Consider the following 117,178-nt stretch of genomic DNA (forward strand, 5'->3'; position numbering starts at 1 on the left):
AGACAGACAAAAAAGATGCAGTTATATTATATTGTATGTACACCATGCATTTTGCCCTCAGCAGTGCATGACTGATAGATAGCAACCAAATAACTTCATCGTAGACGAGTGCTTTACAGCCAGAATGCAAGTTATTGTTGTGGCACAAGTGTAAGGACAGCTGATAGATTAGATCAATGATATATATCAATGAAAAATGAATTAAGCCACTGAATAAATAAAATAATATAAATTGGTTAACAGGGAAGGTAAGATAATCAAGATGAATGAGAAATGATTGTTACGAGTCCCTTTCACACAAAGTCTCCATCTATAGAATGCATTTGTGATAATGTTGGACATCCTTCTCTAAGTTTTCTTTACTGCCAACATACGCTGTTATCTGTTTCCTGTAACACGCATGCAGTGCAGTGCAATGCAATGTCAGGCAAAAGCTCAGTGAATTTCTTTTCTTTTCTTTTCTTTCTTTTTTTTTTGTTGACTGCTTCATCTCTCCCCCTCTCTTTCCTCATTCCTTCATTTTATTCACTCACCTCCCTCCACTGTCTGGCCTTTGATTCTTACCCTCTTTCCTTTTGTCCTCTCTCGTTTCCTGTTGTCGGTGTTCTGTATGTTTTCCTCTGTCATTGTGCACATTCTGCACCCAGAAGACATTTTAATAACATTCCAGAAGTGACCAGACTGTATTTAAGGCACTATGAGGGGGGGCCTTCATATAACCATATATGTATTCAGTCTACCACTCAGGCCTATTATATATGGACTTTACAACATGCTAATTAGTGCGCATGTGCATCTTATTGTGCCTGCCAGTAAATAAAGTCATTCTTAGAACACTGTGTAACATAAAGCACTGCTGTTCCATATGACTTGGTTATATGAATAGCCCTCATGTAATCTCCCTCAGTTAAATGCTTTCAGTCTTTTAACCATACTGTACAGGCATGATTCTAAACGTTAAGGAGGCTTAACCTGTTTTTGTCCAATCAGCTTAATGGTAACAGCAGGTTAGTGCATGTTACAGATGAAAGAGGGACTCGTGTTCTATGAACATGTCCCATAAAAAGCTAAACGTTATTGTTTTTCAGTGTTTGACAGTACGTTATTAGAGAATAGGCCAAAAAGTCTTTTAAACTCCGTGCATAACTGGCACTATCTGAAACTAAGTAACTACAGAAATTTGTCAGCTTGCACATTTGTTATAAGAAAAGACATGTTCATAGAATAATATCTGCAATTACTCTTTGCTTATTGCGTGTTAACTGCAGTTATTTGACTAATATTGCTCCATAGAACATCATCAAAATTCAGACATTTGGATTCATATTTCTCTCTGATTTCTTTGAGTTGACTGAGACTATAAGCCTTAGGAGCTGTTAGGTTCATTGTTTCGCCTACACAGTGGCAGAATCTGTTTCAGTCTAATTAGAGTGGAGTATCTTTGTTGTGACTGGATGTGGCTCAAGTGCTGTGCACCATTGCAAATACGCTCCTGCCACTGATGTAGTGTATATGTGTGTGTGTGTGTATGTGTGTGTGTGTGTGTGTGTGTGTGTGTGTGTGTGTATGTGTGTGTGTATGTGTGTGTGTGTGTGTGTGTTTGGTGGGGGGGGGTGATGTGTCTGCGTGTGTGTGTCTGTGTGTGTCCATATGTGCGTGTGTGTGTGTGTGTGTGTGTGTGTGTGTGTGTTTGTTTGCACATTCACAGGAGCAGAGGAGTGGTACCAGAAGAGAGTACTAACCATCACAGGAATCTGTGTGGCGTTGCTGGTGGTTGGCATAGTGTGTGTGGTGGCCTACTGCAAAACCAAGTAAGCTCAGCTTATTAAACAATACCACATACAGTAAAACTAGCAAAGTTACTTTCCTGAGTACTTCAGGAAAAGTATGGGCTTGCACTTCCTCATCACTCAGACGTCTGATCTCTTTTTTGTTAATCTCAGCGTTTACATTGATCACCATGGATATATTTAGACCATAAGATCGGAGGGAGTGAGAATTTATGCCGTGTGCATGCATATCTCTGAGCGTGATTAAAAATGATCAATAAAAATGACTGAGTTTTTGTTTGTCAGAGCTTGCTGTTTGATATTTCGGACTTTAATCGGTAGCTGTTACATTTATATAATATCTCAACAGGAAACAGAGGAAGAAAATGCACAACCATTTGCACCAAAACATGTGTGCAGAACACCCCAATCGTATGCTGGCTAATGGGCCCCACCATCCTGGACCGGGACCTGAAGAGATCCCTATGGTGGATGTGAGTGTGCTTTCATTCTTCTCGGTATCTTCACCATCTCGCCTCTGCTTTTTATGATCCATGTGAAGCGGTATATGTGGCCTCTGTACTCTGTCAGTCAAATTTGTTATTACGTAGTTGTAATGACTGAATAAATAGGTTAGCGTTTATTTCTGTTCCTGTAGTCCGTTGAAATGGGAGCCTGCGCTGCCCAAATGGATCATTTCTTGCGTGCAGTCTTTTCAGACAACAAGCCATAAACAGTGAGTAAGATAACATAGCACTGTGTTGCAGTATATCTCCAAGAACGCCCCGGCGACCGAGCGTGTGATTCGACACGGAACGGAGACGTCCGGAAACTTCTCGGGCAGCAGAATGTCCTCAAGGTCCCACCACTCCTCCACAGCGTCTCATGCCTCTAGTCACAGGTACAGCATCTGCTCATCCATCCGTCCGTCCATCCATCCATCTAACCATCCATTCATTTACTCATTCATCCGTCATCCGTCGGTCCACCAATCCATCTTCTATCCATCTATCCATCCATTCATCCATCAACTCATTTATGCATTCATCAATCACCCATTTGTCCATCTGTCCATCTTCGATCCATCATTCCATCCATCCGTCCACGAATGTCTCCCCTCCAATATCCACACTGATGCTTGCTTTATCTTATCATCTAAAGCCCTCACGACTCTTGCTTCTCCTTTCATCTCAGACATGAGGAGCGCACGTGGAGCATGGAGCGGACGGACAGCATGAATTCCGACTGCCACTCAGGGGCGTTATCTTCGTCTGTGGGGACCAGTAAATGCAACAGTCCTGCGTGCATGGAAGCGCGAGCGCGGCGTGCAGCAAACTGTGGCTTTACTGATCCAACCAGGCCGCCCCTGCAGTGTGGAGATTCATACGACTCACTGCGGGACTCCCCACACAGTGACAGGTGGGACAGGGTTGACAGTGCTATGGCCCTGAGCAAGGTGTGAGTGCACACGTTAAAAACGTCTCTTTGACCCTCAGATGTGTGTTCAGCACCAACATGACTGGAGTTTTTGAAAGGTTTAATAGCAAAGATTCGGTTTTATTGTAATATGTGTCATTTTGAATGTTTTCATTCTATTTCACATGCTACAAATCAGTGTCAGCTGGTAGTATTGCATATGTGACAAAAAATGATCAATGTTAATTAAGTGAAGTTGTAGTAAGAATCAGGTAGTATAAACAGAAGGGATAATACCAGAGATTGTGGTCTTGTTAGTAGCTATTATAGTTGAAAAATCCTGTTGTCTGGATTGGCTCCTTTAATCAAATTAGAAAGTTCAGAATTCTACTCAGATAAAGCAGACATTGAGGTGGTTAGAGTAACAAACCTTGTGCACAATTGAGGTAATTTTTTAGGCCTTGTTCCAGTTGCTTTACCACTCTCCATGGCAGGTCAGATTCTTTATTGAACAGTTTAATAAAACATTTTACTATCTGAACCACAGACCAGACTTAACCAATGTCAAATTTGCTACTGAATCTTTCAAAGCCCGTGTTTTTAAAATGTGCACTCCTGAATCTGCCTGGGCCATAGACCTTGAGGTGGGAACATGGGTGAGACATGCTTAAGCCCTCAGTATGTTGCATGTTGTTTGGCTCTTCCATACACAGGATTTTGTACAATCTGTGGTGTGGATTTATTAGGGATGATGGTTTTGAAGGTGGGGTGGGATTGAACCTCCCTTTCTTTGTTATCCTTTTCTCTCTCTCCTGTCTGTGTGATCTTCCTTCCTTCCTTAGGTATGTGTCAGCGTTGACCACACCGGCCCGCCTGTCCCCGGTGGACTTCCATTACTCACTGCCCCCGCAGGTGCCTACCTTTCAGATCACCACGCCCAACGCCAGCCACGCCCTCTCCCTGCCCCCTGCAGCTGCTGCCATGGCAACCTACATGGCCGACGACAACCAGCCGCTCCTAAGGCATTACCGTCGCCCCCTACGACCGTACTACAGCGCGGAGAGCACGGGCTCGCTGCCGTCCAGTCCGTACCGGCTGGCGGAGGACGAGGACTACGAGACCACGCAGGAGTACCTGTCGTCCCGCGAAAGGCCCAAAAGGAGCAGTCGCCGTTGGCGCAGGAGGTCACGACTCAACGGACACATTTCCCATCGTGCATCTGGACAAAGAGACTACAGTTCCCAGAGCTGCCTGTCGGACAGCGAATGGGACGAGGATGAGGAGGACATGGGGGACCTGGGGCATGGTGAGAGCACACCCTTCCTCAGTATGCAGAATATGAATGCCACCGAACTATCAACCATATACCGGCCCACAGACGGACGGACTTTTGGTGCCATGGGTCGAAGCGGTTCACGTGGCAACATACAGAGCAAATTGTCACTGTCTCGGTCCAAACCAGACAATGCACCCCTTTAAAAAAAAAAAAAAAAAAAACAAGAGAGAAAAAGAAAAAAAACTGAGAACAAAACAAGTTATCTAAAAAGAAAAAAAAAACAGTATACTATAGACCTGCACCTATAAGAAATATTTTTATTTTATATAACAGACAGATATTCTAAACAAATGAAATATTTATTTTCATTTCACCAAAAATTGTCTACTAGCTAGCAGCAAAGACTTTTTTTATAGGGGAAAACTATTTATATGTAATTTCTTTTTTTGATTTACAGCATTATGAAAAAGAATTATGTGCCAATTTTTTCAGGAGTTAGAAATAGACTAATATTGTGGTGCCTTTTGCTGTATGCCGATGAGGGAGGTTCAGTTCAGTTTTGTAGCCTTTCTTATCACAGACTCCTGATTTTTATAGACATGTTTGTCTCCTCTTCTTTGTTTTGTTTATTCAGGATCTCCCCCATTTTAACTGTGATATTCTCCAGACATCATGCAATATGGATGAGTTCTATGTAAGGTGTATGATTACATCAGTATGATTTCACACACAAAAAAACACACACCACACAGACACACACACACACACACACACACACACGCGCACACATGCAAGCACGCACACACACACACACAGGCACACATGCACACGTGCACATTCAATTTTATTTAGACATATGCAGATGCAATGGAAAATCTGTTTCCTGTTTGAGATAGGAAATGGTTTACTATTTTAGTCATACGATACCAAACTTATGTCTGTGTTTTGTTTGCTGCCACTTGTTGCATAAAGTTTCCAGAGAAATAGAGGTGTGTAGAAGTTCATAGGACATAGTACTTTCTCATGGTACCTGTCCAGGTGTTCAGGGTTCTCCAAATGGTAGTGTGCATGTTCAAATATCTCATGTCTATCAGAGTGTACGAAAGAAGGGGGATTATTTTGTGTGTGACCATGTCTAGATATTTTTGTAGAAATTTGTGTGTGTGTGTGTTTGTGTGAAATGTGCTGAGAACATTTTGTCTGTATTACCCTTTTCAGACAGTCCAGACGATACAGAGGTGTCGTGCCCTTTCAGACATAGAAACGGTCACTTTTACAGGTGTTATAACCTTTTCCACAATAACGTAAAATACTATTGCTCCATACCATCCACTTTGTTTACAGAAGGTTGCAAGTTAATTTAATTTCACCAAGCTGATGAACCACAGCTTATCTTTACTGTAATTTAGTCTGAAATGTTTTAAGTATTGGTCACTGGGGGGAAAGAAAGCATTTCCAGTCCAATGTACAATGGGCCCTTGAGAACAGTGTCTTCAATCGGACCTGTGACCTCGTCCTCTGGAGTGTCTTAAAGTTGCTTTTGATCCAAATTGAACCATGGTTGTTTTAGCTCTTTTTGTCCTGATTTGTTTTATTTATAAAGACCCACCGAGGTGGTGTGGAGGTGACACTCTAAACAGGCTGGAGGCTAAGGACCCCTTCAGAGGGGACAGTACTGTTACTGAAACCTAATAGGGCCATCCAAAGTCTCTCTGTCTGAAAGGGGTATATGTGTGATGAGACATTGGACTTGTGTGTGTGTGTGTGTGTGTGTTGTTGTGTGTGTGTATGTGTGTGTGTGTTTGTGTGTATGTGTATGTGTTGTTGTGGGTGTGTATTTGGCCTGAAGGTTTGCACGTGTGTGAGTGACTTTTATATATTTGCGTGGGTCACTGATTTTGTGTGTTTATCCTCCTTGATGAATGTTGGCTTTATCGTAAGAGAGTTTGTGTTGACAGACGGAAAAAAAAAAAACATATATGGTTAAAAACAGAGAGACGTGCCGGTGATTTTTGCCGCCCCCTAGTGGTGAGACGAGCTCCATTGCACTGTAAGCTTCCTTCCATCTGTAGTCATTGGCTATGGAGCTGCCTGTGGGGGAACCAATCCAGCCTGATTCTAGCCTTCATGGACCTACATCACCTAGCCTACAAGCCCCCATGTTCCTATGCCAGCAGCTTAAAGCCGCACTGTGTCTCAGGATTTCTCATCAAGATTAACATTACCCATAAGCACTTCACTCTCAGACCTGATCTATTGTCTGTGTAACTATTTCATGTGTAACATAGGGAAACTCCAGAGAATGATTTGACCAACTGTGGTGTTTGTGAAACTTGTAAAAGGTCTGTGTACTTTCCTCTGACCCAACCCTGTAAATCACAGTCTTTTTTTGGGTTATTTGCTGAGGTCTTTGCTCTCTTTTTTACCTCTTTCTCTCCCTCTGTCTCTCACTGACAAAAGTCTGAATGCAATCCAGAATTTTACCATTTGCAGTACAGGTTTGGCAAGTGGTCAGCAGTGTATGCCTTCAGGTGGTTATTGCAAAAATATCCCTGAATATTCACTCAACCATTTAACACAAAGACATGTTCACAAACATACCCAAATTCCTCATGGCACATTCACACACACATACACACGTGCACACACACATAAAGATACAAACACGTGGACACACATGCACACACAGACATTTGCAAACTCACATGCACACACACAGACACACACACACATATACACACATAAACACACACACATACACACACACACACGTGTCTGTGTCATTACATTCAAACACACAAGAACATGACCTACAAATGCTCTTAGCTCACAGGTTTCTTTCTCTTCCTCTTTTTTTTCTATTTCATTCGTTCTTCCTCTATCGGCCTTTTAGGGCCCTTCCCTCTGCATGTTCTAGTGGTCCAGGTAGATGGATGCATGGAAAACGCAGCAACTGACTTGTCTTCACACAGTGAAAGTGTATTCTTCATTTAACATTCAGCAATAAATCCCCTTTTTCATGTTCATTCTTGACTTGGAATATGCTAGAAATTTTTGCAAGTTTTCTCAAAAAAATAACTAAATAAATAATACTTGTAAAAAAAATTAAACCACTTGTTCATATGAAAAATAAATCTCTATTCCTACATTTTAAAAACAATAATGTTGTATGGATGTATATGTTTGAAATTTTTCCCCTCTTTGGAAGTCATCTTATGAAATTGTTATGTTCTTGAGGGAAACAAAAAATTCTGGATAATAGCATAGGACATTTTCTCAAATATGCCTAAATTTTTGCCAATAGATTACAGTCATGGTCAACTAATTTTTAGATTAGGCCTTCGTGGTAAATGTCCTCAGTTTTTGTGATTTTAGGAAATAGTTTGAGAGTAAACAGGTCAGGACAAAACATGCAGAAACGCATTACATGATTTACATGTGAATAATACCACCAATTACCATAATCAGCAACTTCAAAGGCTACATTCTCTGTGCTCTCGGTTTCAGCTAAGGTCCCGTTTAGACCTTGCGTTATACTCGATTTTGGTGATCCGATCACAAGTGGACAGCTCTTAAGTATGTTCGTTTATACCTGGCTTCTCTGGGAAATGTTAATGTATCGGACCAGGAGCTTCAAATTAGAGAAAAAATAGAAAAAATATATGTGAAATTTCAGAAAACGTGTAAATACAGTAAATTTACCGAGACGATCGACTTTTACACCGCCAACAAATCACTAATACTGTCACAAAATGATGAAATTATCGTACTTTATAGGACTTTTGGGATTATTTATCGTAGGGCCTACATCATACGGAGGGCAAAATTATAGTACAAATACAATCGTACATCTGACAACGCTGCTGTCGAGTGACCACTTGCGATTGTATCTCACTTCCACGCTTTATGTGCAAATAAACACGTACATCATTTCCGAAAAAAATGTGTTACATTTGTAAAACCGATGACACAGACATGCAAATGTTGCTTATTTATTTGCATTCTTCCTTTACATTTGTGGAACCCGTCCAGCATTATTTGTAAGTAGCATTGGTATTTGCAAAACACACTGTATTTTTTGACAACTGTATTTTGTATTTGCAAGCACGGTGTGTAGCCCCTATATTTGCGAATCGGGGCATTAATTAATCACATTCTTTTTGTTTGCAAATCGCGGGGCATTTGTAAATCACATTCTCTTTGTTTTTGACATTCTGGCAGCTTTCTAACTCCATATCTATGGGCTTTTCGAAGTTTTCAGACGTCGTGGACAAAGCCAGTTTACGCGATTTGAGCCTTTGGCGCGCGAAATGAGTAAGTGTTTCTGCGAATACAGAGGACGTCAGTTGATCGTTCAGTGCAGCCGAGATCACATTCGCGTTTACACTGCTGAAAAAATATGGTCATATGCGGCCCAGACCACCTCCGAATGTGGGTTGAGCGATCGGATCTCGACGCGACCTCAATGCGTCTTGAGTGCGTTTACACCTGTACTTTAGAGTTGTCCACTTGTGATCGATCACCAAAATCGGATCTAATGCAAGGTCTAAACAGAATATAAGTGTGTTAATCTTGTACGTTGGCATGCTGAAGAGTACGACGAAACTTCACTAAAATAGCCTGCATTACTGACCGCGTAAAATCTCGTGGCATGCGTGTATGGCTCATCATCCTAGTTATCTATTGAAGCATAGTAAGTATCGTCTCTTAATGGAACTAGCTCATTTGAGCTTCTGCCAATTGTTGTAGGTTGGAAAGTTTTAAGCAAAGCAAGAGCGTGCATCTTAACATTCTTAAAATATGACGTGAGACAACAGTGGAAAAGCGTGAACGGGATCTTGAAATTCCAGTTTCACCTGCTTTGCACGTACCTCTGAACTGCCGCTAGTTTACAAGTGGGCGTTGCTGAAAACTGCCTTAGGAAATTGTCTTTAAAACGTACGATGAACACAAACGTGCAAGAGAGGGATTTATCTCCCGAATTGTTTGTTAAAATTTAGAAAGATCCGAATGACATCAAAGTAAATTTTTGACGAGAAATTGAATGGTATAGATTGTTCGCATGAAGAACTATATTGTACGAAGGTTTATGCTTTCGGGCGACCATATTATTGACAGTAGGGTACATTAGTTTAACCTATGTTTGCCCAAACATCATTAAAAAATATGAATTAATATTTTGCCGTTGGCAAAGATTAACCATGTTCAGTCATTCTGAAATGTGACACAGTTGACAGAGTACACCTTGTATCCTTAGTATTCTTAGATCCGCTACGTATTGTGTGGGTGTAGCCTACCAATTTACTCAGCTTAGATTTACTGTCACACCTGAAGAGGTATTTACTTAACCAGACTGTTGGACACACTTCGAAAGTGCTTTTTTGTTGGCGACGAAGAGAAAAGGGAGCCACACGGCTATGAGCGACCTTTGTTTAATTATATTTTTGTCATGGTGTTTGTCATACTGACAGGAACTCGCAACTTTTTTACCAACCAAAGTACGACGTAGACACATATGGTTTTATTTATGTATTTTGACGTTGCTTATCCTAAATAAGGAGGTGAAACACTTGAATTGAAGAGTGCTCGGATCGAATGTGCTTGCCACTGGACCAGCTTAAAACGTGGTAAATTATTTAAACCTAATTTCATATTTTGTTATGTAGCTCATCGAAGCTGTCCGGCAGTATAAAGTTTCGGTAAACGTATGCAGGTAAAATATCAGTAATTTTAAAGCCAAAATATGAATCTAATGAAAATGAAGTCGTTAATCTTATTTGAATGGCTTAACATTAGTAAACATTTGTTTTATTACATTTCAATGAGTATGTCGATGTAATACGTTCACGGTCATTATAATAACATATTAACATATGATGTTCTTCAGACAAATGACGAACACCATTCTCCCTCACTGATCCTCTTTTCTCTTCCTTAGTTGATGGCTCCATGTCTTTGTCGATGTCGGTGTAAGTTGCTGCTGTGTATATGCTCGCCGTGTATACTGCTGACTTGCCTTTTTATTTATGTGGTGCTGGCAGTGTGTTTCTCAATGGCACCATCCATTTCTCCCATCGGAGCCAGTCGTCCACTCCCACTCTACTTTGCCGCTACTGGTGCCAGCAAAGCTGGTTTTCTGGCCTCTTACCCTTTAAATGACTTCTGGAAAAACTACCTAGACAACAGAGCGATGTGGAACTGGTTGCAGCATATTATGGATCGCCTCCACAATCCCATCCTACATTCCAACACAGCAGGGCGGAACAATGTTTTGTCGTTGGGTGATTTGTTTCCTGTTTTAGGGAAGCTGAAATGTAAACAGGATCACAGCATGACCAAATTTATGTCAGATTTCCAAGCTATGCCTCGTCAGATACAGGACTTTGTTTCATCCATGCACTGCAGGGACTATCCACTTCTCATAGACCAGCCAAGGGTCTGTGCCAGAAGGCCAGACTTGCGTGAAGCGGCCCCAATGTTGCTACTGGCCATAAAGACCCAGGTGCATGACTTCCAGAACCGGCAGGCGATACGAAAAACCTGGGGGCGATCTGGATATGTGAAGGGACTAGTGGGGAAAGGAGGGATTGTTCGCAGGGTCTTTCTGTTGGGGAACAGAGAACAAGATGAGCATCTCTATATAGACGGGCTTCTGGAGATGGAGAGTCAGAGGTATGGTGACATTATCCAATGGGATTTCCAAGATACTTTCTTTAACCTTACACTCAAGGATGTCCTGTTCTGGCAGTGGTTCTCCATGCGGTGTCCACATGCCCGATTTGTATTCAAGGGTGATGATGATGTTTTTGTGAGGACGCCAGCTCTGCTTGACTTCCTTCAGTCAGAGGAGGTGAAGGCCAAAGTTTCCAATTCATCCGGATCGGCGGTAAAACTAGAGGACTTTATCATTGGTGACGTAATCATTTCTGCTGTCCCGGTACGCAAAAACTCAACGAAGTATTACATTCCACAAACATTTTATGAGGGCTTATACCCACCATACGCAGGCGGGGGAGGGGTGGTTTATTCTGGATCTCTTGCTCTGCGGCTTCTCCAGGTGTCAAAGAGAGTACACTTGTTTCCAATTGATGATGTCTATTTAGGGATGTGTCTCCATAGGCTTGGGGTCTCACCAATTCATCACCCAGCCTTCCTTACCTTTGATTTCCCTAAGAAGGAGAAAAAGGGTCCCTGTGCTAACCACACCATCCTGCTTGTCCACAAACGGAGCCCTGCTGAGATGTACGATCTGTGGAACGAGATGAAGTCACCAAGCCTGGAATGCAGAAATGCGACTTTGAGAGTACAGGGGACAGGGAAGGAAAAATCCACCCAGGTTACAGCTGAAAGACTTCCTCATGCAGACTCAATTCTTTGAAGCTTTTGACTGGCATGATTTTAATTCAGACAGACAGTAATAGTTGATCGGGTGACTTGCAAAAACTTTGAATGTGAAAAAGGCCATACAGAGGTTCAGGTCTAGCAGGTTCAGTATTTTTTCCTTGTAAGGAGCTTAACATTTTGAGTGTCATTCCAAAGGGACCTCCTCACCCACGCATTACAGGGGATCTTAATATTTGTCCTAGAACTTCACTGTTCTATAATTTCATACATTGTATTACGACTGTGAATGAAGGAACTGTTGTGTTGATTGGTTGTGAACTATACTCATCCTTTGTACTGTTTGATGCAGTTATGGGTCCAGATAGGAAACATGCAATGCAGCGATACCGAAGTATAATTAGTATGTTTCTTAATGTTTCTTATAATGTGTGTTAATATTACTATTAAACTTTTACAAATGAGAGTGGATTTCTAACCAGTGTAATTTTTGAGTTTGACACAGTAAAATATGAGCATGGTTAGAGTACAGAAAACAATCACTGCAGACCTATATGATTTTCAACAGGGTCAACTGTAGGCTGACGAAAGCAGTCATGTAAAATACCTAATTTGTTGTTAAGATACCTCACTCATTTTTTAAATACTGCACACTAGTATGTACAAAAAGAAAACCAAATATTTATTACAGTGTAATATTTACAAGAATTAAGTTACAAGCTTTCAGTTTGTTGTCAGAAAAGTCATTTCTGCATAACTGCACTTAAGTAAGAAATTATTATGGGAATGGTTGCTTCAAATTAAGAAATAATCGTTTGAGCTTAATCTTGAAACCATGATTGAGGCATCAGTACTTCTTGAGCAACAGTACTGCACATCTCTGTGCTGGCAGGGCCAGTGATGGTAGAGAGCTCTAGGTTTGGGTTGAGACATTGTAGTCAGGTTTTATACAGTAAATTTACACTTGGTAGTAAGTATACATATAGCAGTGGACTTTGGGGTGGTTGTTGTCTTAAATTTGGATTCCTAATGGAAACTGCAGTCTATGAAACTGAATGTGATTATCAAACACTGTAATGCAACATTTGCAATATCTAAACAATAAGAGGAAATATTCAGGCATTCGATTTAATATTCATCCCCTGACTATTCTCAGTGTGCAGTGTTGAGCTCAACGTGGTATTTTAAGCACCCTCCTCTTCAGCCTCTTCCTCCTCATTTTCATCTTCATCGGTTTCTTCCTCACTCTCACTGTATTGATACTTGGTGCGATTTGTGTTGACAAATAGGTCACTGTCGTCTTCCTCTGAGTCACTATTACCACTCTCTGCCTCCTCCTCTTTGTTTTCTGTCTTCTCCTTCTCTTGTTCTTGGCTTTCATCTGAGGTGTGATTTGCTTGGAATCCTTTTGGCCTGTGTGCAGAAGGTATGTTCACTACACAGATTCAGCACTTATCTGAACAGACTTTCCATGAAAACAAGCCATGTGTATATGCAAGCTGAGTCATGTGAATTCCTCAGCACTACACTCAGAGGAAAGTTGTTTACTTATATTTGAAACTAAAAGCACAACAATAAATATGAGCTCACCAGACACCCTGTTTGTACAGATACTGGATATGGTCCTTATAGAGAATAAAGCTGATTTCTCCTTTGACCTTATCACCCTCTTCAATAGGGTCCACAATCACAAAATCACCTGGAGACAAAAAAACAAACATGGTTAAATACTGCTAAATACAGGCCAAGTGCAACTGAGATCTGCTGAAAAGCACAGATACCTCTTTTGATCCAAATGTTCTTTCGGAACTTTGTGGGCATGCTGATGAGAAACCGTTCTCCACTGTCTGTTACCGCCTCATGTAGGTTATTCCCTGGGCAACCCAGTATCTGAGGGGAAGGAAATAGTGTTTGGTCTATCAATGGTGAAATCAAGCATTCAGAAAAACTCTTTGGCTGCTGTTGAGATAAATACAAGTTTGTCTGCAGAGACTGAATTTTAAAAAACTCAGAGAATCAACAAAACTTACTTTCATGATCTGCTGCTTCTCTGTAGGTGTGACGTAGTCCTCAAGCACCTCCTTGACAACGTGTTTGCGCTTGGTTGCCTGTGACATCGTGGATACAGTTCTCTAGAACTTCTGATTCCTATGGCAGAGTGAATGAGGGATAAAAAACACATATACAAAGTCATCTTTGCGTGCCTCGCATACGTCAGCAACGTAGCACGATTTTTCTAGAAGGACGAAATTTAAGTGCATGAGTGACCAACTAAGCTATTACATGCTTCATAACTATGGATTTAAAATCCAGTTGTTCGCCTGGAACAAAAAGAAGGTAGAAGGTAGAAGGTTGACAGCCTTAGTAATGACCACAGGAACAAAGCTGATAAACACGTGCTGTCAGTCTTAACCACTGAAGTCCGACTACCAAAACAACCCCCGATTCAATTTTCCATACTACATGCTCACTAAACAGTATTTTGAAACATAGTACATGTCTAGACCATGACTCAGGAGAAACGTTCCATAAGTGAAGAGTTTAATATGTAGTACTTTCTTTCTTTTAGCGTGCTAATAAGTTTAGCATAGCTAGCTGGCTATTTAAACAAATCTACCAGCAACGACAAATGTTTCTCAAATGCAGAAATTGCTTACCTTGAAATTCTACATAAACATTTGAAGTTTTTGCCAGAAAGAGCTGTAAAATAAGCATCGAGAGAGCTTTCAAATGTCAAAGCCCTTATATTCTCCTGTTTACTGCAAACGAGGAATCGGTCTGCTGTTGTGGCGCATGTGCTGCAGAGCATTTTGGGTTGTGTAGTCCAAAATGTTGGGCCGCCATCGTCACCACTCTTGGGCACAATGGTGTCAAATACTCAGTCAAACAAAAATACAGGTTTCTTACGTTTTTATGAACAATCACGTATCACGTATTATCACTTCTCATCACCTTTTCACTTTGCAATGACAGAATGACAGAGCACAAAGGTGTGGGAACAAACAAATTTATTCAGCAGCCTGTTTGTTAACCTGTTAACATCCTTCTATAGATGATGACACCATGCAATTCGCTCGAAGGGAATGAAACAATTCATTGTTCATGCCAAGAGAGGTGCACTCAGCAGTAGTTTACAAAATGAGGACGATGAGTTAGATTAACAGCAGATTAATGAGTTAGATTAATGGCATTGACGGAATTACTTTTACCACAACTGTAAGTTTTAATGTTCTTGACTTATGAAATTCTACTTGTGTGACCATGTATATAGTGAAAGCACTGTGAATTATTTGTCATCAAAAACAGCCAGTTTAAAGAGGAAGAAAAGGATATGAATAACGGAATAATCACCAAACACAATGTATCACAATTAGTAGCAACTCACAGTTTATCACCCTTAAAGATCAGTAGCATGTAATGTACTATCATTTAAAATTCGAGCCCATTACAATAGGAAAACATGAATGAGGCCTCTATTTTTCAATACACCCCACAACTAAATACTGTCATATTTTGAGAGAATTCTGTTTTTTTTTCTCATCTGAAAACTATGAAGTTTAAAAACACAGCAAATTAACTATAATAGATAACTGAATAATATTGTTTCAAAATAAAACCCTGTTTCAAAATCATCTAAACATTCGCAATTTTATCTTATAATAGTTAGCTTGGTTAAAACCATCAAGTAAATGATATTTACAAAGTATAAGGTAAGTAGATTATTGACATTCCCTCCATTTGGTTTCTGCTGTATCGTTTGTGTAAATCTCATGTTCCGAATCTACAGTTTAAAGTGTAACAAGTTGTTTTGGTGCTCCATTTTACAGGCTTTCTGCCTCTGTCTTTATAAACAAAATGGGAGGGATAACTTCTGAGAACAAATGCAGACCAAAGTTCCTCATCTTAGTTAGAGTATAACATGTCATACTTACAGCAAATGATGATTAACTAACTGTTATATGATGTAGTTAGTGCATGTTATGAACGCTCCCTTCTCTCTGTATGTGTGTGTGTGTGTGTGTGCGCGCGCGCACGTGCGTGTGTACATGCAAAGAGTGTTATGTTGCTATCTGTATACATACAATGCATTGAGTATGTTCCATTTCGTCTACAGTGTTAACTACTGTATATTTAATCTCTCTCTCTCTTTTTGTATCTGAGCGTGTGTATGTGTGTGACTGTGTGTGTTTGTTTGTACACGCACTGGTGTTCTTTAGTTCACAACTGCAGAGGAACACATCTTGTTGATCCCACACAATCTTGATCCCCTGTACAGATAGTAGTAACCCTGTAACAACACATATATACACAAACACATAAACACAAATGCTCAGTATGCTATTCTACAAACATACAAACATAGTACCTCTATGACTCACAACAATATACAATCAGTCTTATTTAAGTTACTGCATATGAGACCTGTTTTAAAACAGGGCACAATAAATGAACAACTGGCATATAAATAGACTATATCATTTTGCTTTGCTCATTCTATCTTAAAATTCAGGTTGACCCTTCTCACGCTAAAATATGCAGGTCCACCTTTGCAAACCTTGGCTGAGAAGTGTACCACTCCTTTCACTCTCACCTGCTCTCCATAGTCCTCTCCCCAGCTGTTCTTAATGGCCCAAAACGGAACACCATTACCTGTGCACAGGTGCAAAAGACGTCTTTTAACATTCAATCTTTTACAACATTCTGTCAGACACTTCATCCAATCTCAAGGTTACTACAAGTCAGGCATCGATTAAGTAAAACTTGGTAAACTGTCACGTGATCTCAGTGAGGGGCAAGACTAAGTGTTTTATAAATGTATTTCAAAGATTGAGGATGCATTCACCATTACTCTGAACACAAAGCTGAATAGTACATTCTGAGGTTTGAAATGGTACAAGTGTAACATGTAATCACAGCAACTGCTGTGATCTCAACAGTGGGACAAATAAAATAGCACTGAAATCTCTGTATTGCTTTGCATCACACAATCTTTTTGAATTAAAGCATCAGAGTTTGTATGATAGTGACATGTAACACAATAGTGATTTGTTGAAACGCTACATTTCAGTAGTTTGCTAAAGTGGAACACCTAACTGTCTAACAAGTACAAAGACATAATTCTTTCCCTTAACACTATAGCCAAATAAAAACTTTTTAATAAATGTACTTTTAATCAAGGTATTTTGTGGCATTTTTGATTTTGTGATGTTAAAGTAAAATCACTATAAGAGCACTTTTAAACTATGGTCAAACTCTTGGGATTATTTTGAGATTAGAAGGACAGTATTATGAGGTATGTGTTTATCTAAGGTCTCACGTTCTCCATATCCCACAAGCAGAACCGCGTGGTCAATCATCCAAGGGTTGCAGAAGATTTTCAGAGGGTGAGATACTCCCTTCCTATAGAACTAAAGTTGGAGAAGCAAACAAAACTATCACCTGTGGATCTAAGGCATTTAAAATATGGCATAACAGCTGGTAGTTTCGGCAGGGAAAGGTTTTGTTTGTATATATAAGTACTGAGCAAATATTTGGCAGACTTTGGACTATACCAACCCAGAAAGACAGAAACACCCTCTTAACTAAACAATAATAAGATAAAAAAAAAGGAACTGAATAACTCAAAGTTCTTCAATCATATTACAATACATTACATTTATATAGCTGACGCTTTTATCCAAAGCCACTTAGAAGTGGGGAAACAACTCAAGCTCCAGTATAGTGAGAGACCTATAAGTAAGCGCTACGTATTACATCTGTTTAAAAGTGCAAGCAATAAGTGCAAGTTTTCTCTCAAGACAGAGGCAGGAGAGTAGGTAGGGAAGAACACAGTAGGTGTGAGTAAGGCATGTCAGGGTGTTACAGGTGTTAGGCGTTAAAGCCCAAGAGATATAAGATATAAGATATTAGATATAAGCCCAAATGTGCAAGCTAAAATTTGTTATAGTTGTCTTCATGTAATGTTTTCTTTAATGTACATGTTACTGTATGGAAGAGAGAAGAATGGTAAGAATGCTGTTCGGTGATTGTGTACAATACCTGCATTGCAAAAGCATTCAGAGCAGCTGAGACAGGGCCATTCTCTGCCAGCCAGGCAGCAATCTCTGAACAAAATATACAGTAAAGACGGCTGTAAGTGCTTACATTCTATACTTACACGTATGTTTACAGCCTTGACAGAGGCTCTTTGAACTGACGACTGTGTCAAACATTAATTATCAGGTATTTTGAGAAATCCTCATGAAAGTGAATGTCACTTTTGTGACTTTTTAATTCGTACAGTGATGTTTATATTTTCATCTCTCATTATCTTTTCTTCATTTTTACTTCTTTTCTCACCATTCTCATCCTTGGGAAGTTCTACTGAGCTGTTAATGTAGGCTGCCACTTTCCCAGACGAGAAATCACAGTTCTGCTTGTGTCCAGTATAGCTGTAGTCTGTCTCTGTCTCCAGACCTCCTGAAGGGACAATTACTGGGTTAGACAGACAGACATGTTACTGTTACCATTAAGAATTGAGTCATCTTCATTTTATAATTTCTCACCAAGATTCTCAATGGCTTCGTATGCATTTGACGGAAGCCCGCCCCCACAAGCTTGGTCCAGCCTATCACAGTCCACCAGTTCTGTATGGAAAAGAAGAGTAAGTTTTAATGTAAGATGAGCAAGATAAGAAAATAGGTGAGAGTAGAAATTCAAATAAGTATGTTGACACTTAGTGTAATATTTACCCTGTTCTGATAGCGACAGTAATTTTCCAGTCTTTCGAAACCACTGCCCTTCAATATTTCCAGTTACAGAGAATGCCCAGCAAGACCCACACATTCCCTGAAATGTAAATATCATTGTAAGACAAGCCGAATGCAAGTGCGAAAGAACCAAACAGAGGAACAATGCGCAGGGGTGACAGGACGTAAAAGCAAACACAGTCACAGGCTGAAAAGATTAATAATGCTGCAGGAGGTCTGATGTTGCAGGCCGTGTATTAGTCACAGCGGGAATCCCTCATTATACAATCTCTATGGATTACATCACCTCCATTTTAATCACTTTGTTGCGTATCTTCACTTTAAAACTTGGTCATGCTTCTTTTGCGCTTACATAAGACCAGAAATCTGTGTTTTATGTGCCATCCAATCTTGATTACGTGGTTCATCCTCAGCTGAAACTCATATTTTAATTTCATTATTTGCTTTGTCCCTGACGCTTTTGTCTACCTATGTTTATGTTGTATCTTGATAAATATAGAAACAAGCAAATGAAAACAGAAAGTATACAGACTAGTGGCATGTGTACACAGTAAATTTGCCTGAGTCAAATTAACTCTGAGATGAGTGTGAAAACCTATGTGAAACAATATTTAGGTCTCAGAGGATAACAGGGCTATAACTAGATTCATTTACACTTTACCCAATGATTGATTTTCTACTAGTACTTGCTGACCTGGTTCTTCACTGGGCTGACTGCCCCGTGCTCTCTCCAGTCCCAGCTGTCTGGGGCAGGATTACGGGAAGGACTTGCAGGCTTCATTGGCTTCTGCAGGCTCCACTGACTTATGAGGGGGTTGAGATACATCATCCGAAACTCGTCCTCTACACAGAGAGACGGTGTGAACGGAAGAGAGAAAAAGTGAAGTGACATCGAGCAGGTGCTGTTGTCTCTGAACCTCTAGATGGTGCTAGAGCTTCCTATACGGCTATCAAAGTTTTTTTGCATCCCTTTACACCTGAGTATCCATAAACCTATGTGTTAAAAGTTCTCTGCTGTTTAAATCAGCTGGAAAGACAGGCACATTGGGTCGACAGTATGTATTAGTTATGAGCTATGTTATGAGAAGGTATGTGAGGACGGTATGTAGGGACAGTCTGTATGAGTTAAGATCTTTTTTTTTTACCAGACATGACCAGTCATTAATATGATTTTACAGAACTCTCTCCCTCTGTTTTTTTTTTTCTTTTTCTTTTTAAGAGACAAAGATTGTGTTGTTGACTTCTGCATTTCTTCTTATTTATTCTCTCTCTCTCATACACACACACACACTCACCTGTGAGGTCACTGAACTTGGTGATGCCATATTCGGCAGAGCCCTGCTCCAGAGACTGGAGGGTCTGTGCTGTTTTCATGTTCTCTTGGAAAATGCGCAGCCTCTTCTCTGCCTCTGTGGGGATCAACAAGTGTGAAATGAATCATTCAGACGGTGTGCACATTTAACCACACACAGAGAATAATTTAAAAAACACTGAAGACAATCATGACTTAGACATTATGATGCTTTATCAATGATACATACAGTTTCATTTCTGTAAAAATGTATGTGTGTGTATGTGTATATATATATATATATATATATAAATGTATATATGTGTGTGTGTGTGTGTGTATATATATATATATATATATATATATTTTTTTTTTTTTTTGTGAATTTTCTGACCCTCTTGACTGCTGTAGGTTCGGTTGTATTTAACCATGAAGTCTTTGAACTGAGTCAGTAGCTCCACAGACTCCTAAAACAAAAGAACCAAAAATAAAAAGATGGAACAAACTCAGCTGGAACGAGGCACAGCAAATGACAAATGACACACAGACGGTCTGTTCAGAGAAGCATAAACTGACACATATATTATCAGTGTTGGTTTGCTCTTTGCACATATATTACCGTGTTGGTTTGCTCTTAACACATATATTACCAGTGTTGGCTTGCTCTTAACACATATATTACCAGTGTTGGCTTGCTCTTAACACATATATTACCAGTGTTGGCTTGCTCTTAACACATTTATTACCAGTGCTGGCTTGCTCTTATACAGGGGCACAGACACCACCTTTTTGGTCTCCTTGGGAACTGTAGAAGAGAAAAAAAAACTAGCAGATATAAATGCAATTTCAGAGGTACAATGAATTAATGTAAGTTAATACAAACAACGATTTGAGCTAACAGCATGATTTTAAACCTTTGCAGTTCTGCAGTCTAACCATGTAATGTTGTATTGACATTTAACATTACAGGATTCATAGTCTTTTGACAAAAAAAACCTTTTTGGGGTAAAAGAAAATAAATTAATTCCATCAAAACCAAATGAAAATCTGTAAGAAGGGCTTTTGGAAGTTGTCTGAGTATTACATATGTTTGTGTCATTACTGTGTGTGTATCCTTCTCTGCATCCTAATAATCTAGTATCCTAATAACATTCTGTGTTCTAATATGCTGCTGTCCATTGCCATTGTGTCGGCTGTACTCAGCTGTAGTTCTCTATATATACTCCACTGTACCCAACTCTACTGTATGTCTGGACCACTGACCTGCTGGCTGGCACTTCTGTTTGAGCAGTGTGGACTTGCCCTCCCATGGGATGTCCCAAACCTCAAACAAACACACCTCAGTCTGGAAAAGGACAGACAAGAGTTAGGGTATACATTTTTTTGTATGAGTGTGTGTGTTTTTTCAGCCTCTGCCTCAAATTAAATGCATGCCATAGCCTCCACAATTATGTTTGTGTCATGTGTTTTCTGATGGGTCATGAAAATAAAAACAGGAAATACAAAGAGAAGGAGCAAACAGAACAAAGCTGGGGTCTCCATGTTATTTTATGTTGAAATACAGTCATGTGAGGTTTCAGCCACAAGACCTTAGTAAAACATATGGTCACATGATATATGATAGAAGGGTTGAAACTTTCGGTGTGACAAAAATGATCCCCCCTGCTGAAGCTGTGCAACTTCTGGATATTTTCAGTGTTGCTAACGCTCACAACTGTGTAACATTTTACATACTTGTTGCAACAACAAATGGGCTCAATGACTTCTTCTTTGGCATCTTACCTTCAGTTTGTTGGTCTCTAGGAAGAATTCACAGTCGTCAAAAACACCCAGCACTGCAGATTTCTTGCACTGGGTGCTTCCAATCTCTACCATAATACTGTATCTCACTCCCTTAACCAACTACACAGGTGCACACACACACACACACACACACAAACACGTGGAGGAGAGAGAGAGAGAGAGAGAGAGAGAGAGGGGGGATAAATTGTAATAATACGTAGAAAAAGGTAAAACAGAGAGAACGCACACTGCAATGCTCACAGGTTTTGCTTGTGAGTTTAACAGTACGTTGTAATAACGTGTTGTAATTGTAGGCCAGGCGGTCTTTTCGATGTGTTTACATATATATTTGAGACTACTGAGGGCCAACCACAGGACGAGCCTTTGTACAGTTACACTGCGGCAGCAAAGAGCATCAGACCACATAACATCGCACCGTGTTATTAAAACCCCTGAACAACATGTTACTCTTGCTCAATAACAACAGGGCGCGCGGCTGCGCAGCTGAAACGCCGTTTCGAGGTTCATGAGCAATGCGTGAGCTACAAAGCCCTTGAGCCAAACTGAACATAAAGCTTAGTGTGTCGTCTAAATGTTTACGTAATCTAACGAAATGTCACACTCAGAAAAGTACTTTTCATCTCTGAGGATGTTTTGACATTTAACCAACGACAATAATAATAATAATAATAACCCATGACGTAAGTACATGAAAAAGACAGTCAGTGAACAGCTGATCATGATAACAAGCACATTTCTCCTACCTGTTTGTTGGCAGAGATTATTTTACTAACTCTGCGAATATGCATTCCATTAGAAGCCGTGTTATAACGTTGTTCAGCAAATTTGACTGCTTTAAGCAACTCGGGGTCCGATTCGGACAAACCCACTGGTGCCCCAGGAGCGCCGATCAATGGTTGTTTGGAGCCATCCTCTAAACCCAGAACCATTCCAACAACAGCCAGGATAAGGCACAATGTAATGGGGTGACAGCGGCTAAATTTGATGTCCATGTTGTCGAACCTCTTGAGCGGGGTAGGATCGACGTAAATTCAAGGCTTTGTCTTATTTGCAGGTTACACCGTTCGTTGTCCCACTTAAAAATCAAGCCAGCAGGCAAACCGACAACGAATCAGGAGATCACCCGGATTACGAGGGGGAAAACAACGGCACAACGTTGCCACGCACAAATATGGCACTGTAGATAGGGGTGGAGTTTAGGAATAACCCACCAGAAGATTTCTTGAGGGTCACGTACAGTGCATTGAACCAGCGTAAAAACAGCAGGATCATCATATTGAAATATATATATATTTTAGGGACTTTTTTTATTATTTCCAGTTTACTTCAAATTTAGTGTCTAAAATCCCTATATGTTTTTGAGGCGAATACAGAGAAATTTAGCCAGTGTCCTGTTTTGCTCACCTATTTTATTTGCTAAGCTACCTTTTGATACCAGCGTTATCTAAATTATTTAGCAAACGCTGGTATCAAAAGTGACTTTCATTAATTTATTTTTTGAATCAAAGGTCATATGCTTTCGAAATAACATCGTTGCCCAAGGGGATATCTAGATAACGATCCCAAAACATTGTAATAGCTAATTCTTGAAAAGCAGGCTTTGACTTTGTGGCTACACGACAGAAAATTATATTTCCACATTAAACTGTTCAATTTAGAAGAAAAAAAAAGATTGACACAAGAGAATTTGCGAAGAAACTATTCGCTTGCGCAGGTTGCACAAGCGCTTTTCTGGGGAGGAACGAATAATGTGAGATGATAAAAGATCTCGAAATTTCCCTCACTAACATATCAAAATAGGCACAACTGCCTCTTTTTTTTCTAGAAGCAATCGCAGCGTAACTTCTAAGACTGACTCAGTACGCAAGTTAACTTGTGCCTATTACTTTAAGAATTGATATGCGAGACAATAAGTTCACCTAGCTGAGCTTGGTTTCGTTAATGTGAATGCTGTTGACTTTATTTCGGAAGTCGTCTCTCGGAATGGGAGAACGCTGAATCGACGGAAACGTTTTATTTGTGTAAGGCGTCTCTACCGCTGGATAACGGTACATATAATTTCGATTGTTGAGACGTCACGGTGAAATGATCCGCTTTCATTTTGCACATTGCCCAGTGTGTCCGCCGTTTGACATGTCCAGTCTTTTGTTTACAGTGTTATTATTAGTATTATTCAGCAGTTATCGCTTGTAGCCAGTCAAATTCAAGTCACGAGGTTCAGAATTGTTGAACTACTGAACACGATCACATGAAATCATCTACCAGGAGCATGTAGCACATGGCTTTGCTACTGGGTTAAAGACAGGCGTATTAGTGAGGTCCAATAAAGTCTAAATGCAAAATTAGTGAGTATTAAATGTGAATAACCTACTTTATTCTGGTGTATTCCGAATCAAAGCACACTACAAAAGACTGTTGTTTTCAGTTAGTCATCTGATACACTTTTTCACACTTTAAAAGACAATTTGACTCAGATATTTCATAGCTATGCATTTCTCAATAACATTCCTTGTGTTCTCCTTTCACATGCTTGGCAAAAAGCCAAGTTTATGAGAGGCTGCAGTTTTTTAAACTAATATTTTGTTCCATTCTTGACTCATCAACAGTCCTTCTAAGAACGTCAGACGACAACATCATTTTCTGAAAATATCCTTCACGCTGCAGTACTAAGAAGAAATCCCAAGACAGATAAACTATTGAAGAGCAGTACTTCTGTCTTTCTAACCAAAGGGAGATTTTCAAGTAAATCGCAAATTTAGAAACACATGAATAGTTTTGTATATAACGGATGAGGTGAAGACTTCAACGAGTCAATCTCCAGTGCTGAACCGAATGCCCAAAAGACACTGAGATAGTCTTTTATATAACGGATGAAGTGAAGACTTCAACGAGTCAGTCTCCAGTGCTGAACTGAATGCCCAAAAGACACTGAGAAAGAGAGAGCAGGGACGTGAAAGGGACATAAAAAAGGATATACGAGGAAAAAAGACAAAGCAAGTAAGGAGGCTGCAAAAGTGAAGAAGACATGGGAAAAGGTAATAACAGATCACACGACACCATACCTAAGTCGGATCCACGGATGGAGCCCGCGGATGCAGATGTCCCCACCGCTGAGGATTTACGAGTCCAGATTGGAGAGACTTTGCTTTGGGTTCAGGACTCTGTGGTTCAGCTCTACGTGAGGATGAAGCTAAGAGCGGTTCAAAGTGCTGTTCTACTGTGCGTCCTGCTGCTGCTGCTATGGGTGGCTACTTTTCTTTACGGTAGCTTCTACTACTCTTTCATGCCCACTCCAAGCTTCAGCACGCCTGTGCCTTTCTACCTCAGGTGAGTCTTTCTTTGTGTTCTAAGCTTCAGGACACACATTGGTCTTTGAACTTTTCATCATGCAGGAGGGTGGCACTGGTCAGTACTTTATCTCGTATGATAGTTTGTTTAAGTTTACAAAGGAATTCGTTTTTGTTTGTAATGATAGAGTTAACCTTCTATCAGAAATGAGTTAATAAGCTGACGAACTGTGAATTCTACTTGAAGCCCTAATATTTCCCCATTTGCTGTTGACTCCAGGACAGACTGCGGACACCAAGTACACTCCATATGCCCTTTCCCTGTAGCTAATGTCTCTCTGCTGAAGGATGGCAAAAGACAGGTGATCTAATATCTATCTTTGTGCCCTCCCATGTTATCTCTGACATGTCAGTTCTATTTTCAAAATATTCTCTTTAACCAATATCACTCATAGTCTTTTTCTGTTAAAATCGTATGTACCTCTTGCACTAACTTGAAGTTTTATTGCTCACTGAGAGAAAAAAAAAAGATCACAGTAGATTCATAAACGTATTGCCCTTTAACATTTGTGTTCATCTTTGATGTTCAGGTGTGACCAGTCTGTGTTTTTTCACTCCCTCACCAGGTGATGACATATGGCCAGCCCTATAGAATCTCTCTTGCAATGGAAATGCCTGAGTCTCCAACCAATCAGGAGTTAGGAATGTTCTTGGTCAAAATGTCCATTTATACTCATGAAGGAGTGATCATTGATAGTGCTGCACGATCTGTGAGTATATGAGTGTTGAAACATATACGTTTTTAATTCTCCATTTAGATCCTCAAACATAAACATGATTCAGTATGAGGGCCTACAGTTGTTGCAAAATCTTCTGAGATTTCCAAATTTGTGGACAGAAACAGACCAACACACACACCCACATACATCACATACACACACACACACACACACACACACACACACACACACACACACAGCAGTGCCCTCTGTCCCAGTACGTTGCAACACTTCTAAATTGTAAATCATCCTTCCCCAGACAATGTTGCACTACCGCTCCAGCCTGCTACAGACTCTGGGCACGCTGCTGTTCTCTCCTCTCCTTCTGTCTGGAGCCTCTGAACAGAAGCAGATGGTCTATGTGGAGCTCTACCCTGCCTACAGGGACAATTCAGTAAGTTTGGAAAGTAAAAAAAAAAAATCATCTTTTTCATGTACAGGACCAAGTTAAATGGGTCGTTTGGATATAATTACAACAAACATGAGCATACATACCAACAGTGAGAAAAAACAGGTATAAATTTACATTTACATGTAAATGTGGTTTTTTTTTTGGTTTTTTTTTAAAGACTTGTGGAATAATAAATCATATCAACCCTACACTCAACACAAATTTTGTGTTGCTGACTTTTGTATTTCTTCTCTCTCTCTCTCTCTTTCTTTCACTGCAGTATAACCCAACTGTAGGTGCAGTGATAGAGGTCCATTCTCAGCATGTTCAGATTTATAGAGCAGAGCTATACATCCATGCCCACTTCACTGGTATCAGGTGAGCAATGCACACAAGCCTACTAGATGCTTTATTCTGGCCTTTTGTTTTGCTCCAAGTTTCATGTTTGAATACTACAATGCTTTCCACAGGTATTTCCTGTACAACTTCCCCTTAATGTCAGCAGCGGTAGGGGTGATGAGTAACTTTACCTTCCTCAGTGTACTCATCCTTCTCAGTTACCTCCAGGTTACATGGGGAAGACTCTGGCCAAGTTCTAGGGTAAGTGTGGCATACAGATACACAACACTTACCTCTACACTATGTTCCCCCTGCTTCATATGTGCACAAACATTTGAACAATCCTGTATCCCCCCCCCCCGTCTCCCTCTCTCCCTGTCGCTCTCTCTCTGTCCTCTGTGTGTTTGTGTGTGTGTGTGTGTGTGTGTGTTGGGGGGGGGGGGGGGGTTGAATGTTCTTGCAAATCTATCATTTTATAGGTAAGAGGTCAGACCCAGCATAGTCCAAAGGGAGAGGAATCTTCAGCAGAAGTATTGGATCAATCTGAGAATCATACACACTCACAAGGCAACAACACAGTGACCACAGGTACAGCACAACTACAGAACTACTGTAAAGCCCACACTAGCAAAGATGGTTGGTTTGAAAGATTGACAACAAGTGTCTGTAACATAGTGTCTGTGGTGTGACCGAAGATGGTCACTGAATCTCTCACTGTCATTGCATTACTGATCTAGAAAACACTAATTTTCTAGTTTTCTGGGATTTTATATTTTCACCTAAATACAGAAACACACTTGGATTCTCCTATTCTAATGGACAACAATGACGTCAGTAATTCCAATTTTGGTGAAATGGAAGATTCCATTCCTGGTGACACAGGGGAGGAAGAAAGGGAGATGGAGGAGTCCAGTAACCACTCATGCCAGGAGACCATCTCTGAAGCAGGAGTGGAAGACATAGCCTTGAAGCACATACCCAATACCCTGTTTATGCCAGATTCACCAAAGGCACATGATGAGCAAACATCAACCTGTTTAACCTCCTAGCATCAGAAAAAAATGGAAGGAGTGATGAGAATTAAGGCTAAGAAAGAAAACAATGAAGTTATGAAATGCTTTTTAGCTCTTTATGTGCAGGAGTCATGTTGGTACATGCAACTGCCTGGTGATGTACATGAAATAAGTACTCTTCAGGTAATCTGTGATGTGTAATATAGTTTGAAGAAACTGAAAGAAGCAGAATTTCTGAGGGCTACAGTTCTGTGCTGTGTTTTTAGCTTATTAATATCATTAATTAGTTTTTAATTTGTTATCACAAAAAGTGTAATTATTAAATGAGGTGAGCTCTTCAACATGGACAATATGATTTATCTATGTTTAAAAACCTCACTAGACACCCATATTGCTGTACTATTAACCAAACTTGCCCTTTAACCGACATCTTAGAAGGAATTCAAGAATATGGCTTGTGAAGCAGTCTCATTGTTGTGCTCATTGAAACAAGCAGTATCATGCTAAATAAATACTAAGACGAGAAATGCCATCTTGTTATGGTTTGTGTGTGGAAAATCATTTGCATGTATTTACATTTTTTTTTTTCACGTGAGGACCGACGAGACATCAGGACAGACGTCCTTTTGTCTATGTGTCGTTCTCGTCATGTGCAGTTATTTGTTGTATGTAGATACTGAGAAGAAATCCATTACACAGAGCTAATACGACTCATGCATGTAAGCTGTGTCCTAAATAGTTTCCACTTGATTTAAGAGTCGTTCCTCGACAACTGCTTGCCGTTACTGTTGCAGGTGGCCTACATAATCATTGGCTACTCATAGTAGCTTACACAGGGGTTACCCTCGAAGTCGACAGGACGTTTTGGAAATTTACAGATGACGCGTCATACTGACTATGCGGAATGCGCCTGAATCTCGAGCGCAAGGGAACTGAGATCTCATCGTATGTCGTTTGTAATGACGCTTATAAGAAGAAATGCTCGTGGACTTGTGGACCGACTAATTTAGTGAGTTCTTCACGAAATTACACTGAAGTGAAGTGGGGGAATATAGAAAAAGGAAATAACTTAAGTCTTTCAAAAGAATTTTTGATTCTTATAATATCGTTTCTTACCGTAGTCTACAAATATTACGAGATACAACCCATTGTGTATAAGTTAGACCTATGTAAGTAACGTTTGGATGCATTGTTTTCATTTGCACACAATGAGTTAAAATACTGATTAAACTCCACGTGTTTATCTTCTTTCCTAGAATGTCAGTCTCTTATATTTTTAAGTGATTAAAATATTTTACGAGCCAGCCTGATGAAAAGCTTGGACATATGCCTGAGCAAAATGAATACATCATCATATTCATGTATTGAAGAGGAGTTGAAACCTCAAGCAGGAGACATGGGGAGACAAGATGGACAAACCCTGAATTTCTCTCATTCTAAGATTCAGAAGCATCACCTTATCAGAGACGCAGCACGTCATGAGTCCAAGACGAGGCCAAAACTCTGGTCTGCTCAAGCAGTCCTTTCATGCAAAATATCATCAATAGAGTCAATTCAAGAGGAACCAGCAATGGACTCAGAAATTGCTCTGGCAGACTCTGTGGATACTTCTGAAAAAACAAAAGTGGATTTAAATGAATGCAATGTAGAACCAGAAAAAAGAGCTTTTGAAGTTAAGACATCAGGAATAAGAACTGGACCGTGGACAGGGGACGCAGTGCAGGAGAGAAGGAATGGGAGGAGGAGAGAGAGACTGGGAGGAAGCATTGACACTGAGGTGGGAGAGAAAGAGCTAAGAGAGGGATATGAAGAGAGCGCTGCCATCCAAAGGTTAGGAAGATCCGCTGAAGAAAACTTGAGTTCCAAAGAAAACAATGATGACTGTAGGTACAAAGAAGTGGAGAGAGAGCAGGAGAAAACATCTGTGGATGGACACAATTCAGGAGGGCATACAGAGACGCTGGGCGAAAATTTGTATCCTGCACTCTCTCGCATGCTTGTGCATTCTTCTACCTCTTCCTCCTCATCTTCCTCTTTCAACCTTTCTTCGGGTGAAAGTGATGATGTCTTTAGTGAGGGAGAGAACACAAACGTCAAGAAAAAGACCATGAGGAGGGTAAGTGGAGCTCTGAGAAGCATAAACAGACAAAATGTCTCTCTTTATGAGTTACTCATCCAGTTTTCTTGCTGAGTTCATAAGAGGAAGGATGTATTTCTCCATATCATCATTTGACATTCTACTGTGGTTATTTTGCCAAAGACAAAGACATGCTAGTTTGTATTTTGCTGAGGTTAGGCTATGGTAATTAGCATTTTTGTAAGACCTATCTCATGGTCAAAATCCCATGAAACCCTACTGTAATTTCTTTGAAAGCTACTGACACGTTGCTATCACTAGATACCTTTACCCTATCTAATAGTTTTGTTTCTTTGAAGGAGAACATAGGCTTTTTCTGGCTCTCACAATGGCTCTCTAACAGCATCCCACTGTACATTTGCATGGTTCTCAAAGAGAACCTTGACATCAGGGCATTTGAATTCAATTTGCCTAGTCTAGCTGATGGAGATAGGTAGAATAGCGGTCAGCTACTGTAGAATTTGCAGTAGCGTGAAACCACACTCATAATATTACTTGTTCCTATCCCTTTATGTACAACATGAAGTTATGTCATCATATTGAGAGCATACTTTTCAGTTTTTTTATGAGGTTTCATAGAGAATTATAGTGTTCACCTTGGTGAATGGGAACAGCCCAAAAACAATGGTATTTATTCGCAAACCAAGACCTAGTTACAAACACTGACCATTAATCAGCCCCCCCTCCCCCGGTCACTCCTGTTTTGTAGTGTCGATCTTGGAGGACTTTCTTGACCATGATGCAGTGGTCAAAGCGCCGACAAAGTTCCTGGATACAGATTGCGGGTCATCAAGGCATGTGGCTTTTGTTTATTTATGGAAATTTTGCATTAGCGAAGTTTACCATGCCTCTCACCCTGATTACCATCTGTATGATGCAGTTCCTCAATGTTCACACGCACTACTTTCAAAACCATGCATTACATGTATATTTTTAAACCCCCTTTAACACGGCATTTTTCTTAGCGTTTTAGCCGTGAGGCAGATGGCAAACACACTGACAGTACCTTCACTTCTCACTGAGGGGACTGCATATAACAGATATCACTATGTATTGCCAGGTAACCTGCTGCTCAGTGAGGGGGGTGAGGTGCTGAAGAGGTTCAGTGAGGTTGAAAACTCCTGTCTACAGGCCCTTATGTCTGACTCTCTTCGAGACTTTGTGCCCCAGTACTACGGGCACACCTGCAGGGATGGAGAGAATTACATCCGCCTAGAGGACCTGCTCAGTGGGCTGAGACGTCCTGTAATTATGGACTGCAAAATGGGTATCCGGTATGGATATCCAGTTTATAAACTGTTACTCTGTGACATATAACTTTCTTGTACTTCTAATAGAGCTTTGCTTAAATAGGCATTGTTATCAGCTGAAGTAATTTCACAGTTTCATGCTCACAGTGTGTAATATTATGCTCTGCAAAAACACCTGAGTATTTGTAATCCTGATAATGATTTCCACAACATGTCAACCATGAAGATCTGCTCTATTCAGTTCTGTTCTACACACTGCCTGTGTTACTTAACAGATAATGGAATACAGTAAAAAAAAAAGTACTCTACATGTATCACATGTATTTTTGTTACAAAACTGTGAAGCTCAACTCAGATAAATATATGAATTAGCCTAATATTACATGATTTGACAGAAGGATAATACCAAGGTTTAAATTTAAGCATTTTTATATGTGAGTGTGTGTGTGTGTGTGTCTTTTATGAACCTACTTTGGGATATTCATCCCAGGACATACCAGGAGGAGGAGATCAATAAAGCTCGGATCAAACCAAGCCTGCGGACTGATATGTATCAGAAAATGGTCAAAGTAGATCCATCTGCGCCGTCTGTAGAGGAGCATTCTCAGAGAGGGGTGACAAAACTCCGTTACATGCAGTGGAGGGACAGCATGAGCTCTTCCTCCACGCTGGGCTTCCGGATAGAGGGTATCATGGTAGGAGATCTTTTCACTCTTTACAGAAAACCTTGGAAATACAACACAGAGTACGTGAAGTGACCAAAAAAAACATTTTACGCCGACCTAAAACGGTGCTCTTCGATGTGGTCAGGGCTGAATTACCAAAGTTATGAATGTCTGTGCGTACTCATGCTCACGCCGAATAGCACACAAATGCATACACTTTAACCAGTGGTTTTGTTCTCTTTCAGATGGAAAATGGAAATGTATTAAAAGGTTTTAACAAGACTCGGACGACGAATCAGGTGATCGATGCCCTACTTTGCTTCACGAAGAGGCAGCCGCACATCTTGGTAAGTCTCATCTGATACTCCATCATTCTGTGTCTTTTTCCTACTCTTTCTCTCTGCTTGCTTCGTGAATAAGCGAAAGGGCATGTATTCATTACACATATGATAACTGTTGACTCTTAATTGATTTTCATCCTCATCTTTTTCCAACTCTGTTGTCCCTCTCCTTACAATCGCCTCATATATGTTACTGTTGTTTGTAATAATCTCCACGTATCTTTGTATCTACAATTCTTGCCATTTTTCATCAGTCATAATACAGTTTGTCCTAAATGCTTTATATTCATGTCCACAAGGAGGTGTACCATTCCAGGTTGCTGGCTCTACGAGAAGCCCTGATGGAGTCTGAGTTCTTCAGAACTCACGAGGTCAGCTAAGTATTCAGCTTTTGCGATGTCATTGTTTTGCGATTGTTTTTCTCTTTTCAATAATATTTCATATACGTCCAGTATGTATAAACAACCTTTCACATATCCTCGTTGTTTGTCCTTTTAATTTTAAAATGTGCTCTGAAAAAAATCTCTTTTGCTCTTTCTGTCTCTCACAGGTTATAGGGAGTTCGCTCCTTTTTGTCCATGACAGTGCCAACAAAGCTAACCTATGGATGATTGATTTTGGGAAGACCACTCTGACTCCAGAGAATGTGCATCTAAAGCATGATGTTCCCTGGGTGGAAGGGAGCTGGGAGGATGGGTACCTTATTGGGCTGGAGTCACTTACTTCCCTCATAAATGAAGCCATAAAGCAGGCCAGACAAGACCCAAACAGCAGCAACACAAACACTGATCCTAAGGACTCAGACAAGGAGAATGGAGCCACACAAACCCAATCAGAGACTCATGAATTAACACTCTGATATAATCCCAAACCTAACAAGGAGGCAAGCTATTTTTAGTGATGCAGGACCATCACATGATGTTACTGCTTTGTTTCATGTTGGACCATCATATTCTGAAATTCAGTGGGTTTCCAAAATGTTTCAGATGATATATTCTGTTTTGGAGTATATTGAACCAAGGCATTCTGAGATTTTTTTTCTAATCCAGTGCTGTGCATAAATTTGTTCTCCTCATGTTGTTATTGATGGTGGTCAGTATAACTAAGACAAACAATTCAAATGTGAGGTCAATTTTATATGAATTCATATTATTATTATTATTACTGCATTATCTAACCTTTAAACGTCACACAAAACAGTATTAAACATAACGTTGCATAATGACAAAGCTACTGTGAACTTGTTACTATTTTTTTTTTTAAGTTTCACCGCATGTTGGGGAGATCTTACAAAAAATTCGATTACGTTAGATCACAAATATACGGAGCCCCACAAAAGGGCATGGTGACGAAAATTATGTGAAGACATTATGCTTTCTGGTTTCCTCACACCCTGTTATGCATTCCCTCACAAAAACACTTGCGGTCCATTGCAAATATTCTGGATTCCCTACCATTCCGCAAATGATGTGCTTTCCAATTCAGCGAACACTTCGCTAGTGTACTACGCTGAAGAAAGGAGTGTTCGTTGGATTTCAGTTTGATTTTAGTTGGGCTTACGTACAAATAGTCTCAACGGAAAGCATTGTTATGTAATTAGCGAGAGCTAAAAACTTTTTCATTGCGGGCTTCTTTTTGAGGTAGGCCCTAACCTTACTGCAAATGACCGACGTCGCCGGTGAATTACCCCTAATTGAATACATTTTCACTCTTTCAACATTCTGTCACCGTTAACCCGATCAAGAAGTCTGCGATGTTTTGACCAATCAAGTTCTTATGCAAAGTCTACATTGTTTACGAACTCGCCACGATCCCACGAAGTTGCCGCTCAGGGCTCGGCAGAACACTATATTAATCGCCTGTTAGGAATGCTGGTAAGGTTTTTTCCGCGCATTTTTACACCCAAGATGCTCACTTTTTTCAGAACCACTTTTCTTCTTTAAAGTCACAAAAGTTGATGATATATGTTTGCAACTCAAACAGGTTGTAAACGCTCAGAACCTAATAGCAAACAATGCTCCTGGTTGATGGCTTAACACCATGCTTTTGTAAATTTATGTCCGTTTGCACACAGGTGCGTTGAACAAACATATAGCCTTTTGTCAGGACAGGATGACTCCCTCCAGAAAATGGTACCCTAACCTCGCTGTTACAGCACGTGTTTATTCAGACCAAGGTAATCTCTTTCGTATTAAGTACCCTAGCTATAGCTTATTTTTCTAATTGTGTAGTGCGCTCAACCACAGTGCATAAACCTCGACTTTTTAACGGACCCAAAAGGAGATTGACTATCCCTTTGTTTCCACGGTAAAAATGACCGTATATAAAGAAGCTTATGAGTTGATGAATCACGACACAGTATTGCTAATGCAGTATCTCATATCTCATTTGAAATCCGAGAATTTCAATTTCAAATAATTCCATTGAGTCATTAGCAAGCCTTAGTTATGTGTGGACGAATCAACTGGGAACTTTGACTTGCATAACAGCGATAATATTAATTATTCATGATGGAGCTTTGCTGAGGGTGGATATGGGCTGCTATTTATTGCTGAGAAGTATTCTAATAACAGCATTAAAAAAAAATCCGTTTTAATAATTCTGAATTCGTAAAAGCCACGTATTTAGGGGGAATACGTTTAAACTGGACCGCGCAAATCCACCAGTGGTAACGTACCAGTACGTTGACTGCGATAGAGCATGAATGGGCACGGTTAATGTAGTTTTTTTGGAATGTGCTGCCTACAGCGCAGACGCAGTGGCTGACTGTGCCACTAATATCAACTTCTGTGACGTAATAATAAACATTAGAACAGTCTTTGTAGATTCTGACATTGTCGGTTCAATCACAGTAAAAGCAAGCATATTTTACACGAACACATCTGTATATTATATCCTTTTAAAGCGCCGTTAAGTGTCAGCCGAAACATTTTCTCAAACTGACGCTGTTCAATCTGAATATGGCGGCGGCGGACGATAGCCGCTATTACAATGGTAAGTCTTGATAACCTAAAATCATTCTTCTGCTGACGTTCCTATGTTCCGTTTAGATCGAGACGAAACTCAGTTTGTAAGAGAAGTCAGGAGCAATGGCTTTACTGGAGGTAAAGTGCCTGTGCTTGTGTACCTCATCTGCACCACGTAGCTTCCAAGTATTATCTGTAATATCTGTGTAGATGTTACAGCTATGTGCTAAAGCTCAGGTTCAAACAAAATGGCTTTATGAGTCTTAGACGTAAAACGTCTTGGTCTCCTAATTTCCACAACTTGTTTCCCACAATTTCCACTCTTCGTGGTATTATCTGCAGAGCAGTGTTGTTTAGTGTACGGATGGTGGTAGCAGTACAGCAGTAATGATATCTTTCTTGAATGTCGCAGATGTTTTATTAAAAGTACCCAAATAATGGCGATCTAAGAATGAAAACATGAGTCATTGCGTGCAGCGTAATAAATTACTGTGTTATTACTTATTTTACTGTTCAAAAGAGAAATTTGACATCCAGACTTTACATGATTTTATGGGTCATTTTTCTTCAAACAACAGTTGTCATAATTTTCCCTCCAAACTATTTTTGTGACATGCATATAATAATGTATTTTTTCATATAAAAAAAATGTTTACAAATTAGAAGAACTACGCCTTCCATCACAGTAGTGCATAAGGTAAAACCCAACAGACAGCATTTGCTATATTAAATTATCTGGAGACTTTGACTTCCACATGTCAAAATTATGCTTAGAAATCAGTCTTTAAATCTATTGAATCTGGACTGGCAAATAGCTCAGTTCAGATCAGTCTTAAGTCCGATTAAAGTAGTGTTTCCCAATTTTACCTATGGAGACCAACAGCTCTACATATTTAAGGTATTTTTCCCACTTTTACAACTCCTCAGATAATTATCAAGCCCTTGATGAGTTGAAGTAGGAGTCTTTGACCAAAAATATGTTGAGATGGATTAATTGTGATTTACTTTGATTGTCTGCCTGTCTTTGCCTGTGTGGCAGAGCATGATGACCGTGTTGGTGGTCATCAGTTCCGTAACCACAGAAGCCGAGGGCCCTACCGAAGCCGGGCGCACAATGCGCCGCCAAGACAGCGACACCGTATGGGCCCCACAGGGCGGTTTGGCCCTGGACCCAGGGCCAGGTTTGAGGATGAGGATGGTGATGTGGCTATGAGCGATAGCCCTTTTCAGGATGGATCTTCACAACGTCGATTGTAAGTGCCGTGTCTTTCTTTGGCTTCACTGTTACATGTTTTAGGTGTAAATCCGTTCTTTGATTAATCACTGTTTGTTTCCTGTAGTAACCCGTATGGACGACCGAACAGGAGACCAGAGGGCCGATTTGATCGTGAGAAAAAAGATACCAGAGTTGGTGGTGGAGGAGGAGGAAATGGAGGAAGAGCTAAAACCTGGTTCAAGATGACGGTAAGAAAACACGACAGAACGGTCCCGTGACATGAATACACTGAGTTATATTGGACATACAGTTCCTGATCTCTCCGCATCCTGTGCAGATACCCCATGGACGAAAGTATGATAAGAAATGGCTGCTGACTGCTCTTCAGAACCTCTGCCCTCTGCCTTTCACTCCAGTACACGTGAGTAAACTGATAACACAGATAATGGGGTCGTACTGATATTTATTTGCATTAGGGAAAAAAAAAGATATATTTTCACTGTGAGGTATAATAAACTGAAGACTTGTGTTTTTGACAACTTTGAGAATCTCTTTCCATTGCATTGAACTGGTGGACTTTTTTTTTTTTTCATTTTTCATCCGTTCTTCTAAATCTGCTTTATTTAGTACTACACAGAAGGCCACAGAGTTCAGTTCTATTTGGAAGATGCTGCGACTGCTACTGCTCTGAGCAGAGTCTCACGCAAGATTACTGACAACGAGGGATACAAGGTATTTCACAATCTATCTCAACCCCATTACTGTTCGGTAGAAATGATTTGAATCGGGAAACGTATGCCTCGTGATGGAAAGGTGGATGTACAGTTATAGCTTTTTGACAGTGTTCCTGTCTTCTAGTGTTTATTTGTTTGTTGTTGTTGTTGTTTTTGTTGAGAGCAAAGATGCGTTGCTCAGCAGAACTGTGTTTTCTGTCTGTTTCTTCTCTGTAGGTGACAGTATTCATGAACCCCTGTGCTCCTCCATCCTTTCTGCAGAATGATCTGAAACCCGAGGATTTGGAATACTTGAAGGTAAGAGCCAACATAAGAGAATGGGGGCGGTGAGTTTGTTAAACTGTACAGCCTTAGTTCAAATGGAAAGGCTGTTGGCTTATCTGTATTGACAGAACTCTTTACTTCCCACAGCAGTGTATGGCCAAGCGTTTTGACGGTTCCCAGCAGTCCCTGGACTTGAACAGTATTCGCACAGACCCAGGTGATTACTCCAGTCTGTTGTCATTTGTCGGGGTACTGAACTAGATCTTAAGCGTCTCTTATTCTTGATAGTTTCCATATGCATCCATATTTACATAATCAAACGTTTTATCCACTTTCTTTAGTAGTTTTATGACTCCGTCATTACACGTCTTTGGTCTTCAGTCTGTTTTACAATTTTAATGTGATGCAAGTGAGCAGAAAAAATAAAATGTTGTCACTGTTTCAGACTTGATCTCCCAGAACATTGAGGTGATTCTCAACAGAAAGAGCTGCATGCAAGCCATCTGTAAGATCATCGAGGAGAATATTCCGGAGGTATGATACCGCTGAGCTTTGCAGCTTTTAATATTTTTATTTGTTTTTTCGTCGTTTAAAAGATTTTCATATTTGTGACTGGCTGCATTTATGTCTAATAAGTCTAGAATAATTTCTGTCATCTGACTAAATTAGGTATTGAAACAAGGTATAATTTCTTTGTGTCAAAGCGCAAAATTATAATGTCAAAGCCCTTTACCTAACCCCTAGTTAAGCCTGATGATGGAAGAAACAAGTTACTTCTGTGTTGCTCAAGATGATTAAATATAGGACATTCCAGCAGGCAGCTCTTTTACGTATGTCTAACCATCATTTGTCAGTGCTCAGGTCTGACCCTACTGGATACATATAAATATTTTATATCTTATCTCTACTAATGCCTTTTTTAAACCTGGAATCTGAGTTCTCATGTTAAATGGCTCAGGGCGATGCTTTATATTTCAGTGTGTCCTGTTTATTCTTTATTTTGACTGTAAATAATATGAAGTCAGTCAAGCCCTCAGCAGTAGCCTACTCAGTATGGGATACACAACTGAGATAGCTACAGTCAGAGATTTCACCTGGAAAGCTTCAATAATGGGAACTAACGAGGGAATCTGTCGCATTTTGGCGTGCCTGTGTTGCCGTGCCATTCAAAGATATCAAATAGCGTCACCACATTTAGATATGTTCTCAACATTTGAAGTGTTGCATCATGGAGAGTGGTTTCCATTGCATGATCACACAAAAATATGGTATATTTATAGTGCTGATACATAATCAGGAAAGTCGGAAAGTTTAAATGATCACTGTGAATTTGCTATGAATGAAGCAAAAGATTGTAGAGTATTAGGTGTCCAGTATAGACATGAAAAGGAAATGAGGTAGTCGATCAGTGGAAACTACAAAGTAAATAAGGGAATGCCTCATAGATTCTGTAACTGATACTCTGCTTGACGCTCAGGCATGGATCCCAAGAGTGAAGTGTTGAGTGAACGGGGGGGGGGAGGTTGGGTGACTGTTTACTGTTGTCAATGCCAGAACATTGCACTAGGTTACTGGGGACATTTGAAGTCAGAATTCAAATCTTAATTTCATTCCAGTGTCATATGAAAACCCTAAGCCCACGATAAATGCTTTCAGCTTCCCTAAAGACAGTGAAGCTGCTGTTTGCATTGAGATTTTTGAAAGAGTCTCAAATACTTTGCAAATTCTGCACTTTTTCACCAGAGAACTATTCCTCTCTCTCCTGAAGTTTCCACTATGGTGTTTCATTAAGCTCAGTCTTGATTTACATACCTTTTTTGTCTTCCTTGACTATGTTTTTTTTTTCTGTCTAACCAACTACCACTGGCTGTTTTTGCTTTTTGTAGTTGACGTCTCTAAACCTGAGCAATAACAGGCTGTACAAGTTGGACGACTTAGCGGAGCTGGTGGCCAAAGCACCCAATCTGAAAACACTCAACCTGTCTCATAATGAGGTGAGGGGGGTTACTGCTGTGTCAAGGGGGAGGGGGGTGACACAGTTCGTCGCAAAAGCCTGTCACTTTTTCCTCTTCGTAGATCAATATTTACTTGCTGTCCAGATGTCCGAGTCTAGACAACACTAGCCCTGTTGTTAATTTTTTCCACTTTTTGCAGTCTGTCTCTTTCTCCAGCTTGCTCAGTTTGTCTCTACATTGTCTGTTTTCCTGACCCCCCCCTCCACCCTCTCTTTCTCCCCCCTCTATGCTGTGTATAGTTGAAGTCAGAACGCGAATTGGATAAGGTGAAGGGATTTAAGCTTGTGGAGCTATGGTTGGACCGCAACCCTCTGTGTGACCACTTCAAGGATCAACCCACCTACATCAGGTCAGTCCCTTGGCCTGGGGGAACGGATGGGGTAGCCAAGAACAGGCTGGGGGTCGCAGTTAGGAGAAACTGGTTATATGGAGGGTAGGAAAAAAAGAGATTTGCAGAAAACCGGTTTTAGAGGTCCAAACTGTAGCCTCAGGCTAGGTGTTTAGTTTCTTCATATGGGAGGGACATATGGGGGGCAGATGCCTAAGTAGGTGAGAGTCAGGGATGAAGGTGGAACAGTGTTCTGTGAGGCATGCAGAGTCAGTGAGCGGAATTTGAAATCTGATGGCCATGTGTTTGGACCGTGCAGATAATTGCGCTGTATACTTGGGTGAGTGTTTCAGGCAGTTTAAGACATCCAGTCAAGTGTACGTGTATGTGTATGTGGGCTCTCGCTGTCCTGCTCACCAGTAGTATAATTTATTAGCACGTAATATGGCTACCGAGTGTTTTTTTATTGACTTCTCGGACGTCAGTGCCGCCGTAATTGTTCCTAGAACAGACAGGGTTTGGAAACGATCATAGCGATACCGAGAATCCTAAATCTGTAAATCTTACCGATCTTTATCATTTTCGTCTGGCACTGTGAATGTTCGTGTATGTGTGTGTTTACACGTTTATGCGTATGAGTGGAAAAGTAACACAGCTGTTTTTCCAGAAAAGCCTCCAGGGTGTTCCGGTGTCTCTTTCCTTTCAATATCCAGTCTTCCTTGGGTGTCATTTTCCCTCTAAAGAACAGCACTGTTTGTAGGCCAGATCCATGAGCGTTGGCATTCTCTCTCTCTCTCTCTCTCTCTCTAATGATTTTTGTCCACAACAGATCATTGATTTGGGAATATTTACTTGTGCAAGCTTCTTTTTTGGGCTTCCTTATTTCTCCCCTTCCAATCAAATTCCTGATAATATGACACGAAGTTGATCTTGTGCCCCTTCACAGGAAATCTCCTCTGTTTGTGAAAAAGTCAAATGCAGTTGTGACAGTTATGTGTCAAGACATCTGAAGCTGGAACAGTACTAATTCATGCTATTTCTACCCTCTCTCGTGGACATCAACTGTCTAAGTGATTCACACTAGGAGTAATTAAAACCCGATGGAAGTTGCTTCACTGAGACTACAGAAGCAACCAACCATATTCATTTCTGCGTTGTTTTGTCATTTTTACCGTTTCCCTCATCCAACCAGAATACTGCTGATGGCCAGTTAAGAAGGCTGGTTAGCCAATGACGGGTAAGATCCCACCTTCTGAATTTGGGGCAACCTAAGGCAGGCACAGTCGTGATAACTGGCCAAAACCTACACAAGTAATGCAACACAGCAACAGGAAATTAAGGGAATGAAGATGCCAACCTGGAATGTGTGAAAAAGCAGTTTGGTTGAGAGGAAGAGTGGAACTGGTCTTTTAAAAACACATAATCCACCACTAAAAAAAAAAATCAACAAAAATCCTTGAATGAGTCAAGCTTGGCCTACCATCGCACAATGAAAAGTCTCCATTTCACTTTTATGGAGTCAAGCTGACCCCCGCTCCCCCCCCACCCAATACAGATCTCAAACGCTAAGAGGGGAAGGTGCCGTGGTAACACTGATTTGACGTCATTTGGGGAGAAAAAAAAACCACACCAACCAGTTCTTCCCAGGAAAGGAATTGTTGGGAAATCACACTTGCGGTTTGGTGGTAAAGAACATGAATGAGGGCATGAATATGTCTCTCCCTCAGTCAGTGGGGTGGACAGTGGACATGTAGTTCCATTCAGATGTCTTTGAAACACAACAAATCAGATTCAGGAAAACAAAAGCTGTAGGTTCCATTGCAACCATTAACGTTGATCCATGTCTTGTAAACAGAAGCTTGGGTCTGTAGGTTATACTGCATTATATTCCAGCTAATGACTTAACGTTGACCAGCTCAGCAGGTTGTCAGATTATTACTCAGTCAGTTAGCTGTCTCTGACTATGACGTCAGATGACTATAGAGCTGACATGGCAGGGGAGGAGCTCTGGAGAAGGCCACCAACAGGATCAACTTCATTGTTTACTCTCTTCTCATCAAACTTGCACTCTTGTTGCTGATTTGCAGGGCTCTGTCAGCCTTTTTTTTTTTTCCCCCTCTCACAGGTGATTCCTGCCTCCTGAACGATCATTTCTTATTTCATTCTCCTTCTCTGGCGGTCTTGGAGCAACAAAGCTAATCCTCAATCATTTTCTTTCTGCAGTCTGCCAGTAGCCTGAGAGTAACACCTCTAGTCAAGTAAATCTGATTTGATTTAGTCAAACCATTCAAATGTAACAGATCCAGGTCACTCTCTGATTTCTCAAAGTCCACTCTCATCTACAGTAACTCAGGGTGTCCATTATATTTCATTCCTGCTGCTTTCTGGCTTCTGATTTCTTTCATACTGATTTCTGACATTTCTGGTTATTCTGTTCAGTCTGTGTGTGTGCGTGTGTGTGTGTAAGTGTAAGCCTTTCATTCCAGTTCAGGTCATACTAGACTAAGTGGAGCATATGCTGAAGACTGTTGGATGCTGGAAACTTTAATGGGATCCTTTTGTGTTTAAGCAGATGTGTTTGTTGTTTGTGTCTGTGTATGTACTTTTTGCTCACTGAATTTCCACCATGTCGGATGAAATTTGTTAAACTGTCTATTTTTCGACATGTTTGGATGTAGGTGAGTATCAGCAGCAGGTAAGAACACCCTGCGCTCAGCTCACTGGAATGGGACAAGGCATGTGACGAGAGATTGCATGTGTGTGTGTGTGTGAGAGAGAGAGAATGAGTGAGTGGGTGAGGGAAACAGCAAATTATTAAACTTTTGGTCATCAACTATTATTGACACATGAAAACTGCAGTTTTATATCTGACACAGTGGTAATTTGAAAATCGTTCAGAATGAATGATGAGAGAAGCTTGTAGTGTGTTGAATATAGATAGTGTATCTGTTAAGGAACTGGAAGAGTGCTCTCTGATTAGTATCATTTAGGCTAATTAGGCTTTCCTAATGTAAGAGAGATCGTGTGTATCTGTTTGTCAGTCAGAGATGTATGGGTGTTTGCAGACTACTCAGATTAGAAATGACAGTTACCCCTTGTTTTGTTTTCTCTCATCCACAATGTTATAGTGCCGTGAGAGAGCGTTTCCCAAGGTTACTGAAACTGGTAAGCACTCTCTTTGCCTTCTCTTTGCCCTTGTCTCTGTCCATGCTGTAATCTACTGCGCAGTGTTTCACCCTTTACTGTTCTCAGTGACGCGCTCTGTTGCTGGGGCTTTTATAGAACTAGTCAATCATTAGTCATCAGACCATTCACAGGCAAGAGGACAAGAGCTCAACCCATTCCACAGATAACAACAAACTAGGAACAGGTTTAAGCCTGTTCAACACTCAGGTTCATAAGCAGCCCTTTGTTAGCATCACAGGATAAACACACACACACACACAGATTATCACTGTCTGTAACTTGGTTCATTTCTCTTTATTGTGGTCATAGTTTGATAGCTTATGCCACACAATGAATATTTTTTTTAGTTTGAATACTGAATCAAGTAAAGTCATTGCAGTCAAACTCTTGCCTTTGTCTTTGTTCAGCTAAAGCAGTCCCTCTAAACCAGCTAAATAGCATAACCACGCCAGTATATCTGTTCAGAAGTGAACAAATGTAGTTTTTGTCATGTGAGGTCCTAACTCATGTTGTTCTTGTTTGTAGGATGGTCATGATCTTCCCCCACCAATTGGTTTTGACGTTGAAGCTGCCACGGCAATCCCACCCTGCAAGGTAACGTAACACCATCACCACTGACTGATTAGATAAATGTAGTCCTGAACTGGGACATGGAGTGTGTTTTTTTTTTTTGTTTTTTTTTTTTAATTAATGGACGTTTCCCATCTCTCACCAATCCAGGGCAGTTATTATGTCTCGGACGAAATCAAGAGCCTGATCTTACGCTTTTTGCAACAGTAAGTGTGTTTGTTTGTGTATTTTTTTATTTTTTATTTTTTAATCAGTCACAGCCCGATATTTTGGTTGCCAGTGTGTCTGATGTTAAATCTTCCGTGTGTGTGTGTGTGTGTGTGTGTGTCAGGTACTACACTGTGTATGATTCAGGAGACAGACAGCCTTTACTGGACGCCTATCACGATGGAGCCTGTTTTTCACTCAGCATGCCTTTTACCATGCAAAATCCTGCCAGGTACACAGTACCACTCCTCAGTTCTATTCTTCACTGAGACGCGTCAATCTGTTGGCCATCTTACAGTCTGGATAGGCCTCTGTACAGTTTGCATTGAGTTTAGTTCCTAAGGTGTCATTTTTTTCCCTCTCAGGTGCAGTTTGGGCGAGTATCACAAAGACAGCCGGAACATTAAGAAACTCAAAGATCCCAGTGAGTCTCTGTCCTGTAATCTCATGATGAATTAATAATCAGTCCAACAAATGAAAATGTAAATTCAGATCGGCATAGTTTTGAGGTGTCTCTTATCTTTAAGCTTATGAATTTGTAACCCTGTGTATTGTCCTCTCACTCACTACAGCTTCACGGTTCCGTTTGCTGAAGCACACTCGCCTAAATGTTGTCGCCTTCCTGAACGAACTACCCAAGACTCAACACGACACTGCCTCCTTTAACATTGATGTCAACACGTACACTGTGAGTTTTAATCATAATGAGTTAGTCATGTTCAAACAGAACTTATGCTGTAAAACTTCAACGTGCTTTAACATCATGTGTTTGCTTTTCCTTTTTTTGTGTGACACAGAATACATTGCTGTCCTTCACAGTCAGTGGAGTATTCAAAGAAGGTAAGTTTGTAATAATAAAGGCATTAAATTGAATGAGCATGACAACTTTATGGTCTGTTGAAAATGACTTTTTTTTTTTAACTTTACAGTACTGAAATGGTTTCTCCACTTCTTCTTTCTTTCAGTTGATGGCAAATCAAGAGATTCTGTTAGGGCATTTTCACGTGTGTTTATCACAGTCCCTGCTGGGAACTCTGGGTATGTAAAAATACTGTACGCTGGCTTTGTCCATAGAAACCTTTGTGTTTATCTCTGTTTAGTTTTGAGTGTTTTATGTAGCCTTAATTTTATAAGTTAATTTTCTTATCTCAGTCAATTTTCTTTACTTTAGCAATTTGCATAAGACATCTGCAGTTTTAGCCAGTGGGTCATGCCTGGGCAGTTTGAATGTGTAATTCGTTCAGATATTATGGCATAAGTATAATGTCAAAGGTCTTTTATGTCCTGTTTTCACCCTTTAGTCTTTGTATTGTAAACGACGAGCTTTTTGTGAGGAACGCTACAACTGAGGAGATCAGACGGGCTTTCGCTGCTCCTGCCCCGACTCCGTCCAGCAGTCCTGTACCCACCCTATCAGCGTCTCAGCAGGATATGCTCTCCGCATTCTCTCTCAAGTCTGGCATGAACCTTGAATGGTCCCAGAAGTGAGTGAGATGTGTGTGTGTGTGTGTGTGTATGTGCGCGCGTGTGTGTTTGTGTGCGCTTGTGCTAGCACAGTGGCGGCTGGTGAGCTGGAAACAGGGGAAGCGCAAACCATACCTTTAAATCTGTAATTAATTTCAACCTGTTCCCGTTAATCCACTTAGATTAACAATTTAACTAACGATTCGCAGAATAATTAACAGCAATTGCGTAAATAGAGTAAATGATTACCACTCTCGTCGTGTGTTAGAGTTACTGTTTTTTGCAAGCTAGTTGAGGCCTGTGTGCTAAACTTTAACGATGTGCTCAACAATGATGCATTATACAAATAAAAGGTCCTGTTTTTTCTAACCTAAAAGTTTATTCTCGGAAATTGGGATCGATTTCAATACCTTTAGTTCCGTTTTTTTTTTAATTTGAATTTTGTAACACAAGATAGCTACAATGTGAAACACATTAAAGGATCACTGTTTTGGCAGAATCTTGAAAATCAGACACATTTGACATTAATATTCCCTTTAGTCGGGCAAAGAGCGGAAAGTACAATTATCCACAAATTACAAGAGCGTGTGGGTATACCAAATGCTACACAGTTTATTCAAGAGAAATAATATTATCGCAAAACGTCACTGGTAATCATTTACTCTGTTTATGCAATTGGTGTTGATTATCCTGTGAATCGTTAGTTAAATTGTTAATCTAGGTGGATTAACGGGAACAGGTTGAAATTAATGATGGATTTAAAGGTAAGGTTTGTGCTTCCCCTGTTTCCAGCTCACCAGCCACCACTGTGCTAGCAAGGTCGTGTGTGTGTGTGTGTGTGTGTGTGTGAGCAGTTTCTGTCACTGATGTTACAGAATACGTTTTCAGGATAAATGGTTGCTGAACTGGTATTTATTTATGCTGATGTTTCTTGTCAGGTGTCTGCAGGACAATGAATGGGATTTCAATCGAGCAGCACAGATCTTTACAGAGCTGAAGGTAATATGATCTCCCCACAAATACTGTACACGAAGAAAGATAAAGCTCACTTCTTTAGGATGAGAATAATAGGGATATTTTTTGTATATAGCATATTTTTACATTTTTGCTATCTCTCACTCTTATCACTGTAAATGAATCCATTTAAAGAGATCTTTTTATAACCCGCATAACCATAATCTTTTTCTTTTCAGGCACAAGGGAAGATCCCGGACGTGGCTTTCATAAAGTGAAGAATGTTCAATAAAGTTTATTGTTTAGAAAATACTAATCTTTTGCTGTGGAAGAACCAAGCTGCACATCTTTTTTATATGGATTTTATTTTTGTTTTGTTATAGACATATTCCTGTTCCTTTGTTTAAATAGATGTACACTACCACAGGATTTGCTAAACATTTGTATCATTGAAACACTGTTTTTGTTTTAATTATTTCATTTAAAGTCCAGTAAATAGTATTTAAAAAAACTTTATATATTTTTTTTTAATTTTTGTTTTAACTGTGTTTATGTTCTCAAAGAAATGTGTTTATGATAAATTCGAAATTGTTTGGGAAATTGTGTCTTGTTGAATTTCTTTCTAAGTGTAAATTTAATTTCAATGAATGCAATAGATTTTAATAAACAGAAACAAAATATAAAAAAAAATCAAGTTACAAAGCAATGAATTCAAATCAGATAGTACGAAAGAGTTCAAACGGCCGTACTCGGTGACCTTCCCAATATGGCTTCTCTTATTCCATATTCCGCTTTCTGCGCTATGATGTCATGACGTGTAACCAGCACTTCAGGCTGTGCATGAAAACAATAAACAACCCTATAGCCGAAGAGACGAAACAGAACCAGTCGCCCGATTTCGAGTTAAATGCAATTTTAATTCACTCTCGGACAGTGAATCGAGAGAAAACAACGACTGTCAATGCGACGCTGGACTATTCAGGGTCCTGACACGAAGAATTTTTGGATTTTTTGTGTCACACAAGAGGAAGTTACGGTTTACCCCCTTCCTTAGCCCCCTCAGCTAGCCACCCCCTACCCTTTGCTCGCACCTCGTTTGCACACTTTGTTTTTTTGTTATGCAGTTACCGGAGGACTGTTATCTTACTCGTTTTCCTCTACCACCTCTTGGCTCCCTTTCCCCCATCTCTCTGGCCCTATGTCTCGGTGGCTGTTCCCCTGGTCGGGCTCAATAAAGAAGCGGGCCTGTCGATATCTTTTACAGCATTACCTCGGTCACTACTTACAGGAACGACTGAGTTTGGACCAACTGAGTTTGGACCTTTACAATGGCAGTGGGGTTATCAAAGAAATCAACCTCGATGTGTGGGTAAGTTTGCCTCAGACATGTACAGGCCAGTTCCTGCCAAGTAGTCCAATGTCCTCAGCTCCTCCGAGTGTTTCGCAATTGTGAAGTCCAAGACAACAACAGTCCTCCACGTCTTGATCATCTTACTGGGTGGGAAGACGTTTCTGAAGAACATTCCGGCTGATTAGTTTTATTCGAAAAAATACCACGTAATCCACGCAGTACCCTTCTGCTGATTTTACCAAGATAAGATAAAGTTGCAGCAGTAATGTCTACAACACCATGATTATTTCATGATTAACTGTTGGTTGACATTCCGTTATTCAGTTTGAATCTTAGAATAAACAGTGCGTAATATGGGCAACAAAAGGGGAACGTTCCCTATTCTCCAAAATGATAATCAGGTATTTTGCCCTTTTGTTCTCTGCTCAGAACAATGTCATCAACCATTTGGTCTACTGTGTCTCAATTGGCAGGCAGTCAACGAGCTTCTGGAGTCGCTTGGGGCTCCTCTAGAGATATTGGATGGTTTTGTGAGCAGCATTGCTGTTACCATACCATGGGCAGCCCTTGTCACTGACCATTGTACCCTAGTCATCTCCGGGCTACAAATAACATGCCGTCCCAAGTACAGGACCAGTGAGTGCCATGTGCCCTGCTTTATGAGTTTATGACTTCTTTTGTACATGTGGTCAAGGACTGACATTATTGTAATAAACTGGTTTAATTAATTGTTCAGGTGGGAGCTGGGACTCCCAAGGCTGGTCCTCATGTATGACCTCCAGCATGCAGCTGGCCCAAGAGTGCCTGAAGGACCCCCCCGAGGCGTCCGAAGAGCCGCCTGCTCCCCTGGAGGGGCTGGAAATGTTTGCACAGACCATTGAGACAGGTGTGTGTATGTGTGTGTAAATGCACAAATAGTACTTTAGAATCAAGAGCTAATGTGAAATTACACTGCAAAGATATTTGTTCATTCAAACACAATTCAAGTCTGTCATGCTGGTGTTAATGAATGCTGATGTCTCTAAACTGATGAGAATTTGCTGTGTACAATATTTATATTGAATCTAGTTTTACGTCGGATAAAAGTCACCTTCCTGGATACCATAGTGAGAATCGAGCACCATCCCCTGGACTCTGATACTGGGGTTGCCTTAGAGATGCACATTAAACGGTAAATGCAGTCTTTCTATGACCTCCATATGGATATAGAGCTTTACAGCAGTAGTGTATGGGTTGCTAATATCATTCCTCTGTAAATTACCGTTTTACTACTTTTACTGGTTAAACAATTAGACCTGTACAGTAATCTAAGTCAGGCCTATTCAATTTGTGGCCAGCGGGCCAAACCCAGTCAAAGAGCTCTAGCAGCCCACTGGTGATTACAGTGAAACTGAAATGATACAGAAGTTAGCTTTGGTCAAGTAATTTGATTGGAGAAAAGGCATTCCTTGAGTGCTGAATGATATAGTATAACAGCATTGAAATGTTTTACCATATATATCGCTCTTACTTACAGCATTGTAAACATTTTGCTAGCCTCACAAGTCGATTAAATAAATGTAAATATATAAATGTAAATAGACTGCCAAAAATTTCAGGCCCTTGATCAAAGCATTCCAAATCTGGCCCTTCTAAAGTTGTAACTGAATAGCCCTGACCTAAGAAGTGCACAGAAAGTAGTTGTATTTTATATGTAAATGATTACTTTTACTAATTAGTAGATAAGCCATCCTTATGGCTTTAGTTAACTCAAATTCTGTGAGGTTTACTTCTTTTGAAATCAGATGTCAGTAGGGATTCCTGGAAAGCGCAGAACAGTTCTGAGGCATTGGTTACATCACAGCTGTACAGGGATCACAGTATACTACTCACCAACCCAACCATTTCTCAAAATTATTTACATTCTTCTACAGATTCAGTACAAGTAGCCATCTGACATAACGGTTGTTATGTAAGAAAGTGAACTGTGTAAACTGTGTATTGTCATAATGAATAAACTTGTTTATGACTGCACTGGGTGTTGAGCTCTGTTGTGCCCCCGCTGGTGGTGTATGTGTACCGCAGGCTGGATTACTGTGATGAAGCAGTGAGAGACTCCAGTCAGACAGTGCCTGTGGATATTCACCAGCCCCCAGCCTTTGTGCACAAGATCCTGCAGCTCAGTGCTGTCCAGCTCTTCTATGAGAACATGAAAGGGCCTCAGGTACCACTCAGCCAGACCAGAACAACCAAAGACAGATGCATTGCTCTATTTACAGTGGCAACGTTCATCGTTATTTAAAGCGCACAGTCAGTTCTTGTCTGATATCTTAGTTGGCCCATATAAATGCCTGATTATGGAATTCCTGTGTAATTTATAATTACACACTTACCAATATAGATGTGAATGTTGCCTCTTTTCTCATTGAGCAACTTGTGCTTTACTTTTGTCATTGAGCAGTCTCTCATATCTGCATTAATAGTATTCATCTTACCCTGCTGTTGTAACTCTGCCATTTTTTGGCCACAGGAACTGATTGCTGATGAAGACTCAGTCCCTGAGGAAGAGGAAGGAGAGGAGAAGTCAGAGGTGTCTGTGACCCCTCCACAGTCCTCCCAGCATCCTCTGCTCATTGGCAACTGTTCGGGCTTTATTGAGACCACTGTCAAAATCAAGCAAAATGACATGCTCCCTGGACCTAAGGTGTGTGTGTGTGTGTGTGTGTGTGTGTATGTATGTGTATGTGTGTGTGTGTGTACGTGTGTGCGCTCATGGGTTAGACTGCACCAGAGAATTGATTTGATTTGGCTTTGTATCAACGTATGTATCAATATATTGATTTGGTTTTGTATTAATGTAATTCTGTTTCTCATGTGCTCTCAGTTGGAATTGGATGGTAGAGTGGGCTGCCTTCACCTGCTGCTCTCCCCAAGTCAGATCACTCACCTGACAGACCTGCTCTCTGCTCTGTCTATTGAAACAGGTAAATCAAAAAAAAAAAAAAAATCTTTTCTACAGCACTCATTAGATACTAGTGTATTCTACACCAAATACATACACTATAAAATGCTCTTCCCCACTCTCTCCCCTCTCTCTCTCTGTCTGGTTGTCTCTGGTCAGAGTCCCGTGGTAAGACTGGAGGGGGTCAGAGCAGACCTCTGGGATCGGAGGACCTCAGGCTGATTGAAGAGGACCTGGGTAAACTGCTCACCTCTGACACGGCCGAGAGGGACCTGGAGCTGGACACAGAGCCCTACCTCAGCGGTCTGGAGAACGGAGGTGAGGACGGAGAGAGCTTCAGCTTAGGTGGTGCTTTTGTGCTGTGTTTGTGATTCAGTTTGATGTATGCTAATCCCTCTCTCTCTCTGACCCCCTTATTCTTTCAGAGATGTTTTATTCCATGGGTCCTGGTATGAGTAGCAGTGTGACGTCAGTTCGCTCTGGCAGTGAACTCTCAGACAGTGACATGGAGTCATCTACACACAGTCTGCAAAGCCTTTCACATACAAACCCTCTGTCACCACAGGTCAGCTGTGTGTGTATGTGTGTGTGTGTGTGTGTGTGTGTGTGTGTGTGTGTGTGTGAGGTTGTGTGGCTGTGTGTGTGTGGCTATGTGTGTGTGGCTGTGTGTGTGAGTGTGTCCCTGTTTTGGTTTGTGGCTGTTGTTTTACATTGTGTCCTGGTTTGAACCGTTCTGTTTGTGCTTGTTTGCATATCTGTTTGTTTCCGTGTGTGAGTATTGATGTCCATGTGCCATGGATTTGTTTACAAGCTCACAAGCTTCCACACATGAGTGTTAACAGCATGTGGCTGTGTGTCCTCTCTTCTCTCAGGGAATTCCTAGACGCTATCCTGTACCAGGATCACTAACAAGTTTGCCTCAGTCTAACAGACCCCCAGGTAACTGAACAAAAAAGAAAATCACACACACTTGACACCAGTTCAAATATTTTTTTAAATTCGGGAACCTAGCTAACTGTTTACCTTGACTTGCTGCCTTTAATAGGTCGCTCGTCCCGCGGTAACCACCCGGAGCCCATGAAGCCTGATGCTTTGCTCCGCCTCAGTTTGGGCGGAGTCACACTAACAATGCTAGAACAGGAGCCACCTCTTGGACCTGACGGACGCTCCTCATTGGCTGAGGTGTCTAAGGTGTTCTTCCAGGAGCTGGCTTTCTTTAAGGACAGCATGTTCAGCGAGAGAGACTTCCAGCGTTTACGAGGGAGCTTTGCCAAAGCATGCCCACATTCTCACCTCAGGTACACTCATATTTACACAGTCCTCCCTGTCAACCATCATGTGGTACACAGCTGCAGCTCTGTCACTGCCACTCAGGGTTCGTTTATGAGAAATTTAAGTTCTTGTCAATGACAAAAGTATTATTTTGGGTGTAGTTATATCAATAAAGCATTGATTATCATGAAGCTTTCATGCTGAACTGATATTAGCACGGCTTTACTCTTCTTACCAACACATATAACAACAGTCAGCTTTGTATTTTTATTGTTACCTCAAAGCAACTGCCTAATTCATTCCCGGTGGCATTATTTAATTATATTTTTGCCTTCTGCTGTAGTTTACTTCTTTTATGTGCTCGTAGTGGTTTTTGAAGAGAAATTCAGTAAAAATGACCTCTGTCTGTCATCTCTAGGGTGACGGGGGCTGCAGTGCAGGTGTCATGCGAGATGCGCAGTGCAGGGCGCCATGCCCGAGCTGTGACCTCTGACCTCTCCTTCAGCAGGCTGGAAGTTCTGGAGTGTTTATGGGAGCCAAAGATCCCCCAGTATTCTGAGGTAAACCCACAAACTCCTCTGATCAACATAAAATGACCTAAATATCAACACAAATTTCTTTTTCAAAGCTAAATAAATGACTATATAGGTATTAGTAATTGCTCTAGTTCTAATTTTTGAATTCAAATCCACTATTTTTGACTCAGCGACCCAAATTAAATTTTTTTCTGAGCATTTTTGTTTTTGTTCTTATATGATGCAGAGACTGAAGTGCATGTTCAGACTACTTTATAAATGTGGAGAGAATATGTTAGCAGGTTTCTGCCATTGCGTTTGGTTTTAATGGTCATTCTCTGTATAGCTATACTAGTGGTATAATAAATAATAATCGTCAATGCAGAGAAGTGTATGTTAATAATAAATATCTTTCGTATCCCGACAGAAAAAGAGTTAACATCATATTGTTTGTATGTGTAGTCTGGATTGTTCTTAGCCAGCACTGAGAATGCCATGTCTTTTATGCATGTGTAATATTCTGAGGTGCATGAGATTCAGAAAAAAAAAAAAAAAGAATTATTGAAGTTATTCTAAACAAGGGTTAGAGATGGAAAGCAGCTTGCAGCCAGATGTCAGCATGACCTCTGCTGCCTCGTGTGTTTTCTAACGGTGTGAGTGACTCAGGAACGTGTGTCTGTGCTTGTCTCTGTAGCTGCTACAATTTCAGAGCGCTGGACTCTTCACTGTAGGAGTCACAGCCCGGCCCTGTGCCCAGCTACACTACAGTCTCACCGAGAGGCATCTCCGTAAGGTATATCTGTGTCCCTGTGTAAACTATTTAGTAGTGAATCTGTGTTTATCTCTTTGGATTCATGTGTGATCGTGATTGTCGTTCACGTTGTGTTTCAGGGCGGAGCGAAGCAGCGTGTTGTACGCAGGGACAGTGTTGTGCGTATCGAACTGGGAGAACTGACCACTGAGCTTGATTTGGACATCCTGGGTCGACTGGACGGTCTGGTCCAGGCTTTGAGTCATTGTCCAGTTCAGACAGTGGGGCCCATGCATTCTCAGGTCACTACAGTACCACAGTTCAACAAGTTTTGTTTTTTTTTTAGTTTTATTTCTTCATCTAAGGCCATTCAAACTGGACTGGTCATAATCTTCATCATTTCTCATCCTATACCGCTACCTCTCCCTCTCTCTCTCTCCCTCTCTCTCTCTCTCTTTCCCTCCAGACTCAGACAGTAGAGCTGCGGTCCTCTTTGACTCTCCTCTCGCCTCATGCGGTGCTGAAGTTGCGGTTCCCCATCCCTGACCTTCGACCTGTGGACCTAAGGCGCCCCCCCTCTCAGCGGGCGGTCCGCACTGAGACTCTGAGTTTAGAGATGTCCAACCTGGAGCTGAGGACCCAGCAGGGACCAGACATCCAGAATGAATCCCCTGGCACTCCCGCTGCCAACCTTACCAAACTGTTTGAGGCCAGCTTCAGTGACCTGCATGGTGAGACATTGTGGTTTAGTTTTATAAAAAATTTTAATTCTTCTTGGTATCGGCAAGGAAATGACTTTTCATGCTATTTTGGATTTACATATGTTCATTAAAGGGTTGAATCAACATAATAAGTTGATTTTTTTTTTCTAAGCCAAAGGAGCAAAAGCTAAAGTGAAAGCTTTCTCCATTTTGTTACATGTATACACATCTAACAATATGTTGCAAAATAAGCCCCAAGGGGAAAACTTCAAGACAAAACAAATAATTTTATGAGGCATTCACCACAGTTTTCCAGTTATGGAGATGCAGTTACAGTGCCTCATTGTTTCTCTTTCCCTTTCCTCAGGCGTGTACGAGGGTTGGGAAGGAGGTACTTTCCCCTGTATACGTGTCCAGAAGAGCCCAGACCCGCAAAACGCGGAGGGCACTCCCAGGTCTGTTTGTGTACGCTTGTGTCTGTATGTTTGTGTATTTTTCTTTTATATTAATGAACCAACGTTCAACGGAGCAGCTCCTTTTCATGAGAAGCCAAGTGCGGATCCAAGCATTGTAGAAGAATGTACCTCATCTGTTTTGATTAAAGTTCATTCAGATCACTGACACATAGTGTTATTTATGTTCTGTTGTCTCTGTGCGCAGGATTTCAGTGCGAGTGAATGGGGGTGACGGAGGCCGCGAGGGTGGAGGTCTGGCTGGGATGGGGCTGAACAGAGACCTGGGTTTGGGTTCCATTTCTATGGAGAACCCCTGTGAGCTGAGAGAGAAGAACAGCTCCCCGTTTTCCTCCAACCGTACCATGTTTGAAACTGAGGAGGTGTGTGTGTGTGTGTTTAGTCTGCCCCTCACACACTGAATGTCATTAAGTGACCTTGTATAGACTTGTCACCTTCCTCTGCACTATGTTTATGTCGTTGGGCTTTTATATTCTCTCTGCATCATCTTCTTCTGACTGTACAATTCCCCCTTACTGTCTTCCACTGCTTTATCCCCTACTTTTCTCTCTCTCTCTCTCTCTCTCTCTCTCTCTCTCTCTCTCTCTCTCTCTCTTTCTCTCTCTCTCTCTCTCTCTCTCTCTCTCTCAGATGGTGATTCCAGCAGATCCAGAGGAGATGCGTGAGTTTCAGTCTCAGTGTGTGTCCCAGTGTCAGTGTGTGGTGGACATCACACTACCTGTGGTATATATCCTGCTACCCAGTAAAGAGGCTTTCCAGAGCATATACAACAGGCAAGCTCTCTCTAACGCACACACGTTCTCACATATAAGGCAGGAGATTTAACAGAGATTTTAACACTTCCTATCATTCACTCAGGATCAATAACGACCTGTTGATGTGGGAGCCCCCTCCTCCTCCCCCCTCTCCCCCCAAGGAGTCTTCTCGTAGCCACCAGCGTTATTCTGAAGACGAGGAGTTTCAGCTCTGTAAATCTGCCTTCCGACTCGGTCAGTGATTCCCCTGCCTCGGGACGTTGGGACATATCTGTGATAACTGCTGCTCAGTGATCCAGGCAAATGTTTATGGCACGCTAAGTCGGTTTATAAGGGTCATTGTTGAACAGGTTCATACAGAACATTCCATTTTATTTGCCGTGGTTAGACCAATGGAATTGGAAACTTGGCTTTGTCACACTGTGAAGAATCCTCTCTTCTGTGGCACGGTCAAGGCATGCTGCATTCTATGCTAGTCAACATTCATGCCAAGCAAAACCTGACTTAGGTCTTAGAAAATAGTTAAAAATAATCATCGGCGGCCGTTGTTGGTATTTAGCATTAAGTATGTGGCAGAGCCCATGAATAATATAGTTTAAATTGGTTTGTAAATTTCAGTTGGTATCAGTTGAATGAGTGTTGGCTATATAATTATTTGTGAGTATAAAGGTACATGTTGTGCTCACAGATTCGGACTCGGAGGAAGATGAGCCTCAGTTCTACTCAGCCAATGAATCAGCGAGGCGAAAACAGGCAGAACCTCACCCTGACCACAACCTCAGCCTTCTCTGTCTAACTGTCCTGATTGGCAAGGGCCGCCTCCAGGCCATGACGGACAGCAAGGTCAGCAAACTAAATCAGAATGGTAGTCGCTTCACACTGGCAATCAGTTACAGGTTTTAGACAACACTGTAGATCACTGTTGTTTAATATTAATTTTATTTGTGACTTTTCTTGTTCATTCTACCTCATTTTTATTTTTCTAGAATGAGGCGGGAAAGAGAGTGGAACACTGCCATGGGGAGTTCTTGTTGGACCTCGAAGGAGGGAAAATTTTCAGTGTTACTCAGCATCAGAATAATCCTCATCTCAACTTCCTGACTCTGGAAAGCAGGAAAGTGGAGCTTTACCACAAAGGTTAGCGAAGAGAGGGAGTATTGGAAGTATGTCCAATATATTCCCCATTAGCAAGTAGTCATGAGTTAAAACACTTCATTAATAGTTATTATAAATTATTAGTGCTCAGGGGAAAGCATTAATTACAAATATAACTCTTTCTCTTTAGCGACAGTCCCAGATTCACCCATTCCTGTGAGATTGGAAATGCCCAGGTTTACTCCCCCAAGCCATTTGGACCCTACCATTTATCCTACAGAGGTGGGAGTTAGCTGTGTGGGTGGCAGAGAGACAGATGTTCAGATGCTGTCAACTGCCATCAAAATTACACTAGACCTTCAAAGGAATGTCAAGGTTAGTAAGTTTTTCTATCTCAGTGCTCAGTTGTATGAGCTTAAAAGCTTGCACCTGAACTTTTCAGTCATTGAATTTCTTAGATTTTTAAGTTAGTATCAGTCGAACCACTAGTTTTTGTCTTTTTATGTTTTCATCATGATCTAAAGAGAGTGATTTTATACTTGTCTTTTAGGAATTCCTGGTTGCTCTGCGACTCCAAGGTGCTACTTTACGCCATTATATGGCGTTAACCAATCACAGCTGGCACGAACAGGTACTTCATATTTGCATTTTACTGATAACCATGGTAACACTGTATACTTATACCATCATTAGATATGTTAGTGTTGAGTATAACATAATACTGAGTGTTGTCTGTCCACTCTCGCTTCAGATGGTGGATTTTCTAGATGTCATTGACGACGATATCTTAGGATACACACCTCCTGCCATCATCACAGTCTTACACACACACCTGGCCACCTGTGCTGTTGACTACAGGTGAGGGCAGCTCACACACACCTCTGGGCTAGATATGTACGGTGCTGTTTTACACGTGTTTCTGGTTAAGTCTCACACTGTGCAATTCTTGTTCCCTCTTTCTTTCTCTCTCTCTTTGTCTTTCTCTTTCTTTCTCTCCCTCATTCCCAGGCCGCTTTACCTCCCACTGCGAGTAGTGTTTACAGCTGAATCCTTCTCTCTGTCCAGTAATATCATTGTGGACACTGCCACCTTTCACCTCAGGTACTGGAGCTGTGTCAGTCTGCAATAAAATCTCTGGTCAGGCTTCGTTTGGGCCTGTGTGTGGACCTAGTTGAGACCTGTGTTTTTGTTTGTTTGTGTGTTTGTTTTTTAGGTTTATCCTGGATGATTCTGCCCTGTACCTGTCTGATAAGTGTGAGAGTGATACAGTGGATTTGAGACGAGGTACGGCACCCTCTTACTGTTACTAAGTGATGTTTTGGCAGTTTATAGGAAGAGAAAAATAATTGGTGTCTTGCGTGCTGTCACTTTGTGCAGCTGTCTCACATTTAAAGCATGTCCTCCTCTAAGTGATATTTATTTTCTACTCTCTGTCGCGTCATGATTCATTCACACTGTATCACAACCTCTTTATAAGTGTGTCTGTGTGTTTTTCTCTCTTAGACTATGTGTGTGTGTTAGATATCGACCTTCTGGAACTCGCCATCACCACATGGAAAGGCAGCAACTCTGGCAAGCTTGTGAGTTTCTCAAAAGAGAGTTTACTTCATAAACCATACCAGTTAGTGAGTTTTTCCAGAATGTTTTTTTAACTCCCACCTCCGTCTAATGTCCAGGCTCAACCTCTGTTTGAACTGCGCTGCTCCAATAACGTGGTGCACCTGCACACCTGCGCAGACTCCTGCGCAGCCCTCATCAACCTTCTGCAGTACCTGGTCTCTCAGGGCGACCTGCACCCCCCTCCTCGCCACGCCTCCCCCACAGAGATAGCTGGACAGAAACTGCCGGTAAGAGACACTGGATATTTTTATCTGTTTCTTTTTTCTCTCTGAAGGCATATCATAATGCATTGATGCATGCATTTCACTGATTTGATTTGATCTGTCAGATGTCAGAAAGTCCCGCCTCCATCCCACCCTGCCCTCCAGCTGAGACTGCTGAAATCAACCAATGTGATCTTACCGATGCCTTGATTGACACTGAGAGGACCCAACGAGAGGAGGATCATGATGCTAGTGAGGATAGAGAATGATCTGATAAAAAGATTCAGTTGTTAATGATTACTTTTCATATTAATAGCTGGTGTTTGATTGACAGGTTCTGCCGGCTCAATCCAGAGAGCATCACCTGTCTCCGTCTACCTGTTTCCTGGAGAAGCTGCCAAAGGCCGTCCGTCTGTTCTGGAGGGGGAGGAGTCTGAGCTTGATGGACTTGTGACAACAGCCATTGAGGCTCACACAGATATGATGTCAGAGGAGGGGTCGGAATGTTCCACAGACAATGATGACTTCTGTATCCTAGAGGCCCCTGGGATAGGCATTCCTGTGAGTCCCTCCTTGTTTGTCTCTCTCTTCTTCTTACTGACTGTCCTCCCTGTTTATCTCTCTCTTCTTCTTACTGACTGTCCTCCCTGTTAATCTCTCTCTTCTCCTTACTGATTATCCTCCCTGTGTATCCCTCTCTTCTCCTTACTGACTGTCCTCCCTGTTAATCTCTCTCTTCTCCTCACTGACTGTCCTCCCTGTTAATCTCTTTGTCTTTACTTGTCTTTTGAATCCCTTTTCACTATGTTATTCTTTCTCTCTTGTTTGCCCTTTTCTCTGGGCACGGTGTTGCAAAGATTGCATTATAGCTTTCATAAGACTCTCTCTCTCTATTTCTCTCCCTGTCTGTGCCCCCCCCCCCCCCCCCCCCCCCCCCCCCCCCCCCCCCGCCCTTTCTCTCTCTTTCCTGCACAGCCTAAAGATGGAGAGCCTGTGGTGACTGTGTTGAGCACTGGACCCATAAAGGTCAGAGATGGATATTTCTCTCGTCCCCGTGGCAGCTCGGACCTTCTGCGTGCTCCATCCCGTTTCCCCGTGCCCCAGAGCAGAGTGGTCCTCCGAGAGGTGTCTGTCGTCTGGCATCTCTACGGGGGCAAAGACTTTGGGGGAAAGCCTCCCTCTGTGCTTACGCAACACAGCCAGAGGTAAACAGACAGTATAATTTGAATGACACAGCCGGAGATAAACAGACAGTATAATTTGAATGACATAGCCGGAGGCAAACAGACAGCATAGTTTCAATGAACCATAACACTTCTCAAAAATATAGCCAAAAACCCAGTGTGACTCAGCCACTCCAGTCAACTGTGGAATGTTAAGCAACAATATGTCATTACACTGTCAAGACTGTTTTTAATGTTTGGGAGATGATATTATCAAGAATAATTTGAGTGGAGTAATTCCAGAGTTATTCACACATCTCAATACCTGTGTTGGAATGCTATGTCTTTTAAAAGCATGTTTCTTGTTGAACCTGTCCATATCAGTGAGCTTGGCAAAAAAAAAAAAACTCTCCTGCTGATAAAAGAAATCAATCAAAAAAATAAAACTTGTAAATTTGCAGGGGCCGCCCCACTCCTCATGGGGCCAGAGGCTCTCCTTCCCGCTCTGTGGCCCCCTCACGACCCCAAAACTCCTGGCGCTGGGTAGGAGGAAGTGGGAGGCAGCACAACTTACTGATGGAGATCCAGCTAACTAAGGTAACACATGCTTGCCTGTTACTGTTCATATGTGCTCGCGCAAACTGTCTGAACCTGACGGACGCGTCGAAATCATTTTGTCCGTGTCCAGGTGAGCTTCCAGCACGAGTCGTACCAGGTGGCGCAGCCCCCCGCCGTCCCAGGACAGGAGGCTGAAGGAACGGGGGTCGGGGAGCAGCCACTGTCCAGACAAGTCTTCATCGTACAAGAACTGGAAGTCAGAGACAGGCTGGCCTCCTCTCAGATCAACAAGTTCCTCTACCTGTACACCAGCGAGAGCATGCCACGCCGAGCTCATTCGAACATGGTGAGAGAAGGGGGGGAAAACGAAAAGGTTGGGTCGAGAAAGGGACAGAAACGGAAAGAATAACAGGAAAGATGGATAATGAGGACTATGAGTAAAGAGTGAACGAGGTGTCGTTGACTGTACATTAACCATTTGTCAGAGTAGCGCTGTGCTTTTTTTTTTTTTTTACCATGCCTAATCGTATTCTCAGAATAGTTGTTAAAATTTCAGTATGTGTAATGTGAGTTTGACATGACTCTATTCTGTATTGCAGCTGACGGTGAAGGCTCTTCAGGTGTGTCCTGATTCAGGTCTTGGAGGACCAGAATGCTGCTTGAGAGTCAGTTTACTACCACTCAGACTCAACATAGACCAGGTATTTTATCTCTTACTGTTATATCTGCCTGGGTTTAGGAATGCGTGGGGGCCTACAGTTCTATACATTTTAGGCGTCTTCCTGTCCTAACACACTTTTGTCATCTAACTATTATTCTTGTGTTTTCCCAGGATGCTCTTTTCTTCTTAAAAGACTTCTTCAGCAACATGGCTGCCGGAGTTAACCCCTACCTACCCGTTGACCCAGCATCTGAAGGTAAACATGGCTGTAATATTAGCAGCACAGTCCGGAATCTTTTTCATTATATCATACGACTCCAACCATCACTGACTCTTCTTTTGTTTTCAGTTTTTTCTTTTTGACATTTTTTTCTGCCGTTGTAAAACCTTTGTGGTTTTCTCTTTTGTGTCCATATATTCTCTGCTCTCTCCCTTTCTCTCTCTCTCTCTTTCTCTGTCCATCTCTCTCTCTGTCTCTCTTTCTCTCTCTCTCATTCTGTCAATCATGTCAGTGAGGTCTGATCCTTCCCAAAAGCAGTCGGAGGAGGCGGAGCTTGGTGCTGGACTTGGCCCTGACCTCACCGCGTCCGTGGAGACGACATACAGTGAGCAGAGCTCTTCCTCTGCTGGTTCCTCCTCTTCCTCCGATCAACCAATCTACTTCCGGTAAATTATCTGTTCTCAGCCCCACAAGCAAACAGAGACCTGGCAAAGTGTGTAATAGTTGGAATAGTGTAATTTGCTGATTCTCCATACAACCTTGCCAGACAAGTTAGCTGTGTCTTATCTTGCTCTTTTTCTCTCCTCTTCTCTTTCCTTATTATACCTGTTCTGTTTGGTTTTTACCTCAGAGAGTTTCGGTTTACCTCTGAAGTTCCCATCTGGCTGGACTATCATGGCAAGCATGTGGTTATTGAGCAGGTAGGAGCTCATTCACACTTTCAGAAATGTTTGTATTGCATTCTGGGTGATAGTTTGTTTGTAATAGACATTTGAGCTGTTTGGTTCTGCTTGTCTCTTTAAACTGTGGGCTATGAGAGATGTTTGAATCATTGATGGATAATGGAATATCTTCAAGGTAGTGGGTATGGGAATATGTATGTCTTACAGTTACTACCAATGGGAACATGAACTGTCTGCACTGTCACAATTTATTCATTTCATAAAACTTGTTCATTAGCAAGAACTTTTTCTCACTGTTGATTTTTTTTTTTTTTACCTTTTGATGTCACTGATGATCGTTTTCCTTTTTTTTTCTGCTAGGGAACGTTTGCAGGTATTCTGATTGGTTTAGCCCAGCTCAACTGCTCAGAGCTGAAGCTCAAAAGACTCTGCTGTAGACATGGGTATGTGTCTCTTTCTGTTACCATTCACTTACCCCTCTCAATGTCCTGTTACCATTCACTTACCCCTCTCAATATCCTGTTACATTCACTTACCCCTCCCAATGTCCTGTTACCATTCACTTACCCCTCCCAATGTCCTGTTACATTCACTTACCCCTCCCAATGTCCTGTTACCATTCACTTACCCCTCTCAATGTCCTGTTACTGTTCACTTACCCCTCTCAATGTCCTGTTACCATTCACTTACTCCTCCCAATGTCCTGTTACCATTCACTTACCCCTCTCAATGTCCTGTTACTGTTCACTTACCCCTCTCAATGTCCTGTTACATTCACTTACCCCTCTCAATGTCCTGTTACTGTTCACTTACCCCTCTCAATGTCCTGTTACCATTTACTTACCCCTCTCAATGCCCTGTTACATTCACTTACCCCTTTCAATGTCCTGTTACATTCACTTACCCCTTTCAATGTCCTGTTACATTCACTTACCCCTCTCAATGTCCTGTTACCATTCACTTACCCCTGAGGATCTGCTAGTTAACTTCTTTTGAGCCTCAAGTCTCTGGTTAGCTTTGTCCAGAATTTTCCAAAATGTTTAGCTTATTTTCTCTTATAATTTAATGGAAAATACAGGCATCTTTTTAATACTCAGCACTTACATTATATCATTTTTGCTCTCTGTATCTCCACCAGACTTCTTGGAGTTGATAAAGTGATTCAGTATGCAGTTAACGAATGGTTAACTGACATTAGGAAGAACCAGTTGCCAGGAATTCTTGGTGGTGTAGGCCCCATGCATTCTGTGGTACAGCTCTGTGAGTACATGACAAATTATTTTTTTTTCCTCAGACTATTGCATGCACATGAAGCATCTACCTGAATTATGTGTGTTCGAACAAATGACTTAACGTGTTGACTTGTTATTCCCACTCCTTCTCATGTCATCCCTCTCTACCCAGTCCACGGCGTGCGGGATCTGTTCTGGATGCCCATAGAGCAGTACAGAAAAGATGGGCGCATTATCCGCGGTCTCCAGCGGGGGGCAGCGTCCTTTGGCACCTCCACCGCTTCTGCTGCCCTAGAGCTGAGTAACAGACTGGTGCAGGCCATACAGGTACGAACACAGAACGAGGAAACATGGGGATGCAGGCTAGTTACTGTAATCAGTGGGCGTGTTGTGTTTGGTCCTGGGATTCGTTAATGGATCCCCTCAGACAGTTTCTGTCTGTCTGCCTGCCATGGCTGTGTATTCTTTCACTGTGAACTGTTGGGTGTAGTCATCTCCAATTTTGAGATGCGAAGCAAGTTTCTACCGATGTTGGTGGAAAATTCTGCTATAATGTGTGACCAAAACAGTTACATAAATATAAGTCATGTTCCCAACCTAAAAGAGAGAAGGTATTCATTTGTGTTTGGCAGGAGCTCTATACGCGCTTGTATGTAGCACAGCAACATTGAAGAAATACTGTAGATATGTTTTTCCATATTTTTTTTGCATGTTATGCTTATGGTTTTACAGGACGCTATGTTTATGTATATGAATAATTTGGTAGATATGAATACATGTGCTGTGTATGTTTATGTAAACATCTTTGGTAATATTTGTTCAGGCAACTGCTGAGACAGTGTATGACATCTTGTCTCCGACTCCTCCTCTGACACGGTACATCACCGAGGGCCGTCCAGTGTCCCGCCCACGCCGGAACCCTCAGCCTGCGGACCTCAGGGAAGGGGTTGCCAAGGCCTACGATACTGTTAGAGAAGTAAGGTCTTTTATGGCTATGGTTTAAAGTGCGCCTTAATACCTCAAATGCTTTTAAGGAGTGGGGCTTGGTTCCTATAATTTTTCAGCATCTTTCTCCCACAAATTGAAATGTTTTGATATTGAGAAAATATCGATTTATTGCCTGTAAGAACATAATATCACTTGTTTTATCATGATTGCTAACATGTGAAGATTGCCTCCTTTTATAATTCCTTTTTTTCTTTTCGTCTGTCACAGGGAGTGATTGACACAGCTCAGACCCTATGCGATGTTGCATCTCGCGGGCACGAACAGAAAGGTCTTCCGGGAGCGGTGGGTGGAGTCCTGCGCCAGATCCCGCCCACTGTTGTACGTCCACTCATAGTTGCCTCTGAGGCCACCTCGAACCTGCTGGGAGGCATGCGGAACCAAATTAAACCGGACGCACGGAAAGAGGACTTCTTAAAGTGGCGCACAGAAGAAGGCCAAGAGTGACTGTAGGGGGAAAGTGAGATTTAGCATAAATGAAGAGTGTGTGTGAGACTGAAGGATGTGTATCTGTGAGAGTATGAGTATATCTGTGAGTATTATTGGACAAAAAAAAACAAAAAAAACACACACACACAAAAAAAAAACCTGGTAGTGTCTCAGCTGATGTTTTAAGTGGCTTCCAGAGGTAAGTGGCACACTTTTTTCATGCAAAGGATAAAGTTCATTTTTGCACTTATTAGCAAAGCTTGATGGAAATCTGTAAGTGCAACTCCCTGATATTTCGTCCTATCTGAAAGTATGCAATCATATCAGTCTTTTTCGTTGTTGAACGCTCAGCAAAAGACTTGCTCCTTTCTTTTCTTTCTCCTTTCCTTTTTTCTTTTAACTGATAACAGACATCTAGGGCTTTATTCAGGGCTTGCTATCTTTGTTCTTTTTTCTGTTTTTTTTTTTGTTTGTTTTTTTTGTGAATTATTCGGTATGTCTCTTAGCAAGCCTGTCGGGACAGAGATATGAAACAAGAGAAACGTTCTTATTGTCGACAATGTGAGAAACTTTGTATGCTTGTTGTTAATGTGGGGGCCTTGCCATGATCATTTTAACAGTAGGAATGTGATATATCCTATACCAGTCTTCTCATTTGTGTGTCAAAAGTGTGTGCTTAGAATCCCATCCTATATTTTGTGCCATAAGATCGCCCATGTTGAAGACGAATTCTAAATCTGTAACTTTTATTAACACCCCCCCCCCCCCCCGGTAACTTTTAACCCTGTCCCATTCAAAGCCAGTAATTCTCACACCTACACTGTCCCAGTCGGTTTTATCATATGTTTCCACTTTTTTTTTTCCCTTTGGTGATTTTTCCATAGTTTGCCAGGATGTGATAGATTCCAGGTGCTTTCTGGTTTTCTCTGTCAAACTTGCTTGACTTGTCTCATTAGTTGCCTTCCTACTTTTTAAAAGAAATGTAGTTTTGTTTTATTTTGTAATTATGATTGACACAAATATTAACATGACTTATCATATGCTTTTTTTTTTTTTTGGAGATACTCAGACTGTGCATGTCTTTCAGACACTGAAAGAATGGAAAGCGGTCAGTGGTTGATGTTTTACAGTTTCATCTTTTGTTTTACATACGTTTTAAGGGAAGTAAGTTTTGATGTGTGTGTCTGTGTGTGTGCATGTGTGTGTGTGTGTGTGTGTGTGTCTGTGTGTGTGCATGTGTGTGTGTGTGTGTGTGGGCGTGTGAGTGTGTGTGTGTGTACAGTGTGTGTCATGTGAGTGGATGAGTCCTGCATGTTCGTGGGTTGATGGTCATCTCTGATTTGAGTGAGTAAGTTGACCGCACAAGTCAGGGCTCTCAGTGTGTTTTCTGTAATTACTACTATATCCTACGCTGTAAGAATGACCTGTATAAAATGACAATGTGTAAACAAAAATTAATAAAAAAAAATGTACATTTAAAGCTGATGCATGCTTGTTTTGTCTAATTCATAAAGCTGGTAATATTAATGGTCAACACCGAGTAAAGGTTATTAAATGTAGAAAAGGGCTGACAGAGCTTATGAACATATGAAAATTAAGCAGTTAGTAAAATGAGGGCTAAAAACAAAATACGTTGTAAATATGTAAAACTAAAACTGATGACATTAATATTTAATATCAGAAATGAGGTTGATGATGTGACACTGTGCACATAAAAAGTAGACGTTTATATAATCATAACTGCACATAAACTTATTTTCCCAATCTCGATAATTTGAAAGATCTCTCCGAAGCGAAGTTCATGAGTTCCTTGCCCGGAACTGTGCTAAATCATAAACCATTTTCCAGGGGCACTTTTTAGTGGTTGCACACATCTTTCAGTAGGCGCATGCACTGAAACTGGTTATCGTACATACGCACATTTGCTGTCTACGCTACATAGATACACTTATCGTTGGCATTTAAAAGTTAATAGTCCATCGTTGAAAATTAGACACAGCAGCAATGAAATTATTAACGCATAATATCTTGACATCACACGTGAAAGGTGTAACGAAAGGCTATCCTCTACTAATCAAGGTAGGCAGCGATGATCACATGGCTATCATAATAACACTCCACTCAAAGCGTTTTAGCTGACAGAGGAACAACTAACAACTTTTTTAACGTCACCTCTGTCTCCGACCTAAACCTTTTTACTTATCCAGAACGTTCCCGTATTGTCAGCTTGTGTAAACGTTGTATATAACACCTTGACTTCGAGTAAGAATCTTTTCCTCATCTTTTCACAACTAAACGTTGCTTGTAGGCGACTGAGGTCAGAGTTAATGAAGTAGAGTTCAACCCTCAGTTTGTGAGCAGGATGATTCCGAAGTTGGAGTGGAGTGCCTTGGTACAGGCAGCAGAGGGGGTGAGACATTACATTAAGTCAACCCAGTATTGTGTTCTTACAGCCTTTCTAAGCCAAAAGACTATCAGTCAGATTTTGTGGATTTATTTATTTATGGAACTAATTTATGTTGAGAAATACCGAATTTTTATTTGTTTATTTTATCAACTATTTTTGATTTATTGATCACTGACTATATTAAGCTTCTACAGTTAGGGCACCTACAGGATCTGCCCAGCTCACTCATTCAAGACTATGAAAATAACGAGGAGTTTCTGCGTAAAGTGCATAGAGTTTTGTTAGAGGTAAGAACGGCTTATATTTTTTATTTCATTGTAAAAGATGATTTGTAAGAGTTTGAAAACATGACAATCAACCTTGTCCTCTTATTTTAGGTCGAGGTCATTGAAGGGTGTCTTCAGTGCCCAGAATCAGGAAGAGAGTTCCCGATTTCCAGAGGGGTTCCAAACATGCTCCTTAATGAGGATGATTCATAGTGACTCTTATTGTTGACTTTCGCAAACAGCTTGTCGTCCTGTACTTATGTACTGTTGAATCTGGTATGGATGCAGTCATTTAAACAGCTATGTTTGGATTTATTGTTAATAATTTACCCCACGTAAAAAACTATCTGAGACATTTACATTTATATGGAATCCTTATTCCTCATACATCTTTCCTTGCCTACGGAAGCTATTGCATTTTGTATTGTGTTTTTTGTTGTTGTTGTTTGTTTCTTTCTTTATTTCTAATAGTTTCTCATAGATTTTCAAATAAAATTGTGGAGAGTTCCATAGTTGTCACATTTATGTTACAGATATTTTTGAGGTTTTGCAGCTGCCTTGTGACCCAAAAAGAGAAACACACACGTACACACGCACACACACACACTTACATACATACATATATATACACACGTGTGTGTGTGTGTATATATACACACACACACACACACATACATACATACATATATATATACATATATATGCTGGTAATCAGACATGTTTCATATCTTTAACACCAGAAAAATATTTGACTTTTTCCAGTTTAAATCTGTTTTTGTACTTTTTTTATTTTAATTTTCCGATAATTTAATTTTACCCTCCTTGGTTATTTTATTTGGAACTTTTCATCTAACTGTAAGACAGTGTTTTGAAAAACACAGGTTTTTTTTACGCGAAAAGCAGAATGACGTGGCAAGGCTGGGACTATATTTAGGTAAAGGGAGGTCAAACCAGAAAAAAGGATAAGCTGTTTTGAGGGATATTTTTAGATCCCATATTGCAATACCACAACTAACCACCAGAGATGACTGGAGGCTTTCATCCTCTCTGCCTCCTCATGCTGGCGCTAGATGTCGCCAAACCAGCCTGGTCCACGTATTCAATTCCCCTCCCTCTTCTGGAAGACAAGGCTTGCATAAACGCTCAAATGGTGAAGTCATGTTTGAACAGGAAAATATTTGCTCGTAAGCATTGGTGTCAACCACCTTTCTAAAAAATTCCATCCCTGAAGTGTTCCTAAGCTAAAAAGCAAGTCGCACGGGCCTCAAAGCGTTACCTTTCCTTTTACTTAACTGCTTTAAGCACAATTACAGTCCTCTAACCAAAACTATAATAACGGTATAATGGGAGAGGTGGAGTGCGGCAATAAAGGCGTTTTGAAAGATTAACGATCGTGTAGTTCATGAACTGTAATTAACACTGGGACTGAAAGAACGGAGAGAAGGACAGGGAGAGGTAGAATAAAGGGAGGGTATGTACCAAATGAAAGGTTGAAGATTCTGAGGTAGATATTAATCATTTTGGTGTCAAGAAAAGTAACTCAAAGTAACAGGGCGCAAGGATTTCAAAATAATATGGACCAGTCACTTCGGTCAGAGGAGAGAAATAGTCAACTGGGGAAATAAAGATAAAGCTTTTCCTGTTTTTGTACCCATGTCTGTTATGCTGTACGTCTTGATTGCGGCTTTAGGCACCTGGTGAGGAATGGGTAGACTCAGGAATGTCATCTGAAATGGTTTCATTTAAGTATAATCTTTTGTCTCAGAAAGGAGAAAAGGAGAGCGAGTGAAGAGCAGAGAGAGAGGCAGAATGAGATGGGAACTGGGAGTAGTTAAGGGTGTAACGGATTTACTGCGTGGTATTGAGACAATGATTATTTTGCGCTCTCTCTCTCTCTCTCTCTCTCTCTCTCTCACTCACTCACTCACTCTCTCTTAGCACATACAACACATACACAAAGTGTTTAGTCATGACTACATTGTCTTCAAGAATCTATGAAGAACGGAATGGTATGTCCTTACAGTTATAACAATAAAAATAAGTTATTCTCCGTCGCTGACTTGCAGCTTAACCAAGTGGACAGTTTTTAATGGAACGGATGGAAAATGCAGACTCTTCTAAATAGACACATAATTTTACTGTTCGTCGTTTTAAAGGATATCTGAAGCTCTTTTCCCGCAAGCGGATTGCTTTGGACGTTTGCTTACTTTGTCAATTCGCCTCTTGGTTAACAAAGTACAGTATGTCTGTTTTATAACAGTTATGTATATTTTTAATAGTGTAGCATGCCAATGTAAATTATACGACACCTCAGAGATTTGCAGAAATGCATCTCAAACTCAAGGTTGAAAAGTTTATATGAATATAGACGTTAAACTGATTTAATGGTCTGTAGTGGAAGACTTGTGTGTCATGGGAAAGTCAGTGGGGAGTAAGATTAAAAAGAAAGTAATTTAACCGAAATAGCATTCCCTTACTAAGCTCCAAGACAAACCGCAAAAATTCTAACCAGTACTTCGACTCTACGCTGGAGTTTCCTCCGCACAGTCAGTGAACATTAAGCAAAGCACGAGAAAAAGCCTAGGTTATTCCACTGAGGTTAACATCTGAAATAGATAAATTTTAATAAGAAAAGACAAGCTCTACCTTACATAAACATAACCCAGTGTGATATGTTATTTGAGTTTTTGGTAATGTGGATTACGAATTCATTCAGCAAGAACATGAATTTTTCGTTTTCTGTCAATTACCTGAAGAGTGTCCAGGTGAGATAAAGTCTACAAGTTTTCTGACTCAACGCCTGTTATCCTAATCGTCAATGACCTGCCTTCAACACATTTAATTGCTTCCCTTGAATGTTTAACATCAAGAGGGTTCAATAAATTACACATGTGGGAACGCTTAAGGAGATAAAACCTGGAATTGGAGAGCTGCGGGTTATTCCTCAGGTACAGACGGCGGCACAGCCTACGCAGTTTGCGCTCATTCCATCTGCAGCAAAGACTTCAATCAACGTGCAGTGTGCCTAAAAGGATTTTACCAAAGCAGCGGGACGAGGCGTCTTTTCTCATCAGACAGAACGATGTGGTTTATCAATCTCGTTTTGCTTGTGGTGAAACTGGCTGTATGCGCAGACGGATTTTCTACTTGTCAGTCCTATGATCTGGATGAGCACAAATCGAAGAGAATCGAGGCAGTACGTGGACAGATTCTGAGTAAACTACGCATTCGAAGTCCACCCGACCCTACCTCGAGTCATTCGCCGGAATCCGTACCTTTTGAAGTGATGCTACTATACAACAGCACCCGGGAACTTCTAAAAGAACGTGCGCGCCAGGATTCTGCTTGCGACAGAGCGGAAAGTAGCGAGGAGGATTATTACGCAAAAGAGGTGCAACGAGTGGATATGCTGCCTCAGCGCGCAGACACAAGTGAGTAAAAAACTATTAAACAGTTCTCCAACCATGGATTTAATGCGTGGTATTAATACCCTCCAAAAGCAGCATAGTAATGTAATACTGGCCCTGATCATTTTTTTAAAGAACCATTCAAATGTTAATACTCAACAACTGGATCACTTTTAGAGCCCACTAATAGACTGGACCTCATATTAACAACAACAATAGTTTCCAGTTTTTTGAATTAGTACTTTTAAGTGATTCGTGTAAAGTGAAAACACACAAAACTACATAATTACATAGAATTAAACCGATTAATTGTTTCGCAGATGTTATCAACCCTATTCCACCGAGTCCATACTACAGAGTGGTGAGATTTGACGTCAGCAACGTAGATAAAAATTCTAGCACACTGTTCAAAGCCGAGTTTCGGATCTTCAGAGTACCGAATCCGCAGGCTCGAACCACGGAACAGAGAATCGAGATATATCAGGTGAGCTTTAGATGCTTTCAAACAAACTTTGTTGAATGTGACAGTTCAATATCAAAGCATAGTGATTAATGCCTTGCAACAAAACTTTTGGCAGTACTCCTAGTGTTAAGGAAATAATAATTAAAGCATTTGTCTAACTTCTTATCAGACCTACTCATTTCTTTTTGTTTATTGCTGTGTCTCCTTGCCTTGCCCACACCCTGTCTCTATTTTTCAGATTTTAAAACCTGATGATGTAACGGCTCCCTCACAGAGGTACATCGACTCCAGAATAGTGCAGCCCCAAGCCAAAGGGGCGTGGCTGTCTGTTGATGTGACAGAAACTGTGAAAGAATGGATGGCCCATAGAGGTCAGGGAGTTCATCAAAACATAAGTCTCTTGTGTGTTTTGAGAAAGATATTGTAGGATTTCACAAAATAGAACAGTTCGTCTCAATGGGGACATGACGAGTTATTGCTGAATACAGTGCGTGTTTTATTCGGACAAGTTAAACGTAACCTTTTTTGTCTTTTTCATATCAATATGAGTGTCTCACAAAATACACCCCCCTTTTATTTTTTTTTAACTCCATTAACAATGCATTAAAATCTCTCAGTTAAATATAATTTTTCAGTTTCATAAAATCTCTTTGTCTCTTTCTCCCACAGAGAAGAACTTAGGGCTGAAGCTCAGTGTTCACTGTCCCTGCTGTACTTTTGTTCCCTCTACGAACAATATTGTTCCTAACAAAAGCGAGGAGTTGGAGGCACGCTTTGCAGGTCTGAACATTTGTTCTTTCTTTCCCACATTGTTTTAGTTGGCAGATGTATGTTTGGTGGTGGCATGCCAAGATATTCATATTTATTGAATGAGTGCATGTTGGTCTAAACTAAAAGGACCAATATTTATGTTACGCTTAGTCCCCATTGTGTTAAGCACAATCACACAGGTTCTCTGAAACACCTTGTACAAAGTTCAAGAAAACCCATTGCTTATAGTTGGATGTCCTTGACCATCAGTCATAAGTTTCATCTTTGAATCTATGGTCTATATACAGTTCTAAGCTACAGTATTGAGTCTATAAAATTAGACTGAATGCAGGATACTAATGTAAGCTATATTTTATTTTTACTTTGAGCTGTAGTGATTTCCATTGTTTCTTTCATTCCTTACACCCAGGGCTTGATGATGACTTAATTAAGAAGAATAAGAGACCAGGACAGACTAAAGGTCAGATTGAGTTCAGCACTAAGACGCCCCACCTCATTCTCACACTATTGCCCACTGACCGTCTGGAAAACCCCGTGAAGAAACATCGCAAGAAAAGAGCAGCAGCAGATGCTACTACATGCTCCCGGTATTACTGTGCCTATGGTGCTTCTGTTTATTTTGTTTGTGTGTGTGTGTGTGTGTGTGTGTGTGTGTTTGTGTCTGTGCATGTGCGTGCGTGTGTGGTCTTCCAAATAACTTCATTTGAAAGACATCACCAGGAGTTAGACCACCCCACCGCATATACTGGCACAACTCTGACTGGCTGCTTTGTAAGTTTTGGTGGGATAGCTTATTTAAGCAATGCCTTGAGTCAAAATATACAGGGCCATGAGGGCTGAGTCCTGCATTTCTGCTATGAGTGATTCTGTTAATCTTATATTTTGGCAGTTTAATGATGCCAAGCTCGCTCGTTAATGCTTCATGTAACAAAGCAACAACTGTGAACATGCAGTTTGAAGAGAATATTACAGATCCTCATGCAGAAACTTAGTCTCCACCTCACAGAAATGATTCTGAATAGGATGGAATTCAAAATTACAGCAAAGCCAATATAACCCTATTGAGTACGGATCTTACTAACGCAGGAATGTAGCATGACTACCATCAAACGGTGAAGTAGTTCTTTGTAGCTGAGTGGAGGAAAAATGCATTCATGAACATTTGTGTCCTTTGACGTTTGGCAGGATGCAACTGGTATCAGCTGACTCATATTCGTTGAAGTGTTAGACACGTCTTGAAGAGTTCTAGATAAATGTACGTGTGTCTGTGTGCAGCGAGAGGGGCTGGCACTTGCTATGTATCAAACCAGACGTCTCTGCCTGCAATAACATGTCTAGGAGGTGTTTCTTCTCGCTCTCCACATCACTTCTTCCAATGCAAGCATTCAAGCCTGTAGGCAGAAGATATGAAATGAGCCTTCATTTTTCATGCTCATTATTCACCTTAATGTTCAAACATAATGAATAACCAGAATAAAGTATTCATTATACACTCGTATGGACAGAAAATCTATGTGTAAATGAATATATGTATGAATGCAAATAAGTAAATGATCATTTTGTTTTGGTTTTCTTTTTTTAATGTCCCTCAGAAACACAGATCAGGGCTGTTGTTTGAGATCTCTGTACATTGATTTCCGAAGGGACCTGAACTGGAAGTGGATCCATGAACCTAAAGGCTACAAAGCCAACTTCTGTGCAGGGAACTGCCCTTACCTGTGGAGTGCAGACAATCACTACAACATGGTGAGCCTCATATTCTGGCAAACATTCACACTGACATATGTTTTATAGAGATACTTCAGGAAGAAAAAAGTGCATCTATTGATACATTTGAATGCGCACTGTTATCCTTCATTTTCTAATGCGTAGATACTTAGGATTGCACGTTCGGAGATACTGGCGCTATCTTTAGACAATTCGGAGACATTCTGGGAAAACTTCTGAGAGAGATCTGATTCAGTTCAAGAAATGGCCCATGGAGAGCAATAAACAAGGCACTGCAACACAAACAAATATAAATGCCAGACAGAAATACTGTAACATACTCCATTTGACTTGTATTATGTCAAGAGAAACAATGAGGTTTCCAGTGTGCTATTTTCCTATTATTTATACTACTATTTTTGTTTTCCAAACACTGTCGTCTTCCTCTTTCTCTCCTCTCCATCCATCTCTCCCTCATAGATCCTGCCGCTCTATAACAAAATGAACCCAGAGGCATCTGCCTCACCCTGCTGTGTGCCACAGGATCTGGAGCCTCTAACCATTGTTTATTTCCTGGGTCGGACTCCACGAGTGGAGCAACTGTCAAACATGGTGGTCAAATCCTGCAAGTGTCGCTGATGAATGACAGACAGACAGCAAGGAGCGAAAGGGGATAAGGGGTCAGAAGATGATAAAGAGAAGGATAAGTGAAAGGATGGAGATTAAGCAAACGCAGCGTTGCTATAAGAAAAACAAACAAGCAAACATAGTGGGTCATAAATGAACATGTCTTGTCCTTTACGATTTCTTACAATCCATTTGATAATTAGTGGCGTCAGGGAATTCTGCAGGCTACCATACAATTTTAGTCACTGCTTCAGACAGTCTGTGTCATATTTCAGCATAAGTTTTAAGGTAATAGGCCTACATTTCAGTGTAATAGCATCAACATCTTAACCATCTCTCTCTATTCATATTTGTACAGTATTAAGATAATGACAATCAAAATAGCAAGACTTCTCTGACTGTGTGATCTTTGTATAAAAAAGACAAAATCCTGTTTAAGCTTTTTTGGTAGACTGGTTTACATATTTTTGAAAACTGAATATATGAGTAGTGTAAATATTTCTCCTCAGATTTGTGTTTATATGTGTATTAACTACAAGCATTAAATGATTTTACTACATATTGTATAATGCAGTATAATCTTGCTAGGCAGCGGTGAAATGGCTGAACATACCATAGTTCACGACATCATCATTATACATCAAAATAAGACCAATACAGAAAATCAAATGTAATGAAAATCAATCCATTGTGAGCATTAAACAACACAGAACTAAGTTATTCAAAGAAAAATATGATGTGTGCATTACTTCGACGAATAAGCATATAGCCGATATCGTAACAATGAATATGCACAGACTTCTTTAATTTTCTCCTACGCATTAAAAAATATAAATTTTCGAACCTGGAGTGTGAAGCGTTAACTGCTAACGTTAGGCCTCCTTAAACTGAAAGCAGGGGTTTGTCTCCTGGACTCGCCAGACTGATGCGGTCTAGGTTTGAAAATCTCCGGCGTAAACAGGATGTGAGCGATTTCCAGACACCGACCACTCACGAAAAGTCTAGATTTAAATACTTGGGTTTCAAGGTTTGCGGTGACAGCGTAGGGGAAAAAAGCATTTTAAGAAACGTGGGCTGGTAGCATGACACAGGCGAACCTTCATCATGCCGACGGTCGCTGTTTGCTTGCACACCACTTTTAAGTTATTCTCATCGTTATTTTTAGCAATATCTTTATGTTGACATATGCTTTTATTCTTGCTATTGTGTAGACGAACAATGCGCTGTCATACGTTAAATCTAAGCTAGGCCCAAGTTCCAAGTTAAAACGAATCGTTGGTGTGCAAGGCATGATGTTTCTGCGTAGGCTTTTGAGACTATTCTGAAGTAGTGACATTGAATCATGGCTGAACATCATCCGAACCTAACGAATAACACTGGTTTTAATGTACACGTGTAAAAAGCCATATTAAATAAGACACTATTGGCTCCAGAGCCTCATGGCTCTGAGGCGGATGAGACAACTGAGATTATGAGAAGGTTTCTGTGTTTATGTGTCTGGGCGGTGAGGTTAAATCCACGAATGCCTTTCTTCGTCTCTCTCCCTGAGAAAACAACTTTTTTTTTTTACAACCAAAGAAAGGGGGTTCTGTGGCAAAAGGAATAAGCTGATGTAAAATGAGAAGACTTAAGCAAACTGTGTCATAACTTAAAACTTTGAACGATGCAGTTTGTATTGACGGATGTTTTCCAGCCATGGTCCCTAAACTCTCTAAATACAGAACACTGAGATCATATCCATAGTTTTTCTTTGATCATGGAATACGTAATCAAGCAGCAGATTTTACATGTTGATCAGAATCTAGTTGAAAGAGAACAGATTTCCTACAGCCTGATGACTACAGTGGAGCTATTTGAAGAATGTATGGTTATTGTCAAAACATCACGGCTGAAATGGCCAGGAAAGAAAAAAGATTTTAATAGTGATTTAGGCAGCATACTGTGATCCTTAAGCTGGGACACTAAGAGTAATTAGAAAGTCTGAGAGTTTACATTGAGGAACAGCTGGTGCATAGATTTGGTACTTTCAGCCCCTCAAACAACTGATGACAGGTGGGTTATTTTTGAGTGAGGGGCATATGCTGATGCACAACATACATCAGGTTTACATCATATATTCCACTTCACATGCCAAGTAATACCAAATTCACTCTATGTTCACCCAGGATATATTATCTTTAGGCTTTATTACAACACAAATTTCTCCTTGTAAATGGGTAAATTATGGTAAAAATCCTAGATAAGAGAGAGATTTCAGCTTAACAGTATAAATTAATGGGCCTTTAATGTTACTCTGTGATAAGACCGATCTTGGTTGAGTTCTGAGTTTTCTGAGGGCTCGCTATTCTGAGTTTAACAGTGAGGACACCTGGGCCTTTAATGTTACTCTGTGATAAGACCGATCTTGGTTGAGTTCTGAGTTTTCTGAGGGCTCGCTATTCTGAGTTTAACAGTGAGGACACCTGGTGGGCTGAGCTCTCCATAGAAACTTTTACAACATGTAATAAAGTACATCTGATTCAAGGACTATGTAACTGTGGTATAAATCTCAAACTGCTTAATACTAGAATGAAAGTATACATTAATTGCAAGGAGACATAATCATAATCATAATCATAACATGAACCGTTAACCACACAGGTTTTACCTTTTTCGGTCCTGCATCACTGCATGAGCAGGATCGTAGACCTATTTTTAAACTGTTTTCATAAGCCAAAGCTTTTTTTAAATTACGAAATATATAAATGTCATAAGTTTTGTTATTTTTGTTATCTGAGGCAGTCACAGTCTCTGCATGAGTGTGGGACCTCAAAACATTGAGAGGGAAAACTGATATGCTGTAACCAAGAACAAATGTTTTACATTTTTCTTTAAAAAGAAGTTTATGAGTGATGTTAGTAAATGTATCATTAATAATCCAAAACAGCAAAAGTCCAGTTAATTAAAATTTTTATTTTCCTTATACCAGATAAGTCAAGCGAACAAATGCCACAAATAGTCAGTTCTTACACTGCCAATATGATTTTACACATGAAAAATGTAGGGTTGCAATGATTTGATATGAAGAGAGATAAAGCTAAATGTAAAGGAAGAGTGACAGAGTAATTTCTGTTGTCTGACAGAGTGGAGTTGAGACTATGGCTGGTCAGCTTCTGCAGCACATCTCTGTAAAGAGGACAAATTATTACTAAAGCGAATGCTAGCAGAGCTGGTTAGATGTTACAGAGAAGGCAACCAAAACACCTTAGACACTATATCGTACACACTGCATCATTTAAGTTCCACTACTGCTAAAACACAGTTGAAGTCAAAGTTGTTAATGAGATGTGTTGGTGGCAGTTACTCACAGCAGCCATACAGAAGATTGATCCTCTGAATGTCAATGTCGGATAAACCCTGCCTTTGTCCAATTTGCACAGATGCATCAGGAATAGGAGTGATGGTTTCCACTCCATACTGAACGGCAAAAGCAGTTCTAGAGGGCAAAGGTTTAAAATAGCATGAGAGTTACATTGATGGTGTACAATACGGCCTCAGTATCTTGGGTCCAGTCTTTTCTTACCTTCCATAATGCATAATGGAGGAGTAGTCATAGGGAGTGTACAGATTATTGGTGTTTTGTTTGTAGAAGTTGTAAATCATTGCTGTGGGAAAGCAACTTAAAGTTAATGCCAGCATTTAATATGAAATGTATGTTTCCCAGCACATGTTACACCGCATATTTGTAGGGTTTAAATAGGCTCCTCACATGGGGAGATGTAGTCCCAGTTGATCCTGACATACTGGTCGCGGTCGCTCCTGGTTTGCTCGTGGTAGAAACCCAGAGCGTGGTTGATCTCATGCTGAACGATGCCATGGTAAACACAGCCCTGCCTGTTAAGAGAAAGCACCTGCATACCTCCTGTTCTGCCTAGAGATGAGAAGCACCTGAGAGGAGAGACAACACAATGTATTAAAATGCTTGAATTACGACAAGTGTGAGTTTGAAATTACATTTGTTGACCAAATAAGCAAATTCCAGCATTGATTTAACTGGCCTCACCCATCTCTGTTCTCAATGCTGATGTAGTCATACTGAGATGAAAGTGGAACAAAGCGAATGCAGGTTGTTCTATGGAACGCTGCCATGGCATTGTCAATTATCAGCTTATCATAGTAGGCTGTGAAGAAGGAGGACACGTTTTTGGATTTAATAACTTCAACACAGTTCATGAGAACTATCTGTTACACACAGAGGACTAATCACTTACAGAAGTCACTGCTCAGTATGTAAGGCACCTCTACTATTCCATTAGAGGACTTCCTCCACAAGCAGTAGTTGTTCCAGCAATTCAGGGCATTCCTGGTTCTTGGTACAATCAGATCTCCCTCTACCAACAATTCAGTGGATGCTTTTGGGACAAGATAAAACCAATTACTCTATACTTCAGTGCACCAAGATTCAATAAGAGGCATAAACACATTATATACATGACCACCGGGAATTAGACAGACCATTGTTTGAGTCCAGAATCCTTGTCGTGATGTCAACAGTTTCAGGTTCCTCTAGAAGAAAGTTGTCCTTCTCATTCTCCTACAGGAATAAGGGAATCAAATCCACAGTTAAAATGACTCATATTAGGGGAGAAACTCAGACTTAGATTTCTTGAGTAGATCAACTCTCACCATGAGATGAACGGCCTGAGAGAGGCCCATCAGCAGCACTAGAAGAGACAGAGAAGCTCTGAGATCCATGTTGTTTCAGTGCGTGAAGATGCTTGAGAGGACTCCTGCGCTGTTGCTCTCAGTGTCTGGGAGCTTTCAAACCTGGGCTTATATACAACAGTGTGTCCCAGTACAGGATTCTGTCACTGACCACTAATCCTTCCCTACAAGAATCTCTTAGCGGGAGGGTCTGTTAATGGCACCTGCTAAATCAACAAACTTCTAAACTACTGTATAATTTATTTGTCTTTGGGTCTTGGCGCCATGAAATGTAAAACTGTAAAGAAATGGACTTTATTACATGGTAATGACCTATGTGTGGTTACCACTATGAACACTGAAGGGTTGATGTTTGAAAAAACACTGTATTTAAATCATAGCCTACAATAGTTTTACATAGCCGGTAATAGTAAAATACATTTTTGTGTATTTGGTGCAAAAGGTCTGAAAACCTGAATACACTGCCAGGTTGAAAAAAAGAAATTCAAAAAGTTCAGACCACATAACGTGAGAGAAATAATTCCACTCAATGTACCACTGTATGACTCAATTAAAGCTAAAATGATGGCCAGAACAGGAGAAGGAACATAGATTGACCACTTAGCACAGTGTGATATAATTGGTCCTGCATACTAGTAAACCACGTTTGAAGAGGCATCAGAAAGTTTTCTTGAGGACAGTGAAAGGATTAGCATGAGATTCATGCTCTGTTGGACTTACAGGTGCAGTTGCAGGTCCCTCCCTCCAAATGTTTTTTGGTCAAGAGAGATTACTACGAAGTGACAGAATCCTGTGTTCAAGCCCACCTTTGTGATGTTCTGTTGAAGTCCAAACATGACCACACTTGGAGAGTAAAACAGTGAAAATAAGCCATGGGTTTTATTGGAAGACTGTTTAATACATGCCACAAGTGTGCTTTAATTATTCTTTGTTGACCACTTTCTTAGGAGCACTTGGTTTTCAGGTTCTTACTTGATGTCAGCTAACTTCATGTTAGTCAGTGACTGAGTCACTAATCGGCATAACTGTAGCTATTTCTATTGATTTAATGTCCAAGCTGTTGTGTTGTACATGAAGTTTTGCTACTCCATTGCCAATAGTTTAGTTTTGAAAATACCGCAGTAGCCTAAAAATGCTGAAAGTAATCTATGATCACTCATTATCAGGGTTAGTCACAGTGGCGCTACCAGTAAAGCAAAAGGATCCCCAGTTCTCTTCTAATTAACAGATTTCAACAAGTGGTGCAAAGGTCAACAGCTGGAAACATCAGATTTCACACCACCCTTGGTTTGACTGTGAGATTTCTACAGTGTGAGATGTAAGACATTTTTTGAGTTTATATGGTTCCAGAGGTCAAAATGGGGGAATTTGCTTTGTGTTCCAAACAAATGTCCCAGTCAAAATATTTGTAATTTCTATCTGGTTTAAGATTAGCTCCGAAGAGTACTATAAGTGACAGTGTAACACACATTGTGTCATGTGTACACGTATGAACCACATATAATTCATGCTAATTTAAAATGACACAATATTAGCATGATATGCCTTGAAAGTAGAAAAGAACATAGACATAAAAGAATGAATGAAGCTCAAAATGTGTTACAAATATTAAGAAAAGGAAGAGGAGACTAATTCTGCCATTTCTCAGTGAGATAAGAAGTTTGCATGAAGGAACATTTTGAGGACTTTTCTTTGGCATCACTGGTAGTGAATACATTCTCATGTATTTAAATCTTGGGCCAGGGTCTGACTGTCCTTTATATTGTCCCCTTTACATTTTGTGTTGTTAAAGCGAGAAGAATTGGTTTTCAAAAATCTAATATGTCAGTAAGCAACATAACTGTGGTGAGAACTAGAATGTGAAGTAGTTTGGAACAACACTTCTCTACGTAGCACTCCTGAAACGATGATAATAGTGACAGATCTTGAAAATCCATCTATATAAAATACCACTCTCTTCCATAACAATAAATGATTAGGTAATAGGAAAACTGGCCATAACTTGATGTTTTACAGTTCCCAGTATAACGTTGCAGAGAAACTCATATGGAGAGAGTTGTTTCATTATTCATTCTCATGTAATATTACGTTCACAAACACAGTGCACTGGCTTATAGAAGTTACTTTATTGTCAAGTATTTTAATAAAACTTTCCTTATTGCCTTGTGGCCTATGATTCTAGAACCATATGTGCCTCTTTTCAGGATATCTTATGTCGCAAAAGTACATTTGGTTCCACAGTTGCTGTATGGAAGAGTGAATATAACAGCAAATAAATGTTAAAGATATCACTTACAGCACAGCTTTAAGTTACATCAGAAAATATACCCTATCAATCAAAACCAGTCAAGTGTAGATGGTAAAGGAATTTATTTTTCAGTATATCTGGTCATCACCACATAATTTAAAATGCTCAATCGATACAACATTAACACAGTATTACACATCCAAAACACAAGACTGCGTTGATCTGACATTAAGATGACAGCGTGACAACTTTCGCAGGGTGATTTCTCTGTCTAATGGACTGGAATGGCAACAAGTCAGTATTTTCTTCAGTTCTGCATCTCTGTAAATAGAAGGACATGTTGATTAAGTACAGCTACAAGTGAATGAGATCAGGTTACAGAGAAGGCAACCAAAACATCTTAGACACTGTATATTGTTGGTAAGCATATATTTTCTAAGAATAGTAAAACAAAGTTGAAGTCAAAGTTGTTAGTGGAATGTGTTGGTGGCAGTTACTCACAGCAGCCATACAGAAGATTGATCCTCTGAATGTCAATGTCGGACAAACCCTGCCTTTGTCCAATTTGCACAGATGCATCAGGAATAGGAGTGATGGTTTCCACTCCATACTGAACGGCAAAAGCAGTTCTAGAGGGCAAAGGTTTACAATAGCACGAGAGTCACATTGTACAAACTGGGCACTGATCATTCATGGTGTACAATATGGCATCAGTATCTTAGCTCCGGCCTTTTCTTACCTTCCATAATGCATAATGGAGGAGTAGTCATAGGGAGTGTACAGATTATTGGTGTTTTGTTTGTAGAAGTTGTAAATCATTGCTGTGGGAAAGCAACTTAAAGTTAATGCCAGCATTTAATATGAAATGTATGTTTCCCAGCACATGTTACACCGCATATTTGTAGGGTTTAAATAGGCTCCTCACATGGGGAGATGTAGTCCCAGTTGATCCTGACATACTGGTCGCGGTCGCTCCTGGTTTGCTCGTGGTAGAAACCCAGAGCGTGGTTGATCTCATGCTGAACGATGCCATGGTAAACACAGCCCTGCCTGTTAAGAGAAAGCACCTGCATACCTCCTGTTCTGCCTAGAGATGAGAAGCACCTGAGAGGAGAGACAACACAATGTATTAAAATGCTTGAATTACGACAAGTGTGAGTTTGAAATTACATTTGTTGACCAAATAAGCAAATTCCAGCATTGATTTAACTGGCCTCACCCATCTCTGTTCTCAATGCTGATGTAGTCATACTGAGATGAAAGTGGAACAAAGCGAATGCAGGTTGTACTGTGGAACGCTGCCATGGCATTGTCAATTATCAGCTTATCATAATAGGCTGTGAAGAAAGAGGACACGTTTTTGGATTTAATAACTTCAACACAGTTCATGAGAGCTATCTGTTACACACAGAGGACTAATCACTTACAGAAGTCACTGCTCAGTATGTAAGGCACCTCTACTATTCCATTAGAGGACTTCCTCCACAAGCAGTAGTTGTTCCAGCAATTCAGGGCATTCCTGGTTCTTGGTACAACCAGATCTCCCTCTACCAACAATTCAGTGGATGCTTTTGGGACAAGATAAAACCAATTACTCTATACTTCAGTGCACCAAGATTCAATAAGAGGCATAAACACATTATATACATGACCACCGGGAATTAGACAGACCATTGTTTGAGTCCAGAATCCTTGTCGTGATGTCAACAGTTTCAGGTTCCTCTAGAAGAAAGTTGTCCTTCTCATTCTCCTACAGGAATAAGGGAATCAAATCCACAGTTAAAATGACTCATATTAGGGGAGAAACTCAGACTTAGATTTCTTGAGTAGATCAACTCTCACCATGAGATGAACGGCCTGAGAGAGGCCCATCAGCAGCACTAGAAGAGACAGAGAAGCTCTGAGATCCATGTTGTTTCAGTGCGTGAAGATGCTTGAGAGGACTCCTGCGCTGTTGCTCTCAGTGTCTGGGAGCTTTCAAACCTGGGCTTATATACAACAGTGTGTCCCAGTACAGGATTCTGTCACTGACCACTAATCCTTCCCTACAAGAATCTCTTAGCGGGAGGGTCTGTTAATGGCACCTGCTAAATCAACAAACTTCTAAACTACTGTATAATTTATTTGTCTTTGGGTCTTTGCGCCATGAAATGTAAAACTGTAAAGAAATGGACTTTATTACATGGTAATGACCTATGTGTGGTTACCACTATGAACACTGAAGGGTTGATGTTTGAAAAAACACTGTATTTAAATCATAGCCTACAATAGTTTTACATAGCCGGTAATAGTAAAATACATTTTTGTGTATTTGGTGCAAAAGGTCTGAAAACCTGAATACACTGCCAGGTTGAAAAAAAGAAATTCAAAAAGTTCAGACCACATAACGTGAGAGAAATAATTCCACTCAATGTACCACTGTATGACTCAATTAAAGCTAAAATGATGGCCAGAACAGGAGAAGGAACATAGATTGACCACTTAGCACAGTGTGATATAATTGGTCCTGCATACTAGTAAACCACGTTTGAAGAGGCATCAGAAAGTTTTCTTGAGGACAGTGAAAGGATTAGCACGAGATTCATGCTCTGTTGGACTTACAGGTGCGGTTGCAGGTCCCTCCCTCCAAATGTTTTTTGGTCAAGAGAGATTACTACGAAGTGACAGAATCCTGTGTTCAAGCCCACCTTTGTGATGTTCTGTTGAAGTCCAAACATGACCACACTTGGAGAGTAAAACAGTGAAAATAAGCCATGGGTTTTATTGGAAGACTGTTTAATACATGCCACAAGTGTGCTTTAATTATTCTTTGTTGACCACTTTCTTAGGAGCACTTGGTTTTCAGGTTCTTACTTGATGTCAGCTAACTTCATGTTAGTCAGTGACTGAGTCACTAATCGGCATAACTGTAGCTATTTCTATTGATTTAATGTCCAAGCTGTTGTGTTGTACATGAAGTTTTGCTACTCCATTGCCAATAGTTTAGTTTTGAAAATACCGCAGTAGCCTAAAAATGCTGAAAGTAATCTATGATCACTCATTATCAGGGTTAGTCACAGTGGCGCTACCAGTAAAGCAAAAGGATCCCCAGTTCTCTTCTAATTAACAGATTTCAACAAGTGGTGCAAAGGTCAACAGCTGGAAACATCAGATTTCACACCACCCTTGGTTTGACTGTGAGATTTCTACAGTGTGAGATGTAAGACATTTTTTGAGTTTATATGGTTCCAGAGGTCAAAATGGGGGAATTTGCTTTGTGTTCCAAACAAATGTCCCAGTCAAAATATTTGTAATTTCTATCTGGTTTAAGATTAGCTCCGAAGAGTACTATAAGTGACAGTGTAACACACATTGTGTCATGTGTACACGTATGAACCACATATAATTCATGCTAATTTAAAATGACACAATATTAGCATGATATGCCTTGAAAGTAGAAAAGAACATAGACATAAAAGAATGAATGAAGCTCAAAATGTGTTACAAATATTAAGAAAAGGAAGAGGAGACTAATTCTGCCATTTCTCAGTGAGATAAGAAGTTTGCATGAAGGAACATTTTGAGGACTTTTCTTTGGCATCACTGGTAGTGAATACATTCTCATGTATTTAAATCTTGGGCCAGGGTCTGACTGTCCTTTATATTGTCCCCTTTACATTTTGTGTTGTTAAAGCGAGAAGAATTGGTTTTCAAAAATCTAATATGTCAGTAAGCAACATAACTGTGGTGAGAACTAGAATGTGAAGTAGTTTGGAACAACACTTCTCTACGTAGCACTCCTGAAACGATGATAATAGTGACAGATCTTGAAAATCCATCTATATAAAATACCACTCTCTTCCATAACAATAAATGATTAGGTAATAGGAAAACTGGCCATAACTTGATGTTTTACAGTTCCCAGTATAACGTTGCAGAGAAACTCGTATGGAGAGAGTTGTTTCATTATTCATTCTCATGTAATATTACGTTCACAAACACAGTGCACTGGCTTATAGAAGTTACTTTATTGTCAAGTATTTTAATAAAACTTTCCTTATTGCCTTGTGGCCTATGATTCTAGAACCATATGTGCCTCTTTTCAGGATATCTTATGTCGCAAAAGTACATTTGGTTCCACAGTTGCTGTATGGAAGAGTGAATATAACAGCAAATAAATGTTAAAGATATCACTTACAGCACAGCTTTAAGTTACATCAGAAAATATACCCTATCAATCAAAACCAGTCAAGTGTAGATGGTAAAGGAATTTATTTTTCAGTATATCTGGTCATCACCACATAATTTAAAATGCTCAATCGATACAACATTAACACAGTATTACACATCCAAAACACAAGACTGCGTTGATCTGACATTAAGATGACAGCGTGACAACTTTCGCAGGGTGATTTCTCTGTCTAATGGACTGGAATGGCAACAAGTCAGTATTTTCTTCAGTTCTGCATCTCTGTAAATAGAAGGACATGTTGATTAAGTACAGCTACAAGTGAATGAGATCAGGTTACAGAGAAGGCAACCAAAACATCTTAGACACTGTATATTGTTGGTAAGCATATATTTTCTAAGAATAGTAAAACAAAGTTGAAGTCAAAGTTGTTAGTGGAATGTGTTGGTGGCAGTTACTCACAGCAGCCATACAGAAGATTGATCCTCTGAATGTCAATGTCGGACAAACCCTGCCTTTGTCCAATTTGCACAGATGCATCAGGAATAGGAGTGATGGTTTCCACTCCATACTGAACGGCAAAAGCAGTTCTAGAGGGCAAAGGTTTACAATAGCACGAGAGTCACATTGTACAAACTGGGCACTGATCATTCATGGTGTACAATATGGCATCAGTATCTTAGCTCCGGCCTTTTCTTACCTTCCATAATGCATAATGGAGGAGTAGTCATAGGGAGTGTACAGATTATTGGTGTTTTGTTTGTAGAAGTTGTAAATCATTGCTGTGGGAAAGCAACTTAAAGTTAATGCCAGCATTTAATATGAAATGTATGTTTCCCAGCACATGTTACACCGCATATTTGTAGGGTTTAAATAGGCTCCTCACATGGGGAGATGTAGTCCCAGTTGATCCTGACATACTGGTCGCGGTCGCTCCTGGTTTGCTCGTGGTAGAAACCCAGAGCGTGGTTGATCTCATGCTGAACGATGCCATGGTAAACACAGCCCTGCCTGTTAAGAGAAAGCACCTGCATACCTCCTGTTCTGCCTAGAGATGAGAAGCACCTGAGAGGAGAGACAACACAATGTATTAAAATGCTTGAATTACGACAAGTGTGAGTTTGAAATTACATTTGTTGACCAAATAAGCAAATTCCAGCATTGATTTAACTGGCCTCACCCATCTCTGTTCTCAATGCTGATGTAGTCATACTGAGATGAAAGTGGAACAAAGCGAATGCAGGTTGTACTGTGGAACGCTGCCATGGCATTGTCAATTATCAGCTTATCATAATAGGCTGTGAAGAAAGAGGACACGTTTTTGGATTTAATAACTTCAACACAGTTCATGAGAACTATCTGTTACACACAGAGGACTAATCACTTACAGAAGTCACTGCTCAGTATGTAAGGCACCTCTACTATTCCATTAGAGGACTTCCTCCACAAGCAGTAGTTGTTCCAGCAATTCAGGGCATTCCTGGTTCTTGGTACAACCAGATCTCCCTCTACCAACAATTCAGTGGATGCTTTTGGGACAAGATAAAACCAATTACTCTATACTTCAGTGCACCAAGATTCAATAAGAGGCATAAACACATTATATACATGACCACCGGGAATTAGACAGACCATTGTTTGAGTCCAGAATCCTTGTCGTGATGTCAACAGTTTCAGGTTCCTCTAGAAGAAAGTTGTCCTTCTCATTCTCCTACAGGAATAAGGGAATCAAATCCACAGTTAAAATGACTCATATTAGGGGAGAAACTCAGACTTAGATTTCTTGAGTAGATCAACTCTCACCATGAGATGAACGGCCTGAGAGAGGCCCATCAGCAGCACTAGAAGAGACAGAGAAGCTCTGAGATCCATGTTGTTTCAGTGCGTGAAGATGCTTGAGAGGACTCCTGCGCTGTTGCTCTCAGTGTCTGGGAGCTTTCAAACCTGGGCTTATATACAACAGTGTGTCCCAGTACAGGATTCTGTCACTGACCACTAATCCTTCCCTACAAGAATCTCTTAGCGGGAGGGTCTGTTAATGGCACCTGCTAAATCAACAAACTTCTAAACTACTGTATAATTTATTTGTCTTTGGGTCTTGGCGCCATGAAATGTAAAACTGTAAAGAAATGGACTTTATTACATGGTAATGACCTATGTGTGGTTACCACTATGCACACTGAAGGGTTGATGTTTGAAAAAACACTGTATTTAAATCATAGCCTACAATAGTTTTACATAGCCGGTAATAGTAAAATACATTTTTGTGTATTTGGTGCAAAAGGTCTGAAAACCTGAATACACTGCCAGGTTGAAAAAAAGAAATTCAAAAAGTTCAGACCACATAACGTGAGAGAAATAATTCCACTCAATGTACCACTGTATGACTCAATTAAAGCTAAAATGATGGCCAGAACAGGAGAAGGAACATAGATTGACCACTTAGCACAGTGTGATATAATTGGTCCTGCATACTAGTAAACCACGTTTGAAGAGGCATCAGAAAGTTTTCTTGAGGACAGTGAAAGGATTAGCATGAGATTCATGCTCTGTTGGACTTACAGGTGCGGTTGCAGGTCCCTCCCTCCAAATGTTTTTTGGTCAAGAGAGATTACTACGAAGTGACAGAATCCTGTGTTCAAGCCCACCTTTGTGATGTTCTGTTGAAGTCCAAACATGACCACACTTGGAGAGTAAAACAGTGAAAATAAGCCATGGGTTTTATTGGAAGACTGTTTAATACATGCCACAAGTGTGCTTTAATTATTCTTTGTTGACCACTTTCTTAGGAGCACTTGGTTTTCAGGTTCTTACTTGATGTCAGCTAACTTCATGTTAGTCAGTGACTGAGTCACTAATCGGCATAACTGTAGCTATTTCTATTGATTTAATGTCCAAGCTGTTGTGTTGTACATGAAGTTTTGCTACTCCATTGCCAATAGTTTAGTTTTGAAAATACCGCAGTAGCCTAAAAATGCTGAAAGTAATCTATGATCACTCATTATCAGGGTTAGTCACAGTGGCGCTACCAGTAAAGCAAAAGGATCCCCAGTTCTCTTCTAATTAACAGATTTCAACAAGTGGTGCAAAGGTCAACAGCTGGAAACATCAGATTTCACACCACCCTTGGTTTGACTGTGAGATTTCTACAGTGTGAGATGTAAGACATTTTTTGAGTTTATATGGTTCCAGAGGTCAAAATGGGGGAATTTGCTTTGTGTTCCAAACAAATGTCCCAGTCAAAATATTTGTAATTTCTATCTGGTTTAAGATTAGCTCCGAAGAGTACTATAAGTGACAGTGTAACACACATTGTGTCATGTGTACACGTATGAACCACATATAATTCATGCTAATTTAAAATGACACAATATTAGCATGATATGCCTTGAAAGTAGAAAAGAACATAGACATAAAAGAATGAATGAAGCTCAAAATGTGTTACAAATATTAAGAAAAGGAAGAGGAGACTAATTCTGCCATTTCTCAGTGAGATAAGAAGTTTGCATGAAGGAACATTTTGAGGACTTTTCTTTGGCATCACTGGTAGTGAATACATTCTCATGTATTTAAATCTTGGGCCAGGGTCTGACTGTCCTTTATATTGTCCCCTTTACATTTTGTGTTGTTAAAGCGAGAAGAATTGGTTTTCAAAAATCTAATATGTCAGTAAGCAACATAACTGTGGTGAGAACTAGAATGTGAAGTAGTTTGGAACAACACTTCTCTACGTAGCACTCCTGAAACGATGATAATAGTGACAGATCTTGAAAATCCATCTATATAAAATACCACTCTCTTCCATAACAATAAATGATTAGGTAATAGGAAAACTGGCCATAACTTGATGTTTTACAGTTCCCAGTATAACGTTGCAGAGAAACTCGTATGGAGAGAGTTGTTTCATTATTCATTCTCATGTAATATTACGTTCACAAACACAGTGCACTGGCTTATAGAAGTTACTTTATTGTCAAGTATTTTAATAAAACTTTCCTTATTGCCTTGTGGCCTATGATTCTAGAACCATATGTGCCTCTTTTCAGGATATCTTATGTCGCAAAAGTACATTTGGTTCCACAGTTGCTGTATGGAAGAGTGAATATAACAGCAAATAAATGTTAAAGATATCACTTACAGCACAGCTTTAAGTTACATCAGAAAATATACCCTATCAATCAAAACCAGTCAAGTGTAGATGGTAAAGGAATTTATTTTTCAGTATATCTGGTCATCACCACATAATTTAAAATGCTCAATCGATACAACATTAACACAGTATTACACATCCAAAACACAAGACTGCGTTGATCTGACATTAAGATGACAGCGTGACAACTTTCGCAGGGTGATTTCTCTGTCTAATGGACTGGAATGGCAACAAGTCAGTATTTTCTTCAGTTCTGCATCTCTGTAAATAGAAGGACATGTTGATTAAGTACAGCTACAAGTGAATGAGATCAGGTTACAGAGAAGGCAACCAAAACATCTTAGACACTGTATATTGTTGGTAAGCATATATTTTCTAAGAATAGTAAAACAAAGTTGAAGTCAAAGTTGTTAGTGGAATGTGTTGGTGGCAGTTACTCACAGCAGCCATACAGAAGATTGATCCTCTGAATGTCAATGTCGGACAAACCCTGCCTTTGTCCAATTTGCACAGATGCATCAGGAATAGGAGTGATGGTTTCCACTCCATACTGAACGGCAAAAGCAGTTCTAGAGGGCAAAGGTTTACAATAGCACGAGAGTCACATTGTACAAACTGGGCACTGATCATTCATGGTGTACAATATGGCATCAGTATCTTAGCTCCGGCCTTTTCTTACCTTCCATAATGCATAATGGAGGAGTAGTCATAGGGAGTGTACAGATTATTGGTGTTTTGTTTGTAGAAGTTGTAAATCATTGCTGTGGGAAAGCAACTTAAAGTTAATGCCAGCATTTAATATGAAATGTATGTTTCCCAGCACATGTTACACCGCATATTTGTAGGGTTTAAATAGGCTCCTCACATGGGGAGATGTAGTCCCAGTTGATCCTGACATACTGGTCGCGGTCGCTCCTGGTTTGCTCGTGGTAGAAACCCAGAGCGTGGTTGATCTCATGCTGAACGATGCCATGGTAAACACAGCCCTGCCTGTTAAGAGAAAGCACCTGCATACCTCCTGTTCTGCCTAGAGATGAGAAGCACCTGAGAGGAGAGACAACACAATGTATTAAAATGCTTGAATTACGACAAGTGTGAGTTTGAAATTACATTTGTTGACCAAATAAGCAAATTCCAGCATTGATTTAACTGGCCTCACCCATCTCTGTTCTCAATGCTGATGTAGTCATACTGAGATGAAAGTGGAACAAAGCGAATGCAGGTTGTACTGTGGAACGCTGCCATGGCATTGTCAATTATCAGCTTATCATAATAGGCTGTGAAGAAAGAGGACACGTTTTTGGATTTAATAACTTCAACACAGTTCATGAGAACTATCTGTTACACACAGAGGACTAATCACTTACAGAAGTCACTGCTCAGTATGTAAGGCACCTCTACTATTCCATTAGAGGACTTCCTCCACAAGCAGTAGTTGTTCCAGCAATTCAGGGCATTCCTGGTTCTTGGTACAACCAGATCTCCCTCTACCAACAATTCAGTGGATGCTTTTGGGACAAGATAAAACCAATTACTCTATACTTCAGTGCACCAAGATTCAATAAGAGGCATAAACACATTATATACATGACCACCGGGAATTAGACAGACCATTGTTTGAGTCCAGAATCCTTGTCGTGATGTCAACAGTTTCAGGTTCCTCTAGAAGAAAGTTGTCCTTCTCATTCTCCTACAGGAATAAGGGAATCAAATCCACAGTTAAAATGACTCATATTAGGGGAGAAACTCAGACTTAGATTTCTTGAGTAGATCAACTCTCACCATGAGATGAACGGCCTGAGAGAGGCCCATCAGCAGCACTAGAAGAGACAGAGAAGCTCTGAGATCCATGTTGTTTCAGTGCGTGAAGATGCTTGAGAGGACTCCTGCGCTGTTGCTCTCAGTGTCTGGGAGCTTTCAAACCTGGGCTTATATACAACAGTGTGTCCCAGTACAGGATTCTGTCACTGACCACTAATCCTTCCCTACAAGAATCTCTTAGCGGGAGGGTCTGTTAATGGCACCTGCTAAATCAACAAACTTCTAAACTACTGTATAATTTATTTGTCTTTGGGTCTTGGCGCCATGAAATGTAAAACTGTAAAGAAATGGACTTTATTACATGGTAATGACCTATGTGTGGTTACCACTATGCACACTGAAGGGTTGATGTTTGAAAAAACACTGTATTTAAATCATAGCCTACAATAGTTTTACATAGCCGGTAATAGTAAAATACATTTTTGTGTATTTGGTGCAAAAGGTCTGAAAACCTGAATACACTGCCAGGTTGAAAAAAAGAAATTCAAAAAGTTCAGACCACATAACGTGAGAGAAATAATTCCACTCAATGTACCACTGTATGACTCAATTAAAGCTAAAATGATGGCCAGAACAGGAGAAGGAACATAGATTGACCACTTAGCACAGTGTGATATAATTGGTCCTGCATACTAGTAAACCACGTTTGAAGAGGCATCAGAAAGTTTTCTTGAGGACAGTGAAAGGATTAGCATGAGATTCATGCTCTGTTGGACTTACAGGTGCGGTTGCAGGTCCCTCCCTCCAAATGTTTTTTGGTCAAGAGAGATTACTACGAAGTGACAGAATCCTGTGTTCAAGCCCACCTTTGTGATGTTCTGTTGAAGTCCAAACATGACCACACTTGGAGAGTAAAACAGTGAAAATAAGCCATGGGTTTTATTGGAAGACTGTTTAATACATGCCACAAGTGTGCTTTAATTATTCTTTGTTGACCACTTTCTTAGGAGCACTTGGTTTTCAGGTTCTTACTTGATGTCAGCTAACTTCATGTTAGTCAGTGACTGAGTCACTAATCGGCATAACTGTAGCTATTTCTATTGATTTAATGTCCAAGCTGTTGTGTTGTACATGAAGTTTTGCTACTCCATTGCCAATAGTTTAGTTTTGAAAATACCGCAGTAGCCTAAAAATGCTGAAAGTAATCTATGATCACTCATTATCAGGGTTAGTCACAGTGGCGCTACCAGTAAAGCAAAAGGATCCCCAGTTCTCTTCTAATGAACAGATTTCAACAAGTGGTGCAAAGGTCAACAGCTGGAAACATCAGATTTCACACCACCCTTGGTTTGACTGTGAGATTTCTACAGTGTGAGATGTAAGACATTTTTTGAGTTTATATGGTTCCAGAGGTCAAAATGGGGGAATTTACTTTGTGTTCCAAACAAATGTCCCAGTCAAAATATTTGTAATTTCTATCTGGTTTAAGATTAGCTCCGAAGAGTACTATAAGTGACAGTGTAACACACATTGTGTCATGTGTACACGTATGAACCACATATAATTCATGCTAATTTAAAATGACACAATATTAGCATGATATGCCTTGAAAGTAGAAAAGAACATAGACATAAAAGAATGAATGAAGCTCAAAATGTGTTACAAATATTAAGAAAAGGAAGAGGAGACTAATTCTGCCATTTCTCAGTGAGATAAGAAGTTTGCATGAAGGAACATTTTGAGGACTTTTCTTTGGCATCACTGGTAGTGAATACATTCTCATGTATTTAAATCTTGGGCCAGGGTCTGACTGTCCTTTTTATTGTCCCCTTTACATTTTGTGTTGTTAAAGCGAGAAGAATTGGTTTTCAAAAATCTAATATGTCAGTAAGCAACATAACTGTGGTGAGAACTAGAATGTGAAGTAGTTTGGAACAACACTTCTCTACGTAGCACTCCTGAAACGATGATAATAGTGACAGATCTTGAAAATCCATCTATATAAAATACCACTCTCTTCCATAACAATAAATGATTAGGTAATAGGAAAACTGGCCATAACTTGATGTTTTACAGTTCCCAGTATAACGTTGCAGAGAAACTCGTATGGAGAGAGTTGTTTCATTATTCATTCTCATGTAATATTACGTTCACAAACACAGTGCACTGGCTTATAGAAGTTACTTTATTGTCAAGTATTTTAATAAAACTTTCCTTATTGCCTTGTGGCCTATGATTCTAGAACCATATGTGCCTCTTTTCAGGATATCTTATGTCGCAAAAGTACATTTGGTTCCACAGTTGCTGTATGGAAGAGTGAATATAACAGCAAATAAATGTTAAAGATATCACTTACAGCACAGCTTTAAGTTACATCAGAAAATATACCCTATCAATCAAAACCAGTCAAGTGTAGATGGTAAAGGAATTTATTTTTCAGTATATCTGGTCATCACCACATAATTTAAAATGCTCAATCGATACAACATTAACACAGTATTACACATCCAAAACACAAGACTGCGTTGATCTGACATTAAGATGACAGCGTGACAACTTTCGCAGGGTGATTTCTCTGTCTAATGGACTGGAATGGCAACAAGTCAGTATTTTCTTCAGTTCTGCATCTCTGTAAATAGAAGGACATGTTGATTAAGTACAGCTACAAGTGAATGAGATCAGGTTACAGAGAAGGCAACCAAAACATCTTAGACACTGTATATTGTTGGTAAGCATATATTTTCTAAGAATAGTAAAACAAAGTTGAAGTCAAAGTTGTTAGTGGAATGTGTTGGTGGCAGTTACTCACAGCAGCCATACAGAAGATTGATCCTCTGAATGTCAATGTCGGACAAACCCTGCCTTTGTCCAATTTGCACAGATGCATCAGGAATAGGAGTGATGGTTTCCACTCCATACTGAACGGCAAAAGCAGTTCTAGAGGGCAAAGGTTTACAATAGCACGAGAGTCACATTGTACAAACTGGGCACTGATCATTCATGGTGTACAATATGGCATCAGTATCTTAGCTCCGGCCTTTTCTTACCTTCCATAATGCATAATGGAGGAGTAGTCATAGGGAGTGTACAGATTATTGGTGTTTTGTTTGTAGAAGTTGTAAATCATTGCTGTGGGAAAGCAACTTAAAGTTAATGCCAGCATTTAATATGAAATGTATGTTTCCCAGCACATGTTACACCGCATATTTGTAGGGTTTAAATAGGCTCCTCACATGGGGAGATGTAGTCCCAGTTGATCCTGACATACTGGTCGCGGTCGCTCCTGGTTTGCTCGTGGTAGAAACCCAGAGCGTGGTTGATCTCATGCTGAACGATGCCATGGTAAACACAGCCCTGCCTGTTAAGAGAAAGCACCTGCATACCTCCTGTTCTGCCTAGAGATGAGAAGCACCTGAGAGGAGAGACAACACAATGTATTAAAATGCTTGAATTACGACAAGTGTGAGTTTGAAATTACATTTGTTGACCAAATAAGCAAATTCCAGCATTGATTTAACTGGCCTCACCCATCTCTGTTCTCAATGCTGATGTAGTCATACTGAGATGAAAGTGGAACAAAGCGAATGCAGGTTGTTCTGTGGAACGCTGCCATGGCATTGTCAATTATCAGCTTATCATAATAGGCTGTGAAGAAAGAGGACACGTTTTTGGATTTAATAACTTCAACACAGTTCATGAGAGCTATCTGTTACACACAGAGGACTAATCACTTACAGAAGTCACTGCTCAGTATGTAAGGCACCTCTACTATTCCATTAGAGGACTTCCTCCACAAGCAGTAGTTGTTCCAGCAATTCAGGGCATTCCTGGTTCTTGGTACAATCAGATCTCCCTCTACCAACAATTCAGTGGATGCTTTTGGGACAAGATAAAACCAATTACTCTATACTTCAGTGCACCAAGATTCAATAAGAGGCATAAACACATTATATACATGACCACCGGGAATTAGACAGACCATTGTTTGAGTCCAGAATCCTTGTCGTGATGTCAACAGTTTCAGGTTCCTCTAGAAGAAAGTTGTCCTTCTCATTCTCCTACAGGAATAAGGGAATCAAATCCACAGTTAAAATGACTCATATTAGGGGAGAAACTCAGACTTAGATTTCTTGAGTAGATCAACTCTCACCATGAGATGAACGGCCTGAGAGAGGCCCATCAGCAGCACTAGAAGAGACAGAGAAGCTCTGAGATCCATGTTGTTTCAGTGCGTGAAGATGCTTGAGAGGACTCCTGCGCTGTTGCTCTCAGTGTCTGGGAGCTTTCAAACCTGGGCTTATATACAACAGTGTGTCCCAGTACAGGATTCTGTCACTGACCACTAATCCTTCCCTACAAGAATCTCTTAGCGGGAGGGTCTGTTAATGGCACCTACTAAATCAACAAACTTCTAAACTACTGTATAATTTATTTGTCTTTGGGTCTTGGCGCCATGAAATGTAAAACTGTAAAGAAATGGACTTTATTACATGGTAATGACCTATGTGTGGTTACCACTATGAACACTGAAGGGTTGATGTTTGAAAAAACACTGTATTTAAATCATAGCCTACAATAGTTTTACATAGCCGGTAATAGTAAAATACATTTTTGTGTATTTGGTGCAAAAGGTCTGAAAACCTGAATACACTGCCAGGTTGAAAAAAAGAAATTCAAAAAGTTCAGACCACATAACGTGAGAGAAATAATTCCACTCAATGTACCACTGTATGACTCAATTAAAGCTAAAATGATGGCCAGAACAGGAGAAGGAACATAGATTGACCACTTAGCACAGTGTGATATAATTGGTCCTGCATACTAGTAAACCACGTTTGAAGAGGCATCAGAAAGTTTTCTTGAGGACAGTGAAAGGATTAGCATGAGATTCATGCTCTGTTGGACTTACAGGTGCGGTTGCAGGTCCCTCCCTCCAAATGTTTTTTGGTCAAGAGAGATTACTACGAAGTGACAGAATCCTGTGTTCAAGCCCACCTTTGTGATGTTCTGTTGAAGTCCAAACATGACCACACTTGGAGAGTAAAACAGTGAAAATAAGCCATGGGTTTTATTGGAAGACTGTTTAATACATGCCACAAGTGTGCTTTAATTATTCTTTGTTGACCACTTTCTTAGGAGCACTTGGTTTTCAGGTTCTTACTTGATGTCAGCTAACTTCATGTTAGTCAGTGACTGAGTCACTAATCGGCATAACTGTAGCTATTTCTATTGATTTAATGTCCAAGCTGTTGTGTTGTACATGAAGTTTTGCTACTCCATTGCCAATAGTTTAGTTTTGAAAATACCGCAGTAGCCTAAAAATGCTGAAAGTAATCTATGATCACTCATTATCAGGGTTAGTCACAGTGGCGCTACCAGTAAAGCAAAAGGATCCCCAGTTCTCTTCTAATTAACAGATTTCAACAAGTGGTGCAAAGGTCAACAGCTGGAAACATCAGATTTCACACCACCCTTGGTTTGACTGTGAGATTTCTACAGTGTGAGATGTAAGACATTTTTTGAGTTTATATGGTTCCAGAGGTCAAAATGGGGGAATTTACTTTGTGTTCCAAACAAATGTCCCAGTCAAAATATTTGTAATTTCTATCTGGTTTAAGATTAGCTCCGAAGAGTACTATAAGTGACAGTGTAACACACATTGTGTCATGTGTACACGTATGAACCACATATAATTCATGCTAATTTAAAATGACACAATATTAGCATGATATGCCTTGAAAGTAGAAAAGAACATAGACATAAAAGAATGAATGAAGCTCAAAATGTGTTACAAATATTAAGAAAAGGAAGAGGAGACTAATTCTGCCATTTCTCAGTGAGATAAGAAGTTTGCATGAAGGAACATTTTGAGGACTTTTCTTTGGCATCACTGGTAGTGAATACATTCTCATGTATTTAAATCTTGGGCCAGGGTCTGACTGTCCTTTTTATTGTCCCCTTTACATTTTGTGTTGTTAAAGCGAGAAGAATTGGTTTTCAAAAATCTAATATGTCAGTAAGCAACATAACTGTGGTGAGAACTAGAATGTGAAGTAGTTTGGAACAACACTTCTCTACGTAGCACTCCTGAAACGATGATAATAGTGACAGATCTTGAAAATCCATCTATATAAAATACCACTCTCTTCCATAACAATAAATGATTAGGTAATAGGAAAACTGGCCATAACTTGATGTTTTACAGTTCCCAGTATAACGTTGCAGAGAAACTCGTATGGAGAGAGTTGTTTCATTATTCATTCTCATGTAATATTACGTTCACAAACACAGTGCACTGGCTTATAGAAGTTACTTTATTGTCAAGTATTTTAATAAAACTTTCCTTATTGCCTTGTGGCCTATGATTCTAGAACCATATGTGCCTCTTTTCAGGATATCTTATGTCGCAAAAGTACATTTGGTTCCACAGTTGCTGTATGGAAGAGTGAATATAACAGCAAATAAATGTTAAAGATATCACTTACAGCACAGCTTTAAGTTACATCAGAAAATATACCCTATCAATCAAAACCAGTCAAGTGTAGATGGTAAAGGAATTTATTTTTCAGTATATCTGGTCATCACCACATAATTTAAAATGCTCAATCGATACAACATTAACACAGTATTACACATCCAAAACACAAGACTGCGTTGATCTGACATTAAGATGACAGCGTGACAACTTTCGCAGGGTGATTTCTCTGTCTAATGGACTGGAATGGCAACAAGTCAGTATTTTCTTCAGTTCTGCATCTCTGTAAATAGAAGGACATGTTGATTAAGTACAGCTACAAGTGAATGAGATCAGGTTACAGAGAAGGCAACCAAAACATCTTAGACACTGTATATTGTTGGTAAGCATATATTTTCTAAGAATAGTAAAACAAAGTTGAAGTCAAAGTTGTTAGTGGAATGTGTTGGTGGCAGTTACTCACAGCAGCCATACAGAAGATTGATCCTCTGAATGTCAATGTCGGACAAACCCTGCCTTTGTCCAATTTGCACAGATGCATCAGGAATAGGAGTGATGGTTTCCACTCCATACTGAACGGCAAAAGCAGTTCTAGAGGGCAAAGGTTTACAATAGCACGAGAGTCACATTGTACAAACTGGGCACTGATCATTCATGGTGTACAATATGGCATCAGTATCTTAGCTCCGGCCTTTTCTTACCTTCCATAATGCATAATGGAGGAGTAGTCATAGGGAGTGTACAGATTATTGGTGTTTTGTTTGTAGAAGTTGTAAATCATTGCTGTGGGAAAGCAACTTAAAGTTAATGCCAGCATTTAATATGAAATGTATGTTTCCCAGCACATGTTACACCGCATATTTGTAGGGTTTAAATAGGCTCCTCACATGGGGAGATGTAGTCCCAGTTGATCCTGACATACTGGTCGCGGTCGCTCCTGGTTTGCTCGTGGTAGAAACCCAGAGCGTGGTTGATCTCATGCTGAACGATGCCATGGTAAACACAGCCCTGCCTGTTAAGAGAAAGCACCTGCATACCTCCTGTTCTGCCTAGAGATGAGAAGCACCTGAGAGGAGAGACAACACAATGTATTAAAATGCTTGAATTACGACAAGTGTGAGTTTGAAATTACATTTGTTGACCAAATAAGCAAATTCCAGCATTGATTTAACTGGCCTCACCCATCTCTGTTCTCAATGCTGATGTAGTCATACTGAGATGAAAGTGGAACAAAGCGAATGCAGGTTGTTCTGTGGAACGCTGCCATGGCATTGTCAATTATCAGCTTATCATAATAGGCTGTGAAGAAAGAGGACACGTTTTTGGATTTAATAACTTCAACACAGTTCATGAGAGCTATCTGTTACACACAGAGGACTAATCACTTACAGAAGTCACTGCTCAGTATGTAAGGCACCTCTACTATTCCATTAGAGGACTTCCTCCACAAGCAGTAGTTGTTCCAGCAATTCAGGGCATTCCTGGTTCTTGGTACAACCAGATCTCCCTCTACCAACAATTCAGTGGATGCTTTTGGGACAAGATAAAACCAATTACTCTATACTTCAGTGCACCAAGATTCAATAAGAGGCATAAACACATTATATACATGACCACCGGGAATTAGACAGACCATTGTTTGAGTCCAGAATCCTTGTCGTGATGTCAACAGTTTCAGGTTCCTCTAGAAGAAAGTTGTCCTTCTCATTCTCCTGCAGGAATAAGGGAATCAAATCCACAGTTAAAATGACTCATATTAGGGGAGAAACTCAGACTTAGATTTCTTGAGTAGATCAACTCTCACCATGAGATGAACGGCCTGAGAGAGGCCCATCAGCAGCCCTAGAAGAGACAGAGAAACTCTGAGATCCATGTTGTTTCAGTGCGTGAAGATGCTTGAGAGGACTCCTGCGCTGTTGCTCTCAGTGTCTGGGAGCTTTCAAACCTGGGCTTATATACAACAGTGTGTCCCAGTACAGGATTCTGTCACTGACCACTAATCCTTCCCTACAAGAATCTCTTAGCGGGAGGGTCTGTTAATGGCACCTACTAAATCAACAAACTTCTAAACTACTGTATAATTTATTTGTCTTTGGGTCTTGGCGCCATGAAATGTAAAACTGTAAAGAAATGGACTTTATTACATGGTAATGACCTATGTGTGGTTACCACTATGAACACTGAAGGGTTGATGTTTGAAAAAACACTGTATTTAAATCATAGCCTACAATAGTTTTACATAGCCGGTAATAGTAAAATACATTTTTGTGTATTTGGTGCAAAAGGTCTGAAAACCTGAATACACTGCCAGGTTGAAAAAAAGAAATTCAAAAAGTTCAGACCACATAACGTGAGAGAAATAATTCCACTCAATGTACCACTGTATGACTCAATTAAAGCTAAAATGATGGCCAGAACAGGAGAAGGAACATAGATTGACCACTTAGCACAGTGTGATATAATTGGTCCTGCATACTAGTAAACCACGTTTGAAGAGGCATCAGAAAGTTTTCTTGAGGACAGTGAAAGGATTAGCATGAGATTCATGCTCTGTTGGACTTACAGGTGCGGTTGCAGGTCCCTCCCTCCAAATGTTTTTTGGTCAAGAGAGATTACTACGAAGTGACAGAATCCTGTGTTCAAGCCCACCTTTGTGATGTTCTGTTGAAGTCCAAACATGACCACACTTGGAGAGTAAAACAGTGAAAATAAGCCATGGGTTTTATTGGAAGACTGTTTAATACATGCCACAAGTGTGCTTTAATTATTCTTTGTTGACCACTTTCTTAGGAGCACTTGGTTTTCAGGTTCTTACTTGATGTCAGCTAACTTCATGTTAGTCAGTGACTGAGTCACTAATCGGCATAACTGTAGCTATTTCTATTGATTTAATGTCCAAGCTGTTGTGTTGTACATGAAGTTTTGCTACTCCATTGCCAATAGTTTAGTTTTGAAAATACCGCAGTAGCCTAAAAATGCTGAAAGTAATCTATGATCACTCATTATCAGGGTTAGTCACAGTGGCGCTACCAGTAAAGCAAAAGGATCCCCAGTTCTCTTCTAATTAACAGATTTCAACAAGTGGTGCAAAGGTCAACAGCTGGAAACATCAGATTTCACACCACCCTTGGTTTGACTGTGAGATTTCTACAGTGTGAGATGTAAGACATTTTTTGAGTTTATATGGTTCCAGAGGTCAAAATGGGGGAATTTACTTTGTGTTCCAAACAAATGTCCCAGTCAAAATATTTGTAATTTCTATCTGGTTTAAGATTAGCTCCGAAGAGTACTATAAGTGACAGTGTAACACACATTGTGTCATGTGTACACGTATGAACCACATATAATTCATGCTAATTTAAAATGACACAATATTAGCATGATATGCCTTGAAAGTAGAAAAGAACATAGACATAAAAGAATGAATGAAGCTCAAAATGTGTTACAAATATTAAGAAAAGGAAGAGGAGACTAATTCTGCCATTTCTCAGTGAGATAAGAAGTTTGCATGAAGGAACATTTTGAGGACTTTTCTTTGGCATCACTGGTAGTGAATACATTCTCATGTATTTAAATCTTGGGCCAGGGTCTGACTGTCCTTTTTATTGTCCCCTTTACATTTTGTGTTGTTAAAGCGAGAAGAATTGGTTTTCAAAAATCTAATATGTCAGTAAGCAACATAACTGTGGTGAGAACTAGAATGTGAAGTAGTTTGGAACAACACTTCTCTACGTAGCACTCCTGAAACGATGATAATAGTGACAGATCTTGAAAATCCATCTATATAAAATACCACTCTCTTCCATAACAATAAATGATTAGGTAATAGGAAAACTGGCCATAACTTGATGTTTTACAGTTCCCAGTATAACGTTGCAGAGAAACTCGTATGGAGAGAGTTGTTTCATTATTCATTCTCATGTAATATTACGTTCACAAACACAGTGCACTGGCTTATAGAAGTTACTTTATTGTCAAGTATTTTAATAAAACTTTCCTTATTGCCTTGTGGCCTATGATTCTAGAACCATATGTGCCTCTTTTCAGGATATCTTATGTCGCAAAAGTACATTTGGTTCCACAGTTGCTGTATGGAAGAGTGAATATAACAGCAAATAAATGTTAAAGATATCACTTACAGCACAGCTTTAAGTTACATCAGAAAATATACCCTATCAATCAAAACCAGTCAAGTGTAGATGGTAAAGGAATTTATTTTTCAGTATATCTGGTCATCACCACATAATTTAAAATGCTCAATCGATACAACATTAACACAGTATTACACATCCAAAACACAAGACTGCGTTGATCTGACATTAAGATGACAGCGTGACAACTTTCGCAGGGTGATTTCTCTGTCTAATGGACTGGAATGGCAACAAGTCAGTATTTTCTTCAGTTCTGCATCTCTGTAAATAGAAGGACATGTTGATTAAGTACAGCTACAAGTGAATGAGATCAGGTTACAGAGAAGGCAACCAAAACATCTTAGACACTGTATATTGTTGGTAAGCATATATTTTCTAAGAATAGTAAAACAAAGTTGAAGTCAAAGTTGTTAGTGGAATGTGTTGGTGGCAGTTACTCACAGCAGCCATACAGAAGATTGATCCTCTGAATGTCAATGTCGGACAAACCCTGCCTTTGTCCAATTTGCACAGATGCATCAGGAATAGGAGTGATGGTTTCCACTCCATACTGAACGGCAAAAGCAGTTCTAGAGGGCAAAGGTTTACAATAGCACGAGAGTCACATTGTACAAACTGGGCACTGATCATTCATGGTGTACAATATGGCATCAGTATCTTAGCTCCGGCCTTTTCTTACCTTCCATAATGCATAATGGAGGAGTAGTCATAGGGAGTGTACAGATTATTGGTGTTTTGTTTGTAGAAGTTGTAAATCATTGCTGTGGGAAAGCAACTTAAAGTTAATGCCAGCATTTAATATGAAATGTATGTTTCCCAGCACATGTTACACCGCATATTTGTAGGGTTTAAATAGGCTCCTCACATGGGGAGATGTAGTCCCAGTTGATCCTGACATACTGGTCGCGGTCGCTCCTGGTTTGCTCGTGGTAGAAACCCAGAGCGTGGTTGATCTCATGCTGAACGATGCCATGGTAAACACAGCCCTGCCTGTTAAGAGAAAGCACCTGCATACCTCCTGTTCTGCCTAGAGATGAGAAGCACCTGAGAGGAGAGACAACACAATGTATTAAAATGCTTGAATTACGACAAGTGTGAGTTTGAAATTACATTTGTTGACCAAATAAGCAAATTCCAGCATTGATTTAACTGGCCTCACCCATCTCTGTTCTCAATGCTGATGTAGTCATACTGAGATGAAAGTGGAACAAAGCGAATGCAGGTTGTTCTGTGGAACGCTGCCATGGCATTGTCAATTATCAGCTTATCATAATAGGCTGTGAAGAAAGAGGACACGTTTTTGGATTTAATAACTTCAACACAGTTCATGAGAGCTATCTGTTACACACAGAGGACTAATCACTTACAGAAGTCACTGCTCAGTATGTAAGGCACCTCTACTATTCCATTAGAGGACTTCCTCCACAAGCAGTAGTTGTTCCAGCAATTCAGGGCATTCCTGGTTCTTGGTACAACCAGATCTCCCTCTACCAACAATTCAGTGGATGCTTTTGGGACAAGATAAAACCAATTACTCTATACTTCAGTGCACCAAGATTCAATAAGAGGCATAAACACATTATATACATGACCACCGGGAATTAGACAGACCATTGTTTGAGTCCAGAATCCTTGTCGTGATGTCAACAGTTTCAGGTTCCTCTAGAAGAAAGTTGTCCTTCTCATTCTCCTGCAGGAATAAGGGAATCAAATCCACAGTTAAAATGACTCATATTAGGGGAGAAACTCAGACTTAGATTTCTTGAGTAGATCAACTCTCACCATGAGATGAACGGCCTGAGAGAGGCCCATCAGCAGCCCTAGAAGAGACAGAGAAACTCTGAGATCCATGTTGTTTCAGTGCGTGAAGATGCTTGAGAGGACTCCTGCGCTGTTGCTCTCAGTGTCTGGGAGCTTTCAAACCTGGGCTTATATACAACAGTGTGTCCCAGTACAGGATTCTGTCACTGACCACTAATCCTTCCCTACAAGAATCTCTTAGCGGGAGGGTCTGTTAATGGCACCTACTAAATCAACAAACTTCTAAACTACTGTATAATTTATTTGTCTTTGGGTCTTGGCGCCATGAAATGTAAAACTGTAAAGAAATGGACTTTATTACATGGTAATGACCTATGTGTGGTTACCACTATGAACACTGAAGGGTTGATGTTTGAAAAAACACTGTATTTAAATCATAGCCTACAATAGTTTTACATAGCCGGTAATAGTAAAATACATTTTTGTGTATTTGGTGCAAAAGGTCTGAAAACCTGAATACACTGCCAGGTTGAAAAAAAGAAATTCAAAAAGTTCAGACCACATAACGTGAGAGAAATAATTCCACTCAATGTACCACTGTATGACTCAATTAAAGCTAAAATGATGGCCAGAACAGGAGAAGGAACATAGATTGACCACTTAGCACAGTGTGATATAATTGGTCCTGCATACTAGTAAACCACGTTTGAAGAGGCATCAGAAAGTTTTCTTGAGGACAGTGAAAGGATTAGCATGAGATTCATGCTCTGTTGGACTTACAGGTGCGGTTGCAGGTCCCTCCCTCCAAATGTTTTTTGGTCAAGAGAGATTACTACGAAGTGACAGAATCCTGTGTTCAAGCCCACCTTTGTGATGTTCTGTTGAAGTCCAAACATGACCACACTTGGAGAGTAAAACAGTGAAAATAAGCCATGGGTTTTATTGGAAGACTGTTTAATACATGCCACAAGTGTGCTTTAATTATTCTTTGTTGACCACTTTCTTAGGAGCACTTGGTTTTCAGGTTCTTACTTGATGTCAGCTAACTTCATGTTAGTCAGTGACTGAGTCACTAATCGGCATAACTGTAGCTATTTCTATTGATTTAATGTCCAAGCTGTTGTGTTGTACATGAAGTTTTGCTACTCCATTGCCAATAGTTTAGTTTTGAAAATACCGCAGTAGCCTAAAAATGCTGAAAGTAATCTATGATCACTCATTATCAGGGTTAGTCACAGTGGCGCTACCAGTAAAGCAAAAGGATCCCCAGTTCTCTTCTAATTAACAGATTTCAACAAGTGGTGCAAAGGTCAACAGCTGGAAACATCAGATTTCACACCACCCTTGGTTTGACTGTGAGATTTCTACAGTGTGAGATGTAAGACATTTTTTGAGTTTATATGGTTCCAGAGGTCAAAATGGGGGAATTTACTTTGTGTTCCAAACAAATGTCCCAGTCAAAATATTTGTAATTTCTATCTGGTTTAAGATTAGCTCCGAAGAGTACTATAAGTGACAGTGTAACACACATTGTGTCATGTGTACACGTATGAACCACATATAATTCATGCTAATTTAAAATGACACAATATTAGCATGATATGCCTTGAAAGTAGAAAAGAACATAGACATAAAAGAATGAATGAAGCTCAAAATGTGTTACAAATATTAAGAAAAGGAAGAGGAGACTAATTCTGCCATTTCTCAGTGAGATAAGAAGTTTGCATGAAGGAACATTTTGAGGACTTTTCTTTGGCATCACTGGTAGTGAATACATTCTCATGTATTTAAATCTTGGGCCAGGGTCTGACTGTCCTTTTTATTGTCCCCTTTACATTTTGTGTTGTTAAAGCGAGAAGAATTGGTTTTCAAAAATCTAATATGTCAGTAAGCAACATAACTGTGGTGAGAACTAGAATGTGAAGTAGTTTGGAACAACACTTCTCTACGTAGCACTCCTGAAACGATGATAATAGTGACAGATCTTGAAAATCCATCTATATAAAATACCACTCTCTTCCATAACAATAAATGATTAGGTAATAGGAAAACTGGCCATAACTTGATGTTTTACAGTTCCCAGTATAACGTTGCAGAGAAACTCGTATGGAGAGAGTTGTTTCATTATTCATTCTCATGTAATATTACGTTCACAAACACAGTGCACTGGCTTATAGAAGTTACTTTATTGTCAAGTATTTTAATAAAACTTTCCTTATTGCCTTGTGGCCTATGATTCTAGAACCATATGTGCCTCTTTTCAGGATATCTTATGTCGCAAAAGTACATTTGGTTCCACAGTTGCTGTATGGAAGAGTGAATATAACAGCAAATAAATGTTAAAGATATCACTTACAGCACAGCTTTAAGTTACATCAGAAAATATACCCTATCAATCAAAACCAGTCAAGTGTAGATGGTAAAGGAATTTATTTTTCAGTATATCTGGTCATCACCACATAATTTAAAATGCTCAATCGATACAACATTAACACAGTATTACACATCCAAAACACAAGACTGCGTTGATCTGACATTAAGATGACAGCGTGACAACTTTCGCAGGGTGATTTCTCTGTCTAATGGACTGGAATGGCAACAAGTCAGTATTTTCTTCAGTTCTGCATCTCTGTAAATAGAAGGACATGTTGATTAAGTACAGCTACAAGTGAATGAGATCAGGTTACAGAGAAGGCAACCAAAACATCTTAGACACTGTATATTGTTGGTAAGCATATATTTTCTAAGAATAGTAAAACAAAGTTGAAGTCAAAGTTGTTAGTGGAATGTGTTGGTGGCAGTTACTCACAGCAGCCATACAGAAGATTGATCCTCTGAATGTCAATGTCGGACAAACCCTGCCTTTGTCCAATTTGCACAGATGCATCAGGAATAGGAGTGATGGTTTCCACTCCATACTGAACGGCAAAAGCAGTTCTAGAGGGCAAAGGTTTACAATAGCACGAGAGTCACATTGTACAAACTGGGCACTGATCATTCATGGTGTACAATATGGCATCAGTATCTTAGCTCCGGCCTTTTCTTACCTTCCATAATGCATAATGGAGGAGTAGTCATAGGGAGTGTACAGATTATTGGTGTTTTGTTTGTAGAAGTTGTAAATCATTGCTGTGGGAAAGCAACTTAAAGTTAATGCCAGCATTTAATATGAAATGTATGTTTCCCAGCACATGTTACACCGCATATTTGTAGGGTTTAAATAGGCTCCTCACATGGGGAGATGTAGTCCCAGTTGATCCTGACATACTGGTCGCGGTCGCTCCTGGTTTGCTCGTGGTAGAAACCCAGAGCGTGGTTGATCTCATGCTGAACGATGCCATGGTAAACACAGCCCTGCCTGTTAAGAGAAAGCACCTGCATACCTCCTGTTCTGCCTAGAGATGAGAAGCACCTGAGAGGAGAGACAACACAATGTATTAAAATGCTTGAATTACGACAAGTGTGAGTTTGAAATTACATTTGTTGACCAAATAAGCAAATTCCAGCATTGATTTAACTGGCCTCACCCATCTCTGTTCTCAATGCTGATGTAGTCATACTGAGATGAAAGTGGAACAAAGCGAATGCAGGTTGTTCTGTGGAACGCTGCCATGGCATTGTCAATTATCAGCTTATCATAATAGGCTGTGAAGAAAGAGGACACGTTTTTGGATTTAATAACTTCAACACAGTTCATGAGAGCTATCTGTTACACACAGAGGACTAATCACTTACAGAAGTCACTGCTCAGTATGTAAGGCACCTCTACTATTCCATTAGAGGACTTCCTCCACAAGCAGTAGTTGTTCCAGCAATTCAGGGCATTCCTGGTTCTTGGTACAACCAGATCTCCCTCTACCAACAATTCAGTGGATGCTTTTGGGACAAGATAAAACCAATTACTCTATACTTCAGTGCACCAAGATTCAATAAGAGGCATAAACACATTATATACATGACCACCGGGAATTAGACAGACCATTGTTTGAGTCCAGAATCCTTGTTGTGATGTCAACAGTTTCAGGTTCCTCTAGAAGAAAGTTGTCCTTCTCATTCTCCTGCAGGAATAAGGGAATCAAATCCACAGTTAAAATGACTCATATTAGGGGAGAAACTCAGACTTAGATTTCTTGAGTAGATCAACTCTCACCATGAGATCAATGGCCTGAGAGAGGCCCATCAGCAGCCCTAGAAGAGACAGAGAAACTCTGAGATCCATGTTGTTTCAGTGCGTGAAGATGCTTGAGAGGACTCCTGCGCTGTTGCTCTCAGTGTCTGGGAGCTGTCAAACCTGGGCTTATATACAACGGTGTGTCCCAGTACAGGATTCTGTCACTGACCACTAATCCTTTCCTACAAGAATCTCTTAGCGGGAGGGTCTGTTAACGTCACCCCCTAAATCAACAAAATGTTAAACTACTTCTGTATTATTCGTCTTTGCCTTTCGGCAAAGTGTGGGTCTTGACATTACATGTAAAATTATAAAAAATGCTCTTTATTACATGATAGTGATCCATGTTTAAATGCTGTTAAATCCACAATGTCACATAACGATTTGTGTTGGTCGAGATGTTTGCTACAGATAGAATTCAGTCTATGTAAAAGACTTAAATGAACAGTAGAGGGCTGACATTTGGAAACGTTGGAATTAAGCCAACAGTAGTTTCATGTAGTCAGTGATGGTAAAATACCTTTTGTATATACTTTGAGCAAAAGGTCTGGAAACCTGAATATACTGACAGGCTGAAAAAACTAAGATCTTGGGCTACATTATCTTAGATTCTAACATAACATAGTCCGAGATTTTATTTTTTTTTCAGCCTGTCAGCGTATGCCTGTCATCCTGTCTTTTACTGAATGATATAGCTGGTGAATGTAATTATTATTCCAACAGTTAGAATAATAATTACATCCACTGGCTCTATCATTCAATCAAAGCTCAAACAATGGCCAGAACAGGAGAAGTAACATAGATTGATTACTTAGCACAGCGTGACATAATTTGTCCTACATACTATTAACACATGTGTAAAGAGGCATCAAAAGGTTGTTTTTGAGGACAGTAAATGGATTAGAATGAGATTCAAACTCTGTTGGTCTTTCAGGAACGTTTGCAGGTCCCTCCCTCCAAATGTTTTTTTTTTGTACAAGGAGATTACTATGAAGTGTCAGAACCCTGTGTTCAAATCCACCTGTGAAACATTCTGTTAAAACCCAAGTATGATAGCACTTGGAGAGTAAAACAGTGAAAACGAACCATGGTTTATTATATGAAGACCGTTTAATATGCGCTACAAATGCTAATTTAATGATTTTTAATGAGTCGCTAATTAGCACAACTGTAGCCTCTTCCATCGATTAAATTTCCAAACTTTTGTGTTGTACATGAAGTTTTGCTACACCATTGCCAATGGTTTTGTTATGAAAATACGTCAGCAGCCTGAAAAGCACCGAACATAATCCATGATCAGCCACAATCAAAGTTAGCCAAAATGGTATTGTTAGAAAAACAAAAGTACCCCTAGTTCTCATTGATTTAACAGATCTCAAAAAGTGTTGCAAAGGTCAACAGCTGGCAATATCAGATTTCACCGCACTCTTGGTACAAAGCCGCAGGCATGTTTAAAATAGAACTTTATCTGGGTCGACTGTAAGATTATTACATTGTGAGATCGAAGACATCCACTGAGCTTTTATGTGTCCAGATGTCAAAAAGGGTGAATTTACTCTGTGTTCTAGACAAATGGCCCACTCAAAATCTTAGTCATTTCTATTTGACTTCAGAACAGCACAGAAGGTCTCATAAGTGACAATATAGGCCACACTGCATCATGTGTACACACGTTACATATTTCATGCCATTTCAACACAATATTAGCATGATATGCTTTGAAAATGGAAAAGAACATAGCTATAAAACAATGAATGAAGTTCAGATTTATTGAGACTATTGAGGAAAAGAAGAGGATATTGGCGTTGCCTCTTGTCAAAGAAAGCAGAAGTTCTCATGAGGGAACATTTTCAGGTCTTCTCTTTGGCACTAGTGGTGGTGAATACATTCTGATGTATGTTCATATCTTGGGCTAGTGTCTGACTATCCTGCTTATTGCAACCCCTTAGACTTCTGTTGTTAAAACTAGAAATATGGGTTTTCAAAAATTCAAAGCATCAGTAAATACCATGACTATGATTAGGACTAGAATATGAAGTAGTTACAAATAAAACATGACTCTACATGGTTTTGTTAGTGACAGATCCTGAAAATACATTTATATAAAATACCATTCTCTTCCTTAACAATAAATGAGTAGGTAATAGCAGAACTGGCCATGACCTGTTGTTTTACAGTTTCCAATATAAAGTTGCAGATAAACTCATATGAAGAGAGCTGTTTCATCTTAGTCTCCTGTGTCCATATTGAGACAACTGATTAAGATGCATTTCTGCCCACTCCAGCACAAGCTGTCATTTTATTCTTTCTGATGGAGGGTCATCTTAGACACTGTGAACTCGGAGACATGTCTAATTGCAACTTGTGAGAAAAGGTCTCATCTGTGTTGCATGACAGTGCCGAATATGTTTCAGATGAGACTGTGGCAGAGAGTGAAAATCATACACATATATAATACAAATGCTTGACAAGGTGGGATTCATTGTAGACTGGCTACTCTTAGGTGTAGGTTTACATACGTACTGTTTGTCCATTTTCCACATTGGCAGCTTTTGTTTGTATGGATGAGTGGGAAGAAAACTACCTCTGGGGATCCTAAATTTTAGGATTTCAACAACACATGTAGATATCCATACTTCGTGGGGGGTGTTTTCACGAATGTTGCTAATCACACTCATTTACTTAACCACTTCGTTTATAATTTGTATAATTACAATATTATGTTCACAAACACAGTGCACTGGTTTATACAAATCCTATTAATGTCATACATTTTCATGAAACGTTTTTTATTCACTGGCGTATGATTCCCGAATCATATGTGCTTCTTTTCAGGATTTTGTGTGTGTGTGTGTGTGTGTGTGTGTGTGTGGTGAAAGTACATTTGGTTCCAAAGAAACTGTATGGAAGAGTGACAATAGAATATCAAACAAATGTTTAAGATACCACTTACAGCACATCTTTAAAAACTCTATCAAAACCAATCAGACATGTAGTTGGTTAAGGATTTTATTTTTTAGTACATCTGGTCAACACCACACACATTAAAATGCTAAATCAGTACAACATAAACATAGTATTACATGCCAAAAACACAAGACAGCAATGACCTGACATTAAGATGACAGCATGACAACTTTCCCAGGGTGATTTCTCTGTCTAATGGACTGGAATTGAGACAAGTCTGTGTTTTCTTCAGTTCTGCATCTCTGTAAAGAGAATGACATGTTGATTAAGTACAGATAGGAATGTGTGAGAGTTCAAGTTACAGAGAAGGCAACCAAAACATCTTAGACACTGTATATTGTTGGTAATCATACATGGTCTAGAAATAGCAAAACACAGTTGAAGTCAAAGTTGTTATGAGATGTGTTGGTAGCAGTTACTCACAGCAGCCATACAGAAGATTGATCCTCTGAATGTCGATGTCAGATAAATCCTGTCCTTGTCCAATTTGCACAGATGCATCAGGAATAGGAGTGATGGTTTCCACTCCATACTGAATGGCAAAAGCAGTTCTAGAGGGCAAAGGTTTACAATAGCACGAGAGTCACATTGTACAAACTGGGCACTGATCATTCATGGTGTACAATATGGCATCAGTATCTTAGTTCTGGCCTTTTCTTACCTTCCATAATGCATAATGGAGGAGTAGTCATACGGAGTGTTGAGAGTATTGGTGTTTCGTTTGGAAAAGTTGTAAGTCATTGCTGTGGGAAAGCAACTTAAAGTTACTGCCAACATTTAATATGAAATGCATGTTTTTCAGCATATGTTACTCGGCATATCTATACAGTCCAAACAAGTTTCTCACATGGGGAAATGTTGTCCCAGTTGATCCTGACATAATGGTCGCGGTCCCTCCTGGTTTGCTCATGGTAAAAACCCAGAGCGTGGTTGAGCTCATGCTGAACGATGCCATGGTAAACACAGCCCTGCCTGTTAAGAGATACCACCTGTTTCCCTCCTGTCTTGCCTACAGGTGAGAAGCACCTGAGAGGAGAGACAACACAATGTATTAAAATGCTTGAATTACGACAGCTGTGAATTTGAAATTACATTTGTTTACCAAATAAGCAAATTCCAGCATTGATTTATTTGGCCTCACCCATATCTGTTCTCAATACTGATGTAGTCATACTGAGATGAATGTGGAACAAAGCGAATGCAGGTTTTTTTGTTGAACGTTGCCATGGCATTGTCAATTATCAGCTTATCGTCATAGGCTGTGAAGAAAGCGTACATGTTTTTGGATTTAATAACTTCAGCATAGTTCATGAGAACTATCTGTCACACACAGAGGACTAATCACTTACAGAAGTCACTGCTCAGTGTGTAAGGCACCTCTACTATTCCATTCGAGGACTTCTTCCACAAGCAGTTGTTGTTGTTGTTCCAGCAGATCAGGGCATTCCTGGTTCTTGGTACAACCAGATCACCCTCAATCAACAATTCACTGGATGCTTTTGGGAAAAGATTCAGTAAAGGAAGAATAGATCCATCAGAGCCATAGAGTAGAAGAATGAAAATGATGTAGTGAAAAACAAAAGAACAAAAATAAAACAAACAAAAAACAAACAAACAAACAAGCAAACAAAAAACTCTCATTTACCATTGTTTGAGCTCATAATCCTAGTTGTGATATCCACAGTGTCTGAGTTGTCTGCTCTGCCCTCCTGCTGGAATAAAACATAGAAATCAACCCATAGTTAAAGATGTCACAATCTAGAAATCAAGTGCTGAATGGATGGGCTCTTACCATGATAGGAACAGCCTTGGAAAAGCCCCAGAGCAGCAGTACTATAGTGAAAACAGAAGTTCTGAGGTCCATGTTGGTTCAGTATGTGGAGATACTCAGGCTAGCTCCTTCAATGGGTGTCTGAGCGCTTTCATACTTGGGCTTTTATAAATTGTTACTCAGGTGTGTCTGAACTTCAGGTTCCCATAAACGAACGTAATCCAAAACATTTGGAGGGAGGGATGTGAAACCTCACCTTAAAAACCAACAAAGAATGAAATTCATGAAATGCTACCATTGTTCTAAAACAAACCTTTTAATGCTTTTTCACAGATGCACTGTTAGTGTGCAGGAAGAACACTGGAGAATGTCACCCAGTAATAAGCAATGAACAGGTTTAACTTCCCATATCCTGACAGGTATTTGAACTTTGGGTATTTGAATATATCCAGTGAATAGAACAATTGTCATATACATTCTGATGTCTGTCATATGCAGTCTGAGGTTTTGGGTGTTGTGAACATGTCAATGTGGTCAATGGTTTACTGTTTTCCCAGGATATATCAAAAACTCTTTTTAAACTTTCATTATGAATGAATGCTGAGAAGCAGTAGCAGAATAAAATGTAAAACCAAAATGAAATTTATCGTAAAAATCTGATGTCAAGTATTTTACGACGCACTTTGTTGGTTTAGTGGGTGAGACGACCAGATCCTAATGCTGAGAGATTACTGTTGACAGGGATTATGGTTTGGTGTTAGAATCTTAAATGCAGACACACCTGCAAAGAGCTGTATATAAGGCCAGATATGAAAGCACTCAGACATTGAAGGAGTCATCTCAAGCATCTCCATACACTGAAACAACATGGATCTCAGAGCTTCTCTGTCTCTTCTAGTGCTGCTGATGGGCCTCTCTCAGGCCGTTCATCTCATGGTAAGAGTTGTTCTATGCAAGAAAGCAGAGTTTGAGTTTCTCCCATAATAGGGTATCTAAAATGAGTCATTTTATCTGTGGATTTGATTCCCTTATTCCTGCAGGAAAATGAGAATGACAACTTTCTTCTAGAGGAACCTGAAACTGTTGACATCACAACAAGGATTCTGGACTCAAACAATGGTCTGTCTAATTCCCGGTGGTCATGTATATAATGTGTTTATGCCTCTTATTGAATCTTGGTGCACTGAAGTATAGAGTAATTGGTTTTATCTTGTCCCAAAAGCATCCACTGAATTGTTGGTAGAGGGAGATCTGGTTGTACCAAGAACCAGGAATGCCCTGAATTGCTGGAACAACTACTGCTTGTGGAGGAAGTCCTCTAATGGAATAGTAGAGGTGCCTTACATACTGAGCAGTGACTTCTGTAAGTGATTAGTCCTCTGTGTGTAACAGATAGCTCTCATGAACTGTGTTGAAGTTATTAAATCCAAAAACGTGTCCTCTTTCTTCACAGCCTATTATGATAAGCTGATAATTGACAATGCCATGGCAGCGTTCCACAGAACAACCTGCATTCGCTTTGTTCCACTTTCATCTCAGTATGACTACATCAGCATTGAGAACAGAGATGGGTGAGGCCAGTTAAATCAATGCTGGAATTTGCTTATTTGGTCAACAAATGTAATTTCAAACTCACACTTGTCGTAATTCAAGCATTTTAATACATTGTGTTGTCTCTCCTCTCAGGTGCTTCTCATCTCTAGGCAGAACAGGAGGTATGCAGGTGCTTTCTCTTAACAGGCAGGGCTGTGTTTACCATGGCATCGTTCAGCATGAGATCAACCACGCTCTGGGTTTCTACCACGAGCAAACCAGGAGCGACCGCGACCAGTATGTCAGGATCAACTGGGACTACATCTCCCCATGTGAGGAGCCTATTTAAACCCTACAAATATGCGGTGTAACATGTGCTGGGAAACATACATTTCATATTAAATGCTGGCATTAACTTTAAGTTGCTTTCCCACAGCAATGATTTACAACTTCTACAAACAAAACACCAATAATCTGTACACTCCCTATGACTACTCCTCCATTATGCATTATGGAAGGTAAGAAAAGGCCGGAGCTAAGATACTGATGCCATATTGTACACCATGAATGATCAGTGCCCAGTTTGTACAATGTGACTCTCGTGCTATTGTAAACCTTTGCCCTCTAGAACTGCTTTTGCCGTTCAGTATGGAGTGGAAACCATCACTCCTATTCCTGATGCATCTGTGCAAATTGGACAAAGGCAGGGTTTGTCCGACATTGACATTCAGAGGATCAATCTTCTGTATGGCTGCTGTGAGTAACTGCCACCAACACATTCCACTAACAACTTTGACTTCAACTTTGTTTTACTATTCTTAGAAAATATATGCTTACCAACAATATACAGTGTCTAAGATGTTTTGGTTGCCTTCTCTATAACTTAATCTCACATACACTCCTATCTGCACTTAATCAACATATCATTCTGTTTACAGAGATGCAGAGCTGAAGAAAATGCTGACGGGTCCCAATTCCAGTCCATTAAATAGAGACATCACCCTGGGAAAGTTGCCATGCTGTCATCTTAATGTCAGATCAATGCGATCTTGTGTTTGGAATGTGTAATTCTATGTTATCTTAGTATTAATTGAACCTTTGAGTTGTGTAGTGCTGTCTCGATATACTGAAAAATAAAATCATCTACATCCACACCCTTGACTCGTTTTGATTGATAGTGCACATTTTCCGAGTTAACTTGAAGTTATATATTACGCATTTTTTTGCTGTTATACTTAATCACTCTTTCATACATCATCACTGGAACCAATTAAACTTTCATAAAGCAATTGTTAACAAATCCTGAAAGAGACATATACGGTTCATAAACCTATGTTTGTGGTTTATGGGCTTTAGTTGCAGAGCTGAAACAGAACTGTAGAACTGAAATAGTAAAGTTTGAACTGCACGCCTGAGAAATCGATTTGTTCTCATGTCAGATCGCTACAGTCTTGCATTTGGTTTTTTAATGTTAAGGCCTAATATTATGTGAGCTCTGTATCATCACACTTTAAGCATTTACTTAATTGACCTGAAAACTAAAAATATTGGCTGTCTATATTTTTGTCTGATTTTGATTGATTACCTTACACTTGCTGGCATAACTCGTATGTATAATCATTGTTTAATGATGTTATTACCACCCTAAAGAGGTATCTGCCAAGAAAACTACACAGTGTCTACACTGTTCACCAGTTACTAGTGTTATCCAGTGGTTGCAAGCCCATTATAAAATACAGCTTGTCTAAAAATATAGTGCTTTTGTGACGTTAAGAAGAGTAAAGAAAAAAACAGGATAGATTTGAAGAAAGAAACTACCAAAATCCAGATGGTCACCAGAGTTGCAGATGGTTTTTTAAAGGGCAAGACACACAAGTTATGACCATCACAGACATGCTAAGAAAGTCCCAAATGATGCAGTGCAGAATTCCTTATTGATGTCAACGCAGACAGCAATACCGTCCAAAATGGTCCCTGTCAAGCCGAAGAGCTATTTTTAAACTAATAAAAGATTTCTGTGAATATGCATGGGCATGCAGAATTAAAGACTATCAGATTATTTTACAAAAAGTGAAAGACAATGAACTTAGCCATTCTCATCTGGCATCATATGTTGGCTTGCAATGACAAAATAATCAGAACAGAGTTAGATGCTAATTATAGGGATCTAACAAAGATCACAGATGTTAGTTTCACGTTAACCTTATATGACATACCCCAGTAGACTGTCTCAGTTTAAGATATGAAGCCAAGATATGAAGCCACCTTAATAATGGTCAAGACATTGAAATTACTGCAAAATCTGACCTCATTGGCCCCACCTATACATTACAGTTAAATCTGTCACAGGGGGTACGTTTTCTTTAAGCTTGGAAACACCTTTTTTCTCTCACTGTGAGGTTTGCAGTTTTTTTGTCGTAGGTAATTAATTTCATACTTATCATACTCTACTATGCCATGCTCAAATGGCTAGCTTAGAGAACTAACAGGGAACCTTTTTGTAACAATGCTGCAATGAAATAGGAAGATTCCTATAACCTTACTGTTGTCTCTGAATGTTCAGGGATCCTTACATAACCTTAAATAAACCTCAACTTAAAAATAGTGTTCTTAAAGGGTTCTCAGAGCCCAAATTTTTTAGTTGGGTAAACAAAGCAAGGCTAAGACAACACTACGACCTACTCAAGAAGATAGTAGTACACAATCACCTATGTGTCTTTCCCTGAAAGACTGAACACTGAATGAAATGGATGGCCATTGTATGTGCAATCAAACAATATATATATAGTAATATATAGTAATACTGGTGTTTATTTTTATCAATGTGAATACCGCATTTGACAACATTCTGTCTTCATTTACTTTCCCATTTATATAAAAACTGTTCCCTTAGGCACATGATCAATTTCATATTTGTAGAAATCTAAAATAATAACCTACCTTGTTAGCCTGGGTAAACAGAACAATTCTGGTGAAGTTTCTAAACGATTTATGCTTGCTCTGTTCTTGTTCTCTTTATACAGTTTTATGCAGGATTTTTTCAAATTCTTTAAAATGATTACACCCAAAGATAAAATGTTAAAAGATGAATAAAGATTGTTTAAAACTATAAAAATGATCACAATGATATCATCCATACTATTAACAAACCGTGCACTTTATTAATATCACAATACCAGTTCATTTCTAAAGTTATTGAACATGAAATGAGACTTCTCATGTTTATTTGATTCTGTACATGTGTGATGCATAAAGCCCCAGTCTAACTTGCACAGATGGATTAAGAAGTGATCTTCTCCTGCCCAAAATGAGTGGAGAAGGTAGTTCTTTAGTAAGCCTTCTGTAGAGTAAACTTTTGGAGGGAGGAACCTGCAACCTCGCCTATGAGACCGACAAATAAATAAAACCCATGCAAAGCTTTTACTGTCCTCCATCAGAACCTTGTAATAGTTTGACATGTGTGTATAGTTAGTGTGAGCAGGACCAAGTCTAGAAAATGTTAGACAATAACAAATAATCACTAAATATGTGTTAGTTCTCTTCCCATGGCAGATATTTAAGCTTTTAGAATTTGATGTGCTGGGCCCAAGCAATATAATTTTTTGGCTATTGTGAACATGCCAGTGTCTGCAATATTACTGACCCTTTATCCAACAAATCAAGTATATGTTTCAAAGTGTCATATTGTCATATTCATTTAATTCTTTTTGAAGTGAAATATCTGGTCTAAAACGTCTGGCATTCTGAATATCACATAATTTAATGTAATTCAATTCGGTCTGATTTGTTTTGCACATTTTAACGCAGACTGCATCATAAAGGAGCATGCCAGTCTGCTGAAGAACATCCTGGAACATAAGAATATGATGTAAAAACTACATTTATTTATTTATTTATTTTCAGAGCAAAAAATACAGGAGCTGACTTGTTAAAAGCATCAATATAACATAAAGAAAAAAAAATCCGAAATATTTTCCAGTCAAAAAATTATGTATTTGAAAGCTTTATATTTGAATAATATGTGTGCACAGTTCAACCAGTTTGACTGAATTTGGTAATGGTGAATTCAATGAATGTATCAAGTGTTCATTTTATAGGTTTGAATTTGTTGGCTGCGATGGACTGGCGACCTGTCCAGGGTGTTTCCCCGCCTTTCGCCCTATGAGCGCTGGGATAGGCTCCAGCACCCTCTGCGACCCTAATCAGGATAAGTGGCTTAGATAATGAGTGAGAGTGAGTGAGTGAATTTGTTGGGTGTTAACTCTGAATTTGTTTTGTTAAAATTTAGTTT

At 40.0% G+C, this 117,178-nt stretch overlaps 20 protein-coding genes across 28 annotated transcripts in view; 9 read left to right on the plus strand and 11 right to left on the minus strand.

Moving 5' to 3' along the window:
- nrg2b (neuregulin 2b) overlaps window positions 1-4,664 on the plus strand; it is a 35,208-nt gene extending 30,544 nt beyond the window's left edge. Inside the window, exons 7-11 of the mRNA XM_030792788.1 lie at window positions 1,709-1,811; window positions 2,140-2,263; window positions 2,537-2,670; window positions 2,964-3,188; window positions 4,028-4,664. Of these exons, the coding sequence (XP_030648648.1) occupies window positions 1,709-1,811; window positions 2,140-2,263; window positions 2,537-2,670; window positions 2,964-3,188; window positions 4,028-4,664 (1,223 nt within the window). The remainder of the gene's footprint in view (window positions 1-1,708; window positions 1,812-2,139; window positions 2,264-2,536; window positions 2,671-2,963; window positions 3,189-4,027) is intronic.
- Window positions 4,665-10,402: 5,738 nt separating this feature from the next.
- On the plus strand, window positions 10,403-11,839 carry LOC115804995 (N-acetyllactosaminide beta-1,3-N-acetylglucosaminyltransferase 2). Its single transcript, XM_030765481.1, has one exon. The coding sequence runs from the start codon at window positions 10,403-10,405 to the stop codon at window positions 11,837-11,839; it is 1,437 nt and encodes a 478-aa protein (XP_030621341.1).
- A 641-nt stretch (window positions 11,840-12,480) lies between these two features.
- Window positions 12,481-14,574, minus strand: eif1ad (eukaryotic translation initiation factor 1A domain containing). Its single transcript, XM_030792800.1, has 5 exons — window positions 14,460-14,574; window positions 13,833-13,950; window positions 13,584-13,692; window positions 13,393-13,501; window positions 12,481-13,215 (listed from the first exon to the last, which is right to left on the minus strand). Exons 2-5 carry the CDS (start codon window positions 13,917-13,919, stop codon window positions 12,987-12,989), a joined length of 534 nt encoding a protein of 177 aa, XP_030648660.1. The 5' UTR covers window positions 13,920-13,950; window positions 14,460-14,574; the 3' UTR covers window positions 12,481-12,986.
- Window positions 14,575-14,793: 219 nt separating this feature from the next.
- ctsf (cathepsin F) lies at window positions 14,794-22,781 on the minus strand. The gene is made up of 14 exons (XM_030792812.1): window positions 22,389-22,781; window positions 21,625-21,744; window positions 21,106-21,187; window positions 20,589-20,647; window positions 20,237-20,309; window positions 19,847-19,960; window positions 19,246-19,394; window positions 18,534-18,630; window positions 18,348-18,428; window positions 18,142-18,261; window positions 17,842-17,906; window positions 17,120-17,210; window positions 16,394-16,452; window positions 14,794-16,090 (listed from the first exon to the last, which is right to left on the minus strand). Exons 1-14 carry the CDS (start codon window positions 22,635-22,637, stop codon window positions 16,016-16,018), a joined length of 1,434 nt encoding a protein of 477 aa, XP_030648672.1. The 5' UTR covers window positions 22,638-22,781; the 3' UTR covers window positions 14,794-16,015.
- A 1,889-nt stretch (window positions 22,782-24,670) lies between these two features.
- Window positions 24,671-27,490, plus strand: LOC115804997 (seipin-like). The gene is made up of 8 exons (XM_030765482.1): window positions 24,671-24,972; window positions 25,213-25,294; window positions 25,559-25,702; window positions 25,971-26,105; window positions 26,383-26,480; window positions 26,573-26,702; window positions 26,921-27,029; window positions 27,231-27,490. The coding sequence occupies exons 1-8, from the start codon at window positions 24,671-24,673 to the stop codon at window positions 27,488-27,490; spliced, it is 1,260 nt and encodes a 419-aa protein (XP_030621342.1).
- Window positions 27,491-30,327: 2,837 nt separating this feature from the next.
- On the plus strand, window positions 30,328-32,706 carry LOC115804998 (inositol-trisphosphate 3-kinase B-like). The gene is made up of 6 exons (XM_030765483.1): window positions 30,328-30,385; window positions 30,652-30,865; window positions 31,332-31,536; window positions 31,752-31,853; window positions 32,147-32,218; window positions 32,398-32,706. The coding sequence occupies exons 1-6, from the start codon at window positions 30,328-30,330 to the stop codon at window positions 32,704-32,706; spliced, it is 960 nt and encodes a 319-aa protein (XP_030621343.1).
- A 1,253-nt stretch (window positions 32,707-33,959) lies between these two features.
- On the plus strand, window positions 33,960-46,235 carry nxf1a (nuclear RNA export factor 1a). Of its 2 annotated transcripts, none has more exons than XM_030765993.1 (21): window positions 33,960-34,023; window positions 35,853-36,066; window positions 36,154-36,277; window positions 36,367-36,450; window positions 36,657-36,761; window positions 36,980-37,060; window positions 37,175-37,244; window positions 37,473-37,561; window positions 38,914-39,021; window positions 39,282-39,391; window positions 42,499-42,535; window positions 43,082-43,150; window positions 43,277-43,332; window positions 43,458-43,565; window positions 43,699-43,757; window positions 43,906-44,021; window positions 44,131-44,173; window positions 44,299-44,371; window positions 44,635-44,817; window positions 45,736-45,796; window positions 45,991-46,235. In XM_030765993.1, the coding sequence occupies exons 1-21, from the start codon at window positions 33,960-33,962 to the stop codon at window positions 46,027-46,029; spliced, it is 1,893 nt and encodes a 630-aa protein (XP_030621853.1). In that variant the 3' UTR covers window positions 46,030-46,235. The 2 variants fall into 2 exon arrangements, with proteins under 2 accessions (XP_030621853.1, XP_030621854.1); XM_030765994.1 differs by lacking the exon at window positions 33,960-34,023 and adding an exon at window positions 34,669-34,841.
- Window positions 46,236-46,648: 413 nt separating this feature from the next.
- On the plus strand, window positions 46,649-64,113 carry atg2a (autophagy related 2A). Its single transcript, XM_030765008.1, has 42 exons — window positions 46,649-47,120; window positions 47,576-47,738; window positions 47,839-47,988; window positions 48,171-48,273; window positions 49,167-49,305; window positions 49,612-49,785; window positions 49,966-50,065; window positions 50,203-50,361; window positions 50,469-50,608; window positions 50,916-50,982; window positions 51,089-51,341; window positions 51,734-51,875; window positions 52,525-52,623; window positions 52,722-52,883; window positions 53,048-53,312; window positions 53,650-53,737; window positions 53,943-54,117; window positions 54,386-54,528; window positions 54,614-54,744; window positions 55,199-55,353; window positions 55,497-55,647; window positions 55,796-55,980; window positions 56,156-56,236; window positions 56,357-56,463; window positions 56,614-56,706; window positions 56,819-56,889; window positions 57,109-57,185; window positions 57,282-57,452; window positions 57,554-57,680; window positions 57,763-57,989; window positions 58,404-58,633; window positions 59,053-59,188; window positions 59,280-59,495; window positions 59,749-59,850; window positions 59,982-60,066; window positions 60,323-60,476; window positions 60,662-60,731; window positions 61,074-61,156; window positions 61,852-61,973; window positions 62,118-62,272; window positions 62,769-62,921; window positions 63,161-64,113. Exons 1-42 carry the CDS (start codon window positions 46,950-46,952, stop codon window positions 63,395-63,397), a joined length of 6,012 nt encoding a protein of 2,003 aa, XP_030620868.1. The 5' UTR covers window positions 46,649-46,949; the 3' UTR covers window positions 63,398-64,113.
- Window positions 64,114-65,285: 1,172 nt separating this feature from the next.
- Window positions 65,286-66,484, plus strand: trmt112 (tRNA methyltransferase activator subunit 11-2). 3 transcript variants are annotated; one of them, XM_030766525.1, is made up of 4 exons: window positions 65,286-65,458; window positions 65,688-65,789; window positions 65,972-66,073; window positions 66,164-66,484. In XM_030766525.1, the coding sequence occupies exons 1-4, from the start codon at window positions 65,384-65,386 to the stop codon at window positions 66,263-66,265; spliced, it is 381 nt and encodes a 126-aa protein (XP_030622385.1). In that variant the 5' UTR covers window positions 65,286-65,383; the 3' UTR covers window positions 66,266-66,484. The 3 variants fall into 3 exon arrangements, with proteins under 3 accessions (XP_030622385.1, XP_030622386.1, XP_030622387.1); XM_030766526.1 differs by having other exon boundaries at window positions 65,981-66,073; XM_030766527.1 differs by having other exon boundaries at window positions 65,996-66,073.
- Window positions 66,485-69,134: 2,650 nt separating this feature from the next.
- Window positions 69,135-73,039, plus strand: tgfb5 (transforming growth factor, beta 5). Its single transcript, XM_030766200.1, has 7 exons — window positions 69,135-69,483; window positions 69,780-69,943; window positions 70,161-70,293; window positions 70,592-70,702; window positions 71,103-71,280; window positions 72,286-72,439; window positions 72,881-73,039. The coding sequence occupies exons 1-7, from the start codon at window positions 69,135-69,137 to the stop codon at window positions 73,037-73,039; spliced, it is 1,248 nt and encodes a 415-aa protein (XP_030622060.1).
- A 3,327-nt stretch (window positions 73,040-76,366) lies between these two features.
- On the minus strand, window positions 76,367-77,761 carry LOC115828439 (high choriolytic enzyme 1-like). Its single transcript, XM_030792421.1, has 7 exons — window positions 77,687-77,761; window positions 77,522-77,588; window positions 77,278-77,418; window positions 77,070-77,187; window positions 76,776-76,954; window positions 76,590-76,671; window positions 76,367-76,502 (listed from the first exon to the last, which is right to left on the minus strand). Exons 1-7 carry the CDS (start codon window positions 77,759-77,761, stop codon window positions 76,367-76,369), a joined length of 798 nt encoding a protein of 265 aa, XP_030648281.1.
- A 2,326-nt stretch (window positions 77,762-80,087) lies between these two features.
- On the minus strand, window positions 80,088-81,944 carry LOC115828353 (high choriolytic enzyme 1-like). Of its 3 annotated transcripts, XM_030792319.1 has the most exons (8): window positions 81,822-81,944; window positions 81,651-81,729; window positions 81,407-81,547; window positions 81,199-81,316; window positions 80,905-81,083; window positions 80,719-80,800; window positions 80,481-80,608; window positions 80,088-80,300 (listed from the first exon to the last, which is right to left on the minus strand). In XM_030792319.1, coding segments are annotated over exons 1-8 (798 nt in total). In that variant the 5' UTR covers window positions 81,891-81,944; the 3' UTR covers window positions 80,088-80,298. The 3 variants fall into 3 exon arrangements, with proteins under 3 accessions (XP_030648179.1, XP_030648174.1, XP_030648185.1); XM_030792314.1 differs by lacking the exon at window positions 80,088-80,300 and having other exon boundaries at window positions 80,473-80,608; window positions 81,822-81,890; XM_030792325.1 differs by lacking the exon at window positions 80,088-80,300 and having other exon boundaries at window positions 80,473-80,608; window positions 81,651-81,717; window positions 81,816-81,890.
- A 2,657-nt stretch (window positions 81,945-84,601) lies between these two features.
- Window positions 84,602-86,019, minus strand: LOC115828428 (high choriolytic enzyme 1-like). Its single transcript, XM_030792410.1, has 7 exons — window positions 85,945-86,019; window positions 85,780-85,846; window positions 85,536-85,676; window positions 85,328-85,445; window positions 85,034-85,212; window positions 84,848-84,929; window positions 84,602-84,737 (listed from the first exon to the last, which is right to left on the minus strand). Exons 1-7 carry the CDS (start codon window positions 86,017-86,019, stop codon window positions 84,602-84,604), a joined length of 798 nt encoding a protein of 265 aa, XP_030648270.1.
- Window positions 86,020-88,730: 2,711 nt separating this feature from the next.
- Window positions 88,731-90,148, minus strand: LOC115828473 (high choriolytic enzyme 1-like). The gene is made up of 7 exons (XM_030792469.1): window positions 90,074-90,148; window positions 89,909-89,975; window positions 89,665-89,805; window positions 89,457-89,574; window positions 89,163-89,341; window positions 88,977-89,058; window positions 88,731-88,866 (listed from the first exon to the last, which is right to left on the minus strand). Exons 1-7 carry the CDS (start codon window positions 90,146-90,148, stop codon window positions 88,731-88,733), a joined length of 798 nt encoding a protein of 265 aa, XP_030648329.1.
- Window positions 90,149-92,859: 2,711 nt separating this feature from the next.
- On the minus strand, window positions 92,860-94,277 carry LOC115828545 (high choriolytic enzyme 1-like). Its single transcript, XM_030792571.1, has 7 exons — window positions 94,203-94,277; window positions 94,038-94,104; window positions 93,794-93,934; window positions 93,586-93,703; window positions 93,292-93,470; window positions 93,106-93,187; window positions 92,860-92,995 (listed from the first exon to the last, which is right to left on the minus strand). Exons 1-7 carry the CDS (start codon window positions 94,275-94,277, stop codon window positions 92,860-92,862), a joined length of 798 nt encoding a protein of 265 aa, XP_030648431.1.
- Window positions 94,278-96,988: 2,711 nt separating this feature from the next.
- LOC115828411 (high choriolytic enzyme 1-like) lies at window positions 96,989-98,406 on the minus strand. The gene is made up of 7 exons (XM_030792386.1): window positions 98,332-98,406; window positions 98,167-98,233; window positions 97,923-98,063; window positions 97,715-97,832; window positions 97,421-97,599; window positions 97,235-97,316; window positions 96,989-97,124 (listed from the first exon to the last, which is right to left on the minus strand). The coding sequence occupies exons 1-7, from the start codon at window positions 98,404-98,406 to the stop codon at window positions 96,989-96,991; spliced, it is 798 nt and encodes a 265-aa protein (XP_030648246.1).
- Window positions 98,407-101,117: 2,711 nt separating this feature from the next.
- Window positions 101,118-102,535, minus strand: LOC115828421 (high choriolytic enzyme 1-like). The gene is made up of 7 exons (XM_030792397.1): window positions 102,461-102,535; window positions 102,296-102,362; window positions 102,052-102,192; window positions 101,844-101,961; window positions 101,550-101,728; window positions 101,364-101,445; window positions 101,118-101,253 (listed from the first exon to the last, which is right to left on the minus strand). Exons 1-7 carry the CDS (start codon window positions 102,533-102,535, stop codon window positions 101,118-101,120), a joined length of 798 nt encoding a protein of 265 aa, XP_030648257.1.
- A 2,711-nt stretch (window positions 102,536-105,246) lies between these two features.
- LOC115828564 (high choriolytic enzyme 1-like) lies at window positions 105,247-106,664 on the minus strand. Its single transcript, XM_030792594.1, has 7 exons — window positions 106,590-106,664; window positions 106,425-106,491; window positions 106,181-106,321; window positions 105,973-106,090; window positions 105,679-105,857; window positions 105,493-105,574; window positions 105,247-105,382 (listed from the first exon to the last, which is right to left on the minus strand). Exons 1-7 carry the CDS (start codon window positions 106,662-106,664, stop codon window positions 105,247-105,249), a joined length of 798 nt encoding a protein of 265 aa, XP_030648454.1.
- Window positions 106,665-109,998: 3,334 nt separating this feature from the next.
- On the minus strand, window positions 109,999-111,447 carry LOC115805708 (high choriolytic enzyme 1-like). 4 transcript variants are annotated; one of them, XM_030766377.1, is made up of 7 exons: window positions 111,388-111,447; window positions 111,229-111,289; window positions 110,933-111,079; window positions 110,725-110,842; window positions 110,431-110,609; window positions 110,245-110,326; window positions 109,999-110,134 (listed from the first exon to the last, which is right to left on the minus strand). In XM_030766377.1, the coding sequence occupies exons 1-7, from the start codon at window positions 111,445-111,447 to the stop codon at window positions 109,999-110,001; spliced, it is 783 nt and encodes a 260-aa protein (XP_030622237.1). The 4 variants fall into 4 exon arrangements, with proteins under 4 accessions (XP_030622237.1, XP_030622236.1, XP_030622235.1 ...); XM_030766376.1 differs by having other exon boundaries at window positions 111,229-111,292; window positions 111,376-111,447; XM_030766375.1 differs by having other exon boundaries at window positions 111,229-111,295; window positions 111,376-111,447.
- A 774-nt stretch (window positions 111,448-112,221) lies between these two features.
- Window positions 112,222-113,651, plus strand: LOC115805706 (high choriolytic enzyme 1-like). Its single transcript, XM_030766373.1, has 7 exons — window positions 112,222-112,290; window positions 112,395-112,473; window positions 112,577-112,717; window positions 112,808-112,925; window positions 113,041-113,219; window positions 113,324-113,405; window positions 113,516-113,651. Exons 1-7 carry the CDS (start codon window positions 112,222-112,224, stop codon window positions 113,649-113,651), a joined length of 804 nt encoding a protein of 267 aa, XP_030622233.1.
- The last annotated feature ends 3,527 nt before the right edge of the window (window positions 113,652-117,178 follow it).

Source organism: Chanos chanos, chromosome 2 (assembly GCF_902362185.1).
Source record: "Chanos chanos chromosome 2, fChaCha1.1, whole genome shotgun sequence".
NCBI lineage: Eukaryota > Metazoa > Chordata > Actinopteri > Gonorynchiformes > Chanidae > Chanos > Chanos chanos.

Bases quoted from the DNA above. Each gene is read 5' to 3' on its own strand.
- eif1ad (XM_030792800.1), bottom strand. From the start codon at position 13,919: ATGTCACAGGCAACCAAGCGCAAACACGTTGTCAAGGAGGTGCTTGAG. The intron at 13,502-13,583 runs GTATCTGTGCTT...TTTTGTCTCCAG, and splicing joins GAACATTTGGATCAAAAGAG to GTGATTTTGTGATTGTGGAC. The intron at 13,216-13,392 runs GTGAGCTCATAT...TTCTGCACACAG, and splicing joins CTGTACAAACAGGGTGTCTG to GCCAAAAGGATTCCAAGCAA.
- trmt112 (XM_030766525.1), top strand. From the start codon at position 65,384: ATGAAATTATTAACGCATAATATCTTGACATCACACGTGAAAGGTGTA. The intron at 65,459-65,687 runs GTAGGCAGCGAT...CGTTGCTTGTAG, and splicing joins GCTATCCTCTACTAATCAAG to GCGACTGAGGTCAGAGTTAA. The intron at 65,790-65,971 runs GTGAGACATTAC...GACTATATTAAG, and splicing joins TGGTACAGGCAGCAGAGGGG to CTTCTACAGTTAGGGCACCT.
- LOC115828439 (XM_030792421.1), bottom strand. From the start codon at position 77,761: ATGGATCTCAGAGCTTCTCTGTCTCTTCTAGTGCTGCTGATGGGCCTC. The intron at 77,589-77,686 runs GTTGATCTACTC...GAGAATGAGAAG, and splicing joins CCGTTCATCTCATGGTGAGA to GACAACTTTCTTCTAGAGGA. The intron at 76,672-76,775 runs GTGAGGAGCCTA...GCTTTCCCACAG, and splicing joins CTGGGACTACATCTCCCCAT to CAATGATTTACAACTTCTAC.
- LOC115828473 (XM_030792469.1), bottom strand. From the start codon at position 90,148: ATGGATCTCAGAGCTTCTCTGTCTCTTCTAGTGCTGCTGATGGGCCTC. The intron at 89,575-89,664 runs GTAAGTGATTAG...CTTTCTTCACAG, and splicing joins CATACTGAGCAGTGACTTCT to CCTATTATGATAAGCTGATA. The intron at 89,342-89,456 runs GTGAGGCCAGTT...CTCTCCTCTCAG, and splicing joins AGCATTGAGAACAGAGATGG to GTGCTTCTCATCTCTAGGCA.
- LOC115804995 (XM_030765481.1), top strand. From the start codon at position 10,403: ATGGCTCCATGTCTTTGTCGATGTCGGTGTAAGTTGCTGCTGTGTATA.
- ctsf (XM_030792812.1), bottom strand. From the start codon at position 22,637: ATGGACATCAAATTTAGCCGCTGTCACCCCATTACATTGTGCCTTATC. The intron at 20,648-21,105 runs GTCAGTGGTCCA...TCTCTTCTACAG, and splicing joins ACAGAAGTGCCAGCCAGCAG to TTCCCAAGGAGACCAAAAAG. The intron at 19,395-19,846 runs GTGAGTGTGTGT...CTCTCTGTGTAG, and splicing joins CAAGTTCAGTGACCTCACAG to AGGACGAGTTTCGGATGATG.
- LOC115805708 (XM_030766374.1), bottom strand. From the start codon at position 111,447: ATGGACCTCAGAACTTCTGTTTTCACTATAGTACTGCTGCTCTGGGGC. The intron at 110,610-110,724 runs GTGAGGCCAAAT...CTCTCCTCTCAG, and splicing joins AGTATTGAGAACAGATATGG to GTGCTTCTCACCTGTAGGCA. The intron at 110,327-110,430 runs GTGAGAAACTTG...GCTTTCCCACAG, and splicing joins CTGGGACAACATTTCCCCAT to CAATGACTTACAACTTTTCC.
- tgfb5 (XM_030766200.1), top strand. From the start codon at position 69,135: ATGTGGTTTATCAATCTCGTTTTGCTTGTGGTGAAACTGGCTGTATGC. The intron at 69,484-69,779 runs GTGAGTAAAAAA...ATTGTTTCGCAG, and splicing joins GCCTCAGCGCGCAGACACAA to ATGTTATCAACCCTATTCCA. The intron at 72,440-72,880 runs GTGAGCCTCATA...TCTCCCTCATAG, and splicing joins CAGACAATCACTACAACATG to ATCCTGCCGCTCTATAACAA.
- nxf1a (XM_030765993.1), top strand. From the start codon at position 33,960: ATGACTCCCTCCAGAAAATGGTACCCTAACCTCGCTGTTACAGCACGT. The intron at 39,022-39,281 runs GTGAGGGGGGTT...TGCTGTGTATAG, and splicing joins TCAACCTGTCTCATAATGAG to TTGAAGTCAGAACGCGAATT. The intron at 44,372-44,634 runs GTATGTAAAAAT...TTCACCCTTTAG, and splicing joins GTCCCTGCTGGGAACTCTGG to TCTTTGTATTGTAAACGACG.
- LOC115828421 (XM_030792397.1), bottom strand. From the start codon at position 102,535: ATGGATCTCAGAGTTTCTCTGTCTCTTCTAGGGCTGCTGATGGGCCTC. The intron at 102,193-102,295 runs GTCTGTCTAATT...TTGTCCCAAAAG, and splicing joins GATTCTGGACTCAAACAATG to CATCCACTGAATTGTTGGTA. The intron at 101,962-102,051 runs GTAAGTGATTAG...CTTTCTTCACAG, and splicing joins CATACTGAGCAGTGACTTCT to CCTATTATGATAAGCTGATA.
- LOC115805706 (XM_030766373.1), top strand. From the start codon at position 112,222: ATGGATCTCAGAGCTTCTCTGTCTCTTCTAGTGCTGCTGATGGGCCTC. The intron at 112,718-112,807 runs GTAAGTGATTAG...CTTTCTTCACAG, and splicing joins CATACTGAGCAGTGACTTCT to CCTATTATGATAAGCTGATA. The intron at 113,220-113,323 runs GTGAGGAGCCTA...GCTTTCCCACAG, and splicing joins CTGGGACTACATCTCCCCAT to CAATGATTTACAACTTCTAC.
- LOC115804997 (XM_030765482.1), top strand. From the start codon at position 24,671: ATGGGAAAAGGTAATAACAGATCACACGACACCATACCTAAGTCGGAT. The intron at 24,973-25,212 runs GTGAGTCTTTCT...TGTTGACTCCAG, and splicing joins CCTGTGCCTTTCTACCTCAG to GACAGACTGCGGACACCAAG. The intron at 26,481-26,572 runs GTGAGCAATGCA...TGCTTTCCACAG, and splicing joins GCCCACTTCACTGGTATCAG to GTATTTCCTGTACAACTTCC.
- LOC115804998 (XM_030765483.1), top strand. From the start codon at position 30,328: ATGATGCAGTGGTCAAAGCGCCGACAAAGTTCCTGGATACAGATTGCG. The intron at 30,866-31,331 runs GTATGGATATCC...TATTCATCCCAG, and splicing joins GACTGCAAAATGGGTATCCG to GACATACCAGGAGGAGGAGA. The intron at 31,854-32,146 runs GTAAGTCTCATC...CATGTCCACAAG, and splicing joins AGAGGCAGCCGCACATCTTG to GAGGTGTACCATTCCAGGTT.
- LOC115828564 (XM_030792594.1), bottom strand. From the start codon at position 106,664: ATGGATCTCAGAGTTTCTCTGTCTCTTCTAGGGCTGCTGATGGGCCTC. The intron at 106,091-106,180 runs GTAAGTGATTAG...CTTTCTTCACAG, and splicing joins CATACTGAGCAGTGACTTCT to CCTATTATGATAAGCTGATA. The intron at 105,858-105,972 runs GTGAGGCCAGTT...CTCTCCTCTCAG, and splicing joins AGCATTGAGAACAGAGATGG to GTGCTTCTCATCTCTAGGCA.
- atg2a (XM_030765008.1), top strand. From the start codon at position 46,950: ATGTCTCGGTGGCTGTTCCCCTGGTCGGGCTCAATAAAGAAGCGGGCC. The intron at 48,274-49,166 runs GTAAATGCAGTC...TGTGTACCGCAG, and splicing joins TTAGAGATGCACATTAAACG to GCTGGATTACTGTGATGAAG. The intron at 50,066-50,202 runs GTAAATCAAAAA...GTCTCTGGTCAG, and splicing joins TGCTCTGTCTATTGAAACAG to AGTCCCGTGGTAAGACTGGA.
- LOC115828411 (XM_030792386.1), bottom strand. From the start codon at position 98,406: ATGGATCTCAGAGTTTCTCTGTCTCTTCTAGGGCTGCTGATGGGCCTC. The intron at 97,317-97,420 runs GTGAGGAGCCTA...GCTTTCCCACAG, and splicing joins CTGGGACTACATCTCCCCAT to CAATGATTTACAACTTCTAC. The intron at 97,125-97,234 runs GTAAGAAAAGGC...TTTGCCCTCTAG, and splicing joins TCCATTATGCATTATGGAAG to AACTGCTTTTGCCGTTCAGT.
- LOC115828428 (XM_030792410.1), bottom strand. From the start codon at position 86,019: ATGGATCTCAGAGCTTCTCTGTCTCTTCTAGTGCTGCTGATGGGCCTC. The intron at 85,677-85,779 runs GTCTGTCTAATT...TTGTCCCAAAAG, and splicing joins GATTCTGGACTCAAACAATG to CATCCACTGAATTGTTGGTA. The intron at 85,213-85,327 runs GTGAGGCCAGTT...CTCTCCTCTCAG, and splicing joins AGCATTGAGAACAGAGATGG to GTGCTTCTCATCTCTAGGCA.
- LOC115828353 (XM_030792314.1), bottom strand. From the start codon at position 81,890: ATGGATCTCAGAGCTTCTCTGTCTCTTCTAGTGCTGCTGATGGGCCTC. The intron at 81,730-81,821 runs GTGAGAGTTGAT...TTATTCCTGTAG, and splicing joins CTCAGGCCGTTCATCTCATG to GAGAATGAGAAGGACAACTT. The intron at 80,609-80,718 runs GTAAGAAAAGGC...TTTGCCCTCTAG, and splicing joins TCCATTATGCATTATGGAAG to AACTGCTTTTGCCGTTCAGT.
- LOC115828545 (XM_030792571.1), bottom strand. From the start codon at position 94,277: ATGGATCTCAGAGCTTCTCTGTCTCTTCTAGTGCTGCTGATGGGCCTC. The intron at 94,105-94,202 runs GTTGATCTACTC...GAGAATGAGAAG, and splicing joins CCGTTCATCTCATGGTGAGA to GACAACTTTCTTCTAGAGGA. The intron at 93,471-93,585 runs GTGAGGCCAGTT...CTCTCCTCTCAG, and splicing joins AGCATTGAGAACAGAGATGG to GTGCTTCTCATCTCTAGGCA.